General features: G+C 36.3%; 1 protein-coding gene across 5 annotated transcripts; it reads right to left on the reverse strand.

The window, feature by feature from the left end:
• Positions 1-9,255: 9,255 nt before the first annotated feature.
• A1CF (APOBEC1 complementation factor) lies at positions 9,256-92,696 on the reverse strand. 5 transcript variants are annotated; one of them, XM_012467586.2, is made up of 12 exons: positions 92,607-92,696; positions 66,657-66,800; positions 51,204-51,338; positions 48,804-48,934; positions 43,745-43,983; positions 35,833-35,997; positions 30,193-30,290; positions 25,656-25,929; positions 23,493-23,674; positions 20,690-20,826; positions 19,519-19,667; positions 9,256-16,532 (listed from the first exon to the last, which is right to left on the reverse strand). In XM_012467586.2, the coding sequence occupies exons 2-12, from the start codon at positions 66,753-66,755 to the stop codon at positions 16,381-16,383; spliced, it is 1,761 nt and encodes a 586-aa protein (XP_012323009.2). In that variant the 5' UTR covers positions 66,756-66,800; positions 92,607-92,696; the 3' UTR covers positions 9,256-16,380. The 5 variants fall into 5 exon arrangements, with proteins under 5 accessions (XP_012323009.2, XP_012323008.2, XP_064230209.1 ...); XM_012467585.2 differs by having other exon boundaries at positions 23,493-23,698; XM_064374139.1 differs by lacking the exons at positions 66,657-66,800; positions 92,607-92,696 and adding exons at positions 53,615-53,621; positions 57,602-57,722.
• Positions 92,697-144,179: the final 51,483 nt, after the last annotated feature.

Raw genomic sequence — 144,179 nt, forward strand, 5'->3', positions numbered from 1 at the left:
CAAAATAGGTTCTATTTTTCTTTTTCACTTTTGAGTCATGGGTTTTTTTTTTTTTTGGAAGTATGTTATTTAATATTCAAATATTTGAGGATTTTCCAGATCTTTGTTTTATTGATTTCTAATTTAATTCCACTGTGGTCAGAAGACATACTCTGTATGACTTGAATTCTTTTAAATTTATTGAGGCTTGTTTTATGACCCAGAATACAGTCTATTTTGTCAGATATTCTGTGTGGACTTGAAAAATAAATGTATTCTGCTGCTGTTAGGTATTCTATAAACATTAAGTTGGTTGATAGCACTTTTTAAGTCTTACGCTTTTTATTGATTTTCTCCATTTGTCCTATCAATTATTGAGAGTAGTATTTTTAACTTGCAACCGTATTTATGCATTTGTCTATTTCTCCTTGCAATTGTATCAATTTTTGCTTCACATATTTTGAGGTTCTGTTACTAGGTGCATAAATCTTTAAAACCATTTCCTTGTTAATGAACTTTTTTGTCATTATGAAATAGACTTCTTTATCCCTCATAATCATCTTTGCTATGCCTTAAATTTTTCTTATACATATTATAGATTGAAAATTTGTGCTTTGTTTTGTTTTTTTAAGACAGGGTCTTGCTCTGTCACTCAGGCTGAAGTGCAGTGGCATGATCATGGCTCACTGCAGCCTCCACCTCCTGGGCTCAAGCAATCCTCCTGCTTTGGCCCTCAATGTGCTGGGATTACAGGCATGAGCCATCTCGCCTCACTAGACAATTTGTAATTGTATATATTTATGGGGTACAAAGGGGTATTATAATTTATGAATACAATGTTTAATAATTAAATGAATTAGCATATTCATCACCTCAAATACTCATCATTTTTTGTGGTGAGAACATTTGAAATTAACTTAGCAATTTTGAAATGTACAATATATTACTATTAACTATGTTTACCACACTGTGCAATAATTAATCAATATTATTAACTATGTTTACCTCATTCTTCCTGTCTAACTGGGACTTTGTACCCCTTGTTATGCTTTTGTGAGCTTGTTTTGATTATTTGTAGCCTAGAGTTAGTCTGGGATTTGTGTCCATTAATACACAGATTTAGGAATTTCCCCTTCTCAGCTCTGTCCTTTCTGGAATTTCTCCTATGTTCTATCTCCAGGAGCTCCTTTTCCTAGTTTCTGTGGCCAAAAAAGGTTTATTGTTTTTTCTTTTTTTCTTTTTTTTTTTTTTTTAGTTTTAACTCCCTGTATTCTCATGCCATTCTGCAACATGGAGTTGGCTCTCAGGATAAAGTTGCAAGAAAAAGTAAAAATTAAGATTCTCTGCATACTCTTTCTCTTCAGGTCACAGGGGTCCCTTGGTGGTTCCTTTGCCTGGAGATACGAGTTTTTTCTACCAGTTTTAGGTGATGTGTTGCTGCAATCACAAATGCCACCACTGGTGCAGCTCTGCAATGAGGGTTGGGCAGGACTGAGAGAGATAAAAGAGAATAAGGAAGAAAAAAATAAGAAAAAATATTTCCCCTGTGGATTCCTCCTCCTCTACACTATCTGGTTTTTAAGGAGCTCCTTTTTCTGATTGTTTTTGTCTGTTCTCATGCTGCTAATAAAGACATACCTGAGACTGAGTAATTTATAAAGGAAAAAGGTTTAATTGACTCACCGTTTCACATGGTTGGGGAGACCTCACAATCATGGTGGAAGGTGAATGAGAAGCAAAGTCATGTCTTACATGGCAGCAGACAAGAGAGCTTGTGTGTGGGAACTCTCATTATAAAACTGTCAGATTTCATGAGATTTATTCACTAACCCCAGAACAGCATGGGAAAGACCCACCCCCATGGTTTAATTACCTCCCACTGGTATGTTGACAATGTGTGTTTTAGTGGGAATTATGGAAACTACAGTTACAGATGAGATTTGTGTGGGGACATAGTCAAACCATATCACCAATATTGCTGGAAAGGGGCTTTGTTTGGGAGGTTTTAGCGTTTGGCTTGCTGAACAGTTTTGAGACCCAGGTTGCACATAGGTTAAATCCCAAGGACATAAAAGATATTCCCCTCGCCCCAGAAACTCACTATTATTATGCTTGAATCTTCAAATTTTGATTTTTTCACCTCAACCTACTGGCTAGCGTTTTCTGTAACCAATGGGAGAGATAGTCTACAGTTGGTTTACCTCAATTTGGACAGCACCAGAAGTCTATGTGCCTAAATTTTACTTGTTCCATAGAGAAAAGAACCTGGAAATTTCTATGAAAACCTTACTAGGCTACATTTGCAGATTTTTGTGATAATGATGGCTATTATTTATATGAGGCTTACCATGTCTGGTAGTGTGATAGTTATTTTAATGTACATAATCTCAATGAATCCTCACAGTAACCCTATGAGGAAGATATTATAATTTCTCTTTAACTGATGAGGAAATAAAATCAGGGAGTTTAAGTGATTTTCCAAGATCAAATAATGAGTACTCCCAAGCCAGTGCTTATGCCACTCTGCAAGGTAACATAGAATTAAAAAGCCCAATGGGAGCCATGTTGAGGTGGACCTTGAGTGTTAAGAGTAGCAGGTCTCAGCTCATAAATACAACATGAAAGAAAACATTGCTTTATTTTTCTGCAACTCAACTTGTTTTTTCACTGAGTTCCCATCTCATTGTACAGGTAAAAATAAAAACCTACCAGACTCATCCTCCCATTCCTGAGACTCTGTTGCAATCCTTGGTATTCTATGTAGTGCCAAAATGTAGTCATGGAAATGGAGAATTTGGTCTTCATCATTGGGTCACAGGGATGATTTATGAGAAGGCCAATGTCTCTGTTCCTATAGTCCCTCCCACTCCCTTAGAGAAGCCCTTGCCATGTTTGAGGCATGGATATATAGTCAAGGCTGCTTGAACTTGCTCTGCAGCCATTCTTTGAGATCTTGTTACTTCTGGATGGTGCTGCTTGGAAGTGGGAACTAAATTCCCTAAGTTCTTGGTTCTTGAGGTCTCTTCCTTCTCTCTCTTCCCATTCCAATGCTGTTTTGTGGATGAGGATATACATTCCTCCCTTTGCTTCTCCAGGATAGTTTGTTTCTGCTTTTGTCACTTTCTGCCACCCTTTTGCTTCCTTCAAAAACCCTACAAATTCTTCCAATTCCTAAAGATTTTGAAAAACCACAACCAGAAAGCCTTGCAGGAAATTTCTGTTTAATGTTTGACCAGATACTTTTACTGAAACAATGATAGACAGTTGAACCTGCTGAAAAAGGGAAAGAATACAGTGAGAATATAAGCAAGTTAATATGGAAAATATTTACATAGCCATGTAAGCTAAGAAATCTATAGTTAATTCCATAGATCAATATTTCAAGTATTGGTTGTGGAAAGGTTTCACTTTTTAAAATGAGCTGTTTATTAAGTGGTTTTGTTAATGATAACTTCAGTTTTTTGAATGTGTAATGATAAGGAAAGTGGAAATTTACAGTGGTGTCATTCATTGATATGCTGATTGATTGGTAATGACTACCTGGAGCCCTATGCTGAAAAGGATTCTGAGGCTGTGACTTAGACCAACAGGAGATCAAAGAGTCATTCCTCAATGTCTGCCAAGGGTGTGGGAGAGGAGAGTGTCTGTCCACGTGCGAGATATTTGCTTTCACTGGGGCATTTTATCATATGTCTTATTGTTGTTAGGAGCATCCAGAGGCGATAGAAAATTTGCCAAGTGGCAAGGAAGTACGCATTGTGGTAGTAATATGCTGACAGTGTGCTACTAAAACAATATTGGTCTGTGATATGGTTTGGCTGTGTCCCTACTCAAAACTCAACTTGAATTGTATCTCCCAGAATTCCCATGTGTTGTGGGAGGGACCCAGGGGAAGGTAATTGAATCATGGGGGCTGCTCTTTCCTGTGCTATTCTCATGATAGTGAATAAGTTTCATGTGATCTGATGGGTTTATCAGGGGTTTCTGTTTTGCTTCTTTCTCATTTTCTCTTGCTGCTACCATGTAAGAAGTGCCTTTTGCCTCCCGCCATGATTCTGAGGCCTCCCTAGTCATGTGGAGCTGTAAGTCCAATTAAATTTTTTTTCTTCCCAGTCTCAGGTATGTCTTTGTCAACAGTGGGAAAAAAAGACTAATACAGTAAATTGACATCAGTAGAGTGGGGCACTTCTGAAAAGATACCTGAAAATGTGGAAGCAACTTTGGAACTGGGTAACATGCAGAGATTGGAACAGTTTGGAGGGATCAGAAGAAGACAGAAAAATGTGGGAAAGTTTGGAACTTCCTAGAGACTTCTTGAATGGCTTTGCCCAAAATGCTGATAGTGGTATGGACAATAAGGTCCAGGCTGAGGTAGTCTCAGATGGAGATGAGGAACTTGTTGGAAACTGGAGTAAAAGTGACTCTTGTTATGTTTTAGCAATGAGACTGGCAGCATTTTGCCCCTGCCCTAGGGATTTGTGGAACTTTGAACTTGAGAGAGATGATTTAGGGTATCCAGCAGAAGAAATTTCTAAGCAGCAAAGCATTCAAGAGGTGACCTGGGTTCTATTAAAGGCATTCAGTTTTATAAGGGAAGCAGAGCATAAAAGTTTGGAAAATTTGCAGCCTGAGTATGTGATAGAACAGAAAAACCATTTTCTGAGGAGAAATTCAAGCCACCTGCAGAAATTTGCATAAGTAGCAAGAAGCCTAATGTTAATCCCCAAGACCATGGGGAAAGTGTCTCCACATCATGTCAGAGACCTTCACAGCAGCCCCTTTCCTCACAGGAATGGAGGCCGAGGAGAAAAACGTGGTTTTGTGGGCCAGGCCCAGGGTCCCCATGCTGTGTGCCGCCTAAGGACTTAAGTGTCCTGGGACCCAGCTCCTCCAGTCATGGCTGAGAGGGGCCAACATACAGCTTGGGCTGTGGCTTCAGAGGGTGGAAGCCTCAAACCTTGGCAGCTTCTACATGACGTTGAGCCTGAAGATGCACAGAAGTCAAGAAGTGAGGTGTGGGAACCTCTGCCTAGATTTCAGAGGATGTGTGGAAATGCCTGGATGCCTAGGCAAAAGTTTGCTGCAAGGGTGGGCCCACATGGAGAACCTCTGCTAGGGCAGCGTGGAAGGGAAATGTGGGGTCAGAGTCCCGACACAGAGTCCCTACTGGGACACTGCCTAGTTGAACTGTGAGAAGAGGGCCACTGTCCTCCAGACCCCAGAATGGCAGATCCACTGACAGTTTGCACTGTGCACCTGGAAAAGCTGCAGACACTTAATGCCAGCCTGTGAAAACAGTCGGGAGGCTGTTCCCTGCAAAGCCACAGGTGTAGAGCTTTTCAAAACCATGGGAACCCACCTCTTGCGTTAGCATGACCTGGATGTGAGACCTGGAGTCAAAGGAGATCATTTTGGAGCTTTAAAAGTTGACTGCCCTGCTGGATTTTAGATTTCCATGGGCCCTGTAATGTCTTTGTTTTGGCCAATTTCTCTCATCTGGAATGGCTGTATTTACCCAATACCTGTACTTTCATTGCGTCTAGGAAGTAATTAGCTTGCTTTTGATTTTACAGGCTCATAGATGGAAGGTACTTGCCTTGTCTCAAATGAGACTTTGGACTGGGGACTTTTGGGTTAATGCTGACATGAGTTAAGACTTTGGGGGACTGTTGGGAAGGCATGATTGGTTTTGAAATGTGAGGACATGAGATTTGGAGGGGCCAGGGGCAGAATGATATGGTTTGGCTGTGTCCCCGACCCAAATCTGAACGTTAATTGTATCTCCCAGAATTCCGGCGTGTTGTGGGATTCAGTTACCCAAGGGGAGGTAATTGAATCATGGGGCTGGTCTTTCCTGTTCTATTCTTGTGATAGTTAAGAAGTCTCATGAGATCTGATGGGTTTATCAGGGATTTCTGCTTTTGTTTCTTCCTCATTTTCTCTTGCCACTGCCATATAAGAAGTGCCTTTCACCTCACTATGATTCTGAGGCCTCCCCAGCCATGTGGAACTGTAAGTCCAATTAAACCTCTTTTCTTCCCAGTCTCTCAAGTATGTCTTTATCAGCAGCATGAAAATAGACTTATATAATATGCCCACCACTGTTAGTCACATGTTTAAATTGATAGTCTCTATTATAGAATCTGAGAGTCTGAGTCCGGTACTTAAAAAACAGTGCCAGAACTGGGTCCAGAATTCTGGACTCTTGCTTCAGAATTCACTGTTTTCATGGAAACTATATCAGGTGTCTTGAACATTCAGGTGGATTGGAGGATTTTTTTTTTCTCTTAGTGAAACTTTTTTGGATCTAAAGTGGTTCATGTCACGACATTTCTCATCGAAAGGAAATTTTACTCACAATTTCTTGAAATATGGGAGCAAAAGATACCACTCACTTGCTGTTACTTAATATCATTCCTGGTTCTCTGAAGTCCAGATTCTCCTCTCTGTTCTCTCCCCTCTATTTTTCTTTCTCTTTCCTTCCTTTCTCTCTTCCTCCCTTCCTCTCATTTTCTTCCACTCTATCCCACATTCTCTTTCATCTATCCCTTTCTTTTTCTTCTTTCCACTCAACTAGCATTTTTGAGCACCAACTTTGTATCAAATATATAACATAGCATTTCTTTAGCTTCTTATCCTCTCCATTATTGGGCGTATGCTCCTGGATACTGACATCAGCAACAGTTGCCCATAAACTCAAAACCTGAGTTGGTTTCTCTGATTTTGTACAATAGCTTCAGTGACTCTCAGGTATAAGCACATTTGAATTCTCTGTAACTTTATAACATCACTGTTATATTAGTCATCCATTGCTGTGACTTTCAGATGGTAAACATATTTACATTCATTATATTTTGTAGCTTTTTACTGTTGTATTATCAGTTCCTTCAAAAAAATTATCCTGAAGCTTAAAAAATTAAAATAACATTTATGATATCACAGTTTCTGTGGGGCAGGAGCCAGATGCAGCTGGCATGGTCCTCTGCTTTGAAGTTTATCATAAGGCGCACTCAGTGTATTAGCCAGGGCTGCAGTTTTCTCAAACTTCTGCTGAGAAGGGACCCACTTCCAAGTGCAATCATGTGGTTGAGGTCAGGACTCAGTTCCCCTCTGGCTGTTGGCTGCAGACTGCCTTCAGTTTCTTGCTATGTGACTCTTTCCATGGCCCAGCTTACAATATGGCAGCCAGCTTCATCACAGTGAAGAGGTAAGAAAAGCCAGAAAGACGGAAATCATATTCTTTTGCAATATAACCTTGGAAGTGATATCCGATCACTTTTGCCATATTCTTTTCATTAGAATAGAGTTATTAGGTCCAGTCATGCACACAAAGGAAGGAGATTATACGATTGTGTGACTACCTGGAAGTGGGGCCAAGGGGATCCTCCCTACCACAGGGGTACTTTCAACGGGTAACAATGCTTTGAGAAAATCTAAGGTACATTGGCAGTTTCCTTTTAGTTGGTAAAGGCGGGTATAACAGAGCTGAAATGGCCTTTGCAAAAATTACAACAGTGAGAAAATTTTGACAGTGAAAGAGATCTGATGGAACAAAACTCCTTCTCACCTTTAAGTTACAAGCTGCCCTTAATTATTTCTAGGCTTGGCCAAGCTAACTTTGGGAGACATTCAGTTTATAGTTTGAATAATGGCCCTTCCATCTAACTAACTGCCTTTGTAAAGCTAATGAAAGACTACCAGGTTAGGAGGAGGATGAGCCTAAATTCTTCTAAGGTGTCCACCTAAAGGATAACCAGCTATTATTCTGTAGGTCACAAGATTTGCAATTCCCCCAATTACTTTTTCAAATGACATCACTATAGTAGAACCTAAGCTTGGCCTTTTGAGTTGTCTTTTCAGGTTTTTGCATTTCTGACTACATTCTGCATTAGTCCCATGGCTCCACTCAGAAACAGACTCCCTAGCCAGCCAAACTATCCTTGAAAAGACCTAGTCTCCAAGTTTGCAGGGAGATTGATTTGAGTAATAACTCTGTCTCCCACATGGTATGGCTGGCTTCATGTCTGTTGAACTCTTTCTTTACTACAATGCCATGGTCTCAGTGAATTGGTTTTTGTCTGTACAGTAGGCAGGAAGAACAGAGTCAAGATTCATAAGTACCTATCTTCAAAGGCCAGTGCCAGATGTTCTCATGCGCCTACTAATTTAAACATCACATCCTTCCTGTGACGTAGGAATTTGTGGCAGACTCTGCTAGTTTTCCCTTGGAATTCATTCTCCCATTCTTTCATAGTAAAATAATTTTTTTCTTCCCTAGATAGAGACTACATTTTCCATCTTCTCTTACAGCTAGGTATGGCCACATGCTTAAATTTTGGCCAATGTGATGTAAACTATAGCGTCCTGTGGCAACTTCCAGTAGCTCTCCTAAAGGGACAGCTTATGGGTATCCTTCCCTTTCTTTGTCCTTTCTCTATCTTTCTACTTGTATATAAATCTTAGATGATGAGATTGAGACCATTCAAGTAAAGCAACAAAAGGAAGCCTGTGTTCATGAAACCATAAAGCACAGTACCAGCATTGTACTGCCTTTAGGGACTTTTGGGCAAGAGACAATGAATTACTATCTCATTCAAACTATTACTGTTTGGCAATACTGTCACTGCCAGCTAATCCTAATCCTAGCTTATTCAGAATTTGGCACATAGAAGTGGGGTGCTAAAGGTAACAGAAACTAAAATATGTGGCATTAGGTAAGGGCAAAGTTGGCAAACTTTCACTGTCAAGGATAAGATAGTAAATATTTTAGGCTTTGTAGGTCATATATGGTCTTAGTTACATGTTCTTCCTTTTTTTTTTTCTTTAAACCAACCTTTTAAAAATGTAAAAAAAACTTCTTAGCTCAACCTTTTAAAAATATAACAGTCATTTTTAGCTCAAGGGTCAACAAACATCAGGCAGATGGATTTGGTCCTGGATGGATAGTTTGCTGTGTTTGCTCTAGTTCTTAGGGATCAGCAGATGCCCCCAGGCAAATGTTGACTTCAGGGCCCACTTACCTTTCTGGAGTCATGTTTTCTCAATATTTTTAGTTGTTAAGTATTTTTCTTGTTTCTTTATTAAAAAATAATGCATTTAATTATTAAATGTTGCTTTTAACCTCAGAGGAGTAAACTATATAGAAGATGCAAATCGTCTAAAGAAGTTGTCAAAACCACATTGCAATTATGGATTATTAATATGCAGGTATTTACTCAAAAAAAGGCAAAACTTTCATTTTCAGGAAAGAAAAAATTAGCCAACAACTCGTATTGATAATTTTTAAATCTTTATAATGGCACTTGAAAGTTCAATTAAAACAATTGCATCATCCAGGAATTATACAATTTTGCATTGTCTCTCATTTCATGTAATTTATGATTCTAAGATGCCCATTATGTTCATATCTTCCAAACCAAAAATTATTTTCCCAGCAAGTGAATGGTGTAATTTTACTTAATATCTTTACATAGATCATAGAGTTCTATAAAACATTGTACTAAAGTACAAAAATAAGTGCTTTATGCACAGTTTTTAATACTGTCTTTATCTTTTTTATGGTACCTCAGCTAACCAACTTCACATAAATAAAAATAATAACAAAAAAGAAAAGAAGGAAGAGATTGTTTAACATCTGGAAGCTATAATTGCATTTTGCTGACAGGTTGCTTTTCATTAAGATACAGGGAATAACAATATTGGGCTGTATTGCAGTTAGAAAAGTAGAAGAAAAGAATTGTATGAAGGAATAAGAATAAAAATTCCAATGGTTACATTTAATATTTAAACCAGTGATAATGATGAATTGATTTAAATAGATTTATCTGTAGTCTGTGTGCCCAAAGATCTCTTAGGAATTATAAAGAAAATGCCAAGTTTCAAAATAAAATTTACATTTGTAAAGGAGTATATATACTTAATTGCAAATCATTTATTGCAAAAATAGGCATGGCTAAGGCTTGTGATATAGATTTTAAAATTTTATAAACACAAATGAATTTAGAAAACAGAAATAGTTAATGGCCAAAATGTTTTCAAGTAAATCAAATATATAGGTACCTGTTCATCAACATCATAAATCAGTTTGTGTATTTATCAATTCCATGTTTTAATACTCCCTCTGGACCTCTAACTAACCTTTTCATCTTCTTGTATTTTTGCCTTTATATTTCTCCTGGGGAAAATATTTGAAAACTCATTTTATTTAAATAACTATAATAGGTCAAGTGTTAAATTCACCTTTTAAAAGGCCTATTGTATCAATCCAGAGCTTGGCAATCATAGTGAAAACTTAAGGTTTAGAACAGAGTTGATTTATTTTCAGGATTCTAAGTGGCAAGCCCTATCAGTGAGGCAATTATATGTAATTTTGAAGAATGCAGAATCGACCATGAGTCTGTGTGCCCCATTAAGGAGAGAAGTAGAAAATATATGTATTTGTATTCACAGTTTCTGGCATATGAGTAGGTGCATAGTAAACACAGACTGATCATGTATTCTTTGAAGAATAGATTTGCGGGTTAATAGCAATAGAGCCTGTAAAATTTGTTTAATTTTCAATGTTGGTAAAGAGAATTGAAGGAGAGTTAAAGGGAAATTTTGTAAAAAAGGAAAATAATCTGATTATCTTTTTTCATTCAAAATAAAACCTTTATATGGAATGATCTAAGAATTTGTTTATGAAGAGTGGTTGATGAACAATTATAATGATGAAATCAAATGCAAGGTAATTAGTGTTGGAGCAAATTTGTGAAGCAGAAGGAAAAAAGGTAATATGATTTTTAAGGTGAAGGTTTACATAAGACCTTTCTGTTTCGAGATAGAAGTAACTTGACTCAAGGAAGAAAGAAACCAGTAAATGCTGATCTTACTAGTGCCCTGTGGATCTCTATAGACCAAGCAAGTGTCCCTAAGAGCTATCTGCTTGTCTTTCCCCCTGCCTAATCTGGCGTAGTAATGGCTAGCTTGTGCTGCCATATGAAGGCAGAACTCAGGACTCATAGCCCAGGGGTAATGAGAGGAAAATTAGGACCAGAAATGGGCTGGGTAGAGAGACAGTAAGACAGAAAATGGATTGATAGAGATTTTGGAGGAGGAAGTGTTACATTCTTCTCTGTCTCCCATGACACTGCTCAGTCAGGAAGGAGGAGCTGGACTCTTTAGTATAAGCTGCTACCTGCTCTGGAGAGGGCAAATCCAATTCTACAAAATTAAAAACAAAAGAAAACCGCAACCCATAAAGGTGGTGGTGGTGGTGGTGTGTGTGTGTCTGTGTGGCAGCAGGTGGGGAGGGGGACTGTATAATTTGTTGTCTAAACTGGGACACATTTGGGAATAAGAGGGACCATTGTTAATATTTACAAAAGGACAGCAGACCTAAGCCAGAGTTGTCCTGAAAACCAGGATGTAGTGTCACCCCAGAGAGACATTGCTAAACCCTGAATAAGGTTGGTATTCTACAGTCTCCAAAAAGGTCTTTGGGCAGCTTACTTTATTTAAGATACTGTTTTTTCTTTCTTCTATTCCTTTAGACAAAGTATCATTTGTGGAGAGAGAGCAAGCTGTATTCTTCTTCTTGAATTTCTCTCTCAACATAGGAGAAAAGTCTGTAATGGGACAGGTAGGTACAGAAGTATTCTATATTTTATTCCGGGCATGTTTGGATGAATGAAGTCTTCTGGTTTTCAGGTTATTTTCCCTTTCTAAATTGGCTATAAATTTCATTATTAGTGAGAGAGTACAAGGTTTTCTTTTAGCTTTCCTTCAAAACTGAGGAGAACTGTGGACACATAAAGTTTACAATCTCCCACAAATGAGCCTACATATACATCACTGTCTATATTAAACTTACACATTCTATTTTCTGTATAAATATTGTTAGACAGCATGGCTTTTAAAATGTTGGATATTTTGAGGGCAATAGAGTATTCTGTGCCCATTTTTCATTTAATAAAAAAAGTTTAAATGTTTCACTCCTTAGGTAAATAGAGAGAATGGGAGTCAGAAAAATCTCTTTTTCCTTAGTTTCACTCATTATAGTACAATTTACTTTGTTTTTCTAATGTTGGCAAAAACAAACATAGAGCCTGGTATATACATTACATTTCTATGAATATGTTCTAGTAAAATTCAGAGCATTTTTCAAGACATTATTTGAGTAAACTAAAATTTCAAAATCAAATTTAACAATTTAACAAAACCTAGTTGACAATTGTTGCCTGTCAGGTAGGAATATTTACTGCCCGTTTCTTTCTGTCTTCCAATAAGTATATACAAAATCTTAAGTTATCCTGTTAATATTTTCTTTTTAAAAATATTTATCCAAAGTTTTTTTGTAGTGTTTAGTAGAGACTTAGTTTTATCTCTAACAGATGTATTTACAATATATAAAAGTGTATCTACAAAATATAAAAAGTACTAACTTTCTAGGCTAATTTGTAGATACATTTTCAACCCCCTGGGAACTTTTATATGAATGCAAGGAGAGAATAATCATGACTTTGTGTGAATATTGAACACATTGTTCATTTTCTGTTGTAAGTTACTGTTAGAAAATCTTAGTGTTGGAGTTGTTCAATAATAATAGACTTTATCAAACTTCATAGTTTAGAATGCAATGAAAATTTATGCCAATTATTAACTTGATTGCCCTTTATTTTACAAATGGCACACCTAAGAACCTCCCTGTCTACGTGGATTCCAATTGTGGCCCAGTTGTCCAAGATAGAATTATAAAATAGTCATTTAGAATATAATGAAAACTAATAAAAATGAAAAATTATGTTGATACAATATTTTGCTAAATGCAATCAGAAGAATATGTTTTTCTAAAAAAACCTTTTAAATAAAAACCAATTTCCTTCACAGCTGTTATCAATACATACCTATAATTTATTTTCTATCCCACCTTGAAAAAGTTAAGGAACTGTGGTTTGGAAATAGGTCCCTTTTTTATGATTTTTTTTTTTTTTTTTTATGAGGTGGGGTTCTCTCCATGTTGCCCAGTCTGGTCTTGAAATCCTGGCCTCCAGCAATCTTCCTGCCTTGGCCTCCCAAAGTACTGGAGTTACAGACATGGGCCACAGTGCCAGATATTTTTTGAAATCCATATTTTCTTGACATGAGGTAGCTTTTTAGCAGCATTTTGGGTGCTGTTCCCCAAACAGTATGGTTTGGCATGATAACAGATTGGAGGTTAATCTAGTCATCTAGGAGAATTATATTTTGTTGCATCTGAAGGTGCTGTTCTAGCTATAGTAATGCAGTGGGAGAGAAGTAAAGCAGTTTGAGAAGAGGCAGCATTTTTACAGGAAAGAAAATAGATACCCAATCTCATTGCTGATCCATTTCCTCCTACTGAAGCAACATCAGGCTGATTTTAATTATCAATTAGCTATTAATTACCAGAATTTAAGAGACCCGATTCAAATGTACCGGATGTTCCTAAATTATTGTTTTGTTATTATAACCTGGTTGGCTGACTAATTTTAATTTTTTTCTATGAAGAATTAGGGAGCATTCCAATAAATTACAGAAGAATTGATAGTGATGCAGAAGGTTTGAAGGTATTAAATAGGTGCTAATTTCTTAAGTCTAAAAATATAAACCTTATGCAAAATTAGCCTTTGGTTCTACCAGCAATTTTAAAAAGCCCATTTTCTTAATAATTTTAAACTTACAGCAGCAGGACTTCCTCTATCTACTTAACTTGGGGGAAAGTAAAAATAAACATATGGCATGGTAGACACATTAACAGTTTCTATGAATATATTTTAATGGAATTTGAAGTATTCCCTAGATACTACTAAAACAAAGTAAAATTTTATTAACAAAACCACATCTACCTATTTGTACAAAACTGGCTCTAGGGAGGTAAATGGTATGATAACTTGAGATGGTGTTCCCGTGGTAATTTTCTTGATACTTTGGTATTACTGTATGTTTGGGTGTTTGCTCTTAATCTTGTGTCAAAGCAATTATGACTTTATCCAGAATAATGAATTTTTTTCTCATAAAGAAATTCCAGTATTAACTAAGTATTTTTTTCATTTTGATTAAATTTAAAACTTCTTCGAATCAAACCTGATCTGCATTGACAAGCCATCTGATAATAAATACCCTTTGCTATTTATTTTCAAAGATTTTAAAGAAAATCAGAACTTCTGCTCCTAGAATTTGAAATGCTTTTTTAGACTGAGTAAAAATTTGCCTGCCCCAATGGACATTTGTATGTCAATGTAAATACTATCTTTGAGAATAAAAGCAGATCTGTGGGAGAGTGTAAATTTGAATCTAAGAATTGCTTTAGGAGAAAGTTGTTTTACTTTCTCCTTATTAGAGTTAGTTTCAAGCCTACATAAATTACATTTAAATTCACACTGTTAATGGGATAAATATGATTTGGCTATTTGTTTTGACTTAGATGATTTTTAATTGCATTTTTCTATTTAATGAAAGTGAAATAAAAAAAGAAATTAAGAGATAGAGTATAAACACAAGAATATAGCAATTCCCAAACCTAGGTGCACATTGAAATCACCTGGGGATCATTAAAAAATACTGATGCCAGGCACCCATCCAAAGAAATTTTGATGTAAATGTTATGACATAACACATTGGCATTAGCATTTTTAAAAGCTCTCCAGATGATTCTGTTGTACAGCTTACTTTGGGAACTACTGTCCTAAGAAATATTAGAAGCTCAATGTAAAACAGAAAGCACAGGGCCTTTCCGAGTTTCAGTTGTAGCCTTGAAGCCTTTGTTATCTCACTGGAGTTAGTACAACTGAAATATTACAAGTACTTTTAATTGTGATTGAAATTTACCTGATTTTGATTAGAATCTGGCCTGCTTTTGGATCACAGGATTCCATTAAGGAGTTGGCAAAATTTTCTGTCTTTGTATTAATGTTTTCCTTTGAGTTTTGTAGATTTTTGTAAGGGCCAAGGGATTTTAAAAAATGAAAATTCTATTACTGTATCTTAAACCACGAATGAGACTGAAGTAGGAGTAATAGGTATTTGGTGTTGGACTTAGATTATTTAAGTTTGAACAAAGCAATCATTTACAAATATGGCAAGAAAGTAGTGCCTTCTCTTTAATTCTGTTCCAGGTTTTGTAGTGCTGTTGCTCCCCTCTCTTCATCATCAGATGTTCCTGGAGAAGAGGTCCAGGACTCTAGGCGGATTTTGGTAAATGACACCCATGCTGATTGAAACAGTTTCTAATCAGCAGTGATTGATTTAAGATTTTTCTGTGGCAGCTTCAAGACAAAAGGACTCAGGTATGGTGAATCTGCCTGATACTCACTGAAAGAAAAAGGAAGGAAAGATAGAGGATTTCCTGGCAGACTTAAAATAAATGGGTTAGATAATTCAAGGCTAACCCCAAGTTAACGTAAATGTCTCTGAATACTAGATGGTGGGGTGGATATTGCAAAAATATCAAAGAAATGAGAGCAAATCTGCACTTCTCTCTTTAAAACCACTTTTCAGTCAATTTACTGAATAGGAAGAAGTATCATAAATGATATTCTGTATATCTGATTTACTTTTTTTATAATATTAGGTAGGAGAAAAATGAGTCTGAGATGATGAAAATAAATCAATATGAACAAGTCAAAACATTTTAAATTAGAAAAAGTCATTTCATGTTGGCATGATTACTGGAAAAGGTAGGAGTTCTAGGGAAACAGGTGTGGACTAATGAGCTGAATAAACAGTAGGACCTGGATTTGTTTTAACCATATCTGCAACATATCATATCTATTTCTAGGAAGTCTCCATGGGCTGCAGGGGACAGGAAGATCCTGATCTGTGACAAATCGACTGGATGGAATTTTCAGGCTGAAGAGAGGTTGAATCCACAAAATCTTGGACAGTCTTTCATGAGCTCAGGCCTGCAATCATGCCCCACAGAGTGGGCCATGGTGAATGCATTTTGAAAAGGCATTCTACCTTCCCTTTTCCTCTTTATGACTTTGTGTATCACAAAAGCAGTTGCGAGCCAGAGGTAAGACTCTGGAGTTTACTTGGCTTCCCTTGGTTGTTAATGGCTGCTCAGGTCTGCTCTGTCCCTCCCAACTCTTGCCAGCTAAGAGATCTCTTGCCATCCTGGCAGGATTTGTAAACATACTCCCCAAACACTCAGGAGCATTGGAAGAACAACTTTTGGATTAGTGGCTCTCCAGCTTTCTGTTAAAAGGCTCTTTAACATTTGATTTCATTTCAGAATGACATTCTTACTTCATGATTCTACAATTGGTATAAGCTATACTGTCTCTGGAAAGGCATTTCTTTAGGAAAGCTATTACTTATGATCATTAGGGGACTAAGTTAGAGGTTTATTTACTTTTTTAAATAGAGTTTTGTGTGTCTTATTCTTAAATTTAAAAAGTATCTTCAGAAGGTGCCATATCCATCCCCTCGGGCAGTCACTGCAAAAGTAGGGTAGACCTCATAGGTTGTATATGCTGCTAAGTCTTGTCCAAGGGTTACCGCTTGCTTGAGCTGGGCTGCAGACACAGGTGCAGTTGCATTAGGGACAGCATATCCTGGAGTAAGATGCAGAGAAAACGTCATGAAAGGAATTCACATTTGCTCCCTTTTGGCTTATTGTCTTTTTTTAGAAATATGAATATTTAACATATTGCTTAAAGCTAAAAGTTAATATATATATTTTTAAAAAGTGCCATTAGGGACACAATATGTTGACTCAGTGATTTTAAATGACATTTAAAAAGTCCTAGGACAAGGTTCCCAAAAGTGGGGTCAACCACCTGTGCCAGAATCACTTTATACTTAAAAGATGCTTGGGATTGGATCCAAGGAAGAGAAACTTAACAGGATGCTGAGTCGATTAAAGCTTGTGATTTATAACTATTTGAGGGCCTCTGAATTTATAAATGAGAAAGAGTGATTGAAGGGTTGGCTGGGCATGGTATGTGGGGAGGCGGGGCTCGGTGGGACCAGTTCTCCTGCAACCCCACACCTGCCTCAATGAAACATTTAAAACATTTGCCTTTACCCAAGAAGATGTATAGAGACTGGGAGACAGTAGGAGAAATACTGTAAAGTTTAAGTGTGCTTCTCCATAATACCTTAAAAGCAAATGCCTAACCTGTCCATATTTAGATCTAACCATGAATAGCAAAACCACCTTACTATCTCCCAAGCGCCTCATCAAGCCTGTGCTTGGTGTGTTCAGAGGCCCTGATGCTGGTTCTCCCCCTCAGAGAACCAAAGTGCCTGAGAATTAAAAAAATAATCTATGTGCTTTCTTGTTAGCATTGTGGTCTAGTGGATGAGCATTCACTTTTGAAGAAGAAAGCATATTAGCTACTATCTAAAACATTATTTCTCTGTATTGTTTTAGTCTAAAACCTGAATATTTCTGAGATGACCCAAAAATGGTAAAAGATAACAAGAGAAAGAGAGTAGTGTACTTAAGTATGACTAGGTACTTTTTTATTGTTGCTGTTGCTGTTGTCTTAAACCCTGTTTGGTTTATGTGCGGTAGAAGCCTGCCCAACCCCAGACACATTGATTTTTTTCTGGTGGCTTCTCAGAAAGTGGTGGCAGGAAGCTGGTTGGATTATTTTGAACAAAAATTGAATCCACTCGGAGCATTCACTTTGGTCAGTACTGCTGATTAATGCACTAGTGAAGTTTTGTCCATTTTCCAAGGATAGGAGACATGTGTTAACAGTTACTTTCATAAATTTGGAAACAGTATTTCTAAACTAAGTAAGTAACATAATTGTGTGAGTGTGTTCATGCATGCATGTGTTCATGGCACAGGTTTTACCTTTAGGGATTTTGAATTTTCTTTTTCAACTTGGTCAATTTGTTAAGTTCCAGGGTGTTTACGTTTCAAATCAGTCCTTCCCTTGGAGCCTATTATTCTTTGCTCGACTCCACAGCAAAGTTATGAGAGGCTCTCAGATTCTTAGTCATTCCCAAGACAACGCTCATGCCCCAAATATTTTTAACTTCTCACAGAAGCCAATAGAAATGAGAATAAGGTAAAATATTCTTGGGTAAAAGCAAATTCTTTCCAATGTGAAAGCAAACTTATTCTCCTGATAGTTGCTCATTAGTTTTATAGTACATTTGTTAGGTGTCTTTGGTTGCAGCTTTCTGTAAGACGAGGGCTCAACTTTCTCTAAGAACTGAGAAGCCCTGGTGTGTGTCCTGAGTAAATGGACATGTAAACATCCTGTTATGTGGAAAGCAAGCACCGGCTGCTGGCCCCGCACTGCCCAGGAAGGACCTTGCCCTCTGTGGTGTCAGCTGTTTCCTTGGTAACCTCCAAGGGACTCACCACAGAGGGTTTCCAAGTTCTTACAGAGAAACAAAGCCAGGATTGAGGTCACTTTCAGATGTGAAACATCATTAGTGTTAGCCTTGTTTGACAGAATGGAGGATTTATTTACAACTTTTGAGAAAAAACAAAACAAACAAACAAACAAAACATAACTGGGAGCAAGTCCCAGGCACAGTGGTGTGAGGAACATAAAAGTTCTCACAGCTACACATGAGCAAGATATGAATTAATTAATCAATTCTAGTTAAAAATCTAATCTGGACTTATGGGGCACATACTGACACAATGACAAGTCAGAATTACAGATTTCTTGAATAGAAATGAGCTTTTACTAAAAAAAATGGATAAAAAATTTTCAGTGAGAAAAAATTTCCTAAACAACTTTCTTGCCTGGTTCCCTTTAATCTCTAAAGGATTAGTTTTTAATTATTAGCATTTGTTGTGGGTACATGATAAATGGGGACAAGTCTTTTAAATGTGACCTCTGAAGGCATTGTTGATCTACAGATAGGCTTTGCTTTAAGCAATCAGCATATGCCCCAGACCAAAATTATAGAACAGATAAATTGAGTTGGGTCCTGATTATTCATATATTGAAAAGATTTCTGTCTGTTACTCACTCTCACACATACAATTTTTGACTTTAAAATCTTTTTGGAAATAAAATTAATGAAAGTAGATTGAAGATTGGAGAGGGAGAAAGGATTGCTGAAAAGCTAATTGCCATTGGCCAAATTACTTAATCTTTCCATACTTGGGTTCTTCATCTGTATAATGGGCTTTCTAATGAAACCCAACTCTTGGTGGTGTCATGAGCATTACTAAGATATCATAATGCTTCCTGACCATTTAGGTGAATGCCTAGCACACAGTAAGAGCTCCAATAAACATCATCTATCCATAGGCAGTCTCAAACTCTCTTACTAAAAGTAAAAACCAAAACAAACCAGACTCAGAGAGATTGACTCATTCAAGGTCACACAGCCGTTTAAAGCTGGACCGAGACCAGAACCCACTCTGCTGCCCAGCTTGATTTTTTTTGCCTCGTGCTTTAGTGGGTCACTCATTTGGAAACCTCTTTTTGGTCCCAAGGCGGTGCAAGTCAGATTACTGTAAGTGGGGTACACAAACATTTCTATGATTCCATGGTACCAAAAAAAGGGTTTCCCTAATACTCTCTGCAGGGTGCCAATTCTGACATAATTTCCCCATACCTGGGAAAGCAGTAGCAGCAGCAGCAGCAGCCATGGTGCCAGGATCGCCTCCATCAGTGGGGATGCCCAGGGTCTGCAGGGTATATTCGGCTGCGTATGTCTTTGCTTCGTCCACGTAGGCACTCAGCTTTGGAGGTGTGAAAGGGTGGCTGGAAAGCAAATCAGTCAGGGTAGGCATTTTTAAACTGGTACAGTTGAGTCGGGTGAAAACCTAAGGCACTATCAGCTTTGTAAGATGACTGGATGGTGGTATTTTGTGTGGGTATTTTTCATTCTGTTTGGTATTAAAGCTTCTAAATATAGGTTGAATGTAGGAATGTTTACAAATTGATAACATCAGTGGTTGATGACATTCCTGGGACAAACAAGTAATTCACTACATGGCTTTTCTAAAGCAAAAGTGAAAGAAATTGTTCCTAAAATATATAGAAATACAGGTTCAAGGTAAATTTCAGGAGGTGATATCCACTAACAGAGAGGTCATATATTTGGTCCAAAATTTAAATGATGGGCTATTGTGTTATTATGTATAAAAATGGTAATGTCATATTATTCAACCTAAACACTGCACAGATAAAAGAATGGACTATGGTTTTGTTTGTTTGTTTGAAATGGAGTCTTGCACTATTGCCTAGGCTGGAGTGCAGTGGTACAATCTCAACAGCCTCCAGCTCCCAGGTTCAAGTGATTCTCCAGCCTCAGCCTCCCAAGTAACTGGGACTACAGGCGCCTGCCACCACACCCAGCTAATTTTTGTATTTTTAGTAGAGACAAGGTTTCACTATGTTGGCCAGGCTGGTCTTGAACTCCTGACCTCAAGTGATCTACCTGTCTTGGCCTCCCAAGGTGCTGGGATTATAGGCATAAGCCACCATGCCCAGCTAAGAATGGGCTATAGTTTTTTATTTCTATTGCATTTTACACTACTGACTGTTTTCCACTGGTTGGTGATACTACACAACCTTCATTGTGTATATGAAATTTGGGGGCCTTTATGTGCTGGTTTCATAGCTGGCACATCCCAACTACATATCTCAGTGTTTGCACTTAATGAAAAATGAGTAGATGGTAGATCTGAGTGTCTTGTTTAGATGGTGACGAAATGCACTTAATTTAGAAGTGTGTCCTGCTCTAAAATCAAAATGGTAAGGAATTTGGAGAAGTTACACACATTGCAGGATTCTGGCTGGCTAGAGCGGGAATGGTTATTTTGTATAAGAAGAGCTGTCTTTGGTCTTGTCCAATAGCAGAATGCAGCTGGTACACTGGCTGTCCCCAGTTATTTTTCTGACAAATCTCTTCTAATATCTACAAGAATAAAAAAAAAAGTTATTTTCCCCTCAAATGACACATTCACATTATTTCCCAAGTTTTCAGGTTTTTAAATACTAATCTTCAGAGTTCAAGCTAATATCAGAAGATATAAAATGCCACATAGTTTAATGACTCATAAAATTTAAGATGAACTCAATTTGAACTCCATTAAAAATGTTAGGTCTATCAGTTCATAAAAATCACTTTCACACCATTTACTGTAATATGTTTTTAGTTTAGTCCTTTAGCTGTAACTTTTTACCAAAAGCTTAATTTTATGACTTGTTTGGTATATTTGTTTTTTTAAAAAAATTGTTGCTCCAATACTGTGTGTATAGATTTACTCATTGTTACCTTCAGTCTCTGGGTTTATAATGGTTTAGAGATGATAACCTAAGAATATATTTTTCTTTCATGTCATTTATCATAGGGTTTTAATCTCACAATTTTATAAAAGTAGAATCGAAAAGTTTAATGGATTGGAATTCATTGAGCATTCCTGGATGGGAGTTGACAGTTGCGATGTTTTTATTTGTTTGGTAAGACACTACCTCTGGCTTTTTTTTTCTTAATGACAATATGCTTTTTAGCATCCTCCTATATGTTTTTCTCTTCTGTAATTACTCCAAACTGAATATTTTCTAAAGATTCATAGTTTCTTTATTCTGAAGCCATTTTTGGTTGTCCAGAGGTCCTGATGCTCTCTTTAATCAGCAGATTTAGTAGACTGTGCAAAACAGGGCATCAGGCTGAGAAAATAACTATAAGACAGAACAATGCCCCAGGATAGGTCTCTGGGATTTCTTACCTAATTTGTACTAATGAACCCAGCTGCAATAGCATGACATTTTTCAGTTTATTAATTTGTAGATTGTTCCTATTTTCTCTATTGACATTTTCTTTTTAATACTCTTGTTGTGTAGGCTCTCTTGTCATCCTCAGAGCATTCTCTGCAGTTCTTGGGCAGTAATAAAGGAGCTTTTTCTGGTAGATATTATGCCTGCCTGTTCATGCCAGGTGAGCAAACCCTGGTGGAAGGAGCGCCAGCTGTCACTGCTGACTTTGTAGGGCAGTGCTTGTCTCTCTGCTTCTGGCTGGAAGTTTGTAACTCTACTTTGGGGTTGTTTAGGCCCCATCTATATTGGTGGTGGCATAGTCTTCATTTCTAAGCTCTAGTTGTAGAATTTCAGAGACAAATTAAAGAACTTTTATTAATTGATAGAGATTATTACCCACATATTAATATAAAACATGATGAATTTCTAGCTTGAGTTTAGTGTAAAACAAAGAAATCTCTTTTCATATTATAGCAGCACTCCGAATTATTGTTATACAGAATTTGTGACTATTATTTTTTATTTTCTTAAAAGATTTATAAGTATTCCAGTACTTCAATCAGGTTCTTTGTTTTGGGTTTTAACCCAAGAGAAACTGGATGATATGACTTCATCATATCACTTACCAGATTTCATTATAATTATATGTTTACATGTCAGGTTTTTTCCCACTGAATTGCCATCTAATTTTTGATGAGAGGGATTTTGTTATATTCACTTCTAGATCTCCAGCACCTAGTGCACTACAGGGTGCATAAGAGAAGCTTACTAAATCTTTTGTGAACAAACAAATGATTGCTGTTTAGCACTCTGATAGGCATTCTTTTTGTTTTTTAATTGTCTGGGTAGGGTTAGCAGAATCCTTAGATAAACTAATTTGTAGATAAAAGACAGCCAGAAATCCCATAATACAATTACCCAAGATGAGCTTTTAGAAAACCACATTTTATTCTTGATGAAAATTATAAGGGCTCCTACCATACATGTGGGGCTTATACCTTTGGCATGGGAGTAGGGAAGTTTCCTTGAAGATACACAAACTGTAACTCTGGTTATTCAGCCAAAATTATTATTTCAGAGAGATCAGCACCTATAACACTCCCACAGGGAACAGTCTCAGGGTTAGCATAGACCCTGATTTGTTTTATTTTTAACGCTGGGAGTCAGTTTCCATATTGAAACTTTTATAAATTTTAATTTTCCAATAATAAAAACCACAGGCTAATTCTGAAGTACGGAAACTTAGAACTGTTAAATAAACACAATAAAAATTCACTGTAACGGCACTGCCCAAACATAACTATTGAAGAAGAGTTAATTTGGTATGACTAATGACATCTCATAGTTAACCTAGATATTCACCTAAATATCATGGTGGAGTTTTCCCTTAGATACACTATTTCCAAGAGAAGATGTCCTAAATGGTCTATTCAGGGCCCTGCCATAATACTCTTCATTTGCCAAACAACCTGGCTCACACACAATAGATATTTATTCTGAGATGGGGCCTTTGCCTCATTTTATTTTCATATAGGTTATTGGCTGATAATTTTTAATAGCTCTAAGGTTCTTTTCATTTCAGTGGAATATTATTCAAGGTGTTAAACTTTATGGTTTTTAAAAAAGAGTAAGGGCCTATAATAGAATAACAGCACCCAATGTCCAGCATTCGCTCAAAGTGTGTCATGTTGATTGGATGTTTTATATAGTAAAAGAAAAAAAAACCCATAGCTTGGGTAGGGATCAAGTCAAATCATTTGATAAAAGTGAATGATGCTCATTGGCACAACTTAAAGAAACTATTTCTGGAATAACATTACCTACCTGGGGAGCGAGTTTAATTCCTTGGGGTTTTAATGCAACAGGATTCATTGGGGTGAGCTCCATCCCAGGTAAAATGTCATAGAGTTTATCTTCTCTCTTGTCTCCTTTGACCTGGTATCCTCGACCCAGGCCTGTGTATGCCAAATAGCCACGGCCGCCCAGTCCTCTCACTCCCGCAGCCCCTACAGGTACATTCATGTAAATTTCTAGGAATGTAAGAAGGCATTAAACTGAATCAAACCACCAGAAAATCACCCTGAATCTTACTGTAATGGAAAAGTTAGCCCAATTCATGGTGATTATTGCCCTGAAGATGAGTGGGAAACTCTAGGATTCTAATGTAATGAAACTCAACATAAGGTAAGGTTTAACATAGATGTCTCTCTCTTTTTTAAAAAAACTTTCAGAAGAGAGCAATACCATTGATAAGTACAATACTACTGATAAGTACACAAGCAACTTAAAAGTTTTGGTAGAGAAATTTTGCAATTTTTGTCTTTAGGTAACCTTTTCTTGACATTTTCTATAGACTAATAAAGACTGGAAATGTATTTGTTACAACATTCCAACATAATTCAACCACTTGTTTTGAAATCAGTCTTGCTTAGAGACCGTCACTGATCAGTATATCAGAAATAAATTCTGGCTTCCCTAATTATCCCACCTTCAATGACTTATTAGAAAATAAACATTTAGAAAGCATGCTTTTAAGTTCACCATCCTCTCTCTTATGTTCGGTCAATGTGATGATTAAATTTCCATTGAGTTTCATGCATAGATTCCTTTTGATTTTTGTTTTGCCATGTTGCTACTTTGATTATCTATTGGTGACATAGAGATAAAAATTAAATTGATTTCCCTTCATCCATGAATATTATTCATTGATTCTTTTCTTGTTATAAGATAGAAATTTTTTTTCCCTTTTACTGGAGTTTGTTTTTTTCTACATCATAACTGGTTGACAATTTGCATTCAATGTATGGATTGGTTAATGATGTGATTTTTACATTATAAATGCATAATATTTCAATGATATAATTTATCATCACATAAACAAGTTATCCTAAAGGAAATCCTGATTATTTCATTTGCATTACAGTTTTGGGCAAAGTAATTACGAGTATGAAACTTTTAAGGCTGTTAAGACTAGAGCTCCTAGGATGATCAATTCAGTTCCTCTGAAAAATAGTAAAACATAGTAAGATAATTGTTTCCACAGTAATCTAGTTGTGCCTCTTTGCTTCTAAGTCAAACCCAAAAATAGACCTAAATACACAGTTTGTTTATTGAATTGCCCAGATTCATGTCGTATTTGGAAGATAGAACTGGGATTCAGCTGGCATTAGCCACATCCTAGAAAAACTAATCTGAAGGAACCAAAAACACAGGGATAAGCTAGTTTCTTGGAAATAAAATGAAGGCTTTCTTTATCTTCTAGCTTCCTGAAGAAATGAAGCTTGAAAAACTGCTCACACATTTAGAATTCTTACAGAAGTCAAATGTGAAATATTTATTGTTTTATTAGCAGTCCAATTGAGGGTTCTTTTTTCTATTCAGTGTTTATTTAGTTCTCCATGTACTAAAGAAATATAGTGATTTCCTTAATAGTTTGACTTTTAAGAAAGTATAACACATATTTTTTGGTCAGGTCAGATGAGAACATCTCATATGTTTGTTATATTATATCTATTATTATTTGTGATTTATATGTTAAGATGATGTCACTGAGTCACCATAAAATACACACATACCTTGAAAGATTTTTGCTATGAGGAAGTTGGTTTCCACTGGACTATACTTGTCTGTCCCAGAAGTGTTGTAATGAGCCACATATGACTGCACAATAGTGGACAAGTGATACAGAGGAAGCTAACAATTATGGAACTAGGTTTTAGTTTGTGCAAATTTTATGGGCCCATGCAAAGTTTGAGTTTGTGCAGTAGGCTCATTTGCACAATGTTCTGACCACATTTTTTCAATAACCAGTTGTAATGTAAAAAAGACTCCTATTAAAGGGAAATTATTGATGTAATACTTGATTTTTAATAAACAATTTTTCAGTGCTTTTCACCCAGTGGACCCATCAAATGTATCTAAGGCTACTGCAGTATGAATCATTTGAAATCTTGGGATAACTCTAAAGCAAGATCTGACTGGCGTTACCTCTAACAGAAGGTGCTCGGATAATGGCTCTGTTGCTGAGGTGTCCTTTGGTGGCTGGGAAATGAAGACTGGGAATTGCTGCATAGGCCTGGGGGGCATAGAAGACAGGAGCTCCAAGGTAGGTTGTGGTGGGATCATAGACTTGGCCCAAAGAGTAGGTATACTCTCCTTGCAGCATGGTGCCCCTTCCACCTGTGCCTCGGGTGTACCTAACATAACTGTCCTTGTCCACTGGTTTTGCCAGGGTCACTTCAATGGGAGAACCATCCAGCACCTGTTGTAGATAGCAAAGAAAAATCAACATGAGATGATATGAAGATAACCAGATGTAGCTGAGCCCTAATAACGTGACTACTTCTAAGTGTTAGACTATTTGCTGTAGGCTTACTGATTGTATCTTGTCACTTTATAGGTTTGTGTTCGTACGCCTGTTGAATTTTCTCTGAGCAATTTATTGGTAAGTTGCATAAGATGCCAACAGGTTTGACGTAACATATTGGCCAGCGTCTATTGACATATTCATTATAAATTTACAATCTGGTTACAGTCAGTGAGACAGAAAGTTATGTAATATTTCTATTATGTCATATATGTTTTAAATTACATGTTTATATAATTATACAACTACAAGAAAATTGAGGTTTGCTATGGATGGTATAAAATCTCCATTACCTAGCACAATGAAATGAAGATGAAAGGAAACCCATAATGAGATCGTATCAATTATTAGCATTTAGCATGGGCAGCCAAGTCAGGCCCTTCCAGCTGATAGCCAGCTAAATGTTATGCTCCTTAAATCAGCCACACAAGTTTTCACTGGGCATAGTGTGGCCCTACCACAGGAAGGGGAATATGGGAGGCTGTTGCATTGCCTGCCACAAGTTCTTCCTTGTGAAGCCACATTTGGATCTGCTGAACAGTTGGGAACTAATAAACAGGGATGATGGGGTCAGGGGTAATTGGGAGTGAGAGTAGTATTGAGGTTCTCAGATCATGCACCCCTTAATACTTGTCCTCAAGAATTATTGACACAAGTTTTGAAATTGCACACAGCTCCAGATGTCGAAGATAATGGTTGTATGTAGATCTACATGTACAAATACCTTCTATGTACTTCTTGCCTACACAAGAAACAAGTGGCTCTCAACAAATTCCTGATAGATTAATGTATTTATTATCAAAGGGAAAAGTATTGTCAGAAAGCATTTGTGGCTTTTTAAAAATAAGAATATGATGATCCTCTATTTCATATAAAGAATGCTTTTATATAAAGTGTTCTTACAGAAATTCCCATTCACTGCAGCTGAGTGTGCACCCTTAGCCTCTGATTTCATCAGTGACTCTGGTTTCTGCATTATTGAAGTCTGCCGGACAAAGCTTGTGCTTAATAGTCATCTTGACCATTTTGTTCAGGCTCTGTATCAATTTGTCCCCAGTGTTATGTATTTACCTTACTTTTTAGTAGCAGGAGCCAGTGTCAAATAAGTTAGATGGAATACTCTGAGAGACAGACAGAATCCAGCTGGTAGTCAATAATCTTATATTGATGTTGATGTAGTTAGAAAAAATAGACCTGGGATATTGAAAATAGGGGAGGACCTTGGGTATAAGATTCTTTATATCTTCAGTCTTGTCTTGAGGAAGATGAGAGATCCAAATAGGTCTCTGCTTATTGGCACTTCCAAATTAGAGATATTTTGCATGGAATGATTCTTTGCTGCAAATTCAGATTTCTTGTTGTAATTGGTTTTGTTCTGCCTTCCTCTGTCCCATCCAACTGCATTTTAAACTCAATATTGTATTTTAGTTATTTGTTTAGGTAGTTCAAGAGCTTTGACAATATCTTATTAATCTGTATAGCCCAAGCTCAGTAAAATTTCTTTCACTTCATAGACTTACAAAAAGAATAAATGAATAATCATTCTGGAGCTCAATTCATCATATTTCTCTCTAAATAGACTTATCTTCCTGACTTCCATAAAAATCTACCATATTGGAAACTTATAATAACTTGGCCTTTTTTTTTCACCCCTATCTCCAATCAGTTCCTGAGTCCTTTGACTTGGTCCCCTACAGTTCTGTACATGGCTGTCTTCTGCTTTCTATACCTACCTGAGTTCAAGACCTTATTTTGTCCCATTCGGGTGACTGTAGTAGCTTTATAACTAGTTTCTATTATATGTTCCACTTACTTATATTAAAAAGTAAATTCTTACTAGGTTAATTGTCCTAAGTTGTAAATGTGATAATTACTACATAAAAAAATTTCAAGGCCTCACCTCATCTAATAAATTAAATATAAATATCCATATATATGTTCAAAAACCTTCATAGTTCCTAGGAAAACTTACTTTTGATTTTTCCATACCACATTATAGTCAAATATAATATTAAATATATATTTAACTAAATAATATATGTAAACATTTCTATAAAAATACCTAGCTGTAAAAATTTTGAATAATTTGAATATGTTTCCATTGTAATTATTCCAATGTAATTATTGACATTTAATTTGTGATGGCTGTTCCTTCCCAGCAATCATCTTGTATACTCAAGGATGTTTCCAAATGGAGAAAATCTAACTTACAAATTGTTTTCCAAGTAATAACACTTTTACAATAGCTAAATGTGATAATCAATGAAGATGAAATAATGCTTTTCTTTATAGACATGTATTTAACTATGCTTTAGCTTTTGCTTTGCAGTTTTCTTTTTTTATATTTCAGAGTCAATACTTTCTCCACCCCTCCTCCAGTACTCAAACAATTTTTACTTTGAGTGGGTCCCTGAGGAGCTAATATGTAAGAGACTCCACAGTGTCTGAAGGGCCTAGGCTAAGAGATCCTCCCTTTGCCCTCTGGATTCACTCCATATGGAATCCACTGCCTTCTAGCTCTAGCCTGCTCTCTGCTCTGGGAGGCTATTCTACATGGGGTCTTCTTTAACCTTCTAGATCGTGATTGGATTTAGCCAATGGGGAACCCTGGTAGGAGGTTGGAGAAAGAGACAACAGTGAGTTTGGGGTGTTTATTCTGCTTGCTCCCTCTTTGAGAGGTCACCTTTGGCTGACTGTGTCTTTTGACCAAAATCACAACTTCTTTCTTTTATCTTTTCTTTTTTTCCTTATTGATGGAGTCTCACTTTGTTGCCTAGCCTGGAGAGCAATGGCACAATCATAGATTACTGTAGCCTCAGCCTCCTGGGATCAAGGGATCCTCCCACCTCAGACTCCCAAGTAGCTGGGACTACCGTAGTAGTCCATGCCACCATGCTCAGCTAATTTATTGTAGAGATGAGGTCTTGCCATGTCGCTCAGGCTGGTCTCACAATCCAGGGCTCAAGCAATCTTCCCACCTTGGCCTCCCAAAGTTCTGAGATTACAGGTGTGAGCCACTGCACCTAGCTACTTCTTGCAAAGAGATCTGCTCTACACATTTCTCTCCACTTTCAGGATTCCTATTAATTCTCCAGCCCTGTACCTTTGCCTCCAGAATGCTGTGAACCCCAGATTCTGATATTCTCTTTTGATTCACGTAGTCCCCCACACACTTTTGTAATTAATTCCTTTGCTGTTTATTTTCTTTTGGGACCCTGACTGATACCAGACCCCATGAGTAAAACAGTCCCACATATATTATGTTCCAACTAAGTTACTCTACATTTTCCTGTTCTCCAATTTTGTCTTGCTCTTCTTAAATTCTGTGCCTCTAAGACGGCTAGTCTTTCCATATTTTGATTTTTGAAATTATACCCATTTTTCATGTCTTCTCTTAAATATTTTCATTTCATATTCATGAAGATGTTTTATTCTTTATGGCCCGCTTCTTCCTTTGAACTTTCTCACCATGTTTATCTCTTTTTATGATATTTACTTGCCTGTACTTTGCATGTATTTGTGTAGTTGTCTTATTCCTCCAACAGATTTTTAACTCTTTATCAAACATCTATGATTCTTTTTGTATCCTAGCATGATAAGTGATCTACAGCAGGTTTTAAATGTTTATTCGCTTGATATATAAATATCATATTGGTTTCTATAGACAATTCAGTAGTGAGGATATAGAAGCTTCCCCAGCCCTTATTCTTGGCAAGGTGAGAGATTCTAAGCTTTCTAAGTTGGAAGATCAAACTATGAAGGCAGAATAACAGGTATCTTGACATCTTTTTAAATCATCAGCTTCTAAAATACTGCACTAAAATGATAATAATCTTTTTGAAATAATGAGAGGAAATTGGAATTATGAAAGACAACTTGAAATAATCTACCTCAATTTCCTCTTTCCATGCAAATTGAAGGCCAGTGACTTGCCTAAATTAGAAAAAAAAAAAATAGAGGTAAAGTTGGATATATTAGGTACATCTCCAATTTCCATTGTATTTTCCATCATTTCTCTTTAGTACATCTTAAATAGACTGAGGCAGCCATGTCAGAGAAGGTTGGAGTGAAACAGACTTGCAGGACTGCACTTTTGAATGTAATGTCCACACCAAACTTGGATGGAATCTGCATATTTTTTTCTTTGTTCTACCTTACCTTCCCATTTAAAGCTTTCATAGCCTCAACTGCATCTTCTCGGTTACTGAAGTGCACAAAAGCATAGTCTCGAATTTTCTTCACCCTCTCCACAGCACCTGTAAAATAGAGTGAAGGTTGCCCCATTAACAAACTTAAGAAAGCCCTGAAAATGATATATTTTAGCACCTAGCTTCCAAGAGAATTTGATTTCTTTTTAATGGAGACCTTATATTTAAGTAAGGATCTCATCAAGAACATTCAACAGAAGATTTTGTTTGCAATCTTTAAAATAAAATGTATAATCTGACTTAACATAATTTATTATGGATTTACGTTTTCTACTTCCTAGATTATAAGATCTCTAAGGGTGGGAATTGCATCTTCCTTTGCATCTTACATAATGTGAAAGATAGTATCTTATGCATGGTAAAATATTTGTTAAATTGAGTTGAATTCAATTATTGGTCATTTTACAAACATATGTTTAGGCAATTACCTTTTAAAGTTTTCTGTTTTTCACCCTGGCAAAATGTCTTTATCTTTTTTGTAATTAACTTATGTAATTAACTTTAATTTAAAACTGAAATGTTAGGTAACTACAGTTCTGACAAGGCGTCTGAGATTTATGAGTCTACACAGAGAGGAACTACAACCAGATTTCCTATATCCTTATCCAATACTCTTTAAATGGAAAAGCAAAAAAAGAAAAAGAAAGTTGTTTCTGAAAGGACATCAGGAAACCAAGATAAGTTGCCTGCCTTGCTGTCATGATAGGTAAAGACTAGAAACAATGCAGTTATCTACTATTCTGCTTTCAGGAGTGTCTCATACAGAAACACTCACACACATCTAAAGGGATCATGCATAAGAATATCAATTACACTTTTGTTGAAAGAGCAAAAATAAAACAATTTAATGTCTATTTTCATAAGTGATTAAATCTGCTACATTTATACCAACACCAAGGAATCTGTAAAGAAAACAAAACTAGACCTGTATGTGATCACATGGAAAGATTAAAGACCTATTGTTAAATTTTAAAAAGTTATAAAAGAGTAAGTATAATATTATAGCATTTGTGTTTTTAATAACCCAAAACCATATATATGTGCACACAAATATAAATACACTCATACAGAAAGCAAACTGAAAAGATAGAGAACAAACTCTTAGCAGGGGTTACTTCAGGAATGGGGAGAAAAGTTGGGGAGAATGAAGGGAATTTTCATATTTTAATGATATATTTGGTATTTTACAAATATTTGCAAAGTTTATTTAAATTATTTGTATAGAAAACCCAAACAAAACAACAATCTATTTTTATATAAAGGAACTGCCGAACATGATGGCAACATATAAAAATGAAAAAGGTAGTTGTACCAAGATAGTTGAATGTTATATTTTTAAAATATGGTTGCTTATTCCATTTTAAAAGTAGATGTTTTGCTTAGAGTGAAGGTAAGGTGGAACATTGTTTAACCATATTAGTTTAGCATGCCAATTATCTTCTTTTAGCCTACACTCACTTGGGTGTACCTTGAGCGTCCAGGGAGACAACATAGGATGAGACATTATCATTACGCCAGGGAAAACAAGAGGAAGAAGTCCTCTCCTTTCTGTCTCTATCAAAGTTTCATTATCCTCTTAGATTCAAGATAACAAAGGTAATTAGAGTATTTACTCTCCCATATGGTTCAATCACTAAGAATTACCTTCCTTTGGAATAATAGTTGACCTGTAACATAAAGACATTGTGATACTTCTCTTTTCACTCCCTTCAACATTCGACCTTTGGTTTCTTAGGGCAATGGTTATACAGAGCAAAATTGTCTGGCTAGGCTAAGGATAACAAAGCTCTCTGAGATCATGAAGCATGGGACATATAATTAATTGAATTTTCAATATAGTCTCTTTATTCCCTTCAGTGTCACGTGAGGTGATGATTGTGACTCAATCCTATGACTTGTTTTAGTAATTGAGAAGAAAGAGGTTGGCCAATGATGATCTTCATCTTTCCAGTCTTTGCTCTGTTCATATTTCAATGTCATTCTCCACCTAGGCTCCCTGGTCTGTTATCTCCCTGAGAACAGGACCTGTTTTAGAGACTTCTTAGTATCATCTTTACCCAGTTCCCGCTTACTGCCTTGGACACAGGAGCTACTTGATAAATACACATGGAATAAGGGAATATTATCAGTCAATTCACACCCCAACTTCTGTCATCTACACCAGTTAGGTGGCATTTCAGATGATAATGAATTTAGGTTTTCTGAAATTCTGTTTACAGATATTTAAAATTATCTTGCACTGGTTTTGGAAAATTTGATATTTAAAAATGTAGCCTCATAAAACAGACAAGTTAAAAAGTTAGAGTTTGTATCCTAAAAGCTTGTTTTTTCTACAACAGTATTCACCACATGGCTTATTTTAATATATTTCTTCGTTAGTGCATAGAAGTTTGTTTAATGATTGATCCTCATTTGGCAGAGGGTGTGTCCATAGAATATGAATGATTATTACTACTCAATCATCCATTAGCAAAGAAGAAAAAGATCCTCTGAAATCATGATGGGAGGAATTGGAAAATTAATGCTGTGTTTATTATCAACTTGTCAGGAACACATCAACATGAGGAGAAACACACCTGCATGCCAAAGGGGAGGTTATCAGAGGGTCATGGTTCCCCAAGTGTGGTCCCCTGACCAGCAGAGTCAGCTTTGCCTTGAAACTTAATAGAAATTCAAATGCTTGAACCCACCCCCAATAGGGAAAGCAGTCAGTGATTTAACATGCCCTTCAGGTTATTCTAATACTGCTAAGCTCTTGTAGGAAAATCAGATCTTGTAGAATGACTATAACTGGAAATTCAGCCAATACCCTTTGGCTACAGTGGGGAAGAACAAACCATCTTCAGGTACCAATTTTTGTTCTAATTATCATTTGCATCTCTGAGTGGCAATATAGTATTATTCAAGTTAATCATGGTTAAAATGATACATGGTCAAATATTTTGAGGGAATATACAGGTTCCTCTGAGGAACATAAACTTTAAATGGAATTTTTAAAGAGTAATTTCCTGTTTCTTTCCACAATCTTTTCTAGATAAGTATAGCCTTGGCACAGTACATACTTTCCAAGATAAAATGAACTAGTTAGTTCTGACTTTTCCCTCTCAAGGCAGCAGATGTCTGCTAGTTGTTCACCTTCTGCAATTCATATTTATTTTTGCAGAGGGCCGGGAAGAACAAGCCACACATCATTACATAGCCCTGAGAGTTGTGCCGCCAGCTGCAGACTGTGCCCTGAAATCGCTGGACACATTTTAGTCCCAAGAGGAAAGAGAGAGCGAGAGAGAGAGTGAGAGAGCAAGAGACTGAGAGAGAGAGAGAGAGAGATGATGTTCATTATCTTCATGATAATTAGTAGGATCTGGGCACACATGTCTCTTCAATATATCCCCATTTGCAGACTGGGAAAGCTGAAGCTGATAACCAGGGACTAGGAAAGGAAGCAGCCTTTTAGTAGTTTCTCATTCTAGCCCTTTGCAAAAAAAAGGTGCTGTTTTAATTAGATAAAAATAAGAAGTATTATTCACTCTGGGAATGTAGAAAGTCAACGTGGAATGAGGGAGGATAGTGGGTAATATTTATACACATACATATTGGTTCCTATGCCTACAACTGCATCAACATTCAGACCTCAGCTTAGATGTCACTTCCAAACACAAGTCTTCTCTGCACTCCAATAGTAGTAGCCTGTCTAAGCTGTGATTTTTCTGGATTTCTTAAACTTTTTCCACGCATATATCATAGCTGTTGGTTCCTTCCACAGTGCTTCACACATAGGAGCTACTGAAGGAAAGACAGTTGAATGAATGAGTGAGTGAATGGAATAAGGTTGGGCATGAGAGCATTAAAGTTGTTAAGAACATACCCTTTACCAGACCTGGGTTCAAATTCAGGATCTGCCACCTGCTAGCTGTGTGACCCTGGGCAAACTACTTAACTGCTCTGGGTCCTGGTTTTCTTATCTAGAAAGTAACGGAACAAATACAGCAACCTGCATTGTAGAGTTGTGATGAATAAATGACACATGCTGTGAAAGTGCTCACTGCAATGCTTGGCACACAGTGAGGTGTCCATCATTAGCAGTTTCTAGCTTAGTCATGGATTCACAGCTGTTGGTGTGGAACCACACTATCACACTAATATTTCAGGGAAGGCAGAGTTTCTGAGACTGGAGAAAGATCTTTGGTGAATCTTTCAAAATGGAGTAGTCACATCTTTACTGAATACCTTTAGAGCAAATCATCAGCTGATCATTCTGTTATATTTGAAATAGCATCCAGAGTTGGAAACAGACAATGTGAGTATGTGCAAGTAAATATTCTCAGGCAGCTTTAACATGTAGCACCATGACCCACGCTTATTAACAACCTAGGGAATTTGCCAGGAGACTGGGAAATACTCAGTTATAAAAGGATATTACTACTATGATAACCCTAAGCCACTACATCCCAGAGTGTGTTTAAAGACACAGTAATCCCACAAGATGATCTGCCAAAAAAGAGCATCCATGTTTCAGAAATTTGAAAAATGAAGCTTTCTGTATCTCTTCTTGGAGCATTTCGAAGCATGTTAGAAGGCTAAAGACTTTAATAAGTTCCATAATGAAGAAATTAATTTAATTTTGCAGAATATGGTGTTGACAAGCTGATTTGACCATGGAGCCCTTTTATCAGTAACATCTACTAAAAGACTGTAGAATTAATGTTCTGAACTGAGTTTGGGAAACAGTAATTTGGACATTGTTTCTTGAAATGCTCTACCTCTCTCAGCATTGTAGCTCTTATATGGAGAAGAAAGAGATGGGGAGTCAATCTGATGGCTTAGAATTGATACTGAAAAATATTGACAAGATGAATATCAACTAATAATCCCCTTCCACCTTCCCTCTATTCCTTTTTCTTCTTCTTCACTCAAATCAGTTTCCTAGGATTGCCACCTTTTTACTTATGTCACAAGCATATTCCATTAGGCAAGTGGTTCTAAACTGGGGGCAGTTTTGCCCACCCATGGGGTATACTTTTCAAAGTTTGAAGATATTTTTGGTTGTTGCATCTTGGAGGTTGCTACTCGTATCTAACAGGGATGGGCCTGAGATACTGCTAAACATCCTACAATCCACTGGACAGACCCTCACAACCAAGATTGATCTGCTCCAAAATATCAATAGTGTTAAGGTTGAGAAACCCTGCATCAGACTTACAGTTATGTCATGCATTAATTATTATAGTAAATATTTATTGGGCAATCATTGTACCCTAGGCCCAGAAACTAAATGCTCGAGGACAGAGGAAATGACAAGAGGTGAGAAAAACTCATAAATATTATAGTTTAGTGAAGAAAATATGTATTCATTAAATAATCACACAGATTATTTATTGTATAATCGTACAATTATAATATTGATAAATATTATAGGACCATATGGTTGATTTTTAAATCCAAAGTTAGGAATCTAGTTTGAAAGGTGTGCATGCAATTATGAGATGAGCTAAATAAAAGCATTTCTATTTGAAGTTATGGGATGTCATCTCAAGCATAGGTGCTTTTAAAAAATATTTTGAAAAAATAATCTTATATATATATGTCCTACCTGGTTTGATATTGTTGAATTCCTTTTCAATCATCTCCTCAGAGGTAGACAGCATAAGATTTCTTACATATAGGATTTTCACTGAAGACATTGTATCTTCATCAACTTCTACTTCTGGCTCTGCCCAGTCTACTGCAATAGGATGTCCCCATAACTGAATTCTTCCTGTTGAAAATGATTACAATTATGATTAATTATGTAGAAATCAGGACAACATCATCTCAGTTTATACTGATGGTCTTTTAAATTGACCTGACCCTTGAGGTCTTGAATGAGCAAGATGACCATTAAAATTGGTGAGTACTGATCTTAAGAGACATTCCAAATAAATACAGTAGCTGACTAGAAGGGAGTCCTGTGTGACCAGTGGCTTGTTAAGCTTTATATTGATTATAAAGGAACCAGGATGTGGTTTGAGGTTGAAGAGAAATGAAGCAATGAAGAGCACATTTGACTCTGACAACAGCACTCATTGGGTGGAGGTAGTCACTTAAGGTAAGAGAGCAAAAGGGAGAAAGAAAAAGTATGAATTTAGGGCCTAGACATAGAGTCTGACTCCACAGAACATTAAGAAGGTTACTAGGAAGAGTGTTTACTGCTGTTGGAATCTGTGTTGTTGACTAGGCTGGATACCACAATTGAGATGTTAAAAAAATGGTGCTTGGGCAAAGGTGGGTGGGGCTCAGCTATCCTTAGTTTGTTCTCTGTCCCTTACACTTGGTCAAGGCTTAGAACAGCTGTGTTCCCTCTTAATCCTCCTTTACAACATGAATAAATTGGTAATCTGGAGACTTTTTAAAAAAATCCTAATTAAGAAGACAGATGATGAACAATGAAGTGTCTATGATGAGAAATTTAACTCTTCTGAAAAGGGTAGTTGTTCTCCATGGCTACATATATTTTTGTATTCCTATCAATACAATTTATTGAGTGTCTTGTATTATACCATGTGTTTCCAACTCATGTGCCATCTCAGTTCCTTCTCACGGTAACCCTGTGGGGAAGTGAATGGCTCCCAATTTTACAGAATGGGAAATGAACTATAGAGAGGATAACTTTCCCAGACCTGTTCTACTTAACCACCTCTCCTGTTTCTGTTTTTGTTTTTGTTTGGTTTTGTTTCTTGGTGACTCTGCTCCTGTACCCCTACACAGTATAGATCCTGTCAAAGTGATGAGAGGAGGATGAGAGCCAACCCAAGTTCTAAATTTGATAGGAAATCTAGTTTGTTTTTCATTCATTGTTTGGGAATAAACTTTATCCTGTAAGCAATACAAATCTTGAGAGAACAAAATGAGGAATTCTCAGTATTGGTAAGGGTTTAGTTGTTTAATTATTACTCATGGGAAGCAATTATTTTCAATCAGAATCCATCTTTATTTTGCTTGAAAAGAAGTCAATGAAAGCATCTGTGGCACTGGCATTCTAAAACCCAAATGAAGAATAGGCATGTCTTAAGAGATAATGGACCCTAGAGAAGCTGGCTCTTGTTACTCTAGCCGTGACTATCTTGTTCTGTATTGCATTCCAGGGGATAGTTTTCCTCATTACTCTTTTCCCTTCTCCTTCTAGGCTTTACATAGATTTTTCATTTGTATTATCCCGAGATCCCCAAGGCTCCCAGTTAACTCTGGTTTTTGTAGCTCAGTAGTTCTCAGCCTTGGTCCCATAATAGATAAAGTTTAAAAAATAATGAAACCTGGGTTCCACCCAATGATGTACTGGAGCTGGTTCCTATCTACTTGCAAAAATAGATTATTAAATTTTTGCATTTTTACTTCCCAGCTTTATTAAGGTATAATTGATTAATCAAAATTGCCTCTATTTATGGTATACAACATGATGTTTTGATATAGGTATACATTGTAAAATGATTAAATGAAACTAATTAACATATCCATCATCTCACATATATTTTTTTCCAGTGGTGATAACATTTAAGATCTACTCTCTTAGCAATTTTCAAGTATACAAATACTTTAGCTATAGTCATATTATGCAGTAGATTTCCGGAAATTATTCATTTTAATGGAAACTTTGTATCATTTGACCAATATCTCCCCATACCTCTGCCCTTAGCCCTGGTAAACACCATTCTACACTTTGCTTATATGAATTCAACTTTTTAGATTCCACATATAAATGAGGTCATGTCATATTTGTCTTTCTGTGCCTGGCTTATTTCACTTAATATAATGTCCTCCAGGCTCATCCATGTCGTTGCAAATGATAGAATTTTTTTCCATATAAAGGCTGAATAGTATTTCATTGTAACTAATAAACGAGCTCAGTACAGCTGCAAAATACAAAACCAACATATATAAATAAGTAGCCTTTCTATACACTAATAACAAGAAATCAAGGAAACTGAAAAAAATCAAGAAAACAATCTAATTTATAAGATCATCCCCCAAGAAAATACTTAGAAATAAATTTAACCAAGAAGATGAAAGATATATATAATCAAAAACTATAAAATATTGATAAAAAATTAAAGAAACCAATAAATGGAAAAATATCCTATGTTCATGGATTGGAGGCATTATTATTGTTAAAAGTTTCATGCTATCCAGAGCAATCTACAGATTCAATGAAATCTTTATCGAAATTCCAGTTACATTTTTCATAGAAATTTTTTCATAGAAGACAATCCTAAAATTTGTATGGGACCACAAAGGATCCTAGCCAAAGCAATCTGAACAAAAAGAAAAAAGCTGGGATCATCACACTACTTGATTTCAAAATATACTACAAAGCAATAGTAATCAAAACAGTATGATACTGGCATAAAAACAGATAAGACATTTATGCCAATGAAACAAAATAGAGTCCAGAAATAAATCCACACATTTATGGTCAATTATTCTTTGACAAAGGTGCCAAGAACACACAATGGGGAAGAAACAGCCTCTTTAACAAACTGGTGTAAGGAAAACTGGATATCCATATGCAGAATAATGAAATGGGACCCTTATCTTACAACATACACAAAAGTCAAGTTAAAATGGAATAAAGACTTAAATGTAAGACCTGAAACTGTAAAACTACTAGAAAAAAAAACATAAAGAAAAGTTTCTTGACATTGGTCTGGGCAATAATTTTTTGGCTATAACCCCCAAAGCACAGGCAATGAAAGCAAAAATAGATGAATGGGATTGCATCAAACTAAAGTTTCTTCACAGCAAAGGAAACAATCAGTGGAGTGAAGAGATAACCTAAGGAATGGGAGAAAATATTTACAAAGCATATATTCAGTAAGGAGTTAATATCCCAAATATATAAGGAACTCAAACAATCAATAGTAGGAAAACAAATAACCCAAATAAAAATGCACAAAAGGCTGGGCGCAGTGGCTCATGCCTGTAATCTCAGCACTTTGGGAGGCTGAGATGGGCAGATCACCTGTCTGAGACCAGCTTGACTAACATGGAGAAACCCTGTCTCTACTAAAAATACAAAATTAGCTGGGCATGATGGTGCATGCCTGTAATCCCAGCTACTCAGGAGGTTGAGGCAGGAGAGTCACTTGAGCCCGGGAAGTAGAGGTTGCGGTGAGCCGAGATCGTGCCACTGCACTCTAGCCTGAGCAACAAGAGCGAAATTTAATTTCAAATTAAAAAAAAAAATTGGCAAAGGATTTGAATAGACATACCTCAAAAGAAGAAATATAAATGGCCAACAGGTATATGAAAAAATGCTCAACAACCCTAATCATCAGGGAAATATAAATCAAAAGGAAAATGAGTTATCACCTCACACCTGGTAGAATGGCCATTATCAAAAAGATCAAAGATAACAATGTTGGCCAGGATTTGGAGAAACAGGAATACTTGCACACTGTTGGTAGTAGCATAAGTTGGTACAGCCACTATGGAAAATAATATGGAGATTCTCCCAAAAAATAAAAATAGAGTTACCATATGATCCTCCAATTGCTGTACTGGGTTTATATTCCCCCCAAATGAAATCATTATGTTAAAGAGATACTGTATTTCCATGTTTATTGAAGCATTATTCACAAACATCACAATATGGAATCATCCTAAATATTCATCAACAGATAAATGAATAAAAAAAGCATCAGAATTTTGTGAGCCAATTGAAGTCACATTGGTAGCTTGAAATCAGCAACAGTGGGAGTGTTAATACCATGGAAGTTGGCAAATACTACAAATCAGGGCTTTTGGTTTTTCCCCTGGGAGCTGGCTGTTAAAGATTTACCAGCTCATTACTGACCTCTGGACTGCCCCTCCCAATTCTGATATAAGTGGGTTGGATCTCGGGATTTTTAAAAGTAGCTCAGTTAATTTTAAAATGCAGCCACAGTTGAGTACTACTGCTCTAGCTTTATTCTTCTCAGCCTAGGACCATGAAGAGCTGCATATGGCTAAGGGAACAGAAATGAGAAGGTATAGGAAGCAGTGATTTCCACCAACATCCTTGTGAAGGCTCTTGGTAGAAATGAGTGTTACAGAATGATATGAGAACACGAGCTTGAAGTAAGACAAGTTCAAATGTCAGAACAACGATCCTGGCTAGAAAACATATCCTTTCTATCTTCATTTTCCTTATCTATGGCCTACTATTGTTGTGAAGTAAAGAAAAGATGATGCAGATAAAAGACTTAATAACTTTTACATGATTCAACAATATGCTCTCCTTTTGATTTTTTTGCCTGTTTTTATATATGTATAGTTTTCTCAGAATATGCACTCTTTGAGTGCAATGGTTAAGTACTATTTTTTTTTTATTTTAGAATCTCTCATTTCATTCAGAAGGGAGCAATATATGTTCTAAATACTTAATAAATATTTACCGACCGAGCGGTTCCCAGGTAATCCTATTTACATGCCATGAAGATGAATACCCAGTATCATTAGCTGATAGATTTAGCAGTGAATCACAAAATTTGAAGAATAGAATCATCTGGAAAACTTAAAACACCAGTACCCCAAACTTATACCCCAGTGAAGCAGATTCAGTTGATTAGAAGCTGATATGGGCACTGATATTGTTTGAAAACATCAGGTAATTCCAACGTGCAGCCCAGGATGGAAAATCATTTAGTCAAATCATGGGTTTTCAAATGTGCCTGGGAGCTTGTTGTAAATGCAAATTACCTGGCCCCACACCAGACCTACTCAATCAAGAACTCTCGTGGTGGGATCTAGCAATCTGTGCCCTAACAAGTTCTCCAGGTGATGCTGATGCAGCCTGAAGTTGAGAATCACTACCAGGACTTTCTTCAGCGCATTCTTAGAATGCCTTTCTAATCTCCGAGTGGGACGCAGCAACCTTGTCCTGTAAAGAGCTCAAAAAAGATGAGATTTGTCGAGGGGGACCTGCCACTGTTAAGAGGAGGTAAGTGGCTGGGGAGCAGTTACATCTCTTTAGACAACCATTGTCTCTCTGTCTCCAAGTCTGGGTCAATTAAGAAAGAAAAGTTTCTTGTGGTCCTCACTTATCATTTTTCTTAACAGTCTCCTTGTTCTTTAAAACTGGGTTCTTCAGAGGGTTGGAAACTACAGAATTCCTTTGTTGTGTGTGAGTGTGCAGTGTGTTAACAGGTAGAGTGATCCAAACGGGTGCTAGGTTTTGTTCTGAGATCTCATTAGAGGTGAAGGAGTTTGCTCTGGCTGGCTTACTCACCACTGTGCTTCATCTTGTTAGTTTGCGGATGAGTTAGTTGCTGACTAAAATCCAGCTGAGTGAAATCCACCTGAGACTGGCTCAAAGGGCCACAGGTAACGGGGTTTGCCTTGGATCATGGTGAATATGGGTAGTGGATGGGGAGGGGCGATAGCCTCCCTATGGTGTATCCTGGACAGAGAATCCACAAAGAAAAGTCAGGACTGTGGGTGGAAGCTTAATAAAGTGCTTGAGAATTTCTGAAGCTTATCTGATAGGCCCTGGCCAGCCTAGTCAGCTTGACTTACATAAAGGAGTTCCTTTGATGGGCCAGTGTGCCACTTTCTTTGGAGAGATAGGGACGTTTTCAGGAGGTTGAGCTTCTCAGGAGTACTGGTTTGTCTTGACCCTGGAAACTGTCTTTCACTTGTTTTGGACCCTCTTTCACTGTCCTACTCCCCCACACTCAAAATGATTTCACATATCTGTTTTTACAGATAATAAATGCTTCCTGCATTGAGGGAGAAAAGTGATTAATTTGGGCTGGAATACTGGAGGCAGGTTTCTCCAGAAGGTGCTGGCTGAGCTGGGGTGAATGTCACAAGTGAAGAAGGGACAGGTATTCCTAGGAGAGGATACAGCATTAGGAATAAAGGAGACAGATATAAGCATGGCAGTGTCCAGGTCATTGAGGTGTCTGTCTTGACAGAAGAAAGAGTTTTTATTGGGAAATAGAAGGTAGGAAATATGATCACAAAAGAACAGGGAATGAATAAAAGGTCTTGAATAATGAAATCACATATTTAGTTCTTATCTCATATGCAGCAAGGAGTTATGAATATTTTTGAACTGGCCAATGAATGACACCATTCATCCTGTAGAGAGAGATTGAATTCCTACTATTTTGGAAATATTAATCTGGTCGTAATGTTCAGGGAGGAGTAGGCAGAGGGTGGGGCACAGGGAAAAGAAGTCAGAGCTGGGAGAATAATTAGATTTTGAAAAAACTGTGTAAGACTTAGAACGTGTGTGTTTAGACTTCAATGGTGGCCTGATAACAGGATGGATACAAAAGACTTTTCAATGGTAGGGTTGTTGATGTTGAAGAAGAAAGAAGAGTTAAAGCAGATCGCAAAATATTATGTCCAGATCACCAGGAGGTATGCCCCCCCGAGGAGTTTTAGTGAGTTTGTCTATGGGCCTGTGACTTGGATGACTTGACTACTGGCCAGTGAAGAAGGACAAAGTTGTGAATGAAAGATTCAACATTAAAACTATCTACCTCTTTAAAAGATTCGGCAATCTTCAAGAACTGTCTCCTTTTGTTTTCACTTTAAGCTGCCTTCCTGAAGATATTATTGAAAAATCTTCCCCAAGCTAGAAGCTGTCTCCCAATTTTCAAAATTTCTAGGGGGCTGATCTACTATTGATTTATTTTGAAGAGTGTGTACAAAGGCAACATAAATGTGGATGTCTTTGTTGTGGTTGTTTTGCTTGGAATTCTGGTGGCTCTCCCATAATTTTCATGAGAAAAGTTCATTCCAATGTGTTCAGTCCGTCATTCTTGAAATCTTCTTATTTTAATATTCATTTTAAAACCTGTGTAAGTTGTAGTTAATGTTTTAGAATAAGCCAAGAACTGTAAAAATTTGTCCTAAGTTGATCTGATCAAGGCAGTGTTGTGGTGGATGGAGTCTTTTAAACTTAGAATTTGATACTTATCGACCAAATGGGACCTATCCTGTGGTTGTAGTAACTAACATATAAAGGTGCCTTCCTAAGGAGAGCTTTTATCTCTTTTCTCTCAAATTAGACAGAAATTATTAGACAACGGGGAGTCATAATGAAAGTATGTCACCTAGTTGTCATTGGGATAATGTATCACTTGAGGTGTATTATTTCTACATTCTAATGGATAATATACCCTATTTCTAATAAGCCTGATAACAAAATCTATACACAAAAGTAACTGTGATTGATATATTTCATTTTAAGAAGACTCTGTATTCATTATAGGATTGCTGTCATTTGAAGTTCTGGGTTTCTTCAATGCATGTAAATTAGCCTCAGTGCACAGAATGAATATTTTTCAAAACCAAGTCTTTGAAAACTTCAGGGAATGGAATCAACTGTGAGATAGTGAAGAAGGCTAAAAAGTTTAAAATATAATATAATGAAAGTTAGAGAGCCAACAAAAAACAAAAAATTAAAAATGCTGATTTTCTTTGCGGAGGCAGGCAGGGTAGAGTGGAGAAGTCCCATCTTTGAGGAGGGGATTGCTAACCTGGTAACAGTTTCCTCCTTGCCATGGCAGCTGCTCGATGACTCTCATACTCCACAAAGGCAAAGCCCCGGTTTTTGGTTTTATCTGCAGCGCTTGGGTAGACGATGACATCGACAACACCTTCAGTAACCTTTTTCATCTCTGATAAGATTTCTTCTCTCTTTTTGGTTTTTGGGATGCCCCCAACAAATAATCGGCAGTTGTCCACGCTGGCACAAACCCCTAAGAGACGCCCATTTCTGCAAAAAGAGCAGGGAGTTTTGGTTGATGAGAATCCTTGTAGGATTCAGGTTGAAAATGGATGGCCCTGGACCAGATATGGCCTGCAGATGTGGGATGTTTGGTCTTCATAGTGTTGAAACCATTTTTGGAGAGTTGTGGCTTCTTTTGCAAGCTTATTACGTGTGTCAATATGTGCTCTACATCATTTGAAGCTGAGTAGCATCTACTTTCTTTAGGCTAGATGTAGATTCAAGAGTTGTCAGTCCTCACCACTCCCTAAAGCATCCCCAGCACTGAGGCCCCTACACCTAACCCAGGTTACTCAATCCACCTGCCTGGCCCTGCAGTCACTTGAGTTTGCAACACCCAACATTCCCTTTCTTCTGCAGCCAAAGAGAAAAGCTGTTCTGATGTGATCTCTGTTAAAAACAGTCTTTTATACTTGATCACATTTTTACATATTATCTTATCTGGCTCACACAAAGAGACTGTGAGATGGGTAGAGTAGATGTTATTTCCACTGACAGATAAACTTGAGACTCCAAAAAATTAGAAGACTTACTTAAAATGTTATAGATTTTAAGGAATGAAACCTAGCTCTGGGATCTCAGTCCCTGTTTCTTCCACTGTACAGAGTTGCTTCTTAGCAAGTTGAGGTATGTACACCTTCACTGGCAGAGTATATATTAATTAAACTATTCTGGAGAATGTTTGACAAAATGTATCAAGAGTCTTAAATATGCATAACCTTTGACCAAATAAAGTATCTTTTGGGAATACATCCCTGGAAAATAAAAATGAGCATGAGAATTTATGTTTGAGGATATTTATTACTGCTCTTTAAAATAGCCCCCAAATTAGAAATGAGCAAAATACTTCACAGTAAAGAACTGGTTTAGTGCACCTCAACTGAGATGTTATTGGCTTTGGGATTAGACATTTTCTCATTGTATACCATAGTATGTTTATCATCTCTAGTTCTTGCTCACTACATGCTGATAGTGACCAATTGGATCATTCAAAAATGTCTGTCCACCTTTCTAAATGTCCCCTTGGGTGGACAGTCCTGCTCCTGGCTGAGAATCACTGGTAAACAAAAGATAGGCATTCATACCATCGCATGCTCTGCAGCCATTAAAAAGAGTAATGTAGAAGAATATTTATTGGTTTTAAAAAACAGTTCACACTATGCTGCTAGGTTTTAAAAAGCTATAAAATAAGTATATGAGAAGGCCATTTTGATTAAAAATGTATGGAAAAATCTGGAAAGACAATAAAATATCAACATAGTGGTTATTTTGGGGCAATGGGGTTACAGAGAAATGGTTTTAACTTTTATTACTTCATGCTTTTTGATGTTTTCCATGTGTTACATATTCAGCTATATGACTTTTGTAATAACACTAAGTTATTAAAAATGGGTAAAGTATGCGTAGCAGAAATGATTCATTTGCCATGAATAAAAGCTCTTGGCCAGGTGAGTGGATGACTGCTCTGATTTCCATGGAGCAAGTGGCTCTTGGTTGTGTGGCAGGTTTTCTGACCAGGGTTAGGCCACTGTCCTAGCTGTTTCCTATGCTGAGGAACCAAGGACCATGTGTCAGATCTGGGACAGGTCCATCTCAGTCTAGTAAGAATTGTGCCAGGAGTGTGGTTCTCGTGGAGAGGGAAGGGTTGATAAAATAATCTTCCAAGTTTTTTTTTTTTTAACTTTACTTAGAAAACACCAAAACCTTATTTTCCACAGCATTAATGTATTTAGACATTATATTATTTTTGATAGTTAGGGGTCTGTTCATACATCAGTTACCAGCAGGGGGAGCCTAAAATTCCATATTTTATTTTTAAAGGGTTGTGTTTTGTCAGGCACCTTTCCCGGAATTATTTAGAGACAAAGAGCCATCTCCTCTCAAAAGCTGAGGGCACAACTTTAATGTCTCTAGAAGCCAGACATTTAGATGATGATCAGTGAATATTTGATGAAGTAGAAGCTGATATGATGATATGTGGGAGAGAAACGATGGATAAAAGCAAATTGAAGGTTTCTTCTCTGCAAAAAAAGTTCTCTCTCTGGTCAGACAGACCCAAGGCAGTGGAATTAGGTGAGGCTGTCTAGGGGTGTTTATTCTGGCATGTCATATTCCATTTGTCCTACCCGCTAATTTTTAAGGCAACACTCTGCCTTTACCTTGCTTCTGGCATCCAACCTGTGCTTTGACTGGAATCCTGGCCAGTAACTTTCTCTTCCTAATTTCTTTGTCATATTTTTCCTTTTCTTTTCCCTTCTCCTTCTCCAACATCACCATAGCCTTCTGCAAACATTCATAGAGCACCTAGTATGTGTCAGCACTGAGATTTATGTACATTATCTCATTTATTTTTCAAAACACCATATATTTTTATCTTTATTTTATAGACAAAGATGCTAAAGTTCACAGAGAATACTGTTAATTATCAGTGGCCATGGTGGACTGATTGTATTCATTATTAATATCCTATCTATTGTCCAAAAGCATTTACAGGCCCTAATGGGTAACAATGTGTTAAGTAGGTACCCAAATCCAGTTGATTCCCTACGTAGCCAATTCTACATCCATCTCAACTCAAATACCATTTTGGGAATAACGCTTACTGTTGGGATGTCCAGGTTCCACGAAAGACCAAGGAATGGGGAAACCTTCCAATTCCTGAAATCATAGAACTGTAATATAGCATTTTGTAGCCCTTTCAAAGCACTTCAGTGTATATTCTTTCATATGGTGAATGCTCAGAACATCTCTGTATTCAAGTGCCAATGATAAAAGTGATGATCAAAGAGGTCAAAGGATTTGTCCAAAGGAACCTGGGCTGGACCCCAGGTCTCCTGATTCCTACTGCAAACAATCCCCCACACACCACAGAAAGCTCTTTGGGTCCATGGAGGCACCTGTGGGAGGGAAACCTCCTTTATGTTTTCTCCAAGACTCTCTTCTAGAATCTAATCTTGGAACTGAACGGTTAGACTACTAGTAGTTGCCAAATCCGATTGATCTCCTGTGGCTAGGGAGCTTGTAACAAAATGAGCCAGTAGTGAATTGATTTACAGAAATGTAAGGATAATGTATGACTCCTTTTGGGTCTACAGAAAGTGAGAGAAAAGTGATTGTGGTAAATCTGTTCTTTCTGCATTCATCAAATTTAGGATCCACTCATTTTAAGGCACAATTTTGTTTCAGAAAGGGAATAGATGTTTAAAGGAAAACTGCATCTAGAATTGATAAACTGTGCTAAAATATAGTTTTTTAAAAAATAATTTGCCAACTTATTACCATGTTTCAAACACTGGATTAAGCACTGTAAAGCTGTTATAGTATCCCTGCAACAAACCTATGAAATAGATAGTATCCCCATTTTATAGAGAGGAAATTGAGGCTGAGAGAGGTAAAGTTACTTGCTGGCACTCAAATGAAGCATGGCTGACTCCAAAACTGTTGCTTTTTAACTGCTGTGCTAATCTTCCTCATGCATGGCTCATGGCTTCCTTTAAGAAAGAACTTATGACAGTTCTCTCTCCAAGTGAAGATTTTAGAAATCAGACAATTTTATGATGTCAGTTCTGTTTCTAGTTTATAAAAACTGGTTATTGGTTGCACACAGTCAGTCGCATCCAGGAACTGTCCTTAAGTCCCATGGTCTTAACTACTATCTATTTTAGCTGCCCTGCAAATTTATATTCCAACTATGACCTGTCTCCTGACTCCACTACAATGCAGTCACCTTCTCAATACCTCCCCTGGGATGTCCAGTGTGCATCTCAAATGTAAACTGCCCCAAAGAGTCCTTCCTGTGGACTAAATATTTACTTATCCATTGCAATGGCACTAACAAGGTCACAGATACTTGGACCCAAATCCGAGGTTTCCTCCCTGAATTCTGAATTATCTCACAGTCTAAATCCAGAATCTAGCCAGTTTTGTGTACTCAATCTCCAAAATATATCCCAGATCTCACCCTTTCTTATCTTGTCCACCACTGACCCCCTCATCCAACTACCACCCTCTCTTGTCCAGATCTAGACAACTGTAGTAGCCTTCTAACTGGTGTCCTCTTTCAAACCTCACCTGCTATAGTACCTTCTCCACCAAACAGCAGAGGAATGTTTTAAAAACTGTAAATGTAATCAAAACTCTTTCCTCCCTTCTATTAGAAGAAAATTCAAATTCTTCACCACAGAGGATTCTGTACTTCATCTGTACTTTCTCACAGAGTACACAGCTCTCCAACTGTATTGCTTTCAGTTCTCCTGTCTTTACCTTTGCTGGCTGCATGGGCTTGCTTTCTGCCCCTCAAACATATCACACTTGTTTTCACTTTGGGAACTTTGCACTTGATGTGCTCTCCTTTCCTGAAATAACCTTCCCAAGATCCGAGTGTCATGACTGGCTCTTTTCATTCAAGTATCAGGTTAAGTTTCACTCTCCCAGAGAGTATTTTCTTAAATAACCCACCTCCTCACACTACTTTATAACATTCCTTGTTTGATTTTTTCATACTATTTTAAGTAATCTTAGATATTTGCTCTGTGATTAGGAAATTATACCTTGATATATTCCCAATATTTTGAACAATGCCTAATATATATTTATGAAATAGGTAAATTATTGTTTTGTTTCTTTGAACACTCATAGAACTTAGATATTAAGTAAATATTTAGTCATATTTATTTTTACAAAAAACATACATTTTATTTCTGGCTTGGCTTCTATTTTGGCATATACCATATTAGATAAACTTGACAGAAAAACAGATACAGGTGCATTGTCTGTTTCACTTTTAATCTAGAAGAGGTAAAGCTTACCTAATTTCATAATTATTAAGTTGCTTGATTGCATTCTTGGCTTCCAGTTTATTTGAGAATGTTACAAATGCATATCCTCTATTGTTGCCATTAAAATCCATCATCATTCTCATTTCATAAATTTTACCGATCTGTAAGTAATAGAAATAGAAAATTTATATTTATACGTTTGTACTTCTGAATGTGTGTATGTGCTGATGCAGACACACACACACACACATACACAAACACAAACACAGTGTTTTCTGAATTTTGTCTCCTGCTAGTACTAATTGGCATTTGCAATGTGGAATGGTTTGCATATTTTCATGTGGGTTCAGATCAGTTATCTGATTCATGAGAGATGTCAAGTTAAATAAAATGTGTACAAGTAACATTTTAGCCTGAGTTAATAGAATGTGTTTTTGTTAGAGCAAATGACCTTCCATCACATAATTATCTGAAACATCTCAGAGACATGAAAATACATTTAATCATAAGTATAATTTCTTACACCTGTAATTCCAGCATTTTGGGAGGCCAAGGCAGGTGGATTGCCTGACCCTGGGAGTTTGAAACCAGTTTGGGCAAGATGGTGACACCCTGTGTCTACAAAAAATACAAAAATTAGCTAGCGTGGTGGTCCATGCTTGTGTCCCAGCCACTTAGAAGGCTGAGGTGGGAGAATTGCTTGAGCCCAGGCAATTAAGGCTGCAGGGATCCAGAACTGTGCCACTGCAATCCAGCCTGGAAAACAGAGCAAGACACTGTCTCTAAAAAAAGTATAATTTCTTGATGTATATGTCCATGTCCTCTAAATTGTCCTCTGAAATCCATAGTTTAATGTCCAGTTGTTCCTATTCTATCATTGATGTTTAAAACAAAAACCAAGATGCTCATTTGCCAAACTAACTTCTTAACTTCTTCAAAATACCTCTTAGAAACCAGTATTTTGTGCTAAGGAAGGGAAGAAATACCACAAAATAGAACAAAAAGGTTAAACATTTCATTTTAAGAAACTTAAAGGCACAGATTTCACATCAATTCAGATTTTATATTATGCAAACATGAAATAAACCACCATGTTACACAAATATGTGCTAGTGATTGTTTAGATTTTACACTTCTCTCCAAATGTAACACTCACATTGCATTTCTTATCTAGATGTATACAGACAGCACTTTTCCTCAGCCGTGACATCAAAGTGGACACAGATATGTTTCAGGGGATGATCTGGGAGCCTTGTCATTTTCTCAGTCTGCTGGCTGAATGTAAATGCTAGCCTAAATACTACTAACTCAGGGCCAGGGCCTCCAGAGCAGGATAGTACTCTACTCCCCTGGCTATCATGACTCTACTTGCCCTTATGATACTCCCTTTTACCCCCATGACTGTCCTGCAGCAATCTAGACTGAGCAATTTACTATTGCTGGCTGCTGTAAGAAGGGTTGCCCAAATAAATATGATGGGGCATGTCTCAGAGAAGTGTCGTTAAGCACACGCCATTACCTTTGTGGCTGGTCACTTCTCAGCTCAGCCTTAGCTACCCCACCCCCAGTTCTTCAGTAATGAACACCTATTTTTTTTTTTTCTGGGCTCATTAGGAAAGATTTGAGCATGTTTCATCTCTATGTTTCAGGTTTTCTTGATGCTCATTTTCAGATTCAGTAGATAAGATTCTTATAGAATTAAGTCCTCATTATTTGTCCTCATGCCAAGAGGGATTGTATGTGTAAAATTAGGTGCAGTTCTGAATCTGAGGCTGTTAGACATACACACAGACAAAATTGATTTTGGCATTTAGACAGAGAGCTAAATTCTCATATTTACTAAAATTTTCGGGAATGTGCTTGTTGCTAAAAACTACTTGGTAAATTATTAAAAATAAAATTTAAATTTGTGTTCTTCCTTTAATTGAAAAGCCATGTTCTTAATATTCTTGATGCATTTAAGTAGATAAAAAAATTTAAACTTGGAGAAGATTTCATTCTGGATTAACGTGTACAGATACATGTTGAGTCATGACAAGCATATACATTCTTTTAAAATGAAAATGTTGTACTTTATAAAACCATTTTAAAATTTCAAGTTGGAGGAATATCTAATTTTAGACAGGGTGTTGTAGTGTTATTATAGATGGATAGACACATTGAATTTGTAGTTAGATGGCAAAGATTGGGGAACAAGATATAGATTTGAAAGTCATTAGAAATTGTAGGGATTCAAGCTGTCAGTAACAGGACGAGAGCTAGGTCAAAGCACTGATTATAAAGAGACAATCACTAAAAACTTTGTGTATAATTGATGAATGGTAATTGGAATGAAAACAATCATTGACCAAGAAGGATGAGAATGAAGTGAAGAGAATAGGATTTTTCCCTTGAAAGATAATAAAAATTAAATGTTAAATTTGGACTCACTTTTTCACATAATGGTATAAGCTCATCCTCAAAAAGGTCTCGAGGAAGTTTTCCAATAAAAATTTCACAGCCCCTTTCAGGGGGTGCAGCATCCCAGCCAGGTGGAGGGCCACCATATTTTCTTTGTCCATTCTCCTGCAAATCCAGGACAGGTGTGAAGGAGAGGAGAAAACGATAAAGTCTTTAATTCAATTTCCTTGAATATTTTTCAAAATCACTTCACAATAAGGAATGTATCTATCATTGACAAATAATAATAGTTGACTGGTTAAAGGAGAAAAATTAAAACCTTTTATATGGATTATAATACTACACTCTTTGCTTCAGCAGCTTGCTTGAGATAAACATTGTAAAAACTTGTAAAGTGCTAGGCAAGTATAAGGTTTTTCTTTTGTAATTTCATTGAGGTAAGAACACTTAAGAGATCTATTTTCTTAACAAACAAAACAGTGAACAGATTAGGGTAATTAGCATATCCATAAACTCAAACATTTATCATTTCTTTGTGTTGGCAATACAAGGAATAGCCTTCATCTAGCTATTTAAAACTACATATTAATAATATATTATTGTTAACTGTAGTCATCCTGCAGTGCTATAGAACACTACAACTTACTCTGGCTGAGGCAGAAGGATGCCTTGAGCCCAGGAGTTCATTACTATCTTCTACAACTAATATTTTAAGAAATTTTATACTATAAAATCATACATGTTGTGGAAAAAAATATGGTGATATATAAGGTAAAAGAAAAATTCTCCAATGTAACACTCTACCCATCCTTAGATGTAGTTACTGTTAAAAATTTCAGTCTGCCTTTTCAAGTATTTTTCTATGTGTATTTTTAAAAGACATGTTAGTCATTTAAAGACACTGTTTTGTATGATAGTTGTTTTTTAAAATTGAAGTAAAGCAGCTTGTGGTGTGCCTGTTAAATCTTCATATACATCAACTTGAGTTTTTCTCAATTATTTTCCAAGTGTTAGCACAAAGGCTCTTTGGATCACAGTATTTAATTAATATCTGTGGTGTCTGTGGTCCTGATCACTTTTTTATTTCTAATAATTCATACCAAGTTTTTAAAAATAATAATTTTAAAAGATGTCATATGAGTCTTCTACTTTGCCTGGATTCTTTTTTTTTGTTTCAAACAACTGAATTTTTAAAAATCAAACTGAATATTTAAATTTTTGCCTAGAGAGTTCTTGTATTTTTTTCTTACTCTAACATTCTTGTCTAGTAGCAAAACTTTGATATCACTGAGAAGTCTGAGAAATTGAATTCTTTATGCTTATAGAAAAAAACCAAAACCTTGGTAACTTGGTGGTCTATATCTCAACCAAGAATTACCTTAAAAATGTGCAATTGACATTTTCAGAGACATTAATGGCTTTTAATCATTTACTTATTTTCAAACAAATAGCTATATAGTACTTACTATATGCCAGATACTGCTCTATCATTACTTAATGTCATGGGTTAAGGACTGTTATTATTCCATTTACGTAAGGTGCCAAAGCCCCGATAAATTAAGTAATTTGCCAAGATCACATGGTTGGGAAGTGGAGAAGCCAGAATTCGAACCCAGGCAGTCAGGCATCAAAATTTATCAGCTTAATTTCTGTATTTTGCTCCTTTGATATATGAAAGTCATTTAGAACAGATGCATACATTAAAATATTCCTTATTTGCCTGGCATGGTGACTCATGCTTGTAATCCCAGCACTTTGGGAGGCTGAGGTGGGCAGATAGCTTGAGTCTAGGAGTTTGAGACTAGCCTGGCCAACATGGTGAAATCCCATCTTTACTAAAAATATAAAAATTAGCCAGACATGGTGGCACATGCCTGTAATCCCAGCTAGTTGGGAGACTGAGGCATGAGAAACACTTGAACCCAGGTGAGATTATATCACTGCACTCCAGCCTGGGTGACAGAGCAAGACTCTGTCTCAAAAAAAAAAAATTACTCCTTATTTATGAAAAAATTTATCATGCCATTAAATAGCAAATTCCCTACTACAATTTAAAATCATTTCAATTTCCAATCATTTTATTACATAAAATATTTGGAAGAATGTATCTCATATTTCTAATGACAAAATCCAAAGTTCAAAACTTTTCAGTGCCAATATGATGCACTGAAATTTCCACAAGTAGAAAATCCCACACCTGACCTCATGTGATGGGTACCCAAAATTATTAAAAGCATTGTATAAAATTACCTTCAGGCTATGTGTATAAGGTATATATGAAATGTAAATGAGTTTCATGTTTATATTTTGGGTCCCATCCCCAAGATATCTTTATTATGCATATGTGAAAATTCTAAAATTAAAAAAAAATCTGAAATCCAAAATACTTCTGGTCCTAAGCAATTTGTACACCAGATACTCAACCTGAATTGCCAAATTACCATCTTCCTCCCTGGGCAAACTCTCCATCTGAGTGACAATGATTCCTCTGAGCCCATTTTTGCATATCTTTGATGTCTGTAACATTTAACAGATTATTAGAATAAATTTACTATACATTTGGTGGCATTTTTACCCTTGCAGTTGAGGACACCAAACTTTCATCACATAATAGGAAAGTGGCAATTCCAGAAATTCTACTTTGAAAAGCTTTGATAGTTTGGAATTAAATAGGTAACCAGCAGATTGACCTTTTAAAATTTATCTTCAACTTTCTTGTATGCTATAATTGCTAAAAATGTCATCCAACTATTTTATGCATATCATGTGTATAGGAGGGTTTATCTGCTTATTATCTGAAGTAATTGACCAGGAAAGCATAGTAATTATCTTTCTGTGTTTTCTATAAACACTTGAAAAAATTCCAAAGAATATTTTTTGAGACTGTAAAGAGATGCCCTGAAGTTCTCTCAGTGGGGGAGAGTTGCTCTGTGAGCCACCCACCGGTCTTGGAATGCACCAGTAGTGGAAGTCCAGACCAATTTAAGGCAGGCACTGGGCATTAGTCATGAGGTTAGAATAGCTGTCCATTACTCAGAAAGGACAGTTGGGCTCTGGGTTGCTAGTATGTCAGGCACTATTTTCATAGTTGAGTTTAAAATAGATAAAGCCTAGTTATAACTGCTTTTTTCCCTCCTAGCTGATATCTTACTCAAGGGAAGCATTCTCCCCAGCAGCACAAATGTATTAATAGTTCAGACTAAAAGAATATAGATTTTTGTTTTTCATGAGACAGTGTTCATTAAACTCTGGAAACATTTATTTTTCTAATCAAAGACTGAGAAACTGTTGTCTCTCTAGAGTCAAATGCAAATAGGTGGAAAATCTTCAGCTATGTAAATGAGCAGTTGAGGACACAATTCTAACTATAAATCCAGTGGCTTTAATTTAAATATTGGATGTTGAGTCTACTCAGTAACTCAGTTAATATGTCAAGAGTACTTGGAAATTTCCTCCTATCACAGATATTTCAAGTCCTTCATGATGGAGCCATAGAGTCTTCAAGAGATTATGTCTACCATCTTCTTGACCTTGGATAAAAACCACACAATCTTCTTCAATAAATGATTCTAAGCAATAAGTCTTAGCATGGAGGTTGAATGAACTGAGTTAATGTTGGCCACTGAGCATTTGATCTTATTATACAGCTGGGGAATCTGGGCAAAAATTGCCTTCTCTTCTAGAACTTAAAAATGGCAGATACTTGATTTTTCCAGCTTTCCTTGCAGCTGGGGCCATCGTGGTTATTGGACAATCATAGTTTCCTTTACTAAACCATGGATAATCATGGTTTCCTTTACTAAAATTTAGTTCTGATGTAAAAATCACAAATGGTGCAAACTTTAATGTTGAGTGTTCTGTGATGGTAGATAACATTTTCTTACCATGACAAATATGTGATGTGGTTTTGGGTGTTGTTCTTAAAAGCTTACCCTTGAATTGTATTCTCCACATCTAAAGTTTCTGTGAACCAATTCCCTTCCAATAAACTCTTTTCTGTTTAGCCAGTCAGAGTTAGCTTCTGTTACTTGGACATGATAGTAATGTCAGCAGAAACAACAACTATCTCCAACTGAATCAGGTATTTTGCCGAGTGTTTTACATTCATTTATTCTTCTCAACAAATCTATGAGGATGCTACTACTATTGCTTTCATTTTATAGATGAGGAATCCAAGGCTTAGAATATGTCCAAATTTATATAAGCAGTAAACAGCAGAGACTAAATATGAAGATGCTTGTAGTCACGTTATCTTTCTTTCATTTTTACATTAACACAATACAGTAATTTTATAGATGAGGAAACTATGTCCAGAGATACATAACGTCTGATATCACAATGGTTTAATTTGTTGTAGAAAACACTAGAATAAAGAACCTATCATTCTATATTTGGTGAACTTTATGGCATATATAGTATTCAAAAATTCTGATGATTATTTTTCTCAGGCTTACCAGCTTCATAAAACCTCGTGTCGTGTGTTACATTTACTTTCCTGTTCAACTTCACCAATCGTGGACACTGGATGATTATTGTTTCCCATAAATAAGCCCATTCATAACTGGAAGGACATTAATTAATGAACCCTCATTCAGCCTGTTTTTTCCTGAGTACTAATTTCAATTTCTTTAATGGCTCTTTGGAAAGTTCATATTTTAAATTTGTAATCATCTTTGTGGTTCTCTTTGGTTCTTTGTTTTTTTTCTCTCTCTCCAAGAGGGAAGAAATTGTGTACTTTTCATAACTAAACGTTTCAGATGTTTTCCTATCCATTTTCTAATTGATCAGGTTTGTTTTTATTCCTGCTCCTGTTCCCTTAGGTCCTGGCCAATCTACCCATGCTTAGTAGCATTTCAAGCCTTTATCAGCTTGCCAGTCACCAGAACCATGCCTAGAACAGTGGTTCTGTGCCCAAACTCTTGTGCATGGTTCTTAAAGTTGACAACAAGGCATTGAGGACATCTCTCTTGACTCTGGCACTTGTGTTTCATGAGTGTATACTGTATTTTTCTAGTTATTGATTTGTGAAATTGAATAAAAGTATTTATTACACATTATTTCTACTGTATTCCACCTATATACTAGATCCTTCATCATGTGATAGATAGTTTAATGAAAGTCTATAGGGCCATAAAATGTACCAACAGGACTCTCTTCGATGTGATTTTACCTTTGGCTCCTTCCACAGATTTTGTTGACTGAGGATAACAAACAGTGCTATAGGGGATATTCATTTTTAAATTGTATATAAAATAATTATCTATTTTGTATAGCTTGTTCACCTTCACATCTTGTTAAAATCAGTGACTTCGTGTTGGTAAAATCTGTTTCTAGACTGGAATTTAGAAAGCAGAATTTATTTGACTTAATATACTGTAGAAGTTGGCATTATTTCTATAAGCTGTTTTCTACAATTTTTATAAAGCATATACAATATGAATGCCAGATATAATGTTACTGAAGTAGAAAGAGTAATAACAATTGTAATATAAAGACTAAATGAGTTGTTGAAATTTATGGAAATATGGAATTAGAAACAAAGACAGGAAAAGCTAGGGTATGAACATAATATTCAAATATTAATTTAGCTTTATCATCATACAGCAAACATGTGAGGATGATATTAGGTAGTTTATAGGTCAATATTTCTTATTTTAATAATTATGGATTTTTTAATGTACATTAGAAAAAGTATAATTAGCCCACAAAACCTATGGGTTTCTACTTACATAAATGAGAAAAAGTTTACTTTTAAAAATAAATGACTAAAAATAGTGAGTTGATTTAATTAATTCTAAATAAATAATATTGGCGGCATGTTTCTATGGCAAAAATCATGAAGAAAGATGCAAATGGCTCTTGACTCTTGAAAATTTATTGATTGATTTTACTTTTTACAGATCCCTGACATTTTATCTTTAAAAAGTGTATGACATGGTTCTTCTGAGGAAACAGCTATTAGTAAATTATGAGTCAACTTCCTGTTTCACTTTGGAAGGTTGACAATTAAAAATCTATTTCCAAGGAAATTAATCCTAATTTCACTTGAAGTTGTTAACTGTCTTATGGAAGCAGAAGCAATTTGTGTTATCAAATTAATGCATTTAATAATATCTTTTAATAATTTCCCTTTATATTTAAGGGATTATTCAGTATCAATGTTTGAAGAATTCAAAAGCAAATAGGCTTTTTAAAATGATGTGTTTTGAAAAGATTTTTATAATGTATGATTTTGGTCCTTCATAAGAATACTGAATTTGAAAATAGACAACATTAGAAAACAAAACATTTTTTTCAAAATTAGAAAACAGAAAACTTTTAGTGTTTTTCAAAATTAGAAAACAAAAAGCATTACTCTGTGTGTGTGTATGTGTTTCTACAAAAGAGAACAAGTAAAATGCCAACTTACTTCTAGACTCTCTGTTTACTTTTTCCAGTAAAGTTTGCATAATGATGGACTGCAAAGCATTATCTCGTTTGTTTGAGTCCGGGAATTGCTGTGCTCATGCTCACTTCTGACTCTGGGCATGTGGCTTGACACACTGCTTCCATCTGTAGGAACCTCTAATTCCTTCCAAGAAGTAATTAGGTGACAACTTTAGTGATTCCTTAATCGGTTTGGGGCTTTTATCCTTTTAGAATATGTAATTTATTCAATAGGCCCATCTAACTTTTTGTTTACTTACAGATACAATTTGCCTTTTTGAATTAACTATTATTATTGCCACTAGATCTGATTAATTTATGCAAAACTTCCCTTGTACAGATAAAGACACAATGAAGAACATTTGGTATGGGTAATTGCTCTTCTATCTTTTCCTAGTTCAACATATGCTAAACATAATCCCATCTAATGCACTGGGGTTGAGGCATGTAAGGAATTTTATACAATCATTCTTCTACTTACAACACCCTTGTGAATTTTAATTTCTGACAAGCTGAGGGACTTGGCAAGCCACTAAATCTTTTCTGATTTTAATTACTTTATCTACAAAGAAGTAGGAGGGTTGACTAGGTAATTGCAGTAGTCCTGCGGGGTGTCAGGATGCTTGTGAAAGGAAGGCTGACTTTGATATCATGTTTAATGGAGGAAAATGTTCATAGGGTGTTTTGTGAGTCAATTGGAGTCTTAAGAGGATATTGTTGTAATTTTAAAAATCAGTGTATCTCCAATTCCATATCCACTTGACATGTATTCTGTTAACTACCTAATGACTTTTTATGCATTGATTCACTTTGTTACTTACAGAAACTTGTACCAAAAAGAAAATATATATTGTCCTTATAAGTGGAATATCAGTATTATTTCTCACAAATGAATGGTAATTATAAAAACAATTGCAAAAGAGGGAAATCATGATCAACTTCTACCTAGACATTGTCCTCTACTAAAAGCTCTAGACCTGCTCTTGGTACTTAAAAAGGCTTGCAGGGCCTGGAGAGGTGTTTAAATCATACCTCCAACAACTAACTTTCCTCACCTGAAAGCCTGAAAGTGTTGAAAGTGGAATAATACTCTCTATATGGGATTGGATATTATTTAATGATGTGGCAAATGTACCATTTAATGTCATCTCGGTTCTCTGCTCAGCACCTCTTCGACAATGTTATAAAGGATCACAGCTGTTGAAATCCTATACAAATTCATGATTGGCAGGATCTGTGATCTCCATAATTTCTTCTTTGCCTAGCTTGTTTGAAAGCTGTCTGTGCATCTCATAATGGTAAGCTTTCAGGTTCTGAAGATGAAGAGTCACTTATGTTTAGTTGCTGATCAGTACTAATAAACAGATAGCACTTTTAAAAATTGTGAATTTGTCAGCAAGTGGAGTCCAAAGTCCATAATGCCTGGTCTTGCTTCTGCATATTTGGGTCATGAAGTTCACACTGATTTTTAAGCTGATGAAATAGAAAACTTCTTTGCTTATAGCTTAAGGGAAATCACTACCATGTGCAGTTTATGAAGATTTTGAATCTTATATCGAAGACTTCATGTATAGCCAACACCCTGTTAGGCTATTCAAGGAGAAATTCATTACTATTTGGAAACAATAGCTTCTGGAACATATCTGTGTTCCTTGGGATAATGAAGTTCCCTCAAATGTTGGGCATACACCCCTCCACAAAGGAATTCACAGAACTGCTCCTTCATTTGGAGTCTATTGCACCATGCTGTGGCATCTCTGGCTAGTAGAAGTAAGACTGCTTCTGAGCTTTAAAATAAAGTTGGCCTGTGGGTGGCTGGGGTGATAAGCTTAGGGAAGCATGAGCCTGTGATCATCTACTGGTTCCATCCTGTTCTGATGCTTATTGCTACCTATTTAAAGAGTTGGTATCTATGCACTTGGTGAATGACCTAAGTCCTTGGATAGCAAGGATGTGAGCAGGTGGTGAGAACAGTCAATAGAGGCAAAAGTAGGACCCAGGAGCTATATTTTTCTATGAAGTCAAATTTCTATTTCTGTCCCTAGGATTTTTTGTGCAGTGATTGAAAAAGAATGTCAATGCCACAGTGTTTTTCCATCTGCTCTTCTCAGAACCAGTCTAGATGAAGCCAATTAGTAAACCTGAGGCCCTCAAGTTATTTTTATTGTATTATTTGTAGGAAAAAATGCCATTTGAGAAATATCCAATTAAAATTGCCTAAGTACATTATCTCAAACCAGAAAGATGGAGAGTTAACTTAATTTGGAGCACTCTTAGAAGAGAAACGATATTCCAATTAGACTTGATCTAGCACCATCCTTTGTACCTGATGGCTTGTATTTGCTGAAGAATTGAAAAAATTAGAATCAAAACATGTAATTTCATTGAAACTCAATACAAGAGAGTATGCATAGAAAGGAAAGTGTGAGGGGTGGAAATTGAATACTGTATTTTGTTCCTAGTTTGTAGAGATTGTTCCCAGGACACCAGGTCCGTGGCTGATTAATAGAGGAATGGAAAGATGACACCCACTTACTCATCTGCAGTAATATCACTAGATGTTACAAATTAAGACATATTAATGTCTTCACTGCCCTAAAGTGTTCTGCATTTTATAAATATTTTGTTTAAGGAGTACTGCCTGTGTGCTCCATCTTCCCGGGATACTTAGCTCCTTGCAAAGTTTGTTTGCTCTCGTAAGTCTCAGCTTCAATGTCGTTTTTCCTAAAGAAGGTCACCTGGCATTCTCTTTTACACAACCTGGTTTATCACATTCTTGGCACTTACCGTGATCTGTAATTACTTTGCTTGTTTGTTTATTTTCTATCTTTTCTATGAGACTAATCTTCATAAAGGTAGAAACATGTCTCTCTTTGTGGTGGAATCCATAAATGAATTAATAAATGAATGGGTGAGAGCCCAGTGCTTGAGTTGGTGTGAATAGGCAGCACAAGAAGGGATACACCTACTTCTTTTAAGGAAGAGCAAATACTCTTCTATATTATAAGGAATTTTCTTTAAAACCTAGATTAGCTTCTAATATAGAGCACTAGTTTAGGGATTTGAGTTGGAGTCAGCAAACTTTTTTTGTAAAGGGCCAAATAGTTGATATTTTAGGCTTTTTGTTTGTTTTAAAAAAGAAATCCTTAAAATATAAAAAAAAAGCATTCATAGCCTGCAATTATGACAAAAACAAGCTGTAGCCACATTTGCTTCATGGGGCATAGTTTGTTGACCCCTGATTTATAATTGTGTAACTCTGGGGCTTATTTTCTAACTACAAAACAAAAGGATTGGACTATATCAATATTTTAAAAAAGTTTATATATATGTAGAATTAGAAAGAATAGTCTAGTGAACGTAGGCACCTATCATCCAAATTTAATAATGAAGATTTCTTCCATGATTTTTTTCTTTTACTCCTAACCAAATGACCCTTAGAATTTTTTTACCTTATAAGATTTTTCCTTGTAATAAAAATAATCTGCATTTATTATAGAAAATTTAGAAAATGAAGAAGAACAAGCAAGAAAAAATTAGAGATTACCCTTTGTTATTTCACAATATTCTTTATTGTATGTGAATAATTTCTTAAAATATTATTTATGAATTTATATGTAGCCTTCAGATTTTTAACTAAATGTTAAAATTTGGATACTTCTCTATGTCTGAAAATTCTTTGAAATCATAATTTTATATTACTATATAATTTGAAAATATAAAGATGATCATAGTTTATTTGACCATTAATATTTATTAGATATTTAAGATATGTTTAAGTTTAAATTTCTAAAAAATTATAAATTTCACTATGATGAACATTCTTATGTCTAAATATTTGTCCTCATTCCTAAGGTCAAAGAGCATGGTCAGTTTTAAGCCTCTGTACAAAAAAATGCTCATCTATTTGGTACCCACAGCTGTATTGCTCATTTGAGGCTGCCTTATGTTGTTGCTATTTTAAATTTTGAATGCATTCTTTTTCATTTCACCCATGTTATATGAACTTTAGGTCAGGCACTGCATTTTTATATTCTCTAATCCCAAGACCCAGCACTAACATATTTTTCTCAATAATAAGGATGAAGGAAGCAAAACAAGAACAAAACCAAAACAACAACAACAACAAAACAAAAACAAACAAACAAAACCCCCCAAAACAACAAAAAAACAAAACCTTGATGCTTATTTAGGATGAACATTGGTTTAAGAAAGCAAGGGGACTATCATACCTTATAAAAATTGATTGTGCCGTAATGATTTTTAGAAAATAGACTACCAGTAGGATAACTAGATAAACAAAGCTAACACATACCACATTTTATTATATATATTTAAATATATGTATATATTTATATATATGTATATATTTAAATATATATTTTAAAATACATATTTTTCATATATTTTTATGTCTGTGTCTATTTTTAAAAATATTCAGACTACTTGAGGGTGATTTTTATTAAATATACATTTAGGTTTAGTTGCAGTAGAATTAAACTTGATGTCACCAGACACCACATTGGGTGGAAGTGTATACTTTTCTGAATATGCTTACCTATGAGAATGTATTTTTCTAGTTCTAAGGAGAAAATTCCAGGTGGGAGGAGCATCACATATCACAGTTTATGACCCACATCATTAATGCATTCTTGAGGAAAGGCTCATCATAATGTAATTTGTTTTTGTCTTTAGCTATCAAAGAAATATATGCTAGCTTTAGAAATCTGGAAGTACAATTAAGAATAAAAAAGTAGGGAAAAAAATCCCCACATATAATTCCATTACCCAGAGGCAAAGACTGTCCCCATGTTAATAATGTAGCACATTTCGTTCCAAAATATTTTTATAAGGCTTAATGCAATTATGAAGCTTAAAGTTTAACTTAGTAGCATTATACAATTTTTATCAATAGTATGTATTGAATACCTACTATATGTGGGGTATTGCATTACATCTCTTTATTCTCTAAAATACTTCGACAAACAGTTCAGCCGTCAATATCCAAAGATATTTAATTATTTTTTAAAAATCACAGAGCATATTCCCAAATCCTTAGAAACAGGCATTATTGCCTTAGTTGCTACATAAAAGCCTGGCTCACATTATTAAGTAACTCACAAAATTCTATTTTTGATATCTGTATTTGTCCTGCTAGTGATAAGAGAGCAAAATTTATCACTCTCTGTTTTTGAATTCTTGTTTTGCAAATATTCAACATTCAGTATTAGAGACTGTAAAGATACAGCAAAAGTAAAGCCTTCAAACTCTAGTTCATAAAATTCTAAACTACCATTTTATAGGTATACTCCTTGGATTGTATTAAGATGTTTCTTTATCTTAACTTTTGTACAAAAACTTAAAAAAAAAAAAAGTGAACCTGATGTTCTTAATGTTGTTTTTCTTTTTTTTTTTTGGATAATCATATTAATCTTTTGTATAATCCAGAGTAGGAAGGCTGAAGCATTAGTAAGATTAAAGGATTTTCCCTAACTTAACGAAAAGTTTGAAGTTGTGTTTCTACACATGCCTGGTCTACCCTTTCGACCAAATAGTCCAGTGTGCTGACCAGTGACTAGATTTAGAAGTTACTAGAATCACGCAAATCATGGGCAAATAGTTGGGTGTTGCCAAGCTGATCTTCCAGGATATTATGGCCTGGAGTTGTTAAAGGGACTTATCCAAGATCATACAATACAACTCATATGTGTTTGGGACTAGATTAGATTATAGGCCTTCTGATTTAAAGTCTTGTGTAATTTTCCACACTCTGTAGTCAAAATCAGGAGGGATTCTTCAATTCATTCCAAATGATTAAGTTATATAGGTATTTACATTATGATTAGAAGCCTTAGGTATAGATAACTAACGTTTAGAATATTAGGCTTCCACATTATTGAAGATCTTCTGATTCAACATTCACGCTGCTAACCAATATTACTTAAAGTGAATCATGTTACAACGTTTAGTTTCAAACAAAATGTTTTTTGCATGCTCTGGCATGCTGATCTCTAAAATTGCAATCTTAAAAGTCTCATTATAACAACTCTTAGTTTTCTGAATCTAGCCAAAAAATTTGGCCAATAACAACAGAATCTTAGCCTATCAATCTCACAAGTTATCTAAACTGTTTGTGCCTTGTTTTCTTCATCACGAAATTGGGGATAAACATAGTAGCTACCACACAGTGTATAGTAAGGACTAGATTAATGAATATACACAAAGCAGTTAGAATATTTTTATTATTATTATTACAATTAAATTGTGGTCTAAGTCATTACTGTAAACATTTTCTGAATATTATTGAATATATAAGATCAAGGTAATATGGAGATTGGCCATATTATTTTAGGAGTATGTTATATGAAAACATTTTAAATTATACATATCTTTTTCTCTCTATCAGATAAATGTTCTTAAATCATAACATCAGACCTTACAATGGAGTAAAATTTTAAAATGGAGTAAGGTTATCTCCATTGTTATTTGGGTCTCTTCAAAAAAATTATTTGCAAACTATCTACATAACTTTAACAATAATGCTACAATTGTCCTTCAGAATTTTTTATGTGATTACTGTTAGTAACTGAATAGTGTTTCATCTGTAACAGGAATTTAAGACGGAATTGGACTTTTAAGATTGATGTATAATAATTGTACATATTTATGGAGTCCATATATGATATTTTAATACATGCATACAATATGTAATGATTGAATCGGGGTGATTAGGGTATCTCTCACCTCAATTATTTGTGTTGGGAACATTTCAGATCTTCTTTTCTAGCTATTTTGAAATATGTAATAAATTATCATTAACTCTGGCCTCTGGTTTTGGTATGCAACCAAGTGACTAGAGTACCAAGGAGTATGAGAAGGTAGCAGGAAACTATTTTTGCATTGTTAACTCTCACTCAACATTCCAAATTTAGAAAAGAGATTGGAGAGTTTGAGGGGAGTTTTTGGAATTTCCGCAAAGATATTTGGAGACAACTGCTGTTGTGTTGTGAGTTTTAGTTCCCCCTAAATGGGAGGAATTGGGAGTTGCCTATCCTTTTGCCTCAAGCAGGAGAGAGGAGTAGCAGAGAAACCACCTAGACAGCTTGATGTGTATTCCCTGCCTTTGTGTTTGGGAAACACGCTAGCTGGTGGGTCTAACTCACTCCTGAAATCTCTCAATGTGAACAACAGCTTCGTTGTTGGCAAGGAGAGGTGGTTGCTTTGTGTCACCTCAACTTCCAGATTTTGCTGGGTCAGGGAATGTGTGTTTCCAGGGGACTAGAGTTTGGCCACAGGTAGGAATTAATGATTATCTCCCATCCTCTCCATGAGGGCAGATTCAGATATCAAAGAGAACCCAGCAGGAGGCTGGGTATCTGAGGATCCCACAAAGAATTGTACAAGCTTTAGATACCTGTCAGGCCCCAGAGCCCAATGTAGGTAGCTCAGTTAAAAACTTTCCTTCCCCCATTCCTTTGCTTAATTTTTCCCTTCTGCTTCAATAAGGAGTCAGAAATTATTGTTACCAAACTGGTGTCAGAAGAGGAAAACATAGCTCAGAAAAACGGAAAAGAAGTAATTCTCCACCCTGACATACTTGGGGAAGGGGAAATAACTATAACTTTGAGTGATTTTATATCTTTACTTTTATTCCAAACTGTATCTACTTTGGAATAATATCAATATGAAAAAATATCAATTTTTTAATGAAGGATCTTTTATTACCTGAACGTTACCAGAAAAGTTACGAGACTTGACCTGAATTTCATCTGGGGGAAAAGGAAGAACAAGTACCCAGAATTGAATTAAATATAATAGGCAATTTATATTATTTTAGTATTATTTTTTATAAATTCTGCTTGTTGAGTATAATAATTATACATTGATAGTTTACTTAATAATTTTCTTTTATTTATACATTTAGGTTTATGACATGCATTCTGGCTAATGTCACTCTAGACAGGTTTATGCATATTTCTATCTTATATTATGGGTTCTTAGAAATACAGTTCTAGAAAGGGAACACTCTTATATATAAATATTAACAGATTGCTGTTTGAAAGGATTGAAATGCTTTCTATTTCACCGTCTTTGCACAAATGTTTCTAATATCAAGAAGTTCAAAATTAAAAAAAGATTCAAAAACATTCTTGATGTTATAACATTTATGGGAAGTGTTGATTGCAAAAAGAAAGAAAACCCTCTTTTCAAAAGTTTATTAATGAGCCTAAAATAATTTGACTTTTAAGTATTAAGAAAACTAATACATCACTATCTCAGTGACTTAAATGAAACTTCAAAAAGTCAACTATGAAATAATAGAAACTTAACAGAAATTAAAATACTTTGTCTTACTGCAAAAGACCAACATTTTTTCTTTAAATAAGATAATATATGTATCTAACACTACATTGTTTGTTTTTTAATGCAGCAGAAGTTCTCTAAAGGAAGGTATCATAAGGATAATAGTAATATAGAGATAATTTCTAAAAGACAATGTCTATGAATAGACAGTTTTATTGTGGTGGTTGTTTTTTTTTTTCTTTTAAAAGATGCTAAACATGGACAGAAGTTAGTATTACATATCCTAGACTGGATGAGTAGGTGTTCTGAGAAAACAAATTGCAGCAGCTAGACACAAAATGTTCATTCCTTGGATCCCACATCTAGAAGTCTTACATCTGCAGTGATCTCTGGAAATTAAGTCTGGTTCCTGCTGTAGTTTACTTTCTGCTGATTCCTGAAACACCAATGTGGTTCTACTTCACAGCCTTGAGTGGCAAATTCTAGCTTCCTTTTTGTGATAGTCTCTATAATTGTGGACACTGATTCTGTGACAAGTTAAGGTTGAATTGATAACCTAGAGTAGAAAGAAGGTTACATTCAGGGTCATCTACAAAACTGAAATGTTGCAATTCCCTTCTCTTTTAGAAAGGGACATTTCTCTAAAGAGCTATGTAACTGGCCATTCCCATTTTGCATTTTAGGAACACTAATATTCCCACTACTGTGCAAATTCAGTAGTGAGTCTCAGCAGATTTCACAAGAAGTTCCTACCTGGACCAAGCTATATCCTGTGCGCTGGACCAGTGCACGGAGGGCTGCTTCCTTCTGGGTGCCGCTCAATCCATCCCCGGATTTGTGATTTGATTCCATTGAGAGTGATTATCAGCAAAAAATCAGGTTAATTAGGGTTGCTCACTGAAACCAAATTTAAGATAAATTAAGTAAATTACTGTTGCCAAGTCCAAACTTCTCCTTTTCATGAAGGACATCTTTAGGAAATATTGTCTGTAAATGAGTCATTAAAGTTAGAGCTACTAAGAGTTATATACAAATAAGGCTTGGTAAATGTACTCTTAAAAACTTTTAAAAATGTGCAATATTTGTTGAAATTTAGAAACAAAACAATGAATAATACTCATTCTCCAATTATAATGCAGATTAGTAATTCTGAATCCACTTATCTCAGGATGTCACCAAATGCCCAAAAACAGATCAGCTCCCATCTATTAAAAGAATATGAAGGATGTTCCTTAAAGATGTGGGAAGAAGGCACCGTCATTAATTCTAATCACTAAGATAAGGTGTCAGAATTCTCAGAGATTGAGCTGTACTTTATGTGTCAGCTGAGATAATTATCTACTTATTCTCCAAAGATAAAATTTTAGAACAAAATGTGCCAGTGTCATATATACAGAAGTCATCATGCAAACTACTCTATGTAATAAAAATGTGACGTTGATTTTAACAAAACAAGAACAATGGATGCTTTTGCGTTGATGTGGAAAGGGTCTGCTAACATCCAGATCACATGCCACAGACATGCTCAGTAGAGTACATGAAAAAGTCTGTAAATTCTAAAAAATGATGAAAGTTTACATATGTTCATGTTTGTGTATACAGATATGAATATATAATTCCAGCATTTCATTGTCTGTATTTTTCTATTTTGGAAACATGATTTGAATTACATTTTAAATGGGTAGTTGCTCACATCCACAGGTTTCCAGAACAAGATAATATCCATTTTGAAGGTTCTAGGCTGTTGGGGGTGTGAGGCCTGGGAGGTTCCCACATATACAGAGGTGAAGGCTACTACACTAATTACAGTATTAGTGGCTCAGGGAAGGTTCTATGCTGGGTTTTCATTCTGTTTAATGTGCTCTGTTAACCAGGACAGAGGAAATATGTTTTACAATGATCTGACTCAAATGTAACTAGAATGTATTTGAATATAGGTACTTTTGAAAATTTTCTGACTTATTCATTGAGAATTCCTGTACTGCTTTTCATTGTCCTTTAAAGACTGAGGATGAAGACACCATTAATAATATAAGAAACTGAGTGAAAAATTGGGTGAAAGAAAAAAGTGAAGTGGAAGTGGTCATTTCCGAAAAATGTAACTTTAAGGTATTCTAGTACAAAAATTACTATTACTTGAATAATAGAATAGTAATAGAATATTACTATCAGTAACAATAGCAATATTATTAGAACTACCTACTAATATTAGTATTAATAGTACTACTATTACTAATAGCACTAATATTAGTACTAATACTACTAATAGCATTAGTATTACTAATTGTAGCACTATTAATAATGCCAGTGCTAGTGTTACTAATAGTTGTAATAATGGAAATTCTAATATAGTAATTGTGTATTACTAATGCTATTAGTATTACTATTGCTACCACCATTATTATAGTATTATTTTAATTATAGGTAATTATTACTGTTACTACTATTATTATAATTAGTGATACTATAGTAATACTAATAGTACTACTATTAGTAATAGACATAGGGATTCTACTACTGAAGTAGTAGAATTGAAGAATGCCCCAAACTAATAGATAAGCATCATTTAGAAAGTAATATTTTGGCTAGGTATGGTGCCTCATGCCTGTAATCTCAGCACTTTGGGAGGCCGAGGTAGGCAGATCACCTGAGGTCAGGAGTTCGAGACCAGCCTGGCCAACATAGTGAAACCCCGTCTCTATTAAAAATGCAAAATTAGCCAGGAGTGGTAGTGCATGCCTGTAATCCCAGCTACTTGGGAAGCTGAAGCATGAGAATCACTTGAACTCGGGAGGTGGAGGTTGCAGTAAGTCAAGATCATGTCATTGCACTGCAGCCTGGGCAACAGAGTGAGACTGTCTCAAAAAAAAAAAAAAGAAAGAAAAGAAAAAGAAAGAAAATATATTTTCAGTGTAATTTAGAAAATCAAAAGAAAAAAATGAGATTATAGAGAGTTAGCTGTTTTTAGGGCCAGAACAATGTCATTCTCTGCAAATAAACATGGACATTCTTGCCTTCACCTTTCTGATAGTTCTTGCTTGCTGCTGACCCAGGCCAATTAAGTTTGAATTCACTGATTGCTTCAAGAAGCATACAGTTAATGCTCTCTGTTTGCCAGCTCTACTCTCTGCCTGGCTTTAGGGCATCGTGTTTTATGGGGACTCTGTTAACTTAGTAAGTTAATATGCCAGCTTCAGTGTCTGTACTTTGCAAAAGGCAAAGACTTTTGAAGACTTACAAAGGAAACTAGTCTTTAAGATAAAATCTAACTCTTGCTCTTTTCCCAAAGGTTACTAAAATTATCTTTTTGCGATGACACTCTCAAATTCTCCGACTGTGCTGAATTAACCTACAAAAGCACGGAGGCTGTGGATGGGGTCTGCTGGGATTATTTCTGTATGTCTTAAGGCTCTTTAAAGGCAAAGTCTACAGTCTTCTGGCCAAATTGTAGATTTGTTCTTTGCTGAACTTCATCTTTTCCATTGAAAAGATAACAGTCATGGTGAAATGACAAGTTCGTATATGCAAAATCTGCCTTTAGTTTTGGTTAATAATTAGTAAAGGTTATTAAAGGTATTTTGACATCAGAAAGGTCTTTTGATCATATATAAATTCACTCTGAAGTTACTGAGAAAATCTGTATAATATCTCAATTATAGTGTTAAGTCATTGGGAATCAGGGCATGGAAATAAAATTCAAAATTTGCCACAAGAAACACTTAATCTTTAATTTTCATTTTGCAAAAAAAAAAAAAACCCCTCTCAAAGTGTTGACCTATTCAACTTGAATCCCAGATAAATATTTATTTTAAGCAAGTCAAACTTTTGTTAAGAAGCTTGGTAAATTTGAAATAAAGTCTTTGTAATACATCTTCTAATTTAGCACCTTATAAGTTCTTCAGATCAGAATTATAAAAGGATAGTTCTTAATGTATCTTATTGAAGAAATAGAATCTAAAACAAACATATGGCATGCATTAAAACTTTAGGAACTAAAGAAAAGCATTCATGAGTATCACCTATTAATTCAGAAATTATTTATTGAGTATATACTGTCTTTCAAGAATTTTCAAGACATAGGGATGTAGCTGAGAAAATACCAGACCTCTCATCCCCCAAAATATCATGGAGTTTTATAGGGAGTGAGAAAGATAATAAATAAGATCAGTAAGTAGAATATGAAAAAGTGGATCTCATGGAGGCAAAAAGTAGAAAGGCAGTTACCAGAGGCTGAGAAAGGTAGTGGAGAGAAGGAGATGAGAAGTTGGTTAAGGGGTACAAAATACAGTTAGAAGTTCTAGTATTTGATAGTACAGTAGGGAAATTATAGCTAACAATAATTTATTTTATATTTTAAAATAACTAGAAGATTTATAATATTCCAAACATAAAGAGGAAATAAATCTTTGATGTGATATTCCAATTACCTTAATTTGATCATTACATATTGTGTAGAGGTATCACAATATTACATGTACCCTCAAAATATGTACAACCAATATATATCAATACACAGTAAGTAAAATATAGTATGCTTATATAATTTCTGTGGAGAATATCCACAGGTTTGTGGTACAGCACTGTTATCTAGATGAGGATGGCTGAGAACAGAAAGGATCAAAAAAGATGGAGATTGGATGGAGGGGAAGGCTACAGTCAGTATTACAGGAAATAAACATATATTCACATACTCTAAGCATCAGTTTCCTCATTTGTGAATTGGGGTGATGAGCAGGCTGTGCACCATACTGTGAAGATGAAATGTGAAAACACCTGTGAAACATTGCCCTAGGTTTGCTAATAACTCATGTTGGAGGAGGGAAGCACAGTAGAGGAACAGCAAAAGGACTCCAGAAAGGGCCTGATGAAATGTCAACCCTTCCTTGTTTAATTTCCTCCCCTTTCACTTCTTCTTCCCTTCTAACAAGGGGATGAGGAAAGGACACTAAGGGTGAAAAGCCAGGACTTCCTCTAGTTCTTACAGTTTCCGTTAACTAGCAATCAGTGTTTCCCTGTCCTCTCAGACAGTATGTTTTTATTAGCAATGGAATGCTTGGTTGAAATATATCCTCACCACCAAACCAGCTATGTAAAAATGGTCCCCTCTTTTCTTCTTCAACTTTCATCCCAGAGGAAGCTCTCTGAGCCTGTTTCTTTACACGTAAAAATAGGATGAGGCCAGGTGTGGTGGTTCATGCCTGTAAGCCCAGCAATTTGGGAGGCCTGGGAGTTCCAGACCAGCATGGGTAACATGGCAAAACCTCATCATTGCAAAAAGTACAAAAATCATCCAGGTATAGTGGCGTGCACCTGTAGTCACACTACCTGGGAAGCCGATCACCTGAGCCTGGGAGATTGAACCTGCAATGAGCTGTGATTGGGACACTGCACTCCAGCATGGGTGACAGAATGAGACCCTGTCTCAAAAATGCTACTACTACTACTACTAATAATAATCAATAAATAAATACAATTAGGATGATAATAAGTTCACCATAGGGTTCTTTGAGAATTCAATATTAATATTGGGAGCCAAATAATGAACATACATTTAAAATACTTAAAATGATTTCTGGCATGTAATAACTGTCCAATAAATATTAGCTATTATATCATTTTAATTATTATAATTATCTATCTCTAAATCCAAGAGGCAGAATTTCAAAACTGTGGAAAGGATGAAGTCCCAGGTTCTTAGCATGATGCACTGCCCCTTCAGGACTAGATCCTAGACTCCCCTTCCGGTGTCATTCACATGCCCTGCCACTTGGCCTTCCCATGTTTTCTTACACCTCCAGGCTCTCTGCTTGGAATGCCTTTTCCTTCCCATGCCTCCTAACTTCACTATACCGGCCTTATTGATCCTTCTCGACTTGACTAACATCTTCTTTGCTCTGTGATGCTTTCTTCCTTTGACAACCTCTGTAGGTAACCTTTAAGTGTCAGCTCCTCGGTACTCTCAAAAAAACCTGTACATCCCTGTATTGTTTCACACATGACTGTATTTATTGGCTTATATGTCTATCTTTCTCACTAAATTGTGAGCTTTCTGAGCACAGGGACTATCTTGTACCTCATCTTTGTTTGCCCAGAAGGCTCTACTTGACATTATGCTAAGTGCTTAATAGGTACTTGTAGAAGAAATACAAAACTTTGGATCAGCGATTTTATAAATCACAGTGACTTGCAGTCAAACAGAAGTCAAAGTAATCTGAATTGAAAGTCCTAATATTTATTAGTTCTCTTCTCTGTTTACTTCCTGGAAGTTCTATCCTGGAATGAACTTGTTTTATGTAAGAAATTGATTCTCGTGGTTTCTCTGCATTTATGAATATGTTATCATACTTGTGAGAGAGACAAGAAAAGTAAAAAAAAATCAGAATACAGAGTGATTAAAATATAAAGTTAATATTTGGACACACTTTTCTACATCTGTCTAGTTTTATATCTGTAACATTAGTGCCTATTTGACTAAGAAAACAAAGATCTAGAAATTATTAGGGTTCAAGATTTCTGTATTTTTGAAAGGCAGAGAGGGTTGGAATGAATAGCTCACCCATCACTTGGCTGCAATTGCTCAATGGAAATTGCCAGAGTTCACTATTGGGCAAGGTTAGAGCTGCGGTTCCTGACCCTGTTGGCCTCAGGTGCCAGTGGGTCCTGTTTCAGGGAAGTTGGCAGGGAATCAGATAAGAAGAAAGTTGGAAGAGAATCACAGACAGGGTAGGACATTCTGACTTTTCTAAATCTAAACCTGTTAGATGGATACTATGTCCTGCTCTTTGGTTATAAACCTGAGCTAAAAAGAGGAAACACATTTATTTTGTACCTAAAAACTCACCCCACATGAAGAACCAAGTCATGGAAAGAAAACTAAGAGAGGATTTTAAATGAGATTCATTATCTAAATTTGCCTGAAGTTATGACAATGGTGGACATTCTTTCTGCCCTAGTGGACCATAAGTTGGCAGCTAGGGAAACAGAGAAATTGGGAAAATGAGTATTTTATTTTTTATTTAATTTTTTTTGAAAAAGAAAATAGAGATGGGCTTGCTATGTTGCCCAGGTTGGTATTGAACTCCTGGGCTCAAGGAGCCTTCCCCTCTTGGCCTTCCAAAGTGCTGGGATTACAGGAGTGAGCTACCATGCCTGGCCTGTTTTGTTTTTCAAAGTCTTTCAAATGGTAAATTGGGAAAGATACAAGACAAAGGTAAGAGGACTACATAATAGAAAATCTCATTTAAAGAGTCATGGAAACATAGCTTGGAGAAACAGAACTAGAAATGTAGTTGGGTACTACCGGGTATCTATCCAAAGGGAAAGAAATCAATATATCAAAAACATAACTGCCCTCATATGTGTATAGCAGCAATATTCATAATGGCAAAGATGTGGAATCAACCTAAGTATCCATCAACAATTGGATAAAGAAAATGTTTTATACACACACACACACACACACACACACATGTGTATATAAATGCATATATATGTGTATTTATACATATATGCATATATGTATATATATTCATAAAATTCCACTATATATATACACATATATACATACACACACATATACATATATGCATATACATATATTCATATATGAATATATATACGTACATGCATATATATATATGTATGTATATGTGTGTGTGTGTGTATATATATATATAGTGGAATTTTATTCAGCCATAAAAAATAATGAAATTCTTTTATTTTATTTTATCTTTTGCAGCAACCTGGGTGGAACGGGAGGCTACTATCTTAAGTGAAACAATTAAGACACAAAAAAACAAATATGTTTTCATTCGTAAATGGGAGCTAAATAATGTGTATTTGTGGAAGTAGAGAGTGAAATGATAGACAATGGAGATTTGGAAGGGTAATGAGGTGGGAGGGTGGTGGATGATGAGAAATTCCTTAATGGTTACAATGTACATTATTTGGGTGATGGATACCCTAAAAGTCTTGACCACTCTGCAATCTATGCATATAACAAAAGTATACTTGGATTCCTAAGTTTATACAAACAAAAGACATGGTCATTGTGAATGATAGGCAGAGAAGAACAGAAAAGAGACAAAATGTAAGGACAGAATTAAAGTTAGAAGATTTCTTGGTTATAAATTAAAGTAATTATACTCAACTTTTACAAAAGGGTCAGCTAATATTAATTTAATATCTGCATCATGGTAGACTATTTATAATTAGGAAATGGAAGAATTCTGTTAATAGTATGTTTACTATTTTTACTTGCTTTGAATTTTCTGAAGAAATTGGATAAGGAAACTGAATGGGGAGAAACACTATTTCTGATTTGGTAAGTAGAGAAGTGTTCTTTTGTAATTGAGTGAGAAGTTGCTGGAGCCTGTAACAATGATGTGCTCCCCTGTGCATTTCAAATCCATGATGGCTTCACTTGCCACTGGGACCTCTCCAAACTGGATACAGTCTTTCCTCAATGTTTAATTCTACCTTGACATTGCATGATGTAGGCTGGTCCATAACTTTTATGTAACATGCAAGTTGTACAAGTGGTTTTAGCATGAATTTCAGCCCTTGAGTATCTCCTGGGAATTTTATGTGAAAGAAATTCTAGATGGTACTGAAATGGTTGATGAAGGATTTATAACCAAAGTCTATATATTTGCCTGATGATGCTAAGTAAGTATTACTTTGCATTGCTTGATACAAAGCGCTAATATTCACCTTGGAAAAATATTTACAATTGATCATAAGTCTATTTTGGAAATGAATTCATGTGGTAGCTTGCATTTTGGACATGCATCATGAGCTGTAGCAGAATTAATAGAAAATATGAATACATAAAATTTCAAAAATGTAGCCATGAAGACATCACACAAAGTCCCAATATGAGTCATCTTATTGTTCTAAAACAATACTAGAAAAAAATTAACCAGAAACTTCTCTACATTAAGGCATTAGTAATAAATCATACATTAATTTAGAACTAGTCATTTTGGACCAAGACAAGGCTTAAAGAAAAGAAATGTAAAAGTGGTTCATAGCAGGCATGTTAATTTTACTTATAATTATTGACAAAAATTTTTCTCTGCAGTAGGTTTCCACATTTTTAAAGAAGGACAAGCTTACATTGAAATTTCAGTTCTGTTCCTGCATTATTGGTAGCAAACTTACACAGAAACAGAACTGAAATTTAAATGTAAGTGTCTTTAAAAATGTGGAACCTGCTATAGGGGAGAATAACAGAAACCAAATACCGCACGTTCTCACTTACAATTGGGAGCTAAATGATGGGAACATGTGGACACACAGAGGGGACAACACACACTGGTGCCTTTTGGAGGGTGGAGGGTGGGAGGAGGAAGAAGATCAGGAAAAATAAATAATGGATACTAGGCTTAATACCTGGGTGATATAATAATCTGTGCAATAAATCGCCACGACACAGTTAACCTATGTAAGAAACCTACACTTGTACCCCTGAACTTAAAAAATAAAAGTTAAAAACATTTAGTTCCGGTACCATGATTTGAACTTTTCTGAGACCTGGTTTTCTAGTCTAAAAGGGGATAAGAACCCTGATACCTAATTTGAAGGGTTTTAAAGGATTAAATAAATAAAGTAATGAATGTGAGAGCGCCTAACATAGTATCTGGCATATAGAAGGTGCTGTAGAAATATTCTGTTCTTATTCTTTTTCTGCTGCTTTGTTTAACTCAGCCATCATCTGTGATTTTCTCATTGGTTGCTCGCCTCCTGTTTCTCCAGTGCAGAGAAAAATGCAATTTTGAATGCGTTATCTTAAGCTTTTTATATTGCCTTAATAATGGATCCAGTTATTTCATTTATCTTTGTTTTTGCTTCTCAGTAGAAAAGTCCTTAACTTCCTGAGACTGTTCATGTTTGTCACCTTTCATAGAATATATTAGCATCGTTATTAAGGTTAGGCACAAGTGAAATATCTATTAATAAAGAAATATTTGAATAAGCAGTGGTACAGTACAGCAAATCAATGTTCTAGAAAAATATATAATGACTTGGACAGATATTTGTGAAATACAATAAAGTAGAAAAGGCAGATTATAAAATAGAATGTATGGTCTGATTTCATTTGTATTAATTTTTATATTCAAAAATACTTTGATTACAAAAGGCTAATTGATTATCTCTGGGTGGGTGGATTAACAAATTATTTTTGTTTTCTTCGTTCTTGCTTATTTGACTATATTTAGCTATCTATGATACATAGCTCTTATACTATAAAATATAAAAGTTAAAATTATGTTAAGTGGATGTTAATAAAAATGTCATACTTTTCATTGAGATGTGGTCAAGATTTTATTTTTTTAATTAATACATAATAGATGAATATATTTTTAGGGTACAGGTGATAATTTAATCCATTTATATAATGTATAAAGCTCAAATCGGTATAATTGGGATATCTATCACTTTAAACATTTGACTCTATGCTAAAAACATTTAAATCATTTGGAAGTTTTGAAATGTACAGTAGATTATTGTAAACTATTGTCTGTTTATTACTAATTACAAGACAGTACACACTGAAACTAAGCATTACAGTAAAGAAGCTAGGGAAAGATTAAAATGGACTAAAAGAAATTAGGAGGAATCAAAGATAAAAGTAGAATTAATAAAACAAATCTGTAGACTTGATAAATGTATGTAACAGCTGATTGAAAAGATTAGTAAATTAGCATCCAGCAGGCAATCCTGACAAGGTAAAAAGGAGAAAATAAATTTTCAAAACAAGAGAAAAATTTGATGTAACCAAAGATTCACAGACTTTTAAAAAAGAGAATAATTTTGCCAATAATTTGAAAAATATACATGCAGTGGACAAATACTTAGAAAAGTATGACTTTTTAAAATTGTCTCAAGGATAACTTAAAAATTTGAATAAACTAGTAATCATAATCTATATTGAAAACAATCAGTGTTTCCCTCCCAAATAATACCAGGTCCAGATTGTTTTATTAGGCAAGTTTTATAAGTCACTTAAGAAGCAAATTATTCCTTTGAAGGAATATAAAGCCTTTTGAAAAGTAGAAAATAATAGAAAACTTCTGAAATTATCTACAAACTTAAAATACCTGATATAAAAAAAAATACCACAAAGCAGAACACTAGACCAATATCATAGGAGTATAGATATGAACTATATATGGAAAAGCATCCAAAATAATAATATACAATAAACAAGATGGGATCATTACAAAAATACAAAGTCTATTCAACATTAGGGGTTCTGGAAGTTTAATTCATTTCATTAATAAAGAGAAAATACATGATCATCACAGTAAATGTAAAAGTGGCACTTAATAAAAGTGAATACCCACTATTGGTTTAAAAAAAAGCTGGAAACCATAATTCTCAGCAAACTGACACAAGAACAGAAAACCAAACACCGCATATTCTCACTTATAAGTGGGTGTTAAACAATGAGAACACATGGACACAGGGAGGGGAACATCACACACTGGGGCCTGTCAGGGGCTGGAGGGTCTAGGGTAGGGATAGCAAGGGGTAGGGGAATTGGAGAAGGATAACATTAGGAGAAATACCTGATGTAGATGATGCGGGGCTGGATGCAACAAACCACCAAGGCATGTCTATACCTATGTAACAAACCTGGACATTTTGCACATGTACCTCAGAACTTAAAGTATGATAATAATTTTAAAAATCTTCATAAATTAGCAATAGAACAAAATATCCTTAAATTGACAAAAAGCATCCCTCAGAAATATGAAACAAACATTACACTTAGTAATGAAACACCGCAATAATTTATTTTCATTAAAAACAAGTAAATCAACTATATAATATGATTGAAACTAGTGAAACAATACTACAAGGAAAATTATAAAATAAATGTTCTGTATTTAACAGAAATAACAAGTGAAGTATAATGAGAAGATCTGAACAATATAAGAAAAACTTATAAAATATGAATAAACTGAGAAATGTTTAAAACCTATGTGAAAAAACTGATAAAATTCGTCTAAAAGATCTAAAGTCCTGAGTGAATGAAAGCCTTATTGATGTAAAGATATCAGTTTTCCCAAATTATTACTTTAATGCAATTCTAATTTAAAGTCCAGTGAAATTAATTCTGCAATTTGACAAATTGATTTTACAGTTCACCTGGCAGGAACAATGTGCAATAAATGCTGCAACATTTATTGAAAGTATAGAATGATTTGGAACCACCCTAATTAACAGTTAAGATTAAAACAAACAGAAATAGAGAGCTAGACTAATGGAATAAAATAAAAACTCTGGACCCATAGTTTTGTTTATACTGGAACTCGACAATAGATGCAATTTCAAATGCATAGGAAGATCATAGACAATTTGAGAAAAAAATAAAGTGGGCATATCACCTCATAACATGCTAGCAATCTAAGTGGAATAAAGAAGTAACCTTTAAAAACATTGTATAACTCCCAGAAGAAAATATAGAAGAGTATTTTTTTTTTTTATTGCATTTTAGGTTTTGGGGTACATGTGAAAAACATGCAAGGTTGTTGCATAGGTGCATACGTGGCAGTATGATTTGCTGCCTCCCTCCCCTTCACCTATATCTGGCATTTCTCCCCATGCTATCCCTCCCCAACTCCCCACCCCCCCCGCTATCCCCCCCTCCCCCGCAACAGACCCCCGTGTATAGTGCTCCCCTCCCTGTGTCCATGTGTTCTCCTTGTTCAACACCCGCCTATGAGTGAGAACATGTGGTGTTTGATTTTGTGTTCTTGTGTCAGTTTGCTGAGAATGATGTTTTCCAGGTTCATCCATGTCCCTACGAAGGATGTGAACTCCTCGTTTTTAATGGCTGCATAATATTCCATGGTGTATATGTGCCACATTTTTCCTGTCCAGTCTATCATCGATGGGCATTTGGGCTGGTTCCAGGTCTTTGCTATTGTAAACTGTGCTGCAATGAACATTCGTGTGCATGTGTCCTTATAGTAGAACGATTTATAATCCTTTGGATATATGCCCAGTAATGGGATTGCTGGGTCAAATGGAATTTCTATTTCTAGGTCCTTGAGGAATCGCCACACTGTTTTCCACAGTGGTTGAACTAATTTACACTCCCACCAACAGTGTAAAAGTGTTCCTATTTCTCCACATCCTCTCCAGCATCTGTTTTCTCCAGATTTTTTAATGATCGCCATTCTAACTGGCGTGAGATGGTATCTCAATGTAGTTTTGATTTGCATTTCTCTAATGACCAGTGATGATGAGCATTTTTTCATATGTTTGTTGGCCTCATGTATGTCATAGAAGAGTATTTTTATAATCTTGTGGTACAGAAGGTCTTCTAAACCAAGCATATTAAGAACCATAAGTGAAAAGACTAACAGATGTGACTACGAAAATATTACAAACTTCTGTAATGGCAAAATAAGTGAGGTTAAAAAGAGTCCACAGACTGGCAGAAAATGATTGTTATTTATATAGCAGACAGAGAAGTAATATCTGTAATATAAAGATTATTTTTAAATAAATAGACACAAATCAGTGGACAAATGAGCAAAGGAAATCAGTCAATTTAAAGAAAAGAAATCAAAATAGCATATAAATTTATAATTTAGTAATGATAATCTTTAGTGATCAAGAAAAGGCAAATTAAAATAAAAAACCAAGATACCATTTTTTGGCCTATTATGTGGCAAAATTTAAAAAGACTTTAAAAAAGAATAACAAACATAGGTAACATTTGCTGAACACATATGCTATGTTCCGAAAGTTTTAAACATTATTTAAACCTCATAAAAGCTCAGTGCTGTAGGTATTATTATTCCTATGATATGGGTAATAAATCAAGATAGGGAAAGGTTAAGGTGCTCAAGGTTACACAGGTAATGAGTGACAGAGAGATGATTTGAATTTAGGTAGCCTGGTGGCTGAGACTGTGTTTGTGATTACTAATTTTACTTCTTTTCAGTTTCCTCATCTTAAAAAAAAATTAGGCAGAGGGTGTGGAGATTATATCTACCCTGCCTTCCTTAAAGTGTTTCTGTGAAGAACACAGGACATCCTAATGAGCTGATGAGGGTGATGCTATGGTCCAGATTCTCTTCCATAGGGACACATAGACTGGAGCATCTGAAGCACTATGGTTACTGAGCCTCTTTGCTGGAATGAAAGTGAACTATTATAATAGCTCCTTTAAGGAATGTTGTGGGTGGATTGTCTGATGCTTCACTCGGACACATCAAGGATCTGACCTCCTGTGGATATGGTCCAAATGGATCCAGCTGTCTGCTATGCACTGAGTCATATCTTACTGAAATTTTACTTCTTGGCAAGTGTGGCGCCTTCATGGTTTACCAAGTGATGTATCATTTGGCAAGATCTGACTCAGCTTTCACATGTACTTTTATTCTTATATTTAACTTTTTTTTCTGAGATGGAGTCTCCCTCTATCACTCAGGTTGGAGTATAATGACATGATCTCAGCTCACTGCAACCTCCACCTCCCAGATTCAAGTGATTTCCTGCCTCAGCCTCCTGAGTAGCTGGGATTACAGGTGCATGCCACCACGCCTACCTAATTTTTGTATTTTTAGTAGAGACGGGATTTTGCCATGTTGGCCAGGCTGGTCTCAAATGCCTGACCTCAGGTGATCCACATGCCTCAGCCTGCCAAAATGCTGCGATTATAGGTGTGAGCCACCATGCCAGGCCATTTAAATTCTTTAAAGTGTTGATTCTTCTTTCCACTGATCTTTAGTTCTTCTGGATTGTAGATAGCAATAGAGGAAGAAATTAACTATAGACCAAATATCTCATGAGGGTGCAGTGGAGGTAATCAAAGACCCAAGTACTTCTCAAGACACCCAACACAACTACTTTGTGTATATGTGTTACACACAGCTACTGTCAGGGAATGAGTAGGATCTTCTCACCCTCCATCCTCAAATGTCCATATAATTCATTTTTCCTTCTTCTATCTCTTTTTCTGTCTTATTCTTTAATTTTTATTCTCTTTCTTTCTCTTCTAGTGACACCCATGGCTAAAGAATTTGCTGAATCCATCTGACATGAATTTTGTACTTTTAAGGCAAAATATTAAATGTTGTGGAGGAGTAGTGCTGATACAACTTTCTAAAGAAATTGCTATTTTTGCAAGGAAGTATAGGACTAGCTGATGTTTGACTACTGTTTGTTGAGGTTTAAAATCTATATACCATCCAATTTGGAATCATTCTAAGTCCTAAGTAGAGTAACTTAAAATAGCAAAACCTGATACTGAAAAAATTTCACTGTAGTGAAAATATCTATAGAGAAAAGAAAAGCTGTATCAGGGAAAAAGTACCATAGAAACCACTGTTTCAGAGTTTATTAGAGAAAAAGAAGCAGATATATAATGAACAAATAATTATTTTCTTATAATTTTAATGTGTTTGTGTATATACGTATATATCTGTGTATATGTACATATGCACACACACCTGTATTAAATCAGGGCATTAAAACATACAAGTGGTAGAGGAGGTATGTTTTCTCGATTTTTAAAAAAACTACGTCGTCAGAAATCAGACACAAGCTCATGAAAAGAAAAGTGTTACCTCAACTCTTAGGAAAGCTAAGCATATTCATCTGGCCCACAGATCATCAGATCATCATTTTTGTAAAACAATCCTGATATCTAGAAATCTTTTTTGTTTTGTTTGAGGAAAAAGTAATTTCAAATAGTTAGAACAATTTATTTTTGTATAAAATTTTGTTTAAAATTATATAACTTATGATCCAATAGAAACATATCTTGCTTTTTAGCATATTCTCATTAAGTGGATTTTATAAAGGTACATTTTATCTGTTTTGAAAGACATTTCTCCATTTGTTTAAAATGCCCTTTAAATATCAATGAAAAGCACTTTAAATCCCTAGGATTTAGCTTGAACTGTAAATTACACAAGGAAATACCAGAAGAGGAAGCATTAACCTATGCGCTTGTGCACATCTTGTCAAAATAGTACTATGAGGTTTAACTGCAAGTGTTCTTAAATTTTAGCAAGTAATATTCACCCCGTTAAATCTCTCCTTCCTCTTTTTTTATTCCGTGCCCTCAAAACTTCACTGTAATGTTCTCCAACAGAGGTTGTGTCCAATTTGAGTAAATCCCATAACTGTGACTTTCAATAAGTTGCGTTAAAGCCCTATTCTTGAAATATTGTACCACTATCAAAGCATACTCCCGATTGGCATTAAAAGATCACTTAAGAACAGCCATAGTAGAGCCAGGTGCCTATAGCAATGACATACAGAAGCTGTTTACAAAAACCAGACTCCCTACCTGGCCTCATAGTAGAATCACCTGTGCTTAGGCATCATCTTTCCTACCCCTGGAAGAATTCTGATTCAGCTAGTCTGGAATGGGGCCCAGGAAATGATATATTTTAAAGCTTCCCAGGTGATAACAATATGCAGCTGCATGTAAAACAGCTGACTTAAGCTCTAACTTATACATGTTACAGGTCAAACAAAACAAAACAATTGAGGGTAATTGAATTTATTCCACCTACCAAATAAATGGGCCATACAGTCACATAAAAAATCTAATTAAAAAGAAAAACACTACATGACAAAGGTAGAAACTAGATAGGGGAAAGAAAACATAATTCAAATTTTTCTCTAATTGTTTTGTCTGCATTTTCATCATTTCTAAAGAATACTTTCCTAGTTGTTAGTATTTATAAATAAAAAACCTTGAACAACCTTTAAAAATCTGACTCTTCCTAGATTCTGGCTCATATGATTTGTTTTCAACTCAGTTTTGATGAGGACTAGCCAATAAGATATTTATATTACCACTGCATCCATAAAGCTAGTACTCGTGTGGTTCTACATATGGAAAGGAAGCAAAAGCTGTGGGGTGGATAAAGTACAGAGAGCAAGGAAATCTCTTAGGAGAAAAGAGCAGATGTGGGAAAGTTGAATCATGTGAATAATGAAGAGCCTTAGCAGTTCTGTGAATTGCCACGAATTCTGCCTCTAAAATCCTAACAGTCTCTTTATCCAGAGCAATCTTCAATATAGGCACCTCATGAAGCCTGGATCTTGACTTGTTTTCTGCTTTCTGTACATATGTATACTTACCCGTTGTTGCCTCTACACTCCTAGCTCTATTTCCCACCCCATTTTCCATTATTGAACTTAACCTGAGCTCAGCAAAAGTGTAGAGTGAAAGAAATGTCACTGCTTACTACCTTCTAGGCACAGCATGTCTGTTCTGCACACCACTGGAAGATCAACCTCCCTAAAATATCCCTTCTAGTATTCTCCTCCCCAAATCCTTCACGGGACTCATCACTAACTAGAAAGAAACAGAGTTCAGCCCCTTAGCCTAACGTTCAGAGCCTGCCATGACCTGGTCCTAACTCGGCTTTCCTGATTTTCTTTCAATGTGAGTCTAGAGCTATACCACGCTCAAGCCCATCAGGTCTCCTAGGCACACCAGTTACTTTTTATTTTACCTAAGTGCCTTTGTCCTTGTTTCCCATTTTCCACGACTAGAATTCCCATTATTCTTTCTATAATTTCCCTGGCTAAGCCGAATTCATGCCTATTCCATTAGGTGTTGGGTGTATGTGATTTTGTGTGTATACATGTATAAGTGCACTAGCACACATGTTCAGACATGAATAAGTATATACACACAGGGGTGAATAAACTCTGAGAGGTCAGTGTTGGCAGCACAACATCACACAAGAGACCTTTCAACATACCCCTTTCCTTTTGCGACTGCTCTGACTTCAATACTCTCTTATAAAGTTTCCAGCCTGTGCTCAACTTGGAAAAGCATATCAGAAACTCAGAAACAGGAATACTCATAAGTAACCTGTCCTTGTCAACACTGAAGATTCAGAGAAGAATGATGGGTTTTTAACCCAAAAAATATCTTGGAAAATTTTAACAGCAGATGCAATGTGAGTAGGCCTCATCTGATCAATTGAAGACCTAAATAAAACATAAAAGCTGAGTAAGAGGGAGCGCTGCCTGCATGACAGAGCAAGGACATTGGCCTTTCCTGATCTTCGGACTTGAAATATTGGCTTTTCTTGTGTCTGTAACCTGCTGGCTTCTGGACTGGAACTTATACCATTGACTTTTCTGGGTCTCAAGCCTTTGGACTTGTGCTAGAACTACACATGGACTCCCCTGAATCTCCAGCTTGCTAACTGCAAATCTTGGGACTTCTGCTTCTATAATTGCATGAGCCAACCCCTTACAATAAATCTGTTTATTTGTATTGATATGTGTAGACTTACATATTTATATGCATGTTTATATAAATTTATATTTTATTTGTTTTTGTGCATTTATAAATTTATTGCCTATATCTACATATATATTCTATGTTTTTCTAGAGAACACTGACTAATACATATACATAACTCTTTTTTTGTTCTATTATTGTTCTAGTACCTGTAAGATCAGACTACTGCTGGTGACTGTTGTGCTGTCTTTATTCAGTTATGATACTCAGCTATTCCCAAAATGCCTGACTTCTGTAAGATTCCTGGGAAAGAGAACTGGCAGAATTTAGAAATTGTAGAATGACATGGCCTAACAAGAAGTGTAGAATGTCTTTGTATGTTTAAAACAAATATGTTTAATTTTTAAGTTGTCTTATGAATTTGTAAAGTGGTCATGGCATACAATGTAGATATTCTTCAGCTTAAAAGCAGGTGATTATTCAATATTCCTGGTACCAATTATTTGTGTGGTATATTATAGAGACCTAATGAACTGTGAGTGCTGTTTCCTTCATACTTCATCTAGTGTTATGTTTCTTCCTCTCTTTTTAACCTCATTGGGAATCTGATCTTTTGAACTTATTTGCTGCATCTGGTTTCCTCAGACCAATTTGGAGAAATTTAAGTTGAAAACTCAATTTTCACGAAGTCTGCCAATCCCTGACTAATGGAGTATATTTGATCTCTGAGTGAAGCTTACAAAATCTATCTAAAGCTCTATGTTACAGTGGCACAGAAGCAATCTGACACTTGTAAGGAAAGATAGCCTTATGTTTCTATTTTAAAAGCCATATTATATTTGTCCTGATATTATGCTAATTTACATGCATCATCATAAGTGGCTTTGAGTACTAATCTTTTTTATCATAACTATGAAAATAAGGAAGTATTAGAAATTTGTACTCTGGTGTGAGGATCTGTATTTCTCTTTTGCTTCCTCCTATAATTACTCAGCTTCCTTTAAATCATTCTATACTAATTTAGGAGACCCTGCCTATGATAGGGAGTGTCTCTGTCTTACGAAAACTGCAAGAGGGCTGGGCACAGTGGCTCACCCATGTAATCCCAGAACTTTGGGAGGCTGAGGCAGGCAGATCATGAGATCAGGAGTTCAAGACCAATCTGACTAACATGGTGAAACCCTGTCTCTACTAAGAATACAAAAAAAATAAAAATAAAAATAGCCAGGTGTGGCGGTGCATGCCTGTAATCCTGCTACTCAGGAGACTGAGGCAGGAGAATCACTTGCACCTGGGAGGCAGAGGTTGCAGCGAGCCAAGATCAAGCCACTGCACTTCAGCCTGGGCGACAGAGTGAGACTCCCTCTCAAAAAAAAAAAAAGAAAAGAAAAAGAAAAGAAAAGAAAAACTACAAGAAAGTCAGAAAGAGAGTGTTCCAAATTTGCACTGCAAGCCAGTGATGGGGATGGAGTTAATTTCTAAGCCATCTTATTGCACTCTAAAAAGCACTCTACATTTGCACCTCATGGCCTCTTTCTCACCTATTTTCCTCTAGTAAAACATTTTATAATCAACACAGAAATATGATCAGTGTTATAGCTAAATGGCTAAAATTTATGCACATTTGCTTGGCATTTTTCTAAGCACTTTATATATAATTTCTGATCTAATTATTTAAACAACCTGCCTTTACAGAAGAGGAAATAGTCATAGAGTTCAATAAATTGCCTAGAGTTAAATTGTAGCAAGTGGTAGAGCCAGAATTTGTGTCCAACCATTCCAGGTCCAGAACCTTCTGCTTTAACATATAATTTGTCTCCACTCTGCTTTGTCAACACCACAAATCAGAGCTTTGGATCATTGGGTTTTAGGAAATCCTTTGCAATTCTGAGTTACTAACTTATTATAGAAAAGATCGGACTTGATGGCTTGTTTTTAAAAGGCAGAGAAAATTGAATTTCTAGGCATTATAGGTTTTTCTCTTAAAATGTCTTAAGGGTTCATATAATGGCATTTCCTGCATGATGCCAATTCAAGTCAATGCACCTGTTAAGTTTCTGTTATATAATGAGAAAAATAGACACAGACGAATTAGTATTTCGCAAGTGTGATATTCAAATGACTTTACTAACAGAATTCTTTAATAAGTTAATTCTTCCTTAAAGATCAGATAGATGCCTGCTACTCAAGTCCCTTATATCAACCTCCAGTTATTTTTGGTACTTCCTCCCTGGACCATCTACTCTTAATATCTTCTTTTCCCCATCATCAAAACTTGCTTCTCGCAAGGTTTGCCAAGCTAGTTAGTCTGTTAAGTGACTTTGGTCCCTATCACTCACAGTCTGCATCCAAACTAATTTATGTGGAAACAAACTCTTATTCTAAATGAATAACTCTATTCAGGTTGGTGGAGCAGCCCATCTAAGTCTCAATTTAAAGTTCTAAATCAGGTCAGTTTAAATATGGGACTCCCTTAACAGACATAGACCTAGCAGCCCAATTATTTTTCCATGGGGAAAAGGGTGTGTCCTCCAGGTAGGAGGTGCTATGTCCTATTCAGACACTAACAGAATTTGAGTATAAGGCAACCAAGTCATTCAGGACAATTACTTCGTATTTTTAGCAATGCCTCCGTGGTTTATCCTGTCACTATGTTCACGGTGCCTGTATTACTCTGTTCTCATACTGCTATAAAGAAATATCTGAGACTGCGTAATTTATAAAGAGATTTAATTGACTCACAGTTCTGCATGGCTGGGGAGGCCTCAGGAAACTCACAATCATAGCAGAAGGCAAAGGGAAGCAAGCTTGGACCTTCTCACATGGCAGCCGGAGAGAGAAAGAGTGTGTGAAGGGGGAAATATCAAACATTTATAAAACCATTGGATCTCATGAGAATTCCTCACTAATATGAAAAATCACAGGGGAAACCACCCCCATAGTCCTATCACTTTTCACCAGAGTCTTCCCTTCAGGCCTAGGGATTACAATTTATGATGATATTTGGGTGGAAACACAAAGCTAAACCATATCCATGCCGGTGTCTGCACATATTTCCTGTGATTTGGGCGTCTCAGCCTCTCCAAGTCACAAAATGGGTCTCCTTTAGCTGAGTCTCTGACTACATCAGTCCAAGAGTCTAGGCATAGCAAGGAAGGTGAGACTCAGAGTGAAGGGAGTATTCCTCTTTAACCATGGGGTTCTATTAATATGGCTCTCAGAATTTTCATAGAGAATCAGGCTGAATTAGAAATGCTGTACAGCGGGAAGTGGTATGATGGAAAAGTGCCCCCTGAGGGTTCGGGTCCTGCTCTTGGATTCTCAGTCTAACAAAAATGTGTCTTCTATCTTTGGGGACCCAAGTTGCTTTTCTCTGTCAAATAAAGGCTCTCAAGAATTTCCTTCTAGTTCTAAGCTGTGATGCTTCCCAGTGTTCCATTGGTCCTTTCTTTGCAGGGTGGCCTGTGCCAGACTGCTGGGACTCACTCCTGCACTACTTACTACTGGCGTGACCTGGGGCAAGTTTCTTCATGTCCCTAAGCTGTAGATGCTTTATTGGAAAAATGGCATAGCAATAGTACCTATTCCATAGAGTGACGGAGGATTAAATGAGTTAACCTATGTGCCTGGCATCTGGCAGGATGTAAGAGGATGTAAGAGGATGTAAGAGCTTTTATTAACATCACTGTTACAATCATCATAGGGTGCCAATCCTAGTTAGTTGGTAGTGCATGAATTGCGAGGAACTGTTAGGGATCTTTAGAAAAGAGGATTAGAAAGAGAATTTCTGAGATGAACATCTATATGTGCCAACACCGTTTTCCCCCATGGTACCAGATTTTGATTTCTGACTTCCATTGCAAATAGTCAGAGGCATTAGGGTATAATTACATCTAATAATTAAAAGTAAAATTTACTTCATGCTAAAGGCCCCAGCTAGAAAGATAAGCACTAAGCAGAATCCCAATGGAAGAGCAGGATAGAAGAATACTAAAATCAACAGAAATTTTAAAATTTCATTTGTATACAATGCTTTGCCAGTCCCCTGCCAGGCAGGTAGGAGATTTTATAATCCTCTGTTCCTTTATATGTTTCACTGTGTTAGTTGCAGCGTCTGGACTGAGTTATAATTGCATCTTTTCAGGGCTGTTTTCTTCTAGGACCCATATGAGAGTGGTTCTTCTCTCGCCTTCCACATGGATCCTTATGTCCTCTCCTCTCTTCATTGTTTTCATCTAGCCTCTTAACTGATCAATACACCAATGTCTAGTGAAGTTGTTGAAGGCCAATTACCTAATCATCATTGTGCTACATGAACAGAGTTGGGCTTGTAAACGTTAGTAGGGAGTGTCTTTCAGTTAATCAGATTTGTACAATTGGAATGGTGAATATTGACACAGTTACCTTGAAGAAACGAGGCATCCTGAATTGACATCAACTATGAAGAAATTTGCCGTTAAAAATCTGTATAAGTTCTTCTATATGAAAAGCTTTATAAACTAGAATGTCCTATGGAAATAAGGTATTATTGTATTATTGTAGTTGGTTCTACTACTTAACTAAGCCTAGTGATTTTTAAATCAATTGGGCATCCTAAAACAATGATTATGTTTTAATTGCTGGAGGAAAGGAAGACATCACTACATCATTGCAGGTGGGATTTTATAGAATTACAAACTAATCTGCTCACTCAGACATTCTGTCTGGCCAAATTGGTCATGTGCTAATTCTTTTTAGTTATATTATGTATGGAGCAGAGCATTGTACCTAACTGTGAAAACCAGAGGGATTTATCTTACATCCTTGTTACTATTTCCCTCTTAATATTACCAGGGACCAAACCCTACTGAATAAGAAAATTTGGAAAATGTTCTACATGTGATTAATACATATATGCATAAAACTCCACACATAAATCTATATAGGAAAAAAGCTCAGCTTATGTATCTTTAAAAGAAATCAAATTAGAACTTTCAAGATACAAGCATATTTTAGTCAAGACAATAATTTTTTACAAAAGGATATGTTTTAATTTTTGGATTGCATCAATCGAAAATATTCAATACAAAATTTTATTTTATTAAATTAAAAATTCTAAATAGTCATTAAAAATGATAACCTAGATGGGGCGCCGTGGCTCATGCCTGTAATTCCAGCACTTTGGGAGGCCAAGGCGGGCAGATCACAAGCTCAGGAATTCGAAACCAGCCTGGCCAACATAGTGAAACCCCGTCTCTACTAAAAATACAAAAAATTATCTAGGCATGGTGGCTGGAGCCTGTAGTCCCAGCTACTCAGGAGGCTGAGGCAGGAGAATCACCTGAACCCAAGAGGCAGAGGTTGCAGTGAACCAAGGTCACTCCACTGCACTCCAGCCTGGGCAACAGAGCGAGACTCTGTCTCAAACAAAGCAAAACAAAACAAAACTGATAACGTAGTTGCAGTAGATTTGATGAAATAAAATGATAAACTAGCTTTTCTGATTTAATGGGAAGCAAACATTTGTTAATAACTCTCTGGATTTTACAGGATCAGGCCAAGGAGCAGATGGACTATAGATTTCTAATACAGAATGTCACCGCAAGGGTACTGCTCCTTTTCCAGATGCTTTTCCTGGGGGCAGTTGGACTGTAAGAGCTGCACTTTGCGGGAGCCTGGTTACTGTTTCTGTGAATAAGATAAAATAGTGTTTATCCTCTGTCGATCAATACGGTCTTGTTTGAACTTATTGAGTCATTTTAGAGACACATAAGGTAATGAAAACCATTGTGTAATAGTACCCACAGTACTACTCAGCTTTCTAAAGGATGACAATATTTTAAGAGACAGTTACTGAAACAAATTTTTAACATTAACTGCCTCCATGATGAAATAAGTGTGTCCTGCATCAGGTACAATATTCTCTAAAATAAAGATATACTCTGTGTGTGTGCTTTAATACTAAAAACAGTAATTACAGACTGACTTTCTCTGAATGAATGGAATAGTACTGCTATTTGCGATTAATTGAAATTTTGTTTATGTACAGTTTTTTATTTCAACTTTATTAATATTGTTTTGACAAACAAGACCTAATAGGTACACTTGGGCAATTTTAGAAAAGTTTTCTGGAGGTCGTTACAAACAGGAAAGTGAAAAGGGAAGGGAGTTGTTGCTGAATTCTTAAATACCAGGGACTATACTTCACTCTTTTGCTTTATCATCTAATTTAACCTTCACAAAATACTGTGGGGCAGATTGTACCCCCATTTCACATTTGAGGAATCTGAGATTCAGAGGAGTCAGACAACATGCCCAAGGTCACAAACCTAGGAAGTTTTGCAATAGGCGTTCTGACTTAGCTGTGTCCAGGCAAAAAGCCTAGTGCTCTTTCTGTAATTAAAGTTTCTCAGATAGGCATAGTCCTATTTGGTAGAAGAAAACTAGACTCTAAAATCCTTTAGATTTTTCAGTTGTGATGATTTCAATCGATTCTGATTGTTATGAATGCTGGACATGGGCTATAAAAGTGATTTGGTCTTTCCCTTTCTGTATTCTGAGAAATACCAGTTTTGAGAGATGTTGATAGACGTTCCTGAAAGAAGATGTTCTGTTGTAAATGAAGCCCAGGAAGCAAAATATTGCCTACTTTCTTAGGTAGTCATGATAAATGACAATATTTGCATGTGTCATGAGTCCCCAGTCCTTGAGGGCATGATATAATGGGTACATGCTTGGGCTCTGAATCAGACCACCAGACTAGGGAGCCTGGCTCTGCCAATTGCTGAGTAGCTGAGCCTGTTAGATAACTTGTTTGTGCCTCTATTTTCCCATTTATAACCTGTTATAATAGTATCTACCCCATAGAGTTGTTCTAAGAATCACATGAGGTGATTCATGGAAAGAACTTAAAAGTAGACCGGACAATATAGTGTTTCATAGATGTCCGTTATCATTATTACTAAAAACACTCATGTTTTACTAAAAACACTCATGGGGTAACAAGACCTGCTGTAACTTTTCTAACACCATTTCCTCAACTTACTTGACAATGGGGTCACTTTTCTTTTGAGCCACATTTATTAACGTCCACTAAATATAATGTTGATATTTGAAATGACACAAAATCACCTTGGTATTAGTGCAGTAGAAAATAACAGCTAAGTTTTTACAGTGTTTTAATATCCATTATGTCGTTTTATAGTGTTTGCCCACAACAATATTTCTTTTCCTTGCCACCTGTCTTCCTTTTTCCCTTAAAATGGATAAATAGTAAAACGAAACAGTAAAATGTTAAGAGTTATATAAAATGGGCAGAGTAAATGTTATTCCAGAAAATGTGAACCTTGTAAGTCATTTGGCTCTCTCTCTGTATTGAGCAGGGCAAAACCTTACTGCTTTGACAAGTAAGTGATATCACTGTCATTTCCAGACCTATGTTCCATTGCATGCTCTGTAACACGTTATAAAGGAAGTTTCAGAGCAGACCAACACATTTTTTTCTTGATCCTAAATTATAACTAGAGCTGAATTTACCAAAATATACTCTACAAAACACTAATCCTGCACAATGCACAAATAATGCTGTATTCGTCATCTTGTTGGAAATATACAATACGCATCTGAAAAGTCCTATAGTAAATAACCTTGTTTAGTTGGAATCCATTCTTCTTGGAAATTACATTGATAATCATGACAAAAAGTCAGAGTTTAGGAAGTTTCCGGCAGAAGTGGGATATTTCTGGTAAATACCCAGATTGATTACTTTCTTGAGATAAAATGCCATTATATTCTGGTTGTGAATAATCTTTTCGGCGTAAACAAAAAAAAATGTGAAAATATATCCACCTCAGCTCAGTTACCCAAACTGTGGAAACAATCCAATAATTAGCCATTCCAAGGTTGAGATTTAACACACTATAAGCCAGTCATTTTCCATAATATTTTTTTGCCAGAATCAAAAGTGAAGAATTTACCCATTCCTCTGGTTAGCAAGATAATGGCAGGAGAAATAGCAAGAATTTACTAAGATATTTTTTATGGTGGTAGTAGATAATTAAACATATGAAGTCTGAAGTATGATAGGAATTATGACCAACACACAGAACTCAAAATCTGCCAGGGATGTTTGCTAATTGCATTTTTGTTTCTCAGATTCCTAGGATCAGGACAGGCACTCAACCACAACTCTCCCTGCCATCTGGTTAGAGCTAAATAAACTTCTCAGAACATTGGTTCCACTCTTGAACCCTCAGAAATTTATTAAATCCTGGTAGCTGTCTCATTTTGAGATTATATGATAATTCCAATATATTCTTTTTTTTTCCAATTGTTTCATTAGTCTAAAAACAAGCTAGATAATTCCTCGAATTAGGCTAGATAGCAGAAGAGAGTAAAAGCTGTTTTCACTGAATTCCCACTGATACAACAAAGCACAGTTTCACAGAGCTGAAATAGAAAAAAGGAAAACACATGGATCATACCTGAGTAATTTCAGAGATCCCCACCCGGAAAAGGTTTCCTTGATTATGGCGAATTCAACGTGTCACTCGGGTTATGCTCTAATCATCATATCAAACTCCAAAGGTTCAGTGGCTTTAGGTTTCGTTTACAATTCCTGGGAGTTAAACTTTAACTCACCCTGTCTCTTGCATCCATGCAGCCCTTTGACCAGATAACTGGGTCACTACAGCCCAGATATAATTTATGAAAACTATCTTTGTTATTTGTTTACAAAATTAAAATAAATGTTGTAAAAATATTGGGGTAAATATTATTTTGAAGCTATTTCATTGACTTATATGATATATTTAAAAGGTAAAATTCGCTGCAATTGGATACGTAAGCTTTTCTTTATGTTAGTTCCTTTGTTTTTTGCTATGCCAAAATGATATTATGCCTAAGGTAATTTATGAGAATATTTCTTTGTTTTACACTTTTTATATCACTGTATTACAGGGAGTAAAGTGTAGAGTTTTAGGTCAAGTACATAGATAAATGCTGGCCTACAAACAGAAAATACACAAAGCACTTACATAACAAAATAGACAGATTTGGGGCCAGATCAGGTTGGGGAAAGCATACTTCTTTGTATACAAGCTGCTCATTTAGATTGTAAGAGGGGTTTACTTGTGAGAAACATAATAATCAGCTATATACTGGGATTGTATGATAACTGATGCTATTGTTCATTGCCTGAAATCTCAGTGGTAATTGAGTTTCTTGAAAAATAGATAAATGGTGTTTTCAAAAATACAAACTCTATACTCTGAGTTCTCTGGTAAGAGCTCTACTCTACAGAATAAATCCCTAAGGGTAATAAAGCCCACTTAAAGAAAAGGAAAAAGAACCAAAACTTTTCTAATTTTGAGTAAATTTTGATTTAAGGGCTTGGAAACTACACGCTCCCAAACTAGAATTAGAGGATTCCTTGGCTTCAGTTCTAGTAAGAGGAGTCAAATTTTCTAGGAACCAACCATTAAGAGAGCATTTTTGTCTATAGAAAAGCACAGAACAAGCAATACTTCTATAATAGAGACTCAAAGGAAGATCCAACAATTAAGCACATCTATGAGTACGTAAGAGAAGAGATAAAAGACACTGTTGGAATGCTAGTTCTGCCTGCAGTTTTTAGTTCTCAAACATGAAATGATTTACCATTTTCCCATAGCAATGCATGACAGGGTTTAGCAAAAACACCCCAGGAACAATTGTTTTACCCCAGAATTGTACCCCTGATGTTAAACCTAGAGGAAGAATTTATGCCTCACCTAGCTAGATAGCTGAATGAGGGACACATCCCTCTGCTTCCTTCTTGAAAAATGATCCCCTCACAAAGTAGTCCTATTGCTTTCCCTAGTGAAAGCGCAGTCTGGGCTTGCATGGTTTCCAAATGAATGTGGAATTCTTAGTTTGAGTTTGCCTAGTCCAACAAAGAATTGTTGATATTGTAAGATGGACAGTTTGGGGTGGGTTTCCTTTATTGTTTTGTGTGGTAGGTACTTAGATGGTGATAAGTGGAGTTGAAGAAAGGAAAGCTAGGATTTTTAGGTATCTGAAGGAAACATTGAAACACAACAGGTAAAAAGAATGATATTAACTGTGTCTCAGTCCATTCAGGTTGCCATAATAAAATACCATACAATGGGTGGCTTCAACAACAAACACTTGTTTCTCATAGTTCTGGAGGCTGGAAGTCCAAAATCAGGGTGCCAGCAGGGCCCTCTTTTTGGTTATGTCCTTACATGGCCTTCCTTGGTGCATGCACACAGAAAGAGAGATCCCTTATCTTCTCCTTTTTAAAAATAAGGGCATTAATCCTATCATGAGGGACCTAGCCTCATGAGCTACTATAATCATAATTACCTCCAAAAGGACCTGTTTCCAAATACCATCACATTGGGGGTTAGGGTTTTAACATATTAATTTTAGGGGGAACATAAACATTCAGTCTATTGTAACCAGTTATTAAAAATATGTCAATTTATTATCTGATGGATCCTGGTATACTCATATTAACCTAGAGTCTGATGATTTCAGTAAGACAATTCATATATCACTCGTAAGAGCCAATGGTAGTAATGAATTGTTGTTATTCCTTTTTATTTTTTAAACCGTTTTGTTACAAGGATAGGAATATACTGATAAGGAATAAAAAGAAAAGCAATGGATCAGCCTCTCTTTTTCTGAGGGCTAATTAGAAAGTTTGTGGCCCTGAGACAGAGAAACCAATAGATCAGAATGAGATCAAATTCATGACCTTGACCTCATCAGTCTAATCAACAGAGTTAACTGTACCAAGGATGGCAAGACTTGCCTTTACTTTGTAAAAATAAACCTAGTTTAGATAGTGGCTGGTAAATGTGAATTTTCTATTACTTTATTCTACAAACAATTACTGAGAAAGTTCTCTCTGCTAAGTGTTGCATTAGAAATTATTTAAAATGAGATTTCAGTCTATTAGTAGGCTATAAAATCAATAAAGTGGGTTGTATCTAACATATTAAAAATAGAAAGAAACTATCAAGTGAATTGCACCTAGAAAGGGTAATACTATTCATGAAACTTTTTTCTAATTATGTATATATCTGTGTGTACTGGTTATAAAGTTTATTTTTTATTATGGATCACAATTTTAAATGTTTGGGAAATACTGTGCTAGTCTTAAGGGATTCAGTGCTTAACAGAGCAGATAAAAGGTACACACATTAAGCAAATACCTCAATGATTAACTAATTATAGTTGTAATAAGTGTTATGAAGGAGAAGTACAGAATGCTAAACAGAACGTAAAACACAGGGACCTAGCCTCATGTAGGGCTGGGTGGGATGGGTGGTACTTGAGGAAAGCTTTCCAGAACACAAGACATTTAAGCTGAGACCTGAAGGATGTGTGGGTGGGAGGTGAGCATTCTAGTCAGTGGAAGTAGCACATGGGGATGCTCTGAGTTCACATGAGTTTGGCACATCCAAATAATGATAGAAGGTCAGTTGTGAAGGGCAAGAGGGAAACTGATGGGGACAGTGATTGGATTAGGTTGCCAAGTCAGGCGATTCATAAAGGGACATCATGAGATTCCCAACATTATCCTGGGGCAGTGGAAAGTCACTGAAGCAACTGACGAAGGGGAGCCACATGAACCATTTGTACAGATTCTGGGTGTAGCGTGGAGAATAAATTGCCATGGGATGACATTGCCTACCTCTCTCCTTTTTTTTTTTTTTTTTTTGGTTGTCTTAGAATAATTTTACTCATGTATATATTCAAGTAAGTTGGTGATTTGAATTTGAAGGAGATGAAGCATCTAAAAGAGACTAGTTGGAGGGGAGGTGGCAGGAGATGGTAGTTGAGATTAGGGTGGTGATTCTGGGAATAGAGGAAAGTAGACATGGTCAATGAAATGTGTAGGAGGCAAATCATTAAGAGGATGTGGGAACTGAGGGGGCATGGCATCTAAAGTACAGGTCTCAAATTATTAGATGCAGCCATTGGCTGGATGGTGATACTATTCGATGAGGTGAGAACACTCAAAAAGAAAGAGACTTACAAAAATAGGCTATACCAGATCCGTAGTAAGTGCTCATTCAGTGGTTGCAATGATCAGTCATTCATACATGAAATACTTGGCTTATGGATTTAAATGAATCTTTCTTTCAGACTGTATTTAGGTAAAAATCATTAATTTTTGCTGCTGAAGGTAACACATAAAGCTTTAAAAAACCTAAAATAAAACTCAAAGGCAAAGATTACCATGCAAAAGATGCTTCCTTCCCTGCCACCATCCTTCCTGTCCTAGTTCCATAAAAATATCTCTTCTGGGTAGACCATGAGGTCAGGAGATTGAGACCAGCCTGGCTGAGATGGTGAAATCCAGTCTCTACGAAAAATATAAAAATTTGCTGGTATGGTGGCAGGTGCCTGTAATCCCAGCTACTCAGGAGGCTTAGGCAGGAGAATCACTCAAACAGGGAGGTGGAGTTTGCAGTGAGCCAAGATCACGCCCCTGCACTCTAGCCTGGGCAAGAGTAAGACTCATCTAAAAAACAAACAAACAAACAAACAAACAAAACCCTTTCACTTCAATCTCCTAAGAATTCAACATTTCATTTTTGAGTGTTTGGTGGGTGGGTAGGGCTATTTAATTCACTGGAAGGGAGCATTTCAAAGAATTGAGGGGCTGTATCGGACACACTGAGTATTGCAAAAGCTCATTCTCTTTCCTTGCCTGTTGACTAGAAAGTACTCTGATCTAGGAGTCAGGACCTTAGCACTTCAGTCCCAACACACTATAACTTATGAGCTACTTAATCTTGAGCAAGTTTCTGGCCCTTTTCTGAGTCTCAGAGTCTTTGCCTTTAATGGGGAAAATATCAACATCCCTTATATACCTCACTGGTTGTTGAGGGGGTTGAGGGAATTGGTATATGTAAAAACGACATGAAAATAATAGAGTACCATGTATATACAGAGCAGGGTGATTACAAAGCAGATTAGATCTGTAGCCTTTGAGGTGATGTCAGTGCAACTTCTTGTTTTGATCTGTGACATAAGAACTTCTAGGATTTATGCCTGATCCTTTGGAGATTCATAACATATCAAACCTAAATGCTCAATGCTATTCTTAATGCTTGCAAGACTTTGGAAGATAGCAGAATTTGATTCAGTGGGTTAGAATTCATCTGTTCTTATGTTATATCCGAGTTTTAGATTTTTGAAAATTTTTTGGTTTTGTAACTAGAGCCATCTAGTGTTGAGTTGATTAAACACACACATCCACACACACACACACACTCTCTCTCTCACTCTCTCTCTCTCTCTCTCTCTCTCTCTCTCTCTCTCTCTCTCTCTCTTTCTCTCTCTCTCTCTCTCTCTCCCCACACACATACACTTTATTTTGTGCTTTAGGAAATCGCATCTTGTTCTCCTGGCACATTAGAATGGTATTTTAGTATAACACAATTGTAGGATAAGATGAGAAATTAGGAATTTAATAAAGCCCCCGCTACATCTAAAAACCGTAACAGTGGGATGCTAGCCTGGCCCTGCCCTTTCACCCTGAGTTAAGAACCTCCCACCTTTCCTTGTTCCTTTTCATCCTTACCCCTTTGTTTGATGAATGTTCTTGAAATTAGAATTTTTAAATGTAGTCTTTTTTTTTTTTTTAAGAAATGTTATCTAGCTTAACCAGCATAAAAGCAAATACTGATTTTGTGTAAAAGAGCAACTTTAGAAAGAAAAATCCGGTTACCAAATCTGGTGTATTCCTTTAGTCATGTTAGAAAATACAGATCATCGGGTCTTTAATCTGCACTAGAATCGACTCACTTCTGTTTACTATAAAGAAACAAATTTCCACAGAAGAATCTGCACTAGCTTTTAGCTAATGACCTGAGAAGGAGTTATCACATAACCTTTTGTTTAAAATGATAATGTCATTAACTATTTTTTTTTAGTTAATTTTACTAACCTTTGATAAAAAGAGATATATTCTTTTCAAAAGGTAGGGGATACTCTGGAGGAAGCAAAGTTAAAATAAGAATACACATATGTTTGTGTGTGTACCACACACACACAGCAAAGATTATGAAAAAAGCATAATATTTGTTTCTGCTTTCATACAAATGTATTGCTCCTTATGACCAATTGATATTTTGAATTCTTTAAGCTAACAGATGACTCTGAGAAGCTAAATACAGCAATTTAGGCAGTATTTTTTCATTTTTTCCCAAATAAAAACTAGATCTGGCCACTATAATTGCCAGAATTTAAATCAGGACTAATTCATCAAATCCATACTTTCTATATCCAAGTAGAAAACATTTATCAATAAAATAAAAAGGGCAATTTTTCTGACTTTGTTAATAAATACTAGAAGAACTTGGGAAAGTAACAAAAGTGGAATAATAAAATGCTAATTGTATGCATTCATACGTTTTCAAATGGAATAAAAAAGAAAGCTGAAACTAATATCAAGATTTTTGTAAAGAGAATATTAAACTTTCAAACAAAACTGAGGCTATATTTGAGGAGGCTAATTTTCAATTTGTGTTATTTGTAGCTTATGCAAAATGGAAATTAATCTTTCAAATGTGCTTTGCAGTTTCCAAAATACTTTCAGCAGATCTTAAAAACAATCATCTCAGTCTTAAAAGCTGGTAGAGTAAAATGTTAAAAAGCACGGGTTTTGCAGCCCAGTTACTTGGGTTAATAACCCAACTCAAGCACTCACTGGTTACCTACTTTCAGGTAAGTCATCTCACTCTCAAAGCATCTATTCTCACATCTAGAAATGGCAAACTACCAATGACTTTCTTCACAGAATTGGAAAAAAACACCTTCAACTTCATATGGAGCCAAAAAAGAGCCTTTAAAGCCAAGACAATCCTAAGCAAAAAGAAAAAAAAAAAAAAAAACAAAGCTGGAGGTATCAAGCTACCTGACTTCAAACTATGTTACAAGGCTTCTGTAATCAAAACAGCATGGTACTGGTACCAAAACAGAGATATAGACCAATGGAACAGAACAGAGGCCTCAGAAAGAATGCCACACAACTACAATCATCTGTTCTTTGACAAACCTGACAGAAACAAGCAATGGGGAAAGGATTCCCTATTTAAAAATGGTGCTGGGAAAACTGGCTAGCCACATGCAGAAAGCTGAAACTGGACCCCTTCCTTACACCTAATACAACAATTAACTCTAGATGGATTACAGATTTAAACATAAGACCTAAAACCATAAAAACCCTAGAAGAAAACCTAGGCAATACCATTCAGGATATAGGCACAGGCAAGGTCTTCATGACTAAAACACCAAAAGCAATGGCAACAAAAGCCAAAATAGACAAATAGTATCTAATTAAACTTAAGAGCTTCCGCACAGCAAAAGAAACTGTCATTAGAGTGAGCTGGCAACCAACAAAATGGGAAAAAATCTTTGCAGTCTACCCATCTGACAAAGGGCTAATATCCAGAATCTACGGAGAACTTAAACAAATTTACAAGAATAAAACAAACAACTCCCAGCAAATGTGCGTGGAGAGAGAGAGAAATGGAGATAATAATAGCACCCACTTCATAGAGTTGCCGTGAGACTCAGAGGAGAGATGTGATGGAAAGTACTTAGTCCAATGAGAGATTCATGTTAATTATTTTCCCATATTTGGAAGGGTCAGGGGATAGAAGGGGGATGAGGGATGAGATATTATTTAATATTACTTAAAGGGTACAATGTATACTTTTTGGGTCATGGTTACACTAAAAGCCCAGACTTCACCACTATGCAACATATTTATGTAATGAAACTGCATTCCTACCCCTTACATTTAACAAAAGATAAAAATATTCACCTATATTAATTTTATATTAATCAGTCTTAAAAGAAGTCTTGAACATTAACTGTATTTCTTCTATTATCCTAACAAACAAAAATGAAACTGTGATTCTATGTGTTCTCAAAATACACTGCTCTGAAAACCATTGTGTTGTCTGTCACAAGGTCTAATCCCATCTGCATGGTTTGGTTAACAATGTTATGTATTTACACTGTGGGGTGAACAATGTGAATTTGCTTTGAGCTTCATAGATCACTGTGGAAGTTAAGACATTGTCATATGTAGTTGTATTTTATCCTTATATCAACTCTGGAAAGTAATTAGAGCAGGGGCTGCAATTTTTTCTGTTTTGAAAATGAGATAATGAGGTTAAATATTTTCTGCATGATGCTCTCACACCAGGAACCAGCATGGAGTGAAGCAAAGAGCACAGGCTTTGGCCCTTGACTCACTGAGAGGCCTTGGAAGGTGTCTTAATGTCTTTGAATATCAGTAAAGTAGGGCTATTAATCTCTAATTATATTTTTCTCTAATTTATTTGTAAAGTAGGGCTATTAATCTCTAATTATATTTTTTAAGGTAATTAAACGATCTATGTGTTTGTACCATAAGTGATATATATAAATATAAAGAAGGCTGCTGAAGAGTGGCTGTTTGCAGAATGCTTTTTACAGTGCATAGAGCAGGATGGGTGTATTTTAAGTAGCAGGCAAATGTTTTTTCTTCCCCACTTTCTACCAGCAAGGTGGTGGCAGTTGATGTTCTCTTGCCTTCTTTTGTTTTTCAGTTTCTGGTGATGTTTATTTAGTGTTCACCAATCTCCTTCTTACATTTTGTTCTACTAAAATAATCAGAGAAAGAAACAGAACTTGGGTATAAATACCTTGATATGTAGCTAAGTTCAGTCTGGCTTTAGGAAGAAATGGCATTGGGAGCTGCTGGCTTCTGCTTTTGTGCTGCCCCTCATCACCTGGGTACTCATCGGCACCCCGTAACCATTAACTTCCCTTCTAGTGGTAAAATCTTGTGATTCTTTTATTCTGTGACCGTGACTCTACCAACTTGTTGTACCATGACTCCTAGGTGTACCTGATAGGGTTAAAGTTCTGGCAAGTAGGAAGCTCAGAGTGAACCTTTGTGTGGACCATCAGATCAGAAGCTTCAATCCACAGGAAAAGAAAGAGAATATGAGATTTGGAAAAGTTTTTAGTCGGACCCTCTTTTTTAGTAATTGAGGTAACTGAGTCCCATAAGGAAGTGGCCTATACAGGGCTGGCAAAGGTTGAATTTGGAGGAGAACATAGAGAACTGAAATAAGAAACTCTAAAACTTCACTTCTGACATTAGAACTTGGTGGGTTCTAGGTTTGAACTGGGAGGTCAGTACTGGAGTGCACTGGCTGAGTAGTAACACTGCTAAGTACCTGGTAGGAAGGTGCAGGGGCTAAGCATTTGGGCCCTCAATCTAGCTTTCCTGCTTACTTCAAGTTTAGAACTCCTATTCACAAACTGTGAAATCTTGATGAAATTATTTAAATTTTCTTCTCTCTAAAATGGATTATTTTTGTTTTGTTTTGGGTGGGGCGCGGGGGGGAATCATGAACTTCTCTATTTTTCTCTGAATTTGAAAAAAAACACAAATATTTTTAAATAGCATTAAAAATGGAAAATCTTACAATAAATAAAAACCAAGATTCATATAGAGTTACATGTCAAGACCTTCATGGTTTATTGCCACATGGAAAGAGAAAGCTGCACAGCAATTATATTGTATGATCCCTTTTACTAAAAACACATACATAGCAAACTGCATAATATATTTGCAAAAATATATAGTTATATATGTGTTCCCATACATCAAACTTTTACTAGTAGTGGCTTGTGAAGGAGGATGTAAGATTGAGGGGATAGATAAAGGAGGACTTCCAATGCATATATTCTGTTAAAATTGTCTCACTTTCTTATTTTGCAGATTCACTAGAGTGTATCTAGGGCTTCATCTCAGAGAACTTAGATTTTATTCAGTTCTAGAAATGATCAGCTGCTATCTCTTTACTATCATTTTTCCACCATTCCCTGTATTCTCTTTTGGATCTCACTTATAGATGATGATAGAGAAAGACAGATGATAAATATAGATCTATTTTAAAATGGTTTTGTTGAGATGTAATTTACATAATGTACACTTTATCCACTATTAAATACATTTTGAAATGTCTCAAACTACTCTCCAGTTTCTTAACTGTTTCTCCATATAAAATGAGGTATTTTGAGGATTAATTAAGATAATTCTATAAAACACTTAGCCTATTGTCTGGTATAGAGTAAGTATTCAATGAATGTTAACTATAGATTATTTAAGTAAAACATGAGTTCCAATAATATGATTAGTTCATTATTCAGAAGGATTTAGTAGTAAGAGAAAAAGGAGGGAGTTCCTTTATTTATTATCTGACAAAAATATAGAAGAGAAAGTGAAAGGATTCATAGTACATTGAGTTTGTGTCAAAACATACATTTAAATGTGTGTTTGGAGCTCATGGTAGTGTTATTATATCTAAATCTTTGAGTAGGAGGATTAGAGAGGAAGGCAGCTCATGGTTTAAAATGCATCCCAGGTTGTGTTTGCTTTGGCCAACCAAAATATTTCTGGATTTTGTTGCTGGAAATATTCTGGCTTGTCCACATGGATTACTTCTAATGCATTAACTTCGCACAATAAAGCACCACTGAAAATGGAACAACCACACTTTACAACCTCACCCAGTTCTGTTCACTCAGTTGGAAAATGAGCTTCGTGTTAATGATAGTTATTGTGGATTCATTTGCTGCAAAAGGGACATTCAACCAAAGCACCAATTAAAGGCACGCTTAATTCAGCAAGACCTACTTTGCTAAGTTCCTCTGAGTTCAAACATCTGACTACTGACTTTATGCCAGAGGAGCTATTTTTTACTATACTTTAAAAAAAATTTACCAGAGTAGTCGACTGACATTTTTACCATCCTGTACACTTTGTATATTCTTATACAACTGTGACCAGGGCAAGTCTTTAAAAATGGTTTTATCTCATTAGGGCTATGCTCTCCGTGGCATACAAAATGAGCACATTATTCTAGGTAGTATGGAAAACGCAGGAGTCAAAGATTTTAAGTCTGAGCTCTGGCAGGTCTAGCCATATAATTTCTGAACCTTAGTTTCCTCATCTGTAAAATGGAGTTTTCATATCTTTGGGAGTGCTACAAAGAGTGAGATGAATACTCTATGTAAAGGCTTGCTGCTTTGCTGAGCATAAAAGCATTTAATACACATTGATTTCCTTTGTAGACTGATGGCTACTGGTGGTGTCTTGGAGGGAACTCATACTTACATACCTTATTCTCTCCCAGGCAGTGGTCCTTGGCTGGGCAAACTCAGTGAGTGACTCTAGTAGTGTAGACTTCTAGATAAAGAGGCAAAGATCTTTTTTTTTTTTTTTTTTTTTGGTCAAACTAACAAAGCTAATCAGAATAAAAACTACAGTAGCTTCTCTTTAATGAGTCCTCACTCAGCCTCACCAGGACCACCTCAGGAAGCCATTTATATACTTACACATACGAAAGTCAAACCTAGCAATTGTCTGCTCACTACTTCCATACGCCTCTCTTTAGGTGAACTTTTTTAAACTTTTGAAAAAAATGTTTATTAAGGTTTAGGACATGTCCATTCTAGATTTTTTGCAACTGTTTCTTCAAGAGAAACATTACTTTTACAAGAGCTTTAAATTTACAGAAAAATTGTAAAGATAGTACAGTTTCTATATACCCAACACGCTTTTCCCCTATTATTAACATAGCATTAGCATAGTACACATGTTATAGTTAATGAGCCAATATGGGTATTAATTTTTAACTGAAATCCATACTTTCATCAGATTTCCTTAGATTTTTACTTCATATTCTCTGTCATAGCATCTCATTGAGGATGCCATACACATTTATTCATCATGTCTACTTAAGCTCTCTTTTTGCTGTGACAGTTTCTTAGACTTTGTTTTTGAAGGCCTTGACAGTTTTGAGGTATACTGATCAAGTATATTATAGACTGTCCTTTAATTGGAATTTATCTGATGTTTTTCTTATTATTAGACTAGGGTTGCAGGTTTGGTAGAAAGATCACAGAGGTAAAACACTGCCTTTATTACATTCTATCAAGGATATGTACTAGCAACATGATACATGGCTGTTGATGTTGACTTTGATCATCTAGATAAAATAGTGTTTGTCAGGTTTCTCCATTGAAAAATTACTCTTTCCTTTCCCTTTCCATATTGCACCCTTTGAAAGGAAGTCACTATACATAGCCCACATTTAAGGAATGGAAAGTTATGTTCATTCTCTTTTTGAGCATAGTATCTGTTTATATTGTTTGGAATTTTTTTGCATGGGAGATTTGAATCTTGGTGCCTATTTAATCATTTATTTAAATCAGAATTTACTCATGAATATTTATTTTATATTTTGGGTTATAACCCAATAATACTTTTTTTTTTTTTTTTTTTTTTGAGATGGAGTTTCGCTCTTGTTGCCCAGGCTGGAGTACGATGACACGATCTCAGCTCTCCGCAACCTCTGCCTCCCAGGTTCAAGCGATTCTCCTGCCTCAGCCTCTCAAGTAGCTGGGATTATAGGCATGTGCCACCATGCCCAGATAATTTTTGTATTTTCAGTAGAGACGGGGTTTATCCATGTTTGTCAGATTGGTCTCGAACTCCCGATGTCAGGTGATCTGTCTGCCTCCGCCTCCCAAAGAGCTGGAATTACAGGCATAAGCCACCACACCAGGTCAATACTTTCATTATTCAAATCGTTCCAGCTATGGCCATGGGGAGCTCTTTCAGTTAGTTGCTGTGTCCAGACACACTTTTCCTCAGTTGTATTTTATATATATATATATATATATATATATTTGTATTATTTTCAAATTTCATGCAGTTTCCCACACAAAATCATATACTTTATAGGGGAAGGGTAGGTATCTTAGTTTGATTGTTTACTACTATATCCTTCATACTTAGAAGTGTGCCTGGGACATAGTAAGTGCGCAGTGAATATTAAGTGGAGAAATGTAAGAATGAATGAGTATAAGAATGTATCAACATTGTGTAAGGCACATTACGTATACCATTCCAAAACTTCAAAACAGTTGTCACTTTCCCTATTTTATAGATGAAGGGATTAAACTCAGATAAGTTAAATAATTTGCCCAACGTCACTCAGCCAGTAAGCAAGAACTTGAACCCAGGATTGCCCAACCTTGTGCCCATAGGCAGCGCTGAACATTCCTATTGAGAAATATGTTATGGATTTTCAAAACCCATATTATAAAGTTATATCCATGTGTCTATATCCACCTCTATCACTATTTCTCTCTGTCATTTTCTCTTTCTCCATACTTATATACAAGCAAATATTTTCTATTAAAAATGGACCCCAAAAGTCAGCATAAATTTCAAGAAAATATTTCAATGTTGCCAATCCTTTGCTCAATGCCTAAGTTATAAATCTTTCAAACATTTCTCCCGTATCCTAGTTTGCTGGAGGAACTAAAAAATTTGAGCAGATTATATATTTAAATAAGTATTAGCAAATTCAATACACTGGGGAGAGTTGAGTAAAGTATCTTTTTGATCTGCCTGGGAAATCTAGAAGAGGTCCTTGGCTTTACTATATCATCTTAGAAATTAATGTTGAAAAGTAATGAGGTAGGTAAAGGAAAGCAAATACATGTAGGGTATTAAAAGACCAGGTTTGATTCACAGCTTTGCATTTCCCAACAGAACTGCAGACAAGTTCTCTAGTGCTGATTTCAAGCCTCAGTTTTTCTCTTCTATATTTAATAAAATGGTGATATTAAAATTGACCACTTCATGAGTGGAGGTTAAATGGGGCACTGTGTATTAAGTGCATAACACAGTGCCTGTCACATATAAATAACTTAATATATGACAGCTTCAAAAAATTTTTAAATTACTGCTTTCATTGTCTTCTGTCTTCTCTAGAGATCAAAATGTATTTGAGGGTTTAAATAATGTTTTGTTTTAGTGGAGGACTGTTATGGAATATTGGGAGATTCAAGCTGAGAATTCATTTGTTGTACACAAGTGGTTTTGAAGGATATTTAGTTTCAAGATAAGATTATTTATCTTGTAAAAATAATATTATTAACTCAAATATATTTACTCTTAACTTGTACTCTATTATAAAGATAGCTTCCAGGCTCTAGTTAACTGCCACACCTCATACTCTATGAAAAACATGCCTCCAACCCCCTTTCTAATAGCCCAAAGCACAGATCATCACTTACTGTACTTAAATAGAATACTACTTTTGAAAATTTTCTTTTAAACTAATAATACCAAATTTTAATTTATATTAAGACAAGTAATGTCAAATATTGCTCAGTTTGGGTGAGTTAGGGCATGAGTTGTAATATGGTTGTGACTGTGGTATCTACTACCAACCAGTTTCTATAACCTTTAAGAATTGCTTTCTAATAATGTGAAAAGTCACACTAATAATTCACCCTTCAAGCAGCAAATCACTGTTGCTTTACAAAATCCCTCAACACAAACACTCTGCTTGGCTCCAGCTCTCTAGTTGTTCAACATGGTTCAAAAGGCATAATTCAGCAATAATGGCAGGAGGCAGGGTGGTCTCTGAGGGGGCATGTTTTCATGTTGATAGGTAGGGTCCACTGAAGTAATAAAAAATAGGTAATAAAAAATAAAGTTAAAAAAGTCCTTATTTTTATTACTTCAGTGGCGTACATACTATATTTCAGCAATTCTAAGATATACATTTTCCATATTTTAATATCTCAAACTGCATCTTATAATCACTGTTGGCCAGATAGTGAGTATAAGATGTTATTACTTGGACATGCACATCAATATTTGAAGGATTAGGTATCACTGGTTTAGAACAAAGTCCTGAAGATAGCAGTGTGCGATTCTTTTTAAAAATATGTATTCAATGGTCTTGATGGCACAGGGAGGGAAAGTATGTGGAGAAACCTAGACCTAAGAATAGCCAGATTGAGTGTGAGAAGTTTTGAAATGACCTTAAATTTGTTTTCCATCTGCTCCTTATTATTATTATTATTTTATATTATTATAAAAGCATATGTAATGAAAATCTATATCTAAATAAATCTAAAGAAGCTATTTCAGCAAGAAAATTTAAAAAAAAATCTAAAGGATAAAGAAAGCATTACATCATGGGACAGTGGTGTTTTTCTTGTCTTACTGGTACATAAAATGTGTATTTCACAATGGCAGTGTATTAGATTTGACAAAAAATGGCAGCTAGATGTCCTCAAGCTGGATAAAATATGGTAGCTGGAAGTCCTCAAGTAGCACAGGCTTTGGTTTTGCTATGGAACTTCTGGCTTCATTTTACAGCCAATGCTCTTGGTTTAATGTGTCAGCCTCATGCTTAGGTTGGTTCAGGCCTCACATCCTTAAACAGAGGTCCAGGGAAGACAGAGATCTTCATGGGTCCATTCTCCTGTAACCCTCGTCTATAGGGAAAAGCTGTACGCTGCTTGGCTTATATCTCATTTCTTCAACTATTGGCAAGAGGGAATGACAGTATCATGATTAATATTAATCAGTGTAAAATTTGAAAACTACATGAGCTGGCACACAAAGGGGAGAGGATGGAAAGAATGTTGAAAGGCAACCGCACAGTGTCCACTACAATGGTTTTCTTTCTTTTTGTTTAAACGAATAGTGTCAAGGCACATTTTTAAGGTTTACCACTTTTGTTGAAACCCAAATCTCTTCCAATTACTAGATTCAATAAGCATCAAAATTTCTAGTAATTATCTGCACAAAATATTAGGCAACAAAAGCAAAAATAGACAAGTGAGACTACGTCAAACCCAAAAGCTTCTGTACAACACAGGAACAGTTAGAGTGAAAGGCAACCTACAGAATGGGAGAAAATATCTGCAAACAATTTGACTGGTAATGGATTAATATGCAAAATATAAGAAACTTCTATAATTCAATAGAAAAAACCCCACAAAATAAAACATGATTTAAAAATAGGCAATGGTCTTGAATAGACATTTTTCCAAAGAAGACATACAAATGGCAACAGGTATATAAAAAGCTGTTCAATATCATTAATCATCAGGGATATGCAAGTCAAATATATAATGAAATAGCATTTCACACCTGTTAGGATGACCATTATCAAAAATACAAATGAAAACCAGTATTTATGAGAATTTGCAGAAATCAGTATCCTTGTACACTGGTGGTGGGTTGTCCAATGGTACAGCCACAGTATGAAGGTTCCTCAAAAAATTAAAAGTAGAAATATCATATAATCCAGCAATTCCAATTCTGTGTACATATCAAAGAAATTGAAGTGGAAATTCTGTACTTTCATTGCGGAATTACAGCAGCCAAGATATGGAAATGAATTAGTTCATTTGTATTGCTATAAAGGAATACCAGAGAATGGGTAATTTATATAGAAATAGGCTTATTTGCAAAACAGCATGGTATTGGTACAAAAACAGACACATAGACCAATGGAATAGGATAGAGAACTCAGAAATAGAGCTGCACATCTGTAACTATCCGATCTTCAATAGGGAAATGACTCCCTAGTCAAAAAATGATGCTGAGAAAACTGGCTAGCCACATGCAGAAGAATAAAACTGGATCTCTGCTTTTCACCATACACAAATATTAACTCAAGAATACTTAAAGACTTAAATGTAAGACCTAAAACTACAAAAATCCTCGAAGAAAACCTAGGAAATACCCTCTGGTCATCAGCCATAGCAAAGAATTTATTACTAAGTCCCCAAAAGTAATTGCAACAAAACAAAAAATAGATAAGTGAGACCTAATTAAACTAGAAAGCTTTTGCATAGCAAAAGAAACTAACAACAGAGTAAACAGGCAACCCAATTATGTGGGAGAAAATACTCATATATTATGCATCTGCCAAAGATCTAATATCTAGAATTGTAAGGGTCTTAGACAATTGAACAAAAGAGAAATAACCCCATTAGAAAATGGGCAAAAAACTTGAACAGATACTTCTCAAAAGTAGACATAAATGCAGCCAATAAATATATGAAAAATGCTCAATGTCACTAATCATTAGAGAAATGCAAATCAAACCCACAATGACATATCATCTCACACTAGTAAGAGTAGCTATTATTAAAAAGTAAAACAAACAAACAAAAACAGATGTTGGTGAGGTTGCAGAGAAAAGGGATTGCTATGTTGTTGGTGGGAATGTAAATTTTTCAGCCACTGTGGAAACTAAAAGACAGACCATGACAAATGTTGATGGGGATGTGGAGAAAAGTGAATCCTCGTACACTGTCGGTAGGAATGTAAATTAGTATAACCACTATAAAAGAACAGTTTGCAGGTTCCTCAAAAAACTAAAAATAGAACTACTATATGATCCAGCAATTCCACTGCTAGGTATATATTTCAAATAGAGGAAATCAGTATATGAAAGAGATATCTGCACTTCCATATTTATTGCTGCACTATGCACAATAGGCAAGATTGGGAAGCAACCTAAGTGTCCATCAACGGGAATGAAAAAGTAAAATGCAGTACATATACACAGTATACTGAGTACTATTCAGCTATAAAAAAGAATGAGATCCAGTCATTTGCAACAACATGGATGGAACTGGAGGTCATTACATTAAGTGAAATAAGCCACACATAGAAAGATAAACTTCACGTGTTCTCACTTATTTGTGGGAACCAAAAGTTAAAACAAACTTATAGAGATGTAGCATAGAACGATGGTTACAAGAGGCTGGAAAGTGGGTGAGAGGGAGTGGGAATAGTTACTGGGTCTAAAAGAATAGTTTAAAAGAATGAATATAATCTAGTATTTGATAGCACAACAGGATGACTTTAGTAAAAAATAATTTACACATTTAAGGTAACTAAAGGAATATAATTAGATTGTTTATAACACAAAGGATAAATGCTTGATGTGGTGGATATCCCATTTACTCTGGTGTGATTATTACACATTGTATTCCTGTATCAAAATATCTCACGTGCATAATAAATATATACACCTACTATGTAGACACAAAAAATAAAAATTAAAAAAATAGTAAAATTAAATGCAATTATAATATTTACATATGGGCAAGTTATAAAATATTTTCTTGAAGCAAATATGTACAAAATATATCAGACTTATTTCTTAGAATACTCTAGTATATCAATATTTCTATTGTAACATAAGTGGTATCAACATTTCAGGGAATCAAAGTTGGGTGAGGATATTTTGGCATAGTACTCAAGAAAATTAAGCATTGCTCTCTGGGAATATATTTGTCTAATGTTAACTGAGATCAACTGAGTGTCTTTGTAACCTAGGACCTTGGAAAAAGAATAGTTGCCATTTTCTGGATTTGGGATACAAGATGGGATCTGTTCTATACCCTGGGCTTATGTTTTACTATCTGCTTTACTTCTTGGAAAAGATAAGAGAAGACACTAACTACTGGTAATTTGTAGATACCAAGAAGTAGATTCTTCTTTTATAAGAGACAAGATAATAAAACTCTTAAACTATGGACAAAATGGCCAGGAGTGTCTAATTTCATTAATCAATGGAGGGATAGTTGGAGCTTCTGGGGTGGGCAAGAAAGTTTGCACTGTTGTTTTCCCTATCACTGTGACAAGCCTTAAGATGGGCTAATGTATTAGTGGTGCCAGGATCAGAGCTTCAGAAATGTGTTCAAACTAATTAGAGCAAAAAGTCTGGAACTGGGAGCAAAGGCTTCAAAAATCCTGGAAATGAAAGAGAAAAGGTCTCACAGGTGACCAGAGAGGGTCTGTGGATAAATCCCAACTGGATTTCCACTGAAGGCATTTTAGCAGACTGAGTAAGACCATAGGGCCTGGCATTAGAGAGATTTGGATCTCTGCCATTTACTAGCTATATGGCCCTCAACTAATTGTGCGATCTCCAACTTCAGTTTCCTTATTTGGAAAAAAAGAATAATAGTACCTACCTCATTCTCATTCTACTGTGTTTATTTCTTTGTTAACCTATCCCAGTCATTGTCTTTTTAAAAAAATTTCATTTGTTGATTTTATTTGTTGTCTGTCTTCCCAAAGACAACATAAACTCTATGATGGTAGGAGCTTTGTTGGACTCATTTACTGGTATATTTTAAGCATTGGGTACAGTGAAGATGTAAGAAAACAAGAAGGTGATTTGAAGACTAATGTCTGAGTAAATAAGAGAGAATGGAGTCAAGGAGACACATGAAAAAAGATGGGAAGGAAGAAGGGAATAGTTCAGCACTTCTCCAACTTTAATGTGCATATGACTCTACTAGGATGTTGTTAAAATTGCAGATTATAATTTAGTAGGGCTGGGGTGGGGCTTGAGATCCTGAGTGTCTAACAAGCCTTCAGGTGATGTCAAGGCTATGTTACAGGGACCGTACATTGAGTAGCATATTTTTGAGAAATCACTGAATCAGACACTCTAGGGAAGAGACTGGGAAACTGTGTTTTTAACAAACTTCCTAGGGAATCATAATGTATATCAAACTGAGAGTACTACTAGGAATAACGAGAGAGAAAAAAAATAGAGATTTTAGGAAGCATAGAGGGATTAGCAGAGTTAGAATCGAGTTAGTATCAGTTGACAATCAAAAAGGCTAAGATTAATGTATGATAAGGCTTAACTGGAGTTCTGGGAGACTCTAAATTTTTATTTAGATCAAGGAAAAACTATGTATTTAGCAATGATTCCAACATTGCTAAACTTTGTATTGCTTAAAATTAGAAATTACATATCCCATTCATTTTAACATTTATGTATTCTGATCAGCTTAACCTGAATGCCCTGAACTAGTTGGAAAATACTGCACATACATTGAAGAGCTTTTTAGTACCTGGCACTGCTTTTGTAAAGAATAACTATATCAGGCTGGGCATGGTGGCTCATGCTTGTAATCCCAGCACTTTGGGAGGCTGAGGTAGGCAGATCACGAAGTCAAGACATTGTGACCATCCTGGCCAACATGGTGAAACCCCGTCTCTACTAAAAAAATACAAAAATTTGCTGGGTGTGGTGGCACACACCTATAGTCCCAGCTCCTTGGGAGACTGAGACAGGAGCATTGCTTGAACCTGGGAGGTGGAGGTTGCAGTGAGCTGAGCTTGTGCCACTGTACTCCAGCCTGGCACCTGATGACAGAGCAAGACTGTCTCAAAACAAAAAAACAAAAAAAAAGCAACTATGTCTAACAAGTAAAATTTGCCTCTATTGGAAAGCAGTAGGCCCCTTAAAGATAATGAGAAAGCAGTAGCCAGCATGTGTTCAGTGTTCAGGCTTCAATGAGATTTTGATTCTTTTTAATATTTGCAAATTTGGGTACAAGTTTATATTTAGACTGTAGTATCAGTTGCTTAATATTAACTGGAAAAGTTGGTAAGAGAACAAATTAGATACTATTTTGTAGGTCTTTGGACTGAGGCCACTGCCATATACCATTTGTACATGATTTTAATAATGAAAGGAAAGAACAGCCATTAAACCTGCAAAGGTAGCAGAGCTGGTGTCTTATGGATAGAATCCAAATTCTAATTGTACTTAAGGCAAGGCAGAAGTGGTCTATTTGTTCGCTCTATATAAGTATTTTATCAACTGATTTATTATGCAATATAGCCATCATATCCAAAACAACTTCAAGCAGACTCAGTAAATATTTACATGTCTACTATGTGAAAGGTACCTTGGTAGACACTGGGTAGAATACAGAGACACCAGTGCTGACTCCAGGGTGCTTACAGCTGCATGAAGAAGGTAAGATGAGTCCCTGAATAACTAACAAGGCATAAAGAGATGTATCCTAGTAGAAATGTCAACGAAAGGCCATGGAAATTCTAAAGAAGTGAAGAGAGTTTTCATCACCATGGGTTACAGACGTGACTTTGGAATTCAGCAACATCATCCAAAATGTGAAATACATATACACTTTGACTCTGCTGTCATAGAAAATTTACACTATATCCAGGTGCCAATCTAAGTTCTATGTATCTTGAAGCATATATAATTTTGCAGTTCCCTTGTGATGAGAAAAAAATATTAATGAGCCCATTTAAGTGAGGGACCCTGAAGATTGAGCAACATTTGCTTTATTATACAAATCTTTCCCTGACTAGAGCTAGAATGTATAACTTAGCACCATTTTTAGTGGCAAAAGAATGAACTAAATAACTTGTTAATAGAGTCCTGATTAAATTACAACATATTTTACAATTAAGTATTATGCAGCTGCTAAGAAGGATAAGGCAGTTCTATATGGATGTACTGATATAGATGCACACATACATACCTATGTATATGTGTATATATATGGTGTGTATGTGTATATATATGCATATAGATTCATGCATTCATATTGTGTATGCATGTATATCTGTGTGTGTATACATATACATATATATGAAAATATATATGTGTGTATATACATATATATGAAAATATGTGTGTGTATATACATATATATGAAAATATATATGTGTGTGTATATACATATATATTCATTCTTATAGGTGCAATGAATGACCCTAAAACCAAATACATTGTTGCCTCTGGGAAATTCAGGGAGGTATGAGTGAGTTTCAGTGGTGAAAGAAGACACACTTTCTAACTTCATATCCTTTGTAAGGTTTGAATATATACCATGTGCACCTATGGAATTAAAAAAGGTAAGTTTAAAGGCAGCAACAATTACCAAATGAAGAGCATTTGAGTCAGGCCCAGAAAAATAGCATAGATGTCTTTCTGGCTGCTGCATACGGTGATGTTAGGTTCAAATGTCAAAGAAGCTCTTTCATGGAGGTGTTACAGAGACATCAAGCAGAGGACTCATTTGGCAGTAGCCATAGTTTGCAAATACTCATTTGGGAGCACTGGTGGGTTGAATTGGAGTGAGTAGGTTCTGAGCCTGTTACTATGGACCACCAGGAGAGACATAAACAGGCTCTGGAATGTGTTATGCAAGCAAGAACAGAGGCAAAATGATGGGAGTGGGTGGGAGATTGTGAAGATCGACTCCAGTGGATGCATCAGAGTCAGGGACCTCATTGGGTATGGAGAGAAGCTATGGAGAAAATGGTTACAGGAAATTCTGAAGAAATAAGGTTAATTTAGTTAGGGAACATAGTGTCCAGTTGTGTGTTCTATGTTGTTTTTCTCTGGAGGTTGGTGACATGTACAAACTTTCTTACACAATTTTTCTCATTTGGAATGACTCCTGTTGCCATCAGCCCATTCAAGCTTCTTCCTCTCCTAGATGCCTTAGGAAAAGATAGGTCTTCTTAAGGGCCTAGTCTTTGATGGGAAACCCAGGCGGCACTAACAGGGAATAACTATTCCCTGATCCTGTCTTCTGAAAATATGGAATGATGCAAACAAACAAAAAAACCACCTCATTGGATCACACACATAAAAAAAAATAATAAAGAGGTTTTTATTGTTCTTCCCCTGTGAGCTCCCTCTCTTCCTCCCTCTCTGCTCTTTGGCCATGCTATTCTGGATTGGCTGCCATCTTCTCCCTCCTACAGTGCAAGGCTCACTTCCATCATAGCACTTATCACACTGTTTCATAGATATGTTTACTTGTTTTTCCTCCAGTAGACTATATATTCCTTGTGGCCAGGAGCTGAGTGTTTTATTTTTATATAACCTGTTCTAGCATTGCAGGCATTGAACACCAAAGAGCTTCTCAGCCTCAAGTGGCTAGAATGATACTAGGGTGAAGATTCTTCTCAATATCAGTGTAGAGCTATGACATTTCAAAAGTGTTGAATCAATGCAGGTCATTTCAATGCTTTTCTTATTTCTTCTTGGCCTTTTGTGTTCTCAGCAGGCATTTGTAGTAGCGTACGTATGAGACCATTTGTGGAGAGCATTCATGGAGGTGAATCTTGTTTTGTTTGCTTGGCTCCTGCCCAGTGTTCTTTTGCTCCCACACTATTAGGTCATTACCCACTTCTGACAATAATTAGAATCATAGGCCACCATTAGCAAGATTCAGATACAGAAATAGAATAGGTTAACCCTAAGTTTCACACAAAAATTATTCACAGAGGATTGGGCTTATATTAACTGCCTATACGAGAAATGCGAAAACAGGTCAGTGACAAATGTAGGTCCTGATTTAATCAGGTAGTCTGGAAGGCAGCCAGCATGTCAGGACAGCTCAGAGAGAGTAGTGCATGTTTTTTCCAGCCTCCCAATCTGCGTGGAGACATTTAGACTTCTTTCCTATGCAAGAGCCGCTAAGTACTTGAGTGGTTTACAAACCACTTCAAAATTCATTCTAATCAGGCCTCAGGTGTTAGTGATGGAAATCGTTGTACCAATGTCAAACAGGGCTCAGAATCATTTCTAGGATTTATTTTCTTCATCTTTGTTCCTTCAAAAGACAACTGGGTTTCTCCATAGCCAGAAGTTTTTATGGGCTGAAAAGTGAAGATCTAAACTAAGTGAGCTTTTGAAGCGTCCTTAGCATTTGGAAATGTTCTGAGCAGGAGGTAGTCACTTTCCCACATAATACAGAGAGCAAAGTTCTGGAGTCTACAGAAAAAGGATGCCCTGACTCAGAGGCCCACAATGTGGATGCAGGCTCACCCACTGAGCTCCCTTAGGCTTAGGGGAAGTTGATTTTCTGCTCACCAAACCTCCCTCAGCGCTTCAAGCCCTCAGCTTGTGCCTGTTCTACTGTTCTCTCAGAACTCATCACTGCTTGTAGATAGGTTAGTAGTTCAACTCATCAAATATCCTTACAATCAACTGGGTAAGAACACCCAAGTCAAGAAAAATGAACTGAAAAGTCCTTTAGGTTCAATTTGTATCTTATCTCTTCAATGGAATCCACAGGTGGGGTAGAATGGGCAAGTGGCTCTGCTTCCTTCACCACTTGTTCTTCTAACCCTTAGTGAGTGTGGGCCACTCACAACTCCCAATCCACAGGGCCCTTTCAGTTAATTGCTTTTGCCAATGTCACTAGGGGAAAATTCTTGCTGTTTTTTGGATGCTTTTAAATTTCTACCTCTTCTTCTCTTGCCCTGCCTCTTTTCTGGTATCAACTGTCAATCATTTAGTTTCATATTTTCTATGCAGTTTGGACCCAGGTGAAGGATGTACTGAGGAAGATGCTCAGATTCCAGGTGTAGCATTACAATCAGACCTGGCACTCTTATATGATGGCCAACATATTAGAGTTGCTTCCTTCTTTCTTTGCTTTGAGTTTCCTTACCAAATGTCCCTTTTTGCTCTGTAAGTCTTTGAACATACTAGTCCCCAAGATTCAGGGAGTGGGTATGGAGCTGGGATAGGTTCTTCCTCCCAGTGCACATGTAGACCTGTCTCCTTGGCTATTTTTCCATATGTAAGAGATATATTTTCCTGAATCTCATTCTTTGGAAGTTATATCTGAGAATATGAATATAGAGACTATAGACTAAAATAATTTAAATAGGACCAGGACTGAAGTTTTTGAAATATATGATTGGGTCAATATATTCATGGGCTATGATACAAGATTTTGCTTTGGCTGTCAAGCTGACTGTTCTGGGTCTCATTCCCTCAAATCTCTGCTGGTAACAGGTTACCTTATTTATGTTTAATGAATGGATGCCATTTTATTCATTCTTAATATCTTAACAATTTATCCAAGCAGAGTAATATATTTTCATCTGGGGAAAGACTTTGATACTTTAATATAAAGCCTAAGGTAAAATACCAGAATTAAATGACAATTTGCTAAAGATTTCAATCAAACTTGAAATTTTTTTCCAGTTTTAGCACTTACTAGCTATGTTACCTTGAGTACCTCATTTAACTGAGCCTCAGTTGCCTCTGATTACAAACACTAGAGATAGCAATAGCTATTTTATGTGATTTAAAATATGTGCAATTCAGTGCTTATCAAAGTTTAGTGTGAAAACTCATCTGGATAATATGTTACAACACAAGATTCCTGGGCCCTGTGCCTAGGACAGATCCTGATTGGTAGGTCTGGGTAGTTCCTAAGAAAATTTCCTTTCTAATAAGACCTCAAATGATGCTGATGATAGTGGACCACACTTTGAATAATACTAGAATGATCTTCAAGTTAGCAGTTCTTGTACCTGGCTGTGAAACAGGATCATGTGCTTGTCTGTAATGCAGATTCTTAGGCTCTATTTCTGGAGAATGTGATTCTATAATTTTGGGAGTAGCTGGGAAATCTTTTAAAACCCCCAGAAAATTCTTTGTTGTTGTTTGTATCCTCAGTTACATTGTTTTGTTTTTTAATAACTTTAGAATTACAAAAATGTTTCCAAAATTGTAGAGAGTTTATGTATCACCTCATCCACCTTCTCCTGGTGTTAATCATTTATATCATCCTATTACAGTGATAAAAACTGGGAAATTAACATTGGTACAATACTGTTAACTATCCACTCTTCAGGAAATTCTGACATGACTAGTCTTTGGTAGACTGAAAAACAGCCCCTGAAGATATCCACATCCTAATTTCCAGAACCTGTGAATGTCAACTTATATAGCAAAATGGATTTTGTAGATGTGACTAAATTAGGATCATCATATGGGGGCATTGTGTGGATCATCCAGGTGACCTGATGTAATCACAGTGGTCCTTATAATCATAAAGGACATAGGAAGAGTTAGGATCAGAGAAGGAGCAATGTGATGATGAAAGCAAAAGGAGAAAGGGCATTGTGATGCAGCCTATGAGCCAAGAAATGAGGATAGCCTCAAAAAGCTGGAAAAGTCAAGGGAAGAGATTATTTCACAGAACTTCCAGAAGGAGCAGCCCTTTCTCAATGCCTTGATTTTAGTTATGGAAGACTCATGGTAGGTTCCTGGCCTCCTAAATGGTAAGATAATAAATACATATTGTTTTAAGCCACTAAGTCATTTTTACAGAAACAGAAGGAAACTAATACAAAGTGTATGGATAGCATTTGAGGATGGCTGACCCTTGCCACTTTTGTTGAGGAAATTACATAAGACAGCCAATATGAAAATGACAAGACTCATATTGACATATATATAGTAGGGCTCAAGAAAAGGTATTTGGCTATCAAAGGCATTAAAGGCAACATTAAGAAAACTACATACTTGCCTAATTTCTGGCATTATGTTTTCTGAGATAGTATATTATCTTAATTAGGTAAAATTGACAAAGATAACTGTCCCAGAATGCTATAGAGAGTCCTTTTTTTCCTCTCTCTACATCTTCCTATAAAGGAATTTGTTTGATTTTTGAGGGCTTCCAGCTACCTCCTTCAGTTGTTTATGTTTTCCTTATCTTTACTGAGAATGGTATTGCTGTTATTTAAAACACACACATCCATTTAGAGTTTTGCATTGTTTGGTACACCTTATTTTGAAAAATGGTTTTTAAAAATAGTGTTTTCTTATTGATTCATATTATCTTTTTGATCTCTATTTATGACATTTTCCTTTTTATTCATTTTAATCTGAGACTTTTCATTACCTTTTATCTGTTTTTTTATTTTTCTTTCTCTATATTGAATTGTGTCCCAATTCCTGTTTTCATTTTAATAATAATTTTTTTGCACTTATTTTGTTCATTATATTTTTCTACCAACTACTTTAACCTACAATTAACTTATTATCTTTGTGTTGATATAGCTCTCATTTATTTTTTCCTTTTATTTTATTTATAATTTTGTAACTTGTTTTTATAATTGTAGCAGGAAGTCTGGTCTTTGGCGGATAGGCAAGCAACTCCACTATAAATGGAACAATTGTGGGCCTCTTTCTCTCCAGCCAACTCTGCAGGTCTTGTTGTTAATAAAGGTCATATTCTACTCAATGTTGATTCTCAAACACACACACCTCTCTGAATATGCGTCAGAGATACTTTTGAAGGACAATCATAGCTGTCCTTGAAAAACAGCAGTGAGAAATGAAGGTGTTTTCTGATGTCATGAATGACCACCCCTTATTCTAAAGTCCTTGGGGAAGGTATGCACCTGCGAGGGGTGGGCAGCCAATATACTCACAGCTGCCTCTTGGAGGACTGATTTGGTTCCCTCTATACCTCCCAGGACTGAAATTATTTTCTTGGATAGGGGCAGAAGTTACTGGAAAGTTCCAGATGTTCTCTGAAAGCTGAAGTTGTTCTAAATTTTAGTTTCACAACTCTATATGAAATCTAGGTTTCTGAAGACACACTTCTTTACATTGAATATTTTGAGACTCAGTCAGTTTTCTTGGTTGTGATAAACAAAAATGGATCCTGGTTAACCAAAACCAAAAATTAACATTCCTTGAATATAATGGAGATACCTCCCAAAGCTTTTGAAAAATTGAAGAACCAGGTTTAAAACACAGGCAGGACCAAGGGAGACTGAGTATCAAGAATTCTTATCCCAGTTCACATCACAAAAACAGTCTGGTTAAGAAGCCACAATTAGTGGTACTTCAGTATTCCATCAAGGCTAAGGAATCTTCCATCAATAACGTTATAACTTGACTTGGCATCCTTATTTTGTACCCTCTAAGATCCAAAATCCTGTCTGGGAACATTCAACTGGCCAGTTCTTAGTCATTTTCTGTTACTCTGGCTGCTAGGGATAGCAAGGGGTAAAATCTTCCTTTGACTTCTATGGTGGGAGGCAGATTTCTAAAGTAGAAAGAGTATTAACAATAATGGTCAGTTAAAATATTGCAGGTGTATACCATAGATGTCCCTTCCACCAACTTTGGTATAAAGGCAGCAGATATTTATGGTAGGTTCATCTCTGGGCTTCCCAAGCCACACTATATAATCAGCTATCTACTTTGGCTGTAAGTCTGCCTTCTTAGAGTATCCCTTTTTGAAGTCTCTCTTCTATTGATCCTTGAAACAATTTACTTATCAATGGGACAACTTTCATTGCTTTTCTCTCTTTTTTTTTTTTTATATAGGATTATATATTCTTAAAGCTGTTGGGGGTCTTAGAAATAATGGTATCAGTTCAATAAGAGTATGTTTTTGGCTATAAATAATGGAATACCCAGATAAAAATAGATTATATAATGATACATTGTTTATTGACTTCTAGGGATGATGATTCAGTAGCTAAAAACATGGCAGGGCTCTGTGTCAGATTCTGTATAATCTTCCTAGCTACTGTGTCATGGTTTGCATAGCTTTCACAGTTGCAGACATGAAAACTTCCAAAGGCATGTAGGTAAGAGGCAAATTTATTTTCAATAGTGAGGAAAACCTTTCCCAGAGTGCCCCATGCACAATGATCAGTTTCATTGTCTAAGACAGGTTAGGTGCCCATGTCCTGGCTGCAGGGGAGGCTGAAGAAGTGAAAATGATTATGTTCATTTTCTGTAGTAGGAGATGAGATATACCGGCAAGAAACAAGGGGAGAGAATAACTCCTGGAACCAACACTGTTTGCTATAACATCTAACCCAGTACTTGACTTTTGAGGAAATTGAGCCCCATAGAAATTAGGCAATTTGCCCAAACTCACAAGATTAGTCAATGATAGATACAATAATGGAGCTGGGACACTTAACTGAGCACACCTTCTATTTTGTTCTAACATTTTTCTAACATTCAGTTCATTCCTATTCATCCAAAAAGTTCTTTCTGAAGGACAAAAACTAGAATTTACTTTTCAAGTTGTCTGTCTCATCAAAGTCATCTTTGCAAAATGAGGTGTGTAATATAATCCCATCAACTAGTTAAATTTATGGAAGGTTGGGGCATTTCATAAGGGAGTTTTTATCAGGGCAGATTTTATATCTTCCATGGCACAGTTTCTTGGACCACTGTGTATTGTGTGCAAGTAAGCAATTTGCCCATCTGCAGTAAAATTTTTGTTTTCCATCGACAGCTAAGATTAGGGCTAAAATATTAGGAGGAGGAAGAGAAAGAGAAAACAAAAGGGAGACAGAGTTGTAAAGAGATCAGGTAAGTATAGAAAAGATACCAAATCATATTTTGAGGCAGGGCCAGTCCCATCTTCTCAGTTGAAGAGGGAGAAATCCAGAGGCCCCTTGGCTCCTTTCTGGCTCTGTTTTTGAAGGGGATTTAGAACATCTCATCCTTTTTGCCCACTTGTCTCTATGATACACAGTGTTCCAGCCACAGTGTGCCATGGCAGATGTAGATGGTTTGAGTACCCTCTTATTGTGATTGCTTTAGAAGTGGGCAATTATGGCCACTAGAGCGTCTTTGTAGATTTTATTTGGTCTCAATCCTAACTAGGCTCTGAAGGTTGAGGGCCTAAAATGAAGGAGAATACAAAAGATGTGGGAAGCAAACAAACAAATTTAAAATGAATTTCAAATTTAAAATAATAATAATAATAATTGGAAAGCAGGAAGTGAGGAAGGGCTGAACATGTGAAAATCTACAGATATGTTGTGATAGGATACTGAGTCTGGGTCCATTAAAGATATATTATTTTTTGATCTTACACACAGATTTTTTAAAACTTCTGCCCTATCTAGATCCTGCTTAGACAGCCCTATCTACTTTGGTAACTTGAGAGTTTCTAAGCTCAGATGATTGGGCCGAGAGGAATGCCTTACCCAATATCTGCCTATGCATTAGTCTGCAAATTCTGTAGCCTGGTTTTAAGAGATGAGCTAGATCATTTAGACTCTGAGTCACATACTTTCCCCCAGTTTATCTCCCTTCTTCATATTTGAATTGAGGGTTAATACTAGTTAGTGAGGGGTAGGAGGGCTGCAACTTTATGATATGGAGTCAGGACTGCTGGCTACATTGAGCCATGTGCAAGGTGAATGAGAAGAATCAACTCATTAAGAAAAGAAGATGCACCAAGCTTAGAAAGAAGTAGAAGTTAGAAACCTTGAGAGAGAAAGAGAGGGATGGAGAACCATAACTGCCTTTGAGTATTCTGGTTTCCAGTAAAAATGCCACTGAATTCCCAACTATTCTTTATTTTCTGTCTTTGGTCCATGAAATACCTGTATTCTCACCATTAATCCTCCTTTGTATTTATTTATGTTAGAATATTTCTGGTTTTTACAAACATAAGAGATTGAACACATCAAGTAGCCATATGGCCCTCACTGTGAAAGTTCATTGCTAGAAGCTTTATCCTGGGCTAAATTTTGTCCTCTCCCAAGATCCACTTTAAAAAGTTATATTCCTTGAAAGGCAATACTCCTATATATCATTGTATATCTTCTATAATGGTAGATTCTTAGTCTATCGCGGAAAATGAATTGTAGGTGAAGGTGAAGAGAGTAAAAGGAGAGGTCAGTAGTCACACAGTAGCTACTTTTTAAAGAGCTTTTGGAGAGAGAAAAACACTGAAAGGAAAAAAGGAGAGTTGATGGATTCCAGAAGCAAATGATGATGACTTTCATTGTAAGTAGAGCCACTGATTAGAACCAGTCATCTATAAGACTGAGTTATTCTAATGGGTACTAAGCTGAATACCTGGATGATACATAATCTGTACAATAAACCCCTATGACACAAGTTCGCCAATGTAATAAACCTGCACTTGTACTCCTGAACTTAGAAGTTAAAAAAAGACTGAGTTATTGTCTTGAAAATGGGAATGGAGTCAACTTAATCTTCAGATCCTAACACAGTGCTTAGCCTCTAGCAACAGTCTACAATTATTAAAAAAACCTGAAAATAGAGAAAACAATGAAGGGGGTATAGTTGACATTGATGCATCATATGAGAACCCTGGAAGACCTTTAAATAAAACAAAACCCCAGGGGCTATCTCGTGTTTTTTCCTCCTTTTCATAATCAGCAAAGTTTGAATAGCAAGGGAAAACTCTACAAAATGTTAAACCACAGACCAAGGACTTTCTGCCTGAGAAATATTTTTTAACCATTTAAGTAAGCTGATATTTAAAAAGAATTTGCTTTTTATTTCCACCCACTCTACCTTTAGCATATAGAGAAGACAAGGTGGCCTCTCAAAACCAAGAATTAATCTAGGTTGCCCTGTAAATGACATAGCAATAATTACAATTTTTTTAGAGCTTTGGTGTTCTTTGCTTATAAAACCTTTGATCTAGGCTGAGAAAAGATAGCAACAAGTTTTAGTAATATTATTAGCTCCTCAGTGCAATCTCATGTTCTAAAATTATGGTTCTAAAATTACTAGTACAGAATGTAGGACACTGGTGAGATTTCAGGTCATTCTTCCCTTCCTGATTGAGAGTTCTTTCTTTAAGAAATATCAGCAAGACAGATTTCTGAAGAGGGAAGACACTTTTGGCTGAACTTCAGGTATGGGTGTGTAAGAAATGAGCTCTACTTTCTATAAAAATGTTTATGTCTGTCCAAAGATCAGTTTTATTTACGTCTGTTTACGGAAACAGAGCCATTCATTTTGGGAATGCGAACTCAAAATTACCTGAAGAAATATGTGAGGAAATAAAAGAAAGTTACAATACCTCAGCCAAACCAGGTCAATTATTCACTATCTACCCCATGATTTCACACATAACTGCAGATGCTTGAATGTGATATACTATTAAAAACATATCTTGGCAACAAAAAGAGAATACATTTTATAAATGAAAGAATTTTATTTATTTTCAAAGAGGATTTCAACTTCAAAAATATATCTAGATTGGGGATGGCAATGGAGATATGGGGAAAAGAGGCATGCCATTGAAGAAGATAAAATGAATAAAAGGATAGTCTTTGATATCCCACAGTGTTACAGGCCCTCAAGCTCTTCAGCTTCCAGAGACTTTCCCCTGATTCCAAATTCTCTGTGATCCAGGGAACCCAGCCATTTTTAGGCTACACTCTATGGGGACAGAAGAGACAGGATTGGTGGGTATTTCAGGGCCGTTAAAGAGATGTCAGATGATAGGGTAGCAACATTAGAGTCTCACACCACTTCAATGGCTAGGATGGTAGTGTGATCAGCTTAGGTGAGTTTGTTTCAATATATCTATCCTTTGTGGAAGGATTGTGGAAAGAAAAGAAGGGTAGCTGGTCATGGCTAGTTTCTCCCTTTTCTACCCCGAGAGTAAAAGGAAATGGAAGACATATATATATTAGGCAAAATTGTAGCAGGATTTGGGCCATCTGGTCATCTTCGCTAAACTATACAGAAATCTTAAGGCTTTTTGGAATGATCGTATCACTAGTTTAATTTTAATATAATCATTTACATAACTAATGAAAAAATTCACAGTTTGTTTCTGGCTTAACCACTGGGGAATTTCTCAGCACATGTACCCATTGGTCATGTAGCAACAAACCTGCTGACATTAAGTGATGTCCACACTAAAGGCATGTATCTTTAGTTACTCTTGTTCAAGAACCAGCTGTTTCATCTCATGATTTAGTTGTGACTCTGATATTAGGCTTTGATTTTAGATTAAACAAACTCTCTAGACATCTGTGAAGCTTCTCTTTGGTATCTTTGGTTTCTGGTTTTGATGTCTTCTATAGGACTTTTAGTCACAGAAAGAATTCACTTGAAAAACTATTTTACTAAGATGAAGGATGACTTTATGAATGTTTTCTTCCAGGAATATTTCAATCTTTAAGAAATGTACAGGGACAAAGAAATCTAATTGAATAAATAGAATTTCAGACTCAGGAGAGTTCATAAATTCATGGCTTGTGTAACCCAACAGCTGCTCTGATGACCTGTGAAGCTCACTTTATGCTGCTGCTGGTTTTCCTGGGAGGGTAGAGGAATGACTAGGGGGAAAGAAAATTTGTTGAACATTTCCTGTATTAGTCCATTCTCATGCTGCTACTAAAGACTATCCAAGACTAGGTAATTGATAAAGAAAAGAGATTTAATGGACTCACAGTTTCACATGACTGGTGAGGTCTTACAATAAAGGAAGAAGGCAAAGGAGGAGCAAAGGCACATCTTACATGGTGCCAGGCAAGAGTCATGGGCAGGGGAACTGCCCTTTATAAAACCATCAGATCTCATGACACTTATTCACTATCACAAGAATAGCACAGGAAAACTCACTGCCATGGTTCAGTTACCTCCCACTGGGTCCCTCTCACAACCTGTGGAGATTATGGAAACTACATTTCAACATGAGATTTGCATGGGAACACAGACAAACAGTATCATTCCTCCCTGGCCCCTCCCAAATCTCATGTCCTTAGATTTAAAGACCAATCATGCCTTCCCAACAGTCCCCCAAAGTCTTAATTCATTTCAACATTTACTCAAAAGTCCACAGTCCAAAAGTCTCATCTGAGACAAGGCAAATCCCTTCTGCCTATGAGCCTGTAAAATCAAAAGCAAGTTAGTTACTTCCTAAATACAATGGGGGCACAGGCATTGGGTAAATACACCTGTCCCAAATGGGAGAAATTGGCCAAAATGAAGGGGCTGCAGGCCCCATGCAAGTCTGAAATTTAGCAGGGCAGTCAAATTTTAAAACTCCAAAATGATCTCCTTTGACTCCATGTCTGAAGTCCATGTCACACTGATGCAAGAGGTAGGTTCCCATGGTCTTGGGCAGCTCTGCCCCTGTGGCTCTGCAGGATATAGCCTCCTTCCTGACTGCTTTCATGGGCTGACATTGAGTATCTAAAGCTTTTTCAGACACATGGTGTGAGCTGTTGGTGGATCTAGCATTCTTGGGTCTGGAGGACAGTGGCCCTCTCTTCACAGTTCCTCTAGGCACTGCCACAATGGGGACTCTTATGTGGGGGCTCCCACCCAACATTTCCCTTTCACACTGCCCTGGCAGAGTTTCTCCATGAAGGCTCTACCCCTGCAGCACACCTCTGCCTGGACATCCAGGCATTTCTGTAAATCCTCTGAAATCTAGGTGGAGGTTCCCAAACCTCAATTCTTGACTTCTGTGTGCCCACAGGCCCAACACCATGTGTAAGTTCCCAAGACTTGGAGCTTGCACCTTCTGAAGCAATGGTCTGAGCTGTATGTTGGCCACTTTTAGCCACAGATGAGGCACAGGACACCAAGTCCCAAGACTGCACAAAGAGCAAGGCCCTGGGACCAGCCCATGACACCATTTTTTCCTCCTAGGCCTCTAGGCCAGTGATGGGAGGGGCTGCCTTGAAGACCTCTGATATGTCTTAGAGACGTTTTCCCCATTGTCTTGGCATTAACATTTGTCTCCTCATTACTTATGTAAATTTATGCAGCAGGCTTGAATTTCTCCCCAGAAATGGGTTTTTCTTTTCTGTCACATCATCAGGCTGCAAATGGTCTGAACTTTTATGCTCTGCTTCCCTTTTAAGCATAAGTTTCAATTCCAATCCATATCTTCATGAACGAATAAAACCAAATTTCTAAGCAGCAAAGCATTTGAGATGTGACTTGGGTGCTTGAGAGCAAATGCTTTGCTCCTTAGGAATTTCTTTCACCAGATTCTCTCTCTCAAGTTCAAAGTTCCACAGATCTCTAGGGCAGGGGCAAAATGCTGGCAGTCTCTTTGCATAGCAAGAGTGACCTTTACTTCAGTTCCCAATGAGTTCCTAATCTTCATCTGAGACCACCTCAGCCTGGACTTTATTGTTCATATCACTATCAGCATTTTGACAAAGCCATTCAACAAGTCTCTAGGAAGTTCAAAACTTTACCACATCTTCCTGTCTTCTGAGATCTCCAAGTCTCTAGGAAGCTCCCAACTTTCCCACATTTTCCCATCTTCTGCTGAGCCCTCCAAACTGTTCCAATCTCTGCCTGTTGCCCAGTTCCAAAGTTGCTTCCACAGCAGTACCTCATTCTACCGGTAACAATTTACTGTAATAGTCCCTTTTCATACCGTTATGAAGAAATAATCCAAGATGAGACAATTTATAAAGGAAAGAGGTTTAATGAACTAACAGTTCCACATGGCTGGGGAGGCCTCACAATCATGGTGGAAGGCAAAGGAGGAGCAAAGATATGTCTTATATGGTGGCAGGCAAGAGCACATGTTCAGGGAAAATGCCTTTTATAAAACCATCAGCTCCTGTGAGACTTACTCACTACCATAAAAACAGCATGGGAAAACTCCTCCCCATGATTCAGTTACCTCCCACTGTGTCTCTCTCATGACATGTGAAGATTATAGGAGCTACAGTTCAACATGAGATTTGGGTGGGGCCACAGCCAAACCATATCACTTACTAAGTTCTAGCATTGGTCTAGGGGATATAATTTATCTCAGTTATTCTTCATGACAGCTTTTGGAGGGAGGAGGTAGTTTTGCTTGCTTTAGAGATGAAAAAAATTGGGGTCTAGGGTAGTAAAGTAACTTGTTAAATTAACAGAGCCTGGAGGTGAAAGAGCTGGGACTTGAAACTAGGTGTGTTTTATATCTTTGTTCATTTGCTCCCTCATTCCCTCAGTGACATGCTATGTTTCAGGAAGTGGGGACACAGCAGTGCATAAGAAAGCAAGATTTTGTCCTTATGAACTTTATGTTGTAGTGAGGAAAACAGACAATATCAACAATGATAGCCAGGTTACGTAAGACCTTATAAGCTAATGTAAGGAGTTTGGATTTTGTCCTGAGTATGATGGAAAATCAGAACGTTGTCAGCAAAGAGAGGTACAGTCTGGCTTCCATTTTCAAAAGATACACTCTGTATGTTTTATGGGAGGTTGACTCTTGGGAGACAAAAGAGGAGCAGGGGAAGTTGTTAGGAGGCACCTACCATGAAAATGAGACATGACAGTGCTGTGGACTAGGTCAATGCTGGGGAAATGGTGAGAAGTGGTGAGATTCATGATTGATCACTTCAAGATTGTGTTTCTTCTGTTATTTTATTTTAGGCAGGGGAGATCTCTTTCAACACACTTTGGACCTTCTCTTTGTCTTTTTGTGGCTTATACTTCTCTATAGCTCAGACCTAGTAGGAGAGATCAAAGTAGATGACTAACAAGTCCTGGTAGGCAGGGGATAGGGACTTTATCCCTTGTGAGGATGAGGCAATTCAGGGCTCAGACAGATCATGACATTTTCGTAAATTGTCTTTTTATTATCCTGCATTGGAGTGTTAATTGCTGCAGCCTTGACTTGAGACTTTAGGTAATAATATTTTTAAAATATTTGTTGTTTGTATAATTTTAGCTTCCAAAAATGTTTGAAGGCCTAGGCATATCAGCCTTTATTTGCACTGTGATTTCAAGAGTCCAAGATAGTACTGAGATGAGAACTTTCCTGGCATCAGGGAATCTGAACAAATCATTGTTGGCCTGAAAATGAAATGTGCTCATTAACAAAGAAAATTGGAAACTGGGCGGCATTTTTCCATTAGTGCTTACTTTCTGATGCATTAATGAACTTTGCTACTGCTCTAGAAACTATTAATAGTTCTCCCCTTGAAAATACTACTCCTATAAATCTCCCCAAATACTATACTACTGACCTTCCATCAATAAGGCATGAGATTTAAAATTTTGTTTTAATTGTTGGGACAGTGCCTGTTGATGGATAGTATATTAATCAAAGTTATTTTTGTTCTGAGTTACAGAAACAAACCTGCACTGATCTAAACAACAACAATAACAACAAAATACTCAATTTTTTATAGAAGTGTTTTATGTAACTAAGAGAGCGTAAAGTTTCCAGTGGTTTTGGGGTGCCACTGGAATCGGGAATTCAAAAACCATTAGGAACCCAGGTAGTTTTTCCCTTTCCTTTTCTCATCATGGCTTTATTTTGCCAAAGGTCTGCCAAATTCTCAGCAGTGGGATCAAGCTAAGTGGATCGGGCTTTCAGGGGAGCAGGGATTGGTCTGTGGTCATATTACTACAGCCTTTCCCTCCATGAGAAATAAGTACTTTGCATAATCAACTGTCCCGTGTGTCTGGGATTATCCTGCTTTAGTAATGGAAGTCCTGCCTCCTGGTTGACGGGGAAGGTCGGCCACCCTACATGCTGCAGTATTGTCTGTGGAGGGGCATAATGTGGATGTTGGGAGTGTAGCTTCAAGTTCAAAGGAATTGAGACCAGAAAAGACCCAAACTGGGTCAAAAAAATACTTCACAGCTGTTCTTGTACCTTTTCTAATTTGAATTCAAGATAATTTAGCCAGTGATGTTAGAAACATATAGGCATAACCTACATCTTCTAAAAGGCAGCTATTCTGGACACATTTTCACCATGGTTGCGTCATCTGCACTGCAACAGGTATAGTGCCCCACCAAACAAGAGGGAGCTAATTTTGGACCAAGGCAATTAATGTTTCTTTCAATTTAGTAATGGCAAATTTACCCCAGCACTATTTGATTTTGTCTCAGCTCCTCTCTATTCAGATGTAATAGAAAGAGTAAACCCTGTACAGTGATTGGAGATTCCTCAAATATCACCTCCACAGAGATACCTGCCCTATCTAGTACCAACTCTATTCCTTTACTATTCCTTTACTACTCTCTTCCATTACATATATTGTTTATGTGTGTGTGTGTGTGTGTGTGTGTGTGTGTGTGTGTGTGTAGTATATTTATTTGTCCTCCTTTATGAGAATGTTAGCTCTAAGAGTACAGAGATTTTGCTAGGTTGGGCTGTATCCCCAGCACACAGGACACTCCCCGACACATAGTAGGTATTTAATAAATATTTGTTTAATAAATGAATGAAATAATTGATTAATTAATTATATACAAATGAAACTCATTTTTAGTGACTAAGTTAGGTTAAAAGCTACTTTCTTGTTCAATGGTAGAATTAGGAGCAACTTATTTTTCTTCTATAACAAGGGGGTCTTCAAATAGAGTCTACAGACTCTCCAGGTATAAAACCAAAGTTTTAATGTAGTTTTATATTCTCCCTACTCTCATTAGAAAAGAAAGAAGAGGACTCCAAAGCAGGAGAAAGTAAAGAATTACAGGGTTTGGTGGCTACTCAGAAGCTTGGAGGGAACAACATTGTCTCAGCAGCCAGTGGGGCTGAGTAATTTCTGAAATGGGCGAGGGGAAGCAGACAACAGTTTCAGCCATTGTTACAGCAGTGTCCCCAAATACAAATACAGCCTATTACCTCTGGCCATTATTGAAAGAAAACCTGGGGCCTGATCTTTTATGGAGATCATTGTAGATTATCAGAGCCCTTATGATTGAGCAGCTAGGAATTCAGAGGCTAAGCTTTCCCTAACCAACTATCTTATCAGTCTTTTAATGTATCTATCATTCCATAAGAAGGCACCTCATTTGCATCAGCATTTAAATGACTACATTATATTTGAATTTCAACTGAATTTCATCTTTCTAAAGACTCACAGGTTTTAGCTAATTTAGGGAGTGGCCTATTGTTCAAAGCAGATAGTCTTGTTATAAACTAGGCATTTGTTCAACGTGGCTCAGATTCCACACAAGACTGTTTTCCCCAGGGACACTCAAGGCAAGGCTGTGTCATAATATGTTGGATGGATGGTCTATTATTCATATAACTAGCTCCTTCTTAAAGAGCTTTCAGGTTGGAATTAGTTTTTTTCCTAGCAGATGCAATGCTTCAGAAAACATTCTTGTACCTAGATAGCTTGGCATAATTTTGTAGAAAGTCTCTGAAAGGAAATTTCTAGCAGTGGAATGGCCAGACCCAAGAATTTGTCCTCCAACATGGCTTCACTAATCTTAGATTCTTACCTGTAGTGTATCACAGTACCTGGTTCTCCATATCCTGAATATGATACAACTGAAATATTTATATGTATACCAACAGCATTTTAGAATTATGTCTCTGTAATAGTGAATGAGGCCAAAATTGGTTAGTATGTTGATTGTACTTTTCTTCTGAATTTCCTGTTCATATTTTTCATCCACTATTTTTCTATTTAGTGTTTTCTTTTTGATGGGTATAGCTAGTAATTTTTTTATCAAACCCTCTAAAAACGGGAATGAGTGCTTTTTTTTTAAGCTTTATTCTCAAAATGTAGTAGCAGCAGCAGCAGCAACAGAAAATACTCTACCATTCAGGTCCCTCTTTATTCTGGAAATTATTTTTCAGTTTCATAATAGTAACATTTTTAAAGTTCAAAATCAGAACATATTTGATGGACACAGTCATAAACGTAGGTAAATATTTGGTTAGTTTTAGTAGTAAGAAATACCAAAATTTATCCTTAATCTCATATAGTTGAAGGAATAAATTAATATTAAGAGGAGTTAAAACCATTTTTATTACAAATTTTTCAAAACGATTTTAATTCATTTAACACTCTATAACTTACTTTTAGACTACTGAACTTTTTCAAAAGTAGTACTTACATTATCTCTACACTTTCCTTCTCATGTTTCAATTTAGAAATTTAGATTTTATTTTTTTAACCCTGGCACTAGGTATCCAAGGAAAATTCCTGGATTTTAAAGAGACAGTCAATCTCCAACATGCGTCAGACATGATACGAATACTTACCAACTTCCCAGCTCAGGTTGTTTTCACTATCCATAAATCTGTATGGCAGACCTAGGTTAATAAATTATACATTATGGACTCTTCAGCTTAGACCAGGATCTATTAAACTGCTAGACTTTAATGCTCACATCAATCACCCAATTCTAAAATAAGAACTTTATCTTTCTTCTGACAGAGTTAAGAAATCATTTAAAAGAATAATGCATTTTGGACTTTTCTCTTAAAGGAGTGCCAACATTGTTGAAATGCTGATTTTTTTGAAAATATTTTCTTAACATGGTAGCAATTTACCTAGGTGAAATTATCTGAGATAGGTGTTCCAGAAAAGAGGCCAACTTTATAGGATGAGTCAGACTCACAATATGTTTAAGGCATGAAAGTTAAATGAAAGTGTTTATAAATCTAGTATCTCGGTAGGTTACAAGTTATTATAGAGGAGTAATATATCTTTTGATTATTAGAAACTTTCACCATGAAATATTGAATTTTTGACTACACAGTCATTATTATACATTAAAATGTAAGACATTATCTCCCTGGAAGCATAAAGATCACCTAAAGAGTTTCTCATTGATCTGTGATTTCCACTTGACAACTGCTTATTTCACTTATGTACTGATAAACTTTGTGGTAAACAGCCTGATTTAATCTCTCAGATGTGGTGGTGATCACCATTAAAATTTATTATTCATGACAGGCAATAGCTGGGGTCATATGTGGCATTGCTGTAAGGTAAGATAATGTGCAGGCAGTCTTCTGAGTATGCTACATGAATTATCTCATTTCAGCCTCACAACAATCGTAGACAGTAAGTACCGTTAAACCTAATTCCTAGGGGAAGAGTCTGAGGCACAGAGATATTTATTTAAAATGGCTATACCCTGAGTAACTCAGCCAAGTGGATGATAGAGCTGGCTGGCAACTCAAGAATCCATAACCTTCACTATGTAGTTTCTTCCTGCAGGAACGCCATCATGGCCAGCCTGCTGGTGCTCACTATCCCACTTGTCTTCCACCTGCTGCTTTCCCTTAACCTCTCCTGTAAGGCCACAGATGCCAGACACACACACACACACACACACACACGGTAAAGAATTAGAACATTTTAGAGTACAACAGTCAAAGGGTTCTATTGTCTCTTCTCACGTATTTGCAACATCATTGAGGCTTTTTTCTGAAAGGAAATTTTCAGTCTATTCAGCATATATCTGCCTTTTATGACATCTGAGAAAGTCACTACTTTCTGAACTTTAAATTCCAGATTCTTTACACAGAGAAAACAGCACTTCACCACTCCCAAATAAAAGCAATAGATAAGAGTTGAAGCAAACACTTAGACAAAATTGAAAAATCTGAGAAAATTGTTTTGCCTCAATTTCAAGCCTTAACTCATAACTTCTTGTTTGAAATATAATAAGCTCACTGTGCAGGAAGAAAGATATTTGTGTTATCTTACTGAAGACAATTCATTGTCTATATATAACACGTTTCTGTTACTCACAACATTCTGAAAGGATGCAGTTGAATTTGGTGGCAAGAATGTCTTAAAACTAAGCAGTTGATAATTACTATTATGTTGTTCAATTGACTTTGTAAAGACGTTTAATGACTTTCTTCTTAGTTGTCATTTAATACTCAGGCTTTCCCACTCCTGACATTCATGACAATAGTAAAACACTGGAAGGTGAATTCAGAAATACACTGAAAGGAAAACAAGACTGAGCTTCTTCAAATCCATACAAGAAGACTGTGTTAGACTGCAGTTAGAACCAAAGCAAGATTAAACATTTAAGTTGCAGGGTGCATAACACTAAATGGCATAGGATTCTAAAGAATGATCTCTGTTCCTTGGTGCCTGTTTTGCTAAGGTAGAGGCTGTGACTAGAAAAAAAGGGATAGAAAGTATTTGAATAATGTTAACATCATCCCAAATCGGCTCTACTGTAAGGGGCCTCAGAGTTCATTGGTGGTGTGGCTGAAACGTCCTGCATTTGACTATGTTGTGTTCCATACTGAGGAAACAAACGATAATAGCTGAAGTGTTTGATACACACTATTGTGGATCAGTTTGCTTTGTAAGATGATGATGAACACTTAATTTTGCAGTTCACAAATATTTCAAGCCCCTCAAAAGACAGTTTCTACAGGAGCAAATGGCTTCATGATCATAATAAATCCTTGAGAATCTTCATCATATTCTCACAACTTTTAAGTATGAGCAAACTGCAGAATGTGTAAAAGGTAGACATTCACTGCTTGAATAAACCTTAATGCTCTTTTAATTCAACCTTTCCTTTTTTCAAGGGAGGAGAAGATAATCTGGACTGTGAGTGTTAAAACAGTATGTTTGTCATGAAGTGAGGGAGAAGCCAAAAGCAGAAGCAGAGCTCCCTGTGGACACTGGAGCTTCTGACTCTTAGGGTAAAGACCACAACTTTTAACCTGGCCCCATGTGCTAGTCCCCTCTGTCTTTCATCACAGGCTCCCTTTCTCAGTTCCTCAAAAGCACCAGCCTCTCCCTGTCTCAGGGATTTTCAAACTGCTCCTGTCTCTGGCTGGGCTACTTTTCCCACAGATCTCCCTAGTTAATACCTACTCAACCATCAGCTTTTACTAATGCGGTATCACCTCCTCCAGCATGTTTTCCTATCTCTTACCTTCTCACTGTGTTTTCATACTTACTTTTATTTGTTTATTTAATTAATATTCATCATGTTCCCTGTAGACTGTCCTCTCAAGAAGGGTATTACCTGCGAGCATTTTTCATTCCCATTCTGTCACCAGCAGAGTGACTGATACACAGAACATATTCAACATGTATTCTTAAGTGAATGAATGCTGTGGATGGATATATTATTTCCATTGAGGCAGGTTTGGTGAGGCTGGAGTTGTGGTGGATAAGCTAAGTTAATAAGAGGATGCAGAAAGAACAAACAAAAGGATTTTTGCTAGAAAGATAAACTTTTTCTATTTCCTGGTTTAGCTCAATGTCCCTACTGATTGCCAGTTTAAATTCAGTGATAACTGGTTCCATCACAGATGGATCATTCCCCAGTTCTTTTATAAGAACACATATAACTTTAAAGAACATAGGCACAAAAGGGCCAATCCAATAGACCATTGCAGCTAAAAAGGGCATTAAAAAACTCCTGGTTAAATGCTCCATTTTATTTTATTTTTAACTTTTAGTTTAGGTTCAGTCATACATACGCAGGTTTGTCATATAAGTAAATTGTGTGTCACAGGGGTTTGGTGTACAGATTTTTTCATCATGCAGGTAAAAAGCACCTGATAGGTAGTTTTTCAATCCTTGTCCTCATCTTACCTTTCACCTTCAAGTAAGCCCCAGCATCTGTTGTTACCTTCTTTGTGTTCCATGTTGCTGCAGAGGACATGATCTCATTCTTTTTATGGCTGTGTAGTATTCCATGGTGTGTATTGTGTGTGTGTGTGAGTGTGTGTGTATCACATTTTCCTTATCCAGTCTACCGATTTATATTCCTTTGGGTATATACCTAATAATGGGATTGCTGGATCAAATGGTAATTCTGTTTTAAGTTCTTTGAGAAATCACCAAACTAATTTCCACAATGGCTGAACAAATTTACATTCCTACTAGCAGTGTATAGGTAAGTGTTCCCTTTTCTCCACAACCTTGCCAGCATCTGTTAATTTTTTTTTCCTTTTTAATAATATCCATTCTGACTAGTGTGAGATGATATCTCATAATGGGTTTGATTTGCATTTCTCTAATGATTAGTGATATTGAGCATTTTCTCATATGCTTGTTGTCCATGTGTATGTCTTCTTTTGAAAAGTGTGTTCATGTCCTTTGCCCACTTTTTAATGTGGTTATTTGTTTTTTGCTTGTTAGTTTAAGTTTCTTAAAGATTCTGGATATTAGATCTTTGCTAGATGCATAGTTTGCAAATATTTTCTCCCATTTTTTAGGTTGTCTGTTTACTCTGTTGATAGTTTCTTTTGCTGTGCAGGAGCTCTTCAGTTTAATTAGGTCCCATTTGCCAATTTTTGTTTTTGATGCAATTGCTTTTGATTTCTTCGTCATGAAATCTTTGCCAGGGCCCATGTTCAGGATAGCATTTCCTCAATTATTGTTCATGATTTTTATGGTTTTATGTTTTACATTTAAGTCTTTAATCCATCTTAAGTCAAGTTTTTGTATATGGTACAAGGAAGGGATCCAGTTTCTGATTCTGCATATGGCTAGAAAGTTTTCACAATTATTTCATTTTATAGAATAGGAAACAAGATTTCTTCGCCACTGTATTAGTTCATTCTCATGCTGCTGTAAAGAAACACCTGAGATCGGGTAATTTATAAAGAAAAGAAGTTTAATTGACTCACAGTTCTGCATGGCTAGGGGAGCCTCAGGAAACTTACAATCATGGTGGAAGGTATCTCTTCACAGAGCAGCAGCAGAGAAAATGAGTACAAGCCGGGGAAAGGCCATGTGCTCATAAAACTATCAGATCTCATGAGAATCACTCATTATTACCAGAACTGCATGGGAGAAACCACCCCCCATGATTCAATTACCTCCACCTGGTCCTACCCTTGACCTATGGGGATTGTTATAATTCAAGGTGAAATTTGGGTGAGGACACAGAGCCAAACCATGTCAGTCACCAAATATATTAAAATATTCAGAAAAAATGGTATTGGGAAAGAGGTCTATTGTTGCCCCAATATTTGGTTTCCAGGCAGCTATTAACATGAAGTACTCTCACATTCTTCAAACTTATCCAATTCCACCTCATTCTGAGTGATAAAGGTTTGATAAGGTTCGGTAACAGTCAGTACCAACTTTCATTCTAAAGAATATGAAGGAACTTTTTTGTTTATGTGTCCGTCACAGTATTAGTGGCTTGCTTTAGATAATCTTGTGAATCATGAATAATTCCACCTTCTATCCTTGGAACTTTGCCATGCCCAGTTTTGAGGACAGTCACTGAGACTCTGACAGGTTGAATCACTCATTATTACCTTGTCTGCAGAAGAACTATAATCTTTTGCATATTATCATTTTATTCTTCTTTCATTTGAGATTATAGATATTTGCAAATATTCAATATCTTTGATAAATCATTTTAGATAACTACATAGTATTCCATTTCTTGAATTTTTTAAATTTCTTAATCAACTTGCTAATTTTGGTCATTTAGGTTGTTTACAATTTGTAACTATAATATATTGCTGAAATAAGTTCATTGTATTCTTTGTTTAAGATAAAATCACAGAAATCAAATTATCACTCACAGGGTAGGAACATTTGTAAGGAACTTGATACATGGTTTCAAGTTGAAAAAGTCTTCTTGAGTTTAGAAAATTAACAGTACTCTGTAAGTTCCCTGACAGCAGAGATTTTATCTTTTTAAAATATTGTTTCCTGACACATCAAGTAGTTTCCTAACACTGAAAAGCGTCTGGCATATAGGTATAAAATAAATATTTTTGCCTGACTGATTTATGACTGTACTTTAGTTACACTGATTAAGTTATTCCCAGGTGAACCTAGAACCAAGCTATCAACAAAACTTCAACTTTCTTTGTGTACTAAACTGTGAAGATAAGACAGGAGGAAGTAAATCTGCTATGAAACTTTTATGTTTTTCAACCCTTCAGCAAAAGTAACTAGGCTCTGGATATGTTATCAAATGGAATCTTTGGTTTTGTCATCGTTTTTAAAAAATTGGTTGATTCTCAACTTTTGTAGGTGATCACGGTGGTGGTAGTAGTGATAGAGGTGTGTAGGTGTGTATGTTTATGTGGGTGTTGTGTATGATGAGGATGTGGGCAGAGATAGTCCCCTTATCCCTTATCAGTTTAAATTAGTATCTATCCACTTTGGCCTTGGCTACTTTTGTGATTTCTTCAATTACTACTGAATTGAAAGGACATAGTTGTTGTTAAAGTTTGCAACCTGGGCTTTGGCCTAGATACACCCTCATAATGAATCTCAGTGACCTTTTCAAAAGATGTGTTTGTTTTGCTTAAATTTGGATTGATACTTAAAAATCTTTTGGTTGCGAACCTTTCTCAAGACATCCCAAGTTCTGAACACTAGATGGCATGGTAGAGTTATCACACTATTAGAAAAGGAAGTCCACTCCAAAGCACGGACATTTTCTGCCTGAAGTAGATACCTGAAGTAACAAAATATAGCTTGCTATAGGAAGAAGCATGACTTATTGTTATGCTTTTAAAAACTATTAACTGAGTATATATCACACTCCCCTTTTCCAACTTAATTATAAAGTAATAATGCTGCTTGAAAAGAACTTAAATAATATAGAAAGAAATAAAAGTGGAAAATCACTTATAATCTCATTACTCAGAAGTATCAACTGTTAACCTTTTGGTAAATTTTCTTGAGATTTTGAGACTCTTTGATTCATATGTAAACATTTATAGATAGATAGGTATACATAGATATTTGGAAAATGCAATTTTAAAATATGCATATTTATAGAGAGATATACATAGATATTTGGAAATTGCCATTTTGTAATTTGCATTATATCAAATAAATCAAAGACATTTTTCATGTCACTACATATAAATTATCATAAAAAATAGTTATAGTTGCAGCATTTTACATAGAATATATTTATCATGGCTAGGTGCAGTGGCTTATATTTGTAATAACAGAAAAGTGCAAGACCCTGTCTCTACAAAACTGTAGTCCCAGTTACTCAGGAGGCTGACATGGGAGGATCACTTGAATCCGGGGGGTCGAGGCTGCAGTTGAGCTATGATTGTGCCACTGCACTCCAGCCTGAGTATTGGAAAATGTTGTTCTCAACATATTGTGCTTCCAACATCCAGTTAAGTTTGAAAATTTTTAAAATCTCTTCTCTGCTATTGTCTTCCCTACACAGAAGCCTTTAAAACTACAACTAAAAGGTCTACCTCTAACCAAAGTCTCTAATTATTGATAACCTTTTTATTTACATTGCTTCCCTCATGCTTTTAAAAATAAATTTCTGTTTAAGTTGAAGCTTAGGCTGCCATTCACTCCCCCTCAAGTTAATAACATTTTTGAATATAAGAATCTAACTTTGTTGATACCGCAGTAATGTTCTAGTGGGTAACACTTAAAGGTTGTTTTTGTTTTTAACTTAAGAGAAATCTAGAATAATTTGAGTGAGAAACATGTTGAAAAACCTTTTGCTATGAATTGAATGTTTGTGTTCCCCTCCCCCCAAATTCATATGTTGACATTTAATCCCCAAGGTGATGTTATTTGGAGGTGGGAATTTTAGGAGGTGATTAAGTTATAAAGGTGAAGCATTTATGAATGGGATTACTGACTTCAAAAAAGAGACCCCAGAGAGTTCACTTGCCCCTTCCACCATGTGAGGACACAATGAGAATATAACCATCTGTGAACCAGGAACCACATCTGCTAGCACCTCAAACTAGGATTTCCCAGCCTCCAGAACAATGAGAAACAAACATCTATTTTTGAAAAGCCACCCAGTCTATATTTTGTTATAGCAGGCCACATAGACTAAGACACTCTTCAAAGAGAAAATGCATCATTGCTATAGCCTGTATTGAAGGAAATTGCCCTTGGTAGTTTCTTGAGCATTTGTTCATTCATCGGTCCATTCAAAATATATTCTTCAGCACTTACTATGTGCCAGGCTCTGGGGACATGATGGTAAATAGCAATAGATATGATCCTAGTTAATAAGAATATTAGAGTTTGGGGATATGTAAGAAAACATAAAAAATGTAGCAATCACATAATTAATGTAGCCTTTCAAAGACAGAAACATGGACCTATGAGACTGTATAGCAAAGGATCCAGACATGGACAGGGATCAGGAAAAGCAGAGGCCTGAAGATTGAGTAGAAGTTATCCAGATGAAGAGACAGTGTCCAGCTGTTCATGCAAGAGATTAGTTCCATTGAAAGTACTTGTAGCAGGAAGGGTCCTGGCATACTCAAGGGTCTGAAATGAGGCCAGTGTTATTGGAACAAAGGAACATTATGCAAAACTAAGGTAATGAGATAGACAGAGGCTAGATTAGACATGCAGAGCCACATTAAAGATGCCATTCACAATTCCAAGAGTAATAGGAAATCATTGAAGGATTTTAATTGGGAAGGTGGGGAGGTGACATGATAAAAGCTGTCTTTTGTAAAGCTCACTGTGACTGTGGTATTGGGAATTAACTGAAAGGGGACCAGAATAGATGACAGAGAACAATGTGAGGGACCCTGCAGTGGTCCAAGAGAGCGATGGTGGCACTGTGAACTACAGTGGTGGCTGCAAAGAGCACGAGGTGTGGATGGATTTTAGAGGTGTTGAGAAAGTGATATTGACAGAGCCAGGAGGTAGACTGAAAATAGGTTTGAGGCAGAAGGATATGTCAAGAATGGTTCCTTGAGGCTTTTGTAACTGAATGGACAGTGATGGACAGATAGGTTAGAGGCAGAAGAGCATAAGTTAGGTCCAGAATATATTGCATTTGAGATGCCTCAGAGACATAAAAGTGGAAATGTCAAGTTGGCAATTAGATATCAGCTCTGGAATTCAAATGAGAGATCAAGGCAAGTGATACACATTTGGAAATCATTGACCCATGCATGTGAACTGAATCAATGGGCATGGTAGAGATTATGTAAAAAGAAAGATAGTGGGAAAATAGAAAAAGGCCTAAGCCTCAGCCTCAAGGAAATCCAACATTTAATGACTAGACAGAGGAGCATCTGGAGAGGTGGTAGGATATCTAGGACAGTGTGGTGGCCTCACATCGTGGGTAACCACATTCTATTTCCTATGATCCCATGACCTTGATCATAGATACTGGATGAGGGGTAGACATTTGAACTAAGTACAGCTAGTCTGCAGGCTAACCAGAAGCACATGAGGCTTTCCAACACAGATAATCTTCCCAGCAGGGGCTCTCTACTGGATAGTGGGTGAATGAACAAATTGGATCCTCTGCCTTGGAGATGCTGAATGCCAGACCCACAAAAGGAGGGCATCCCTGGTAGGAAAAGCAGAAGCCAATGACTTATAGAAGGGAGCAGGGCAGAGAGGGTAGCTGAGTTACAATCATGGCAGAGTAGAAAACAAGGAGTCCCTGCTGCCTGGAGGAGCAGACAACCCAGCGTCTAGAGTTATGCTGAGTTGTAAACAAGCTTCCAGTCTCTGAATTATATTTCACTCCATGCAAAACCAAAGTGCATGGCTATTTATAAGTTTTTGTAAGCAGAAGCTACTTAGTGATCCATCTCATCATTTTTCTTCCAGCATGTATTTTACAAGAAAACTTACTGCAGGGGAACCTAAGTCTGTTTCTCACAATTTAAACTGTTCCCTCATCCTCCTCCTTCGGATCCTCCCATGCACTTTTATTTTTCATTTTTGTTCTCACATAAACTATACTCCCTCATCCTCTCCCAGCCTCACTTTGATTATGTCCTCATGTATTATGTGGACTCTTTTAAGTACAAACTCCTGTAAAACTCATAAACCATTACCCACTAATGCAGCTCTGAAGTGGTTTTGCATTAAAAAAAATCATGGTCTGATGTGGACTTAGAGAGTGAACTGGTAGACAATGGAGCCTCAGAAGTGTGAGGGAGTGGGATGGGGGTGAATGATGAGAAATTACTAATGGACATGACATGCCTTATTTGGATGATGGATACCCTAAAAACTCTGACTATGCAGTCTATGCATGTAACAAAATTGCACTTATACCCCATACATTTATACAAATAAAAAATAATAAAGATGTTCTTCCTCACTAAAAAAAAAGAAAGAAAGAAAAAAAGAAAACACGACCTGAAAAGGAATTTTAATCTTTTCTCATTGGTGGGATCCAAGCACTTTGTCCACACCAACTCCTACCAGACTTTTTTCCCCATTGGATTCTCTAGCATGTCTAAGCTCAGGATGGGTTTCACTGTCTTAATTTCAACAGACAGTGGCAGCACCAAGAGGTGACTAGAGGGGACTTTGGCTAGAGTGATCAAATGTCCAGGGCTTTGTACCTGTTGGCTCATCACCATGATTAATTTCATCCCTTTCCATTTGCAAAAGGGCCTTAGCTTGGGCTATAAACTTTGTGGTCACTCTCACTTGCTCCCTATCTCCTCTCTCCTGATCCCAATCATTTCCATCAACCTTCCCCCAAAGTAAGTGTATAGTCTAAGCTTTCTTCTTGTACGATGCTTATAGCCCCCACATTTTCTTTGCTCACATTAAAGTCTCTTTAGTGAGTATAATTATTCTCTGATGGCTTGTTTTTGGTCTCCTCAGAGATCAAAGGAAAGAAAAAGAGGAAAACTGTGAAACCCTACAAATTAATAACTTCATCTTGTCACATTCCTCTTATCCTCTACATTTTTATCTTCCCATCTCTACCTATCCTTCCTAAAACTTGGCAGCTAATTACTGTCATTAGAGAGAAAGCCCCTTCCTTGATGACTACAGCACACCTCGCTCATTGTTCCCTGGATTTATTGTATGGAGGCATCAGTATGGCAGTGGGTGAAACCAAAGGCTCTGGAATCAGACTGCCTGGGTGTGAATACTGGTCCCACCGTTTACAAACTCCATGCCCTTGGGCAAAGTACTTAAGCTCTCAGGATCTCCCTTTCTTGCATCAGTACAAAGAGTGTAAGGAGAGTATATACCGTATAGGACTGTAAAGCTTAAACATGATGATACATATAAAGGACTTAATTTCTGGCAGGTTGCAAGTGCTGATTATATGTTGGATATTAGTATTATTATCCATTTCCATGCTAGAAGTTCATCCTCTTTTAAAACCACCATCTTCAAATTATCACTGATGTCACCTGCCCTCACTTAACATTCTCCTATTTGGCCTTTCCCTGAAGACTTGAACACATGCATATTGTCTTTCTCATTTCCAGGGACTTTTCTGTGCCTGTTCTCCATCCCTTAAGCACCTTGACTTCATAATCCCATGCCCATTGAGGCTTTTTTCACATTCATATCTTTGCCACACAAGGTAAGAGAATTGATATTCTCAAATATACAAAGCAAGGCTATGACTTTAGTTCACTGGTCATAGTCTCCTTTCCTCTTTTGTTTACCACTGACACCCATGGCTAAGTGGTAGAGCTAGGATGAAGATCTAGGTCTTTCTGATTAAAAATTCATTATTTAGCTCTTACGTGTTACTGTATTTTCAATCATGATCGACTGTTAGTCTCTTTTCTTACAATTTTGTGTTGAATCAATCTTTCCTCCTGCCCCCAGTCAGAGCTTTTTTATTTCTTTCTTAAATCTTTATCTTTTGGGGGGTAGGGAATCTCACTTTGTCTCCAGGCTGAAGTGCAGTGGCATGATCATGGCTCACTGCAGGCGAAATTTCTCAGGCTCAGGTGATCCTCCCACTTCAGCCTCCCAAGTTGCTAGGACTACATGCATGCACCACCACACCCAGCTAGTTTTTGTAGTTTTTGTAGAGACTGGGTCTTGCTATGACCACCCCAGGCTGGTCTCAAACTCCTGGGCTCAAGTGACCCGCCATCTCAGACTCCCAAAGTGCTAGAATTACAGGCATGAGCCACCACACCCAGCCAGGTTAGTGCTTTGGTATAAATGGAAAGTGGGCTTGTCATTGCCCCCTTCAGGTGTATCTCTTTAGAGCCCCAATACTAGTTAGTTGCTTGGCATTCCTAAGGGCACATATAGGGAAAGAAGAATAATAGTGGCATGGTTGGCCACTGGATCAGAGGAATTTCTTTTGAGTCAAGTGATTCTAATCCAGAGATTTTCTTTGCATGTGGATATTTCATACCCCAATCTTCCCAAAAGAAGGAATTACCTTCCTCTAGAAGAAGGAGAACCATCTTGAAAATGATCTAGAAGAAAAAATAAAATGGACTGATGAAAATTATTTTGGGGACAACTTTTAATTATTAGGTTAGCTAAGACAGGAAGCTCATTACGACAACTATAACCTTTATACTGGATTCTACGTATAAAATTGGCAAAAGTTCAAATGTATTGCCAATCACTAACTCGAAGAAAAGAGTGACTGGAAACACTTTGTTTATTCAGATTTAAACAGAATCAAACTGATGAAGCTCTGCACCACAAAGACCATGACTTTTGTCTTACTCTATTGTTCCATTCTGCATGGGCCAACGATAGACCTTAACATAGTCATTTTATAACCATGCGCGGCACAAGGAGCCTGTCAACCTGGTTATGAAGTATCAGCTCTGGAAACAGATGTTTTATTTGGAAAGTCTGCTGCAAATAACAAAATGAATATTTTTATTTTTTTATTTGGATCTTTAAAAACTAAATGAACTGGGCATACATACTTCTCCTTTGTAGAAGTGTTTCAAAACTTCCTTAGTACTAACAGACTTTACTTACCAATATTTGGCTCCTTTGAAATAGTCTCCACCTAAAGTCATCTGTTTAGTTTCTTGTTTATTTTTCAAAATATTCTTACGCTAAAAATGAAAATGAAGGAGGTTCATATATACAGGTATCGTGAATGCTTTATATTGTTTAAATGAATATTAGTCTTCTTTTTGATGCTGCATTAACTCATTAACTATTTATGTGGCCTTCTATGTAAGAGTTCTCATTGATTATAGTAATTGATGCTTTATGTTTTCTTTGTAATAAGAGTTTTGGGGGTATTAGACTCTAATCTCAAAATACCTGAGTTTGACTCCTACTACTGCCGCTCAATAACTGTGACTTTGGCAACTTATTCAACAGCTTTAAGCCTCAGTTTTCTTCTCTGTAAAATAAAGAAAATAATATT

Source organism: Aotus nancymaae, unplaced genomic scaffold (genome assembly GCF_030222135.1).
Source record: "Aotus nancymaae isolate 86718 unplaced genomic scaffold, 86718_ANA_hifiasm-v0.15.2.pri h1tg000010l, whole genome shotgun sequence".
NCBI classification, from domain to species: Eukaryota; Metazoa; Chordata; class Mammalia; order Primates; family Aotidae; genus Aotus; species Aotus nancymaae.

What these genes read in the sequence shown, in the direction of transcription:
- A1CF (XM_012467585.2), bottom strand. Translation starts at nt 66,755, where the DNA reads ATGGAATCAAATCACAAATCCGGGGATGGATTGAGCGGCACCCAGAAG. An exon ending in CAGGATATAGCTTGGTCCAG is followed by an intron (nt 51,339 to 66,656) that starts GTAGGAACTTCT and finishes CTGGATTTGCAG; the next exon opens with GAGAATGGACAAAGAAAATA. An exon ending in TTATACCATTATGTGAAAAA is followed by an intron (nt 48,935 to 51,203) that starts GTGAGTCCAAAT and finishes TATTACTTACAG; the next exon opens with ATCGGTAAAATTTATGAAAT.